At 41.7% G+C, this 122,090-nt stretch overlaps 1 protein-coding gene across 3 annotated transcripts; it reads left to right on the top strand.

Annotated features, from left to right (window-relative positions):
- Positions 1–15,579: 15,579 nt before the first annotated feature.
- Positions 15,580–114,274, top strand: PRTFDC1 (phosphoribosyl transferase domain containing 1). Of its 3 annotated transcripts, none has more exons than XM_027073662.2 (9): positions 15,592–15,833; positions 25,963–26,069; positions 32,339–32,522; positions 95,867–95,932; positions 107,408–107,425; positions 108,778–108,860; positions 109,321–109,367; positions 112,358–112,434; positions 113,496–114,274. In XM_027073662.2, the coding sequence occupies exons 1-9, from the start codon at positions 15,786–15,788 to the stop codon at positions 113,541–113,543; spliced, it is 678 nt and encodes a 225-aa protein (XP_026929463.1). In that variant the 5' UTR covers positions 15,592–15,785; the 3' UTR covers positions 113,544–114,274. The 3 variants fall into 3 exon arrangements, with proteins under 3 accessions (XP_026929464.1, XP_026929463.1, XP_053081380.1); XM_053225405.1 differs by lacking the exon at positions 15,592–15,833 and adding an exon at positions 22,904–22,926; XM_027073663.2 differs by lacking the exon at positions 95,867–95,932 and having other exon boundaries at positions 15,580–15,833.
- The last annotated feature ends 7,816 nt before the right edge of the window (positions 114,275–122,090 follow it).

Here is a 122,090-nt window from a genome sequence, read left to right as displayed (position 1 = left end):
GCTTTGTGACAACTGACATCACTTAAGCCACAGTTTTCAAAAGGGTCCTTATTTGTATTTTGCAAACAAAAGGCCCTTGCCATCTTTTTCTTCAAATTCATTGGCCTCTATCAATTTTTCCCTTTAAAAATTATATACTACAATCCTGTTATAGCCAAAAAATAAAAAATAAAAAAAGAAGGGAAGAAAGAAAGAAAGAAAGAAAGAAAGAAAGAAAGAAAGAAAGGAAGGAAGGAAGAAAGAAAGAAAACACCAAAACTACAACTTACAGCATTTGTTAGAAAAGTTTGCATCATGGGGTGCCTGGGTGGCTTCAGTCAGTCAAACTGACTCTTGGTTTCGGCTCAGGTCATGATCTCATGGTTTGTGAGTTCGAGATCCACATCAGGCTCTGTGCTTACAGCACAGAGCTTGCTTGGGATTCTCTTTCTCCCTCTCTCTCCGACTCTCTCTCTCTCTCAAAATAAATAAACATTAAAGAAAAACTTTTAAAAAAGTGTGCATCATGGTCTCCTTTTCATTTTATCTTTCTTTTGTGGGTGTGTGTGTGAATCGCTTTCAGAGCTCACTCACAGAAAGAGGGGTGTGGATTCTGTAGTTCTGTGATAGAACATGTAGAAGAGGAGTCATAAAGCATGTTCATAGTATCTTAAGCCTGTAACCCCCCATCCTCAGCAAACATGGCGTATGGACTCTAAAATAGTGAGTCTTCATAACTAAAGGGGCAGCATGAACTTACCCAAGGTTTGGCAGCATCATCTTGCTGCTTATAAAGAAGCCAAAATACAAGGGTTGGGAGAGGAGAGAGTGAGTGCTTCTATATGATCCAACTTTGGGGCCTCCATAGACAGCAGTGCCTATGTGCAGGTCAACCCAGAGTAAGATACAGAATTCCTAGGTAGATACTATGGGTTTGCAGACATCCTGCCTGCCCTCATCGACATGCTACAGTACTGGAAAAGTCTTATCAGGTCCTCTGGAATTAGATTATCCAGATAGGTAGAAAGGCCCCAATGGAAGGAGTCAGAGGGCACGTAAGGGAGTAGGGGCAGTGCAGGGACCGAAAAAAAAGCCATGGGCATGCAGTAATATTGTCAAGGCAGGTCTAGGGGGCAGGACCCTGGGGGAGCTTGGACAGCAAAGGATATTGTGAAGGACAGTGGCTGCTTGATGAGTGAGGGAGTGTCAACACCTGTAAGAGGAGATTGCTGAAAGACCTAGAAGCCTTTCCTTCTTGCTAAGTTTGCCTGGCAAGACACTAAATTGGTGTCATCTCATACCTCGTGGGCAGGAGTGCCTCAGCATGACTAGACTTACATTTTTTTTTTTTTTTTGCCTTGTTCATCAGCCCTGGAAAGGATTGTTGTTAGGGAGAAAGCAAACAGAATTCTTCCTCTTGGGCCTAGGAAAACCTCACTTCCTGTATCGGGATCAGAAGGAAGAAGCAATGGTACAGCGTAACATCTTACTTGCTGATAGGCTTTTAAAAAATCTACCAGGTAATGACATTTCCTACCATTATTTTCCAGTCCTTTGGTGTCCCAATGATGATTTTGTTGATAACCAGAAACACCAGAAGCCTAGACTGTGGAAATCTGTTAAAATATTCTTTAAAAATTATGCATTGTGTTACTACATTTCCTTTTATTTTTAAGATGAGTAACTTCTTAAAAAATTTTTTTAATGCTTATTTTTAGAGAGAGAGAGGGAGAGGGTAAGTGGGGGAGGGGAAGAGAGAGAGAGAGAGAGAAAGAGGAAGATACAGAATCTGCAGCAGGCTCCAGGCTCTGAGCTGTCAGCGCAGAGCCTGATGTGGAGCTCGAACCCACAAACGGTGGGATCATGACCTGAGCTGAAATCAAGAGTTGGACACCTAGCTGACTGAGCCACCCAGGCACCCCGAAGATGACCAATTTCTTTCAGTGTTGGGTGTCTTAGGCCAAAACTATTTGGTCAAAATAAATACATATCTATACTTTTTACACACATATATACATATAGGTGTCACCACTGTCCAAGTAAGGGCATAAAGAAAGGTCAGGATCATGGTGAGACTACTGGAAAGTCTCTTGTAGAATTTCTATTCAAGGATATATATATTGAATTAAGCAAAGAATCATGCAATAAGAAATATTAGGGCTTAACTGAATGAGAAAAAAAAATACAATTTGTCAGCTTTCCTGCCCTACCTCCATGGTGAGTATTCAGCTCATTTGGAGGGACATTCTCATTTGTGAGAGCCAAAGCTTTTCATCATTTCTGGGCATGGCATCCATTAAAAGCAGGCCAGGCAGTGCCAGCTGCATGTGCTGAAAGAAATCACACGGTTTCATTATGTAGAGTAATGACAGAAGAAAGGACAGTCTGGACCAGCTGGATCCATCTCTGCCACTCTCCCAGTGTGTGTGAGCACACACACATGCTCACACATGCACATACTACAGAAAAAGAAGGCTCTGAAGCTCTGAATTTGTGGAGGCAGAAATTGAACCTGGTACTCATGGAATCTAAAATCTTGTGATCTTGGGGCGTCTGGGTGGCTTAGTGGGTTATGCCTCCGGCTTCGGGTCAGGTCATGATTTCACAGTTGGTGAGCTCAAGCCCCATGCAGGGCTCGCTGCTGTTAGCATGGACCCCGCTTTGGATCCTCTCTCTCTGCCCCTCCCCTGCTCATGATCTCTCTCTCTCAAAGATAAACATTAAAATAATTTTAAAAAATACAATCTTGTGGTCTGTTATGATGAGCAAAGCAGTGGGTCTTGCTCATAGTGGGGACTAAATCTGTTTACTAAATTAAAGAAAAAATAACTGAATTGTTATATAACTTTTTGAAGCCACATAGACAATAAAATGATAAACAGAGACATTGCCACATTTTCTTCTCCGTGACAGTAATAATATCAAACATCTACAGTAGTTACAGCATCTGTATTGTTCTAAGTGCTTGACTTAAATAAACTCACTTGGCCTTCATAAAAACCTTATGATGTAAGTTTGATTATCACCCTCTCTTACCAATAGGGAAACTGAGGCATAGATAGGTGGTTAGGTAATTGTCCAAGATCCCACCATTAATGGTTGGTTCTGGAAGGGTTGATATGAGAGTGTGGATGTCCATAAATAAAGGTATATATTCGAGCAACTGAAGGAGGCTAACTGAAGGACATCTTACAAAGCTTTCACTTCATCTCGAGCATTCTTCCCGTACCATATTCCATTGACTTCAATGCCTACGGATGCAGAGTGGCACCTTCTAACAGAGCAAGATTGCAGAATGGAAAAGGCATTTGGGAACCGGGCTGGCAGCACGGGCTGCTCAGTTGACACTGGAAAGTGACTCAGAGGAAGATGTTTTGGGTGTCTAGAAAAAACCCTAGAACACTGGGTGAAAGGATGCAAGGAAACCGGCCAGGGGGTTGGGGGGAGGCGGCAGGCATGGGATCAGGAAGGGGTGTTATGGTCCCAGAGAATGTCAGCACTGGTTTCAAATTCAGTGAGAACGTTGCACACACTACATGTAATGGGGTCTTTCCTTGATTAGCCGCATTACTGTTAAGGTCTTTTCACATTATTTTTTTAAGAATGTTTTTATTTGAATATAGTTCACACACAACGTTACGTTAGTTTCAGGTGTACAACACAGTGATTCGACGTCTCCATACATTATGCGATGCTCACTACAACTGCAGCTACCGTGTGTCACCCTTACGGTGTCATTGCAATATCATTGGCTGTGTTTGCACATATTTCATTTTTCTTCTCCAATTACAAGGGTGACATACATGCAAATTGCATAAAAGACATATTCAAGTTTCTTTTGCTATTTTCTAGACATCTCTGGGGAGGGGGGTGTTCATTCATACTCCCTTGGGAGTGTGTTTGAAACTTATTCTGGAGAAAGAACGGTGAATCTGCATATGTTCTGTAAACCTTTTATCTGAAGGTTCCGATCACTAGGCGTTCGGGCACCTTCCAGTTGATACAATTCCCACTAAATGCAAGAAAGGAGACTAGGTTTCAGATGGTCGGGTGGCTGAGGAATTAGTTTCTTTATTTTGTATCTGGTATGTTCACATATATAGCCATTAAATGCAGCAAACGTATATGCCCATGACTTGCCAGTGGGCTCGCAGCTCATTAGTGAAGGAGGAAGAAGATGAGGAAGATTCATTAGTGAATGAGGAAGAAGGGTTGTTCCAGAAGAAAACCCAAAATGTACAAGGTAGGGCAGTAGCAATAATTAGAACTTATCTAGACGGGTCTGAGCACCTCTCGGTGGAAGTATCCTGACCACCTGTCAGGAACCTGCCCCATCCTAGATTAATTTCACAGAGAACTTAATTGTTTATATGCGTAGACATCTAAGCACTTGGCAATTTAACGAAACCACTTCAAGTAGTGATAAATTGAAAGATCACTCTTTTAATTTTTTGGAAACATGTGAACTTGATTTTCTACAAACCTGCAAGGTGGTGGTGATCTTTCCGTAGTGCTGGGACTCAGCATTGGGGCTAAGCAAGTATGCGAGGGCTGTGGCTCCAAAGAGCCTGGGCATGTACAAGGAATAGACACAGCAGAGGGAAAGGAAAGGGAGGGAGGAAAATGAGAGTAACGTTGACAATCATCACGATGCTAATGTAACCATCACAACAATCCCATCAGTAAATCATGGTAATTCTCATTTTTCACTGGGAGGAACGGAGTCTTGGGCTCATGAGTCCGAAGGTCAACGTAAATTGGCAGAGGCAGGGCACAGGCTTCAGAGCTGTGACTCCTGACTCCAGGTTTGCCTGTGAGAACAGGTGGGCTCACCCATGCAGGGGCTTGTTCAACATAGCCTGCACAGCTCTATATTAAAGACAGGTGTAAGAAAAGAAGATCACTTCCAGATTCTGCTGTAAGCCTTGTGAATTCAAATAATTAGTACTTTGGGAGTGTCTGGTGGCTCAGTCGGTTAAGCCTCTGGCTCTTGGTTTTGGCTCAGGTCACGATCTTGCAGTTCATGAGTTTGAGCCCCGCATTGGGCTCTGCACTGACAGCCCAGAGCCTACTTAGGATTCTCTCTCTCCCTCTCTCTCTTCCCCTACTCTGCTTGCTCTCTCTCAAAATAAATACATGAATTTTAAAAAGTTAAAATATTAGTACTTTGGGGGCACCTGGGTGGCTCAGTTAGTTAAGCATCTGACTCCTGATTTCTGCTCAGGTCATGATCCCGAGGTTCGTGAGATCGAGTCCCGCGTTGGGCTCTGCGCTGGTGGTGTGGAGCCTGCTTGGGATTCTCTCTCTCCCTCTCCTTCTGCCCCTCTCCTGCTTGTGCATGCAGGCTTTCTTGTTCTCTCTCTCTCGAAAATAAATAAATAAGCTTAAAAACATGAATACTTTGGACAGTCTTGAATGTATGGGTCATCCTCCCCCTGAGACTCATCTTTCTTTATATTAAATGGAAAGAATTTTTTAAAACTTTTTTAATGTTTATTTTTGAGAGACAGAGACAGAGAGAGAGAGACAGAGTTCAAGAAGCACAAACTGCGAGATCATGACCTGAGCCGAAGTTGGATGCTTAACCAACTGAGCCACCCAGGTGCCCCTCAAGTGGAAAGCATCTTAATGAACCTTAGGGCTCTATTAATATTATAAACTCAAATTCCTATTTTGAAGGACTAGGAGAAAATGAAAACTGATCGAGTCAATGAGAAAAATTGTAGAAACCAAGTTTTGGTTTTGCTTTTTGGCCCAAACTTTGATGTGTTTCTCTGTGTTGGAGACATAGTCAGTGTTTTCTTGATGTCTGGTTATGTTTCTCTATTCCAGGAAGCATGAAAGAGAAAAAACTCTCCCTCAAACTTTTCTCACATTATGCCACAGCCAAGAGGGCTATTAACATCCATGGGTCTGTTGGCTATCGGCTACCCATTTTCCTTTACCTCTTCAAAATAGAGTAGGAGACAGTTGAGGCCAGTATAAGAGCAGTTCTTCTAGGACATTGATTCCTCACCGGGAACAATTGGGCTCCCACCTGCTGGGAGGGGTGTTTGTTACTCTCTGGAAATATTTTTAACTACCACAACTGGGACTGCTACATCCTACACGACGAAGACTGATTCCTCCTCAATGTCAATATTGCTAACGTTGAGAAACCCTGGTCTAAGTCCAGATAAAATGCATGAGAATTGACCCACCAGGACACTGCCACTGGTGGTCTTTTAGGCCTTCAAACCTAAGGAATCTCACTGCAGTGGAGTTGCCTAGAGCTTTCTGACAGGTGGAGAAGGAACATCTTTCCTGCATTCTCCATTAGTTTTCAAAGTTCATCGAATGAGTTTAGATAATTACTTCTACCATCTCCTTTCTGGTTTTCTCATTACACGAAAGTAACCTGGCTTTTGAGAAATTTCGCTACTTTGTTGTACATCGCTTTTCGTAGTCTGATTGTAAAGCCAGAGTTTCCCTTTTATATATATATATATATATATATATATATATATATATATATATATGAAGGAGAAAATGTGGAAGAAGATTTGGAGAAACTTTTCCAAAAATGTCCCATCTCTCTAAGAATAGGAGAAATCATTGAAAACCTATGTTTTAGGTTTTCTGTATTAATACAAAGAGGGTTTCTAAATAAATGCCCAAATGACAACTTCTGTACCAATTCTCAACATTTATCATTTTTAAGAGTCTACTATTTTTAAAAACAATGCAATCCAGGGGCACCTGGGTGGCTCAGTCGGTTCAGCGTCTGACTCTGGCTCAGGTCATGATCTCGCAGTTCCTGAGTTCGAGCCCCTCATCGGACTCTGTGTTGAGCCTGCTTCAATTTCTGTGTCTCCCCATCTCTCTACCCTCACCCCCTGCCTCAAAGATAAATAAACATTAGAAAAAATGCAATCCAGTTGATTAGACCACTGCACCAGACCCAGGATATGTGCCTAAATCAAGAACTTAGAAACACAGATTACTTTTAAGACTTAAAAAAATAGTGAAAAAGAAGGCAAAAAGGTCCCAGATAACAAACAAGTCATAACATACAAGGTAACACGACGTGGCTGTCAAGGTGAAAAGGTAATGATACAGAGTTCAGGTGTGACATTTATCACATTGAAGACTGTCTATACCACTTAAGATTTGGCAGAATCCCCAGACGGTCAGAAAAGCCTGACTCACTTATCTCTCCTTCCTGTATTCTCTGTAAAAGGTGACCTGGGTGTATATTTTGTGGCCAAATGTGCAGAATGCACTGAGGTATCTGGGCTTGAAAGGCCAGTGACGTCAATCCTAGGTTGAGAAGGAAATTATTTCTCAGGTAAGCATTTGGCCTTTAGCATACAAACTAGATTCTTCTAATCTCCAATTCCTTGGAATGGCCCTAAGTTAAAGGTGTGTTAAAATGTTTCACCTTTGTGACTTTGAGGACTGGTTGGCATTTCTGTGTTTCGTATGAACTGAAGAGAACCTGAAGGTTATTTCTCCAGCCAGGAACAAAGTCTGATAATGTCCATGTTGGTCTGAGCTTCGAGTTTAAGAGGCTCCTGATCGTTTGGCTGAGCCAAGAAATAGTGGAGAATTTGGGGTAAAGTGAGGACCAAACCAAGAAAGCCACTGGCCGCAGTAACTGAATAGCATCTCAAATGGCCTACAAAAACAGAGCTCTGCTTCACCCAAGTACTAAATGCAAATGCCCACTTCTGCACAAAGGGTCACCTTTTCACTATGAGACCTTCCCAGTTGTTCCTTACAGAAACACTGTGAAAAATGGTGAAGATTTTTTTTTTTTTTAATTAAGTAGGCTCCACACCCAACATGGGGCTTGAGCTCACAACCCTGAGATCAAGAGTCACATGCTCTACTGACTGAGCCAGTCAGGCATCCCTAAATGATTTTTCAGTTTGGTCCATTTATACTTATTCTTTAGATATAAACTATAGATATTGAGATTAGTGATGCATTTATGTTTGAGAAAAGCTTATTCGAAGTATATTAATACACTTTGAAGTTCACTTTTACTGTTATCCTTCATATTCCAAAGATTAAAATCATTAAATCAAGCTAATTGTTTTCTTTCTAATGTAAAATTTAAAAATATAAAAAATAGGCTTCTTAATTAAGAACCCATCATTCTTGGTGCTCATTAAACAGAAGCTTTTCCTGTAGGTTATTTTTGCTTTACACACACACACACACACACACACGCACACACACACAATACATATGTAGAACAAATTGATAACACAGTTTTGAAGGAAAATGTTAGCTCATTTACATGAAAAAACTTTTATAGATTGTAGGTTTATTAATTCAAAACTCTTCAACTGATCCATTTATTAATGTAGAAGTTCCACTGACTAGAAATTCCATTTAAAATTATTCTATTTTGATAATAGATGAAATGTCCTAGGCACTCCTGAGGTACTCAGTATTTTGAATACCTTATTTTATCCAAGCTTCACAATGACGTTAAGAAGTAGGAACTAACATTATCTTCAATGAACAGATGCAGAAACTAAGGCAAAGAAGTTAAGAAACTTGCCCAAGGTCAGCCGGTAGGTGGTGAGGTATGATTTTAAAGCTGACTTTGCCTGACTGGGAGCCAAAAGCCTGAAACAGAGCACCATAAACTTTTCATTAGTCTAGGTATTACTTTATGGACTATGACAATAAAAGCACCTTGTTTTAAAGTAATCTTTAGTTAAAAATTAATCACATATTCAAACTGACTTTTCTCATTAGTTCTCATTGCTAAGCTTCTAACATACGTTAACTAACACCCTTTTCCTCAAACCTCAAAGTGTTTTTGCAGTAAAATTTTACTCAATTTCAGTTAAAAATTGTATAAAGCTTACTATAATTTTCCATCGAAGAGAGACATTAATATTGGAAGCTAAATTTAGCAATATATATCAAGAGCCTTAAAATATTTATACCTTCTAACTTAGAAACTCCATTTCTGGAGAATTTATCCTCCAGAAATGGTTAAAATGCATATAAATGTTTTATTACAAACATATTTATTTGTATATACTTCTGAAATCAAAATTTGGAAGTGATAAAAACATATTGGAGAATGGCTAAATAAATGTTGGCATTGCCGTTTCAAGTGATGTTTACACAGCATTTGTTAGACCATGGAAAAACACTTGTGTTATGTGTTTATTTTGCTTCAAGTGTAAAACAGAGAAGTGAAGTGTAGAAATACAGAGCAAGCATTTAGCCACAACTATGTCAGATACTTTCTAGAGTCGCAAATTGGAAGACCCCAGAACATGTTTAAAATGCCTTCATGTTTTACTTCTATTCTTCCAAATGTTCTGATTTAAAATTACTTGCACATACTAAATTTGAAATGGAAAAATGTATTTGGATATTCTTTTTAAAAAGTTACAGGTCAGCAAGATGGCAGACTGGGAGGTCTCTTGCTCATAACCCCCACAACGACAATAATTTGGCAGATATCCTGGGATACAAACGCCTCTGTGGAAGCTCTGGATCCAGGCTGGAGGTTATGAAGCCCTGGTGGAGCCCAAGACCATTTGGAGAAAGCAGGCCGACACCCACAGGGCGGACTCAACAGCCATGTACCTGGCTACAGACCCAGAAACAGCCCTGTGGACTTGCTACAGCCCTGTTTGGGGCTCGTCCTGCCACCAGCGCCATGCCAAGGGACACGGGAAGAGTCACACCCTCTGGGAATCAGATTCAGCTTGCCATGAATCCTACAGGTACAGCTGAGGCAGTGAGTATAGTAAAGAGATTCCTAGTGAGAAAACAAAAAGAACTCAGTGCCTTCGAGTACAAACCACAGGACTATTAATGTGAGTGCTGCAGTAGATGTCCATTGTCCTGGATATGATAGAGACCTCCTCGGAAATACCAAGAGCCCAGCATGCCCACACCCAGTGTAACTTGCTATATCCCATGCCAACTTTGCTTACTGGTTCATCTGGATAGTCTCTATGCTGGCAATGTCAAAAACAATTGTCTTTGAAACCCACCACACTATCGTTAAGAGAGACCAAAGGGAATTGATGCGGTGAGATGGCGTTCTCTTTTCGCTACTCAGAAAGTTGATCTTGTTCACAAGCTGGGGGGGAAGAACGAAGGCATGAATGGGGGTGGGGTAAGTTCCTTGTCTTGTAGGACTATGCAGAGTTTCGTGTCAACTTGAAAGGCAGTACAGAGAGGCGGCCTTGCGAAAGGCTTCAGCCATGTCTATTTAAGTTTTTATTGCATATTTTAAAAAAGAAAAACATAGCAATAAATCGTTTGAAAACAATGCTGTATTGAAATACTTAGTTCTTTCAGTGTATCTTTAAGACCACATAAAACCTCTTACTGAGAGATAATATTAAATGTATCAATTTGGGGCACCTGGGTGACTCAGTCGGTTGTGCTTCCAACTTCAGCTCAGGTCATGATCTCGTGGATTGTGGGTTTGAGCCCCCAGTCAGGCTCTGTGCTGACAGCTCCGAGCCTGGAGCCTGCTTCAGATTCTGTGTCTCCCCATCTCTCCTCCCCTCCCCTGCTAGCGCTCTGTCTCTCTCTGTCTCTCAAAAATAAATAAATCTTCAAAAAAAATTTTTTTAAGCATGAATTTAAATATTTCATGATAGTGTAATTTTAAAAACCTTTTATAAAACACCCCTGCTAAGGTTTCCATGGTCAAAAAAGTTAGGGAAACACTGCATTTTGCTAAAGTCTTCTTGAATATTGACAGTACATGTTGGCATATTACAAGCTCTGAGAAGTTCCACAAGATAGAAGTGTGTTTAACTTTACTTATCTCATTATTTCTCCAGCCTAATGAATTACAACCTCATCTTTTTCAAATATAAAGACAAGCGACACAAAACACACCTTGGGAGGTATTGCTTTAGGTATGCCAGTGTCCAATCTCTTTTTCTTTCTCAGTCTCCTCCCTCCCATGAGAGAACTCCAGGCCTCAAGCCACACCTCCCCAACCTCTTTCCCAAGCTCCCCCTACTTCCTTTCTAAAATACAATCCAGAAATTGGCAATAACTGGAGTAGTTCCTGGGTTCTTGCCCGTGAGTATAAGACATCTATGCTGATCAAAAGAGGGTCTACGTACAGTTAAGAGAATAAACAGCTTGGTTCCAATTCCAGGTGGTCTTCAGCCTCCCCACATGAGCCAAAGTTTAAGGAGATCTCCTTGGTCTGGGGTTTTTTATTTATTTATTTTTATTTTTTTGAAGTGGACTTCTTTTCATCAGAAACTCAGCACTGGCTGAGGCACCAATTAATTTTGCATAAACTGCTACGGCACCATCAGATGCTAATCCGTTCATTCATAACCACAAGGTATTGTGTTAGGGTCATGTACATGACTTGTGCCTCCAGCCCTGTGGATTTATTTAGTGCTTAGCCTCCAGTTCCTGCAGCTGTGTCCTTTCAATGACTGCTTTATGGTGGCCAAGAGAGTTGAGGTCGGCTGCCAGGACTCTGAGATCTGGAAGGACACATGGACACATTATTCTTTTACTCTGAAGCTATCCGATTCCTGTTCCGGTCAGATGGGGAGATAGTGGGAGAATATCTCTGAGGCAGCCCAGCACTTAGTGTTGATGATATTACTCATGCCTGACATTATTGCAAAAAAAGCAGGCTTAAATCTACCCATAGTGGGTTCTTCCATGGAAGGTTAATTACTAATGAAAGTGTAATCATACAAAACATAATTCTGAATGTAGCTCCTGGCTTTCTTTGTAAGAACTACTATGGAGCCATTATTTCCTTTACTCTAAGACTACACATTGGATCCAGTCTGCTTCAAACAAGAGGCCATGAAAGAGGGCTTACTATGCTAATTGAATACTAATGAAGCTCTTGCTTAAGTTGTTTTGTGTTACAATTATTTGCAACTATATTTCTTCTGGATTTATGTAAAGGGGAAAAATACGTCAAAGGTAGCAAGATTCTTAGCCTGAGTATTTGGGAGAAAGTATCTTGCCACTTTTTCTTCTGTTCTTGCAACATTTATAAAGGGTTTTGTGCAGCACTAAGGAAAAGCAAAATATCATCATCATTATTACTGGCCTTTGTCCACAGTGGATTTCATCCAGATTCTAACCAGTGACTCTGTGACTAACAATCTGAGTCACTAAGTTTCATATGTTTATGTATTTCAACACAATTCCCAGGCTGAGAGTTTTTTTTTTTAATTTATTTTCATGTTTCAGGGCTCAGAAGAAATAAATGCCATTCTGTATTTTTGAATCCAGGGTTACTGAGCGACAGACTCTAAAGCAACTCAGTGCAAGGATTGAATTGCTCCTTCCGTAACAGGTTAGTATTGGCAAAAGTTTAAAAACCACCAAAGTGTCAAAAAATCAGTATGTACTTTTAGGACAAAAGTCTTTTAGCCTAGTGGAGAATTCAGGTGCCTATAAATATTTGTGTGTTTACCATGGTAGCAGTACAAGATAATCTCAGAATTTAAAATGCAGGGAACATACAACTAAAAGGTGATACAGAGAATGACAGGCAAACTCAAGTATGGTCACTGGTTGTTAACTTCACAAAGATGTACCTCTTTAATCTTACAGCTCCTTCAAGGAAATACCAGAAAATGGACAGTCCGAGCTAAAAATACCCTTTTTGTGTGGAAAATTCCATTATTTTAATAATTTTCTCATTCCCTTATCCATTCGCACACCAGCCCCAACTTCTCCAGATTGGTCATGTCACACCCCTCTTAAAAAGGCAAGTACCTTGCCATTTCCAGATCTACCAACTTTACAAGCATTTGCTCATACATTTTCACAGCATCTCAGATCAATGACACCTTACAGGCTCACAGGATTTGTCTAAGATTCTCTTCATGTCATCTTAGGTTAATCTCATCATTATATGCAATAGAGCAAATGATGCATCGCCCTCTCCTATAGATGAGCATATTAAGGCATATTATATTGATGTCATTGGCTCAGCCTCACTGGCTAAGATCATATGGATTGTTAGTAAAAAAATAGAATCTTATTCCAAAGCTCTTCCACTCGACACGCAGCAGAAATTTGAGATTTAAAAAGAATTTTTGCCTCTAAATTCTCATAATGCAAGATTGAGAATTAAGCCTGGACGGATGAGCTGTTATTCTTGGATATCGGTCCTTGCAATTACTATTTATGATATCACACATTGTATCTTATTACATTAAGGCTGTCCAAAGTACCAAAGTATAATTAGATCACACAAAATGTTATCAAAATATAACAAGATAATAAATTTACTTTTTGAAATGATTTGTTTAAAAAAATGGTACATTTAAAAACCGGAAGAAAGAAATCTAACCAGTTTGTGTCAACTTTTATATTGCTTATTATAATTTCTCCCAAGTTCTTCCTGGAAAGTTCATTAATCAATTATATTTGAAATCTCATCCTCTTCTTTTCTACTCCCTTTCACTTTAAGTCAATGCAATACATCCTGGAATACTCTTGATTTGCAATACCCAAGTCTGGAAACCACTAACCACATGTGGCCATTGAAAACTTTAAATGTGGCTACTTCAAACTGAGATGTGCTGTAAGCATAACATACACACTGGAGTTCAAATATTATGAAAAAGTGAATAAACATGTCGCAATAAAGGTTGAAGTGATGTTTTTTCTATTGATTTAAATAAAATGACTTGTTAAAATTAAAAAACAATGATTTGTTCCTCATGCCTCAAAAAAATAATTTGGTCTTCTTAGAATAGTCCTATACAGGTCTATACAGCAAGTTCTTGAGCGTACATTCATAAGGTTCCTGTTGTCATTCAAGCAAGTTATATTTTTTTCACTGTGATCCTCTTTGGTTTTACATCTGAATTAATGGTCTTTGTAAGGAAAGATTTATGGACAGTTTTTCTTCCATCTTCCACAGTGTCTGAGCTGGGCTCAGAGTTGTTCCTTCTTGATTTCTGTCTAGCAGCTACACCTATCATTTGTTTTGAGGTTCTTGCCCCTAATCTGGCCCGTGCACCCACACTGAGCCTCTTATGGGTGAATTTGATTTTGACTTTGCAGCAGTAAGAGACAAAGTGGGATATTTTAAAGCATGCTTGGAGAACCACCTGCATTACATTCATCTGACAGCCTTGGTAAGCATGGATTCCCACCCACGGCTTCTCCAGATAACTTGCCTGGTGGGGATGGGGGCGCTGGGGGTGGGGGGGGCGGAGAAAGCGGGGAGTGCTGGCGTGAAATTGCCTTAACTTGCTCCCCAAGGGAGTGTTGTGAACCCTGAAGTTTGACCACACCGTAATGACAGTACCTTTCAGTTTCCTGAAAGGTTTAGTGACGTTGGTTGTGTAGATACTTCCTGGGTTTGGTTTTCGACAATGCCAATGAAAGGTAGACTTTCACCTTTGGGAAAAGAGGTGAGAGGCACACTATAAAAAACGGCCTGAACCAGGACCTCTGACAAGTACTGAGCGGAAAATGTTTACTCATGCACTAGGAAAAGGTATCACCCAGTTCATAGGGGCCAGTGGGCAAGCCTGGTGCCCAGTCTTGGGGACCCAGGGTGCTGTCTTCCTTCCTCTGCGCTGGCATCTGGGAAAGCCTAACAAACAGTGCTCAGCACGGCCACGTCTGAATGACTAATAGTTTTCCAACCTAGAGCGACATCAACTGATTATTATTTTCCCCTCAAACCAGGCAAAATCAGCATTCCTCTCCCTGACGTGTGCCAGAACCCGAGCATGAGCAAAATAGTCTTTTGGAGAGAGAGGGCTGAGTCTGAGAACTGTGTCCAGCTCAGGGCTTCAAACCCAAAGAGGGGCTGCAAAGCACGCGACGGGACTGCAGAAACCAGGGGAATGAATATATATATGCAAGGAAAGCGGAGACTCTGAGGAATGGACAAAGAACCGGCACATTCGGTTGTGGGGAGGCTGGGATTAGGGGTTCAATTAACAAAAGATTCATAAAAGAGGCTGTCGAATCTGAGAGCGATTGCTGTTAACCGCAAACCGAAAGCGTTAGAATCTGATCAGATGGTCTCACAAAAGTGGCAAAGTGGATAATCTGTCAAGAATCTCTCTTTTCCGCATGAATGCGGTGAAGGAAAGACCCTACTTGGAATTCCAGATCCCAAACTTTGGGCTCTGGCCGGGGTGAAAACAATCACAGGGCTCTTGCAAACTCCGGGCTTGGCGGTTCGAGGATTTAAAAACACACATTTGGGTTAGTTTCGTCCACAGCCATGCTTGGAGAACATCCCACATCGCAGACTCTTTGACGGATTCGCTTGGGATGAAGAGCGCGTAAAAAATTAGCAGGAACGATTCAACGACATTGTTCGCTTGAAAGCTGGGACCGCAGCCTTGGGGAGGCGGGGGCCTTGAGAACACTTTCTCTTCCTGTAAAATTCCAGCCGCGGGCAGCCGGGTCCGCCCGAGTCCCAGCGGGGAGCAGGCGGCGGGGCTCCGGGGCTCGCAGACGGGCGGCGGCCGCGAGGGACGCGCCCCGGGCCCGCGCTCAGGTGGAGCGCGCGCGGCTCCGCAGCTGCGCCCCGCGCCGCCGCCCTGCGCTCCCCGCCGCCGCCCGCGCCCCGGGACCCGCCGGGGAGGGGCCGGGCGGGGGGGACGCGGCGGCCGAGGCGCTGGAGCCGCGCCAGACGCGGGGTCCGCGGCGCGCGGTCCTTCTCCGCCGGATGGCCCGGGGCGGGGCGGCCTCGTCCCCGTCCCCAGCCGGGTCCCTAGTCCCATCCCCCTCCCAGCCCTCGGCTCTCCCAGATCCTTCCCCCGCGCCCTTCTTTCCTTCCCGCTTTCCCCGGGAGAAACATGGCCGGGAGCAGCGAGGAGGCGCCAGACTACGGGCGAGGCGTCGTGGTAAATGCAAACTCCCGATTTCTGGGCTGAGTCGTGCGCTCCCCGCTCTCTCCCCTCCCCTCCCCTCCCCTCCCCTTCCTTCTTGGCTCCCTCCTTTTAGATTAAATGCTTGAAATGCATTCGGGTGAAATGCAAGCGGGCCACGGCTTTGTTCTCCCGTCCCGGCTCGGATCGCTTCCATACTCTCCTCCCAGCCGCCCCTCCCCGCGCCCGTCCTGACCCCACACTTAACAGCCCTTCACCCCGCGTTCTCAGTGTCCCGCCTCCGCGTCCCCTCCCCTCCACCCCCCAACTCGGGCCAGGAATCCAATACAATAGCGCTAAGGCTGTGCGGTGCCGGGTTCCCACTCCTGCTAGCCACCAGGAGTCACCTTTGGGAGCAGGGCGGGTCTGTGAAGACCCCCGCGTGCTGCTCTTGTGGGCCCCCTTCCCTTTGTGCTTCCTCCTGACCCTTCCACGGCAGGCTTTAGGTTTTGTTTTCCAAAAGGATACTGAGGATTCTCGAGGGCAGCTAGGAAATAAAGTAGCTCAAATGGACGGAATTTGAACTTTGAAACGTGGGCTGGGACGCTGGGGTCTTTGCAGGAGCTTGACACAGGCTAGTGCCTCTGGAGCCTCAGTTGCCTTGTCTACAAACGGGAGACAGGGCATGCTGGACCTTTGAGCGAATTGGAGAGGTTGGTTGTATGCAAAATATCTATCTAGTAGTGTGTCCGCATGGGAGGATGTGGGATGATGGGTTCCCAGACTAGAGCCTCTTTATGCCTGGAAATCCCTCAAAAAGTCCATCAGAGGGTACCCATCTCTCAGTGCCCTGGAATCAAATCTGGTCTTACCCTGAGGCCACTGGCCTCCACTCCCACATCCTGTCCAGAATGGTTTCTATAGAAGGTGGTGGGTTTTACTGTATCAGGTTTAACAATGGTGAGGGTGGAGAGTGTGCCTAACTTGCTACATTAACATTCCCTTTTCCCCAGAAATCTGTGGTAGTCACAGATAAGGCATCTGTGACTATGCATGGATCCTTGGAGTAAAGAGGGTTGGGGAAGGAAACCCCACATGCCCACATAGAACTTATCAGGCTGAAATGTGTTGCTCAGTTCTTAATTTAGCAGCAGGACTTTTCCATCTTATTTTTATTTTTTATGTTTTTCAAGTAGGCTCCATGCCCAACATGGGGTTTGAACTCACAGACCCTGAGATCAAGAGTAAGATGTTCTACTGACTGAGCCAGCCAGGTGCTCCAGGACCTTTCCATCTAAGGATGAGGAGTTCATTTATTTAATCACTCTACACCTGTTGACTGTCCTGCAGGATTCCAGCCGGTGTTCTAGGCTCTAGGGATACAGCAGGGAACACAAAGCCCTGTCTTCATGGGGCTCACATTCTAGAGAAGGGACATAAGTAAGCAAATACGTAAAGAAGATGAGCTCACATAGTGACTTGTGCGATGAAAAGAAGAGCGGGTAATGAGACACAGAGTGATTGGAGGAGGGCTGGGGAGCACTGCTTTTGCTCAGGTGGTCAGGATGGCCTCTTGGCAGTGATATTTGAGCCATGACCTGAAGGGTGAGTAGGAGGTAACCATGTGAAAACTCAGAAGAAGAGATACAGGGCATACTGGTTGCAAAGAAACCATTGTATCCTGACAAGAAATCATCACACCCAATTTATGCTTTAAAAAAAAAAAAATCACTCTGGTTGCCATGGAGAGAACAGTCAAGCCTGGGGTGTGGGGAAGGAATGAAAATATAAAAAAGGAAACAAGTTCAATTCTGGACAAATTGAGTCTGTAAGGCCTACAGGTCAAGATGCACTGCAGGCAATTTGAAATTCATTTTTACAATTGAAGAGAGTGATTGGATAGACTTGGAAATCATCAGAAAATAGAAAAATATCTGATGCTTGGAGTGGATAGGGAAGCCCCCAGAAAATAGAAAAAACATCTGATACTTGGAGTGGATAGGGATGCCCCTTGAAAATGGGGGGAAAAATCATAAACTGTTGTTACGGGTAGAAATCTGGAAAGCCCCCAATGTAAGAGGCAGAGTGTCCAGGAGAAGTCCGATAAAGAGACCAAGAATGAATAGCAAAGTCCGAGAGAACAGAGAGGGTGATAGGTGTCTAGGGAACAGAGTTTTTTTGGGGGGGGCAGGTAGGGGGGCCATTAAGAGTGTCAGATACTGCAGACAGAGCAAATGGGATAAAGACCGAAAGAGGCCATTGTATTTAACAATGACAAAGCCATTAGCAGTGAGGATCATTTAAACAACCATCCCATCAGTTAGAATGGCTACAATATAGTACTTCTATTTAATAACATATACTCTGAAAAAGGAATTAGGTAAATTTATATGACAAATAAGATAGGCAGATTGTTTAAATGTAAAAAGCAAATGATGGAACAGTATAAATAGCCCATTCTCTTAGTATCAGAAGAAGCTCTCTGGGAAGCAAGATAATCTTGTGAAAGCTGGAGGGAGGCAGTGAGAGGGTCTCACGAGAGGTTGGAAACGACATGTAATGGGGATAGCCCTGGCATTGATGCCATTTTCTCCAGTAGAACTCGGGATAGTTAGATTAACTCAAGTTGGAAACAGGTAGGGAAGGCAAATTCAGAGTGAGTTCAATGTGCTGATGAAGCCCATGATATCTAGGGTAGAGAGGAAAGGCAAAGCTCAGAAGAGTATAGATACAGGAAAAAGAGAGCCCTCAGGATGATTGCAAAAAATAAAAGGGAAGATTTAGTACTAGTGAAAGAAGAGGGGGCAGGTATTAGTAGCAAGAATTTATTGAGCACTTACTTTGTAGTTTTCCTGTGTTATTTGTTTGCTCCTTGCCGATCTGTGACATAGGAGTATAATCTCTGTTTACAGAGGAGGAAATGGAGGCACAGAGATTAAGTAAATCAGTCACGTAACTCGCAAATGACAGAAGCAAGATTTGAAGTCAGGTTTTACTCACTGTGCTTCATAAAAAGCTGTGATTTCAGTGAAGTACTTCAGAGGTGGGATTGGTCTGGAAGACTGGATTATGCTAATCTGGAATAAAGGTGTAGTAATTTGGGTTAAGGCAGGTGAAGGAGCCACAAGACAGAGTGGCTAGTAGGATGATCAAGGCAGGTTTGGGGGCTGTCTGGAAATGAGGTGGACGAGAATATTCTCAGTTGGTAGAAACTGTGATAAAGATGACAAGGGGCATAGAGCCAGATGACTTAAGCGTAAAAGAAGTATGGTTTGTGCAAGAGAAGGGAATATTAAGAGATTTAAGATGCCTTTTGCCTACAGATGACTTTCAGGTGAATTGGGGAGATAGGACGTTAGTAGATTATTAACAATAAGTGGTAGTGGGGCGCCTGGGTGGCTCAGTCGGTTAAGCGTCCAACTTCGGCTCAGGTCATGACCTCAGGATTCGTAAATTCAAGTCCCGCATCCAGCTGTCTGCTGTCCGCACAGAGCCCGCTTCAGATCCTCTCTCTCCCTCTTTCCCTGCCCTTCCCCTATTCACTTGCAATCTCTCTCAGAAAATAAACAAACATTAAAAAACAACAACAACAACAATTAGTGGTAGCATATGTGAAGCCAAATAAACAATATAGACCCTGAGTTCAGAAACTTTGCTCAGGAGTGACTGGTCGCTTGATCTGGACCTAGTAAGGTCACCCGCCCATGGTTGGTACATCCTTGTTACTTCGCAGGGAGAGATAAAGATCTCTACCCATCTGGCCTTTTGAGATCAGGTTCTTAGATAGGTTTTGTTTTTTACCAAAGCATTATCGAGAGAATCATAGTACCTACACAGTGAGTTTGGAAGGAATAAGGAGAAGAGAAAAATCCAAAATGATTGTGGTATTTCTGTCATGGGTGGCTCCCACCTACCCCACCCCACCAAAGAATGGGGGCAGTATTGGAGATAAGTAATCAGATAATGCATCTACAACACAACTTTACTAGGTCGGGGCCAAACCCCCCACAGAAGAGGAAGGCAATGCGTGTGATATAAGGTATGAAGGTATTATTTGGTCTGTCGAGTCCCGTTTATTCTTCTGGTAGCAGAACCTGGAGCCCTTCTTTTAGGAAACTGCTTTTACACATTTTCTCCGTGTGTGTTGTGATGCCTCCATCACTGCCCGCCTCCTTCCCTGGACCGGTCAACGTTTGTGTGTGAGATTCTTGGAAGCAGAGCGGAGGGATGAGACTCCTTTCCTCTCTGACAGTTGAGGGGTAGATGTGAGCCTAAAAATTGGCAGCAACCATGGTCACTGCCTGAAGGAGAGAGTGGGGCCTAGGGTGTGGGGCTCAGAGGCCGAGAGGAGCAGGGATTTGCTTTTTGTATACGTTTCCAAACTATTTTTCTCCCTGGGGGAGAAACTTGAAAAATGGTGCAAGGCATGTTTTCGGCAAAAAATTATTTTTATTGATTTAGAAGTTTCTCAATATATCTTCAGATGAGAAAAAAGAGAACCCAAGTGAGTTCCGGATTTAAATTTTGTATAAAATGGCTCAGTTAGTGTGTTTGTCGCTTCCCCAGCTTAGCCATGTTTTCTGCCTTTGAACAGAGAACGCATTGTTCTGAATAAACTTAGAGCATATTATCTGCGATACTGAAACTATTTAAAGATTTCTTGTTTTGATTTTTTGAAAAGCAGATGAATAACATAATTATCTGCAGTTCGTAGCAGTCTCCATTCCTTCAGATTTAGGACTTCTTTGCAATGCAATTTGCATGCACCATTAAGAATTACAAGGGATAAGCCAGTAGTTTCTCTCTCTCTCTCTTTGTAAACAGCATATTACTTTTTTTTCCTCATCATAAGTGTAGTCTTTAATCCCCATCACCTATTTCACCCATTCTCCCCACCCACCTCCCATCTGTTAACCATCAGTTTGTTCTCTATAATTAAGAATCTGTTTCTTGATTTCTCTCTCTCTTTTCCCTTTGCTTGTTTGTTTCTTAAAGTCCACACATGAATGAGATCATATGGTTATTTGTCTTTCTCTGACTTATTTTGCTTAGTGTTATACTCTCTAGCTCCATCCATGTTGTTGCAAATGGTAAGATTTCATTTTTTTTTTTTACGGCGGAATAACATTCGTTTGTATATGTGTATATACCTCATCTTCTTTATCCACTCATCTATTGATACATACTTGGGATGCTTCCATAGTTTGGCTATTGTAGATAATGCTGCTATGAACATCAGGGTGCACGTATCCCTTTGTTTTTGTACTTTTTTGGTAAATACCCTGTAGAATGATTCCTGGATCCTATGGTATTTTTAATACTTTTAATATTTTGAGGAACTTCCATACTGTTTTGCACAATGGCTGCTCCAGTTTGCATTCCCACCAGCAGTGCACGAGGGTTCCTCTTTTTCCACATCCTTGCCAACATCTGTTGTTTGTACACCAGTAATTTCTTTATCTCTAGTTGCCTTTTATCTCAACAAGGAAAACACACTGAGACACAGAATTAAAGCCCCCAAGGTCTCACAGCTATACACCCATCTTCACATGTACGGGACTTCTAAGTCCATATGCTTGACCACTACTCCATGCTGCCTCTGAGCTACGAATTATCATGACAGCTCTTATGAAAAGGTTGGTTTTGTCATTTGCTTATCATTATTTTCTCCTCCTCCTCCTCCTCCCCCTCCTCCTCCTCCTTCTTCTTCTCCTCTTCCTCCTCCTCCTTCTTCTTATTCCTCTCCTCCTCCTCCTCCTCCTCCTCCTCCTCCTCCTCCTCCTCCTCCTTCTTCTTCTTCTTCTTCTTCTTCTTCTTCTTCTTCTTCTTCTTTTTCTTCTTCTTATCTTCTCCCTCTCCTCCTCCCCATCTTTCTCCCCCTCCTCCTCCTTCCCTTTCCCCTTCCTCCTCCTCTCCTTCTCCTCTTCCTCCTCCTCCTCCTCCTCCTTCTTCTTCTTCTTCTTCTTCTTCTTCTTCTTCTTCTTCTTCTTCTTCTTCTTCTTCTTCTCCCTCTCCTCCTCCTCCTCTTCTTCACCCTCCTCCTCCTTCTTATTGTTATTCCCCTTCTTCTCCTCCTTCTCTTCTTCCCCCTCCTCCTCCTCTTCCTCCTTCTTCTTCTTCTTCTTCTTCTTCTTCTTCTTCTTCACCACCTCCTCCTCCTCCCACCTCTTTCTCCCCCTCCTCCTCCTCCTCCTTCCCTTACCCCTTTCCCCTTCCTCCTCCTCCTCCTCTTCTTCTTCTCCCTCTCCTCCTCCCCACCTTTTTTCCCCCTCCTCCTCCTTCTTCCCTTTCCCCTTCCTCCTCTTCTTCTTCTTCTTCTTCTTCTTCTTCTTCTTCTTCTTCTTCTCCTCTTTCTTCTTCTCCTTCTTCTTAAGTAGGCTTCAGGCCCAGCACAGAGTTTACTTCAGGGCTTGAACTCACAATCCTGATATCAGGACCTGAGCTGAGATCAAAAGTTGGATGCTGAACTGACTGAGCCACCCAGGCACCCCTTTTTTGATCTTTTTGGTATCATTTATTAGGCACTTATTCACCAGGAAAGGTCCTAGGAACTCTAAGATCTGTTCTATCTTTCTTTCTCTCTCTCTCTCTTTTGTTTTTCTTTATTTGTTTTAAACAATAGACATGTATTTCTCATAGTTCTGGAGGCTACAAGTCCAACATCAAGGTGCTGCCTGATTTCATTCCTGGTTAAGACAGTCTTGCTGACTTGTATGTGGCTGCCTTCCTATTCATCTCTTTGTGTCCACACATGGCAGAGAGAGAGAGAGGTAGAGGGAGGGTGGGAGGGAGAGAGAGAGAAAAAAAAACAGAAAAAGATCACTAGAGATCTCATTATTTTTCTCTTATAAGAGCACTGATTCCATCACAAAGGCTCCGCCCTCATGACCTAATGGCTTCCAAAAGGCCCCACCTCCTAATGTCATCGTAATGCTTCAACATATGACTTTTAGGGGGGCATAATTCAGTCCATCGTATCGTAGAGGCAGCTTCTTTGCAGTAACCTTCCAATGGGGTTGTTCCTACCTGCTTTGAAGACTCTCCATTCTCTGTTAATCCTCACCCCAGCCCTGTCCAGAGGTTTTATTGTGTCTTATTTAAAGGAAGCGGCAACAGAGTCTCAGACAGGGTGAGTACTTTCTCTAGCATCACAGCCGAGTAAGCGTCAGAGCTAAGGTCTAGAACACAGAGAGGAATGTAGGCTCTGAGATGCAGCCAGAGCAGGGGGGCAGTAAAGGATTTGCATGGTTGGAAGAATGGGCTCTGAAGACCACTAGTGAATGATGCCACCACCTGGAAGGTTCCAGGGAGTGGAGTGGGTAAGCGTGTGTGGTCTGGAAGGGGAGCCGGAAAATGCCGTGCACTTGAATGATCACCCTGGGGCCTCATGCTGGTTGGGGTTCTTACCTGGCCTTTACTGTGGCTTGCCAGAGGATCTTCTGGAGGCTCCTCACATACAGCTAGTGTTTAGGCTCTGACAGGGGCCTGTGGTGTTAGTGGTTACAGCAGGCCCAGGGAGTTCTCAGGGCTGGAAAACAGAGCTGCTCTGTGCAAATTCAACAGTTGCACGCAGCCAATTTGCTGATAGAAGCAGAGCAAATGTGATACTTTTCAAATATGCAGATGACACACACCATTTGGCTAACAATCTGCCGGTGGTAGATGTGAATTCCCAGAGCCTTGAATAGCGGTGCTCTGTATTACAAGGAGACAAACCAAGACAAATCAGTTTGGGCTGGAGCTCAGGTAGGATTGGGTAGTCTGCGGGTGGAGAATGTGTCATTCGTTAACTCGTTGAACATTTTTGAGCACGTACTATATTCCAGATCCGTGTCCTGAGCGCTGGGGTGTCAACAGTGAATCAGACAGAGTCTCTGTCAGAAGGCACTAACGTTCTAGTTGGGGGAGATAAGACAGAACACAGAGAGACATCCATGTGTCACATCCAGTGGGAATATGTGCTGTGAAGGAAAGTAAAGCTGGGTAAAAGGGATACAGCGATGAGTAGGAAGGAAGGGGGTGCTATTTTATGTAGGTGATCGGGTAAGGCCTCTCTGTGAAGGTGACATTTAAATGGAGACTGGAAGGAAGTGAAGTGTAAACCATGTAGAAATCTGGGGGAAGACTACTGTAGGCAAGAGAAATAGCAGGTGTTGGTGCAGGAGCATGCTTGGCATTTTCAAGGATCAGCAAGAAGAATGTGGCTGAAGCAGAGTGAAGGAGGAAGGGAATCCCTGCAGACGAGTCAGAGAGGTAGCTCCTGTGGGCCACAGTGAAGACTCTGGATTGTGCTCAGAGGGAAATGGGAAGCCCTTGGGAGATTAGCAGAAGACAGCCATGATATGATGTGCCTTTTTATTTTTTTTATTTTTTTTAAATTTTTTTTTCAACGTTTATTTATTTTTGGGACAGAGAGAGACAGAGCATGAACGGGGGAGGGGCAGAGAGAGAGGGAGACACAGAATCGGAAACAGGCTCCAGGCTCCGAGCCATCAGCCCAGAGCCCGACACGGGGCTCGAACTCACGGACGGCGAGATCGTGACCTGGCTGAAGTCGGACGCTTAACCGACTGCGCCACCCAGGCGCCCCATGATGTGCCTTTTTAAATGAGCGCTCCAGCTGCCCTCTTGGAATGGGGTGGAGGTGCCAACGTGGAAGCAGGGAGGCAAGCCTAACAACTATGGCAATGGTCCCAGAGAAATGATGGTGGCATGGACCGGGAGGCAGCAGTCGGGATGCTGAGAGCTGGTCCTGGCTGAATTTTGAAGGAATTGATCATGGGATTTGCTAATGGGTTTCGTGAGGGAACGAAAGAAAGAAGCCAACAACAACTCCAACATTTTGACCTGAGCAAGTAGAAAAATAAGTTGTCCTTTGCTAAGATAGGGAAGGGATAAATTTGGAAGAAAATGCCATGAGTTTGGTTTGGCTGGCATTCCTGAACCCAGAACTGGAGTGGGAGTGGGTGGGGGCTGGACCATAAGTTGCCCTTTCAAAACCTGAGCTAAGATTTTGAGTCTTGGATGAGGAGGATGGAAAGTAGGGGGACATCCCAGCATTAAATGAAGTAAATGAGTTCTATAACAGGTAAGACTGAGTGAGTCAGAGGCTAGAAGAGGCAGGAGTCTTCTCAAGGAGCCTGAATGAGAGCCTTTAAAAAGACAGAGAGCTACAAGGAGCCCATTTACAAAGAGTTTGGGAGGAAAAATCAGAGAGCAGGCACAGTCAGCAAGGCTTCCAGAAGGAAGTGGGGCCTGACCTGAGCTTCTGTGGAGGAGGCTGAGCTTGAGATACAGAGGAAGAGGGGGAAAGAAAGGGGCATGCGGGTGCAAGACAGACACATGCACAGAACCCAGAGAGCTGCGAAGGGTCACAACTTGATAGAAGACCCCTCTGAGGATGGGAAGGCGATGGTTTCAGGCATTTGGCTGGGAAATTAGGATGGCTGTGCATTATGAAAGCTTAAAGCTGAAGAGAGGAGTCTGACAGAAACGTGCAGGAGTCATTAAAGAATACGAACCTGCAATACAGCTATGCAATGAGTTCAGTGCTAACACGTCCCTGTTGCATCCTTTCTCGATGATCTGAAAGTAACAGTAACTCACTCTTCACCTTCATTTTCTCTCCCACATCTTCACTTTTCTAACCATACAAGTTGCACAACCAGTGCTCAGCAAGAGTGGGATTTGCTGGCACTCTGTCCACTACATGAATAGGCAGTTTCTGGAGCAGTTTTTCCCACTAGGACCGGCTGGAGTTCCATATTAATATAATTATGAACATAGTGTTACTTATAGTCATATACGATGTAACGTAGACATAAATTCTGTATTTACACATATCCGCTCTTACAAACACTGCTATCAGGTGAGCCGTAAGACAGTAAGTTGATATTTTGTCGTATATATAACCCGCCAAAAGTTAGGAATGGAATTCTCCGTTCATTTCAGGACTAGATTCTTTATCAGTTTTCGTGAAACAAATTTCCCACTGATCTTGTCATAGGTTGACAGAATGTAATTTAATGTCGTATTGATCGTCAGACCTTTTCTCTGTTTTCAATATTATTCTTTTTGTTCCAAATGATCCTCTTTTTTGTTTATTTATGCTTTAAAAATAAATTTCCAATGAAAAATATTGTAACCGAAGTAATTTGATTTGCAGATTACGGATGACTGGCCAGGATATGACTTGAATTTATTCACGTATCCACAGCACTATTATGGAGATTTGGAGTATGTCCTCATACCTCATGGCATCGTTGTGGACAGGTGAGTGTTATTTCTTGGCGTCAGTCTTGGTCCTGTGCTGGCTGGCCCTCTCTTGTGTGAATCATACAATACACTTTACACCCCTCCTCCTGAGTCTCTCTCACATAGAGGCAGACAGAGCTTTTATAGGACAGAGCATTTGGAATAAAATGAATCTCTATTTTGACTGAATTGTTTACCTGGACATTTCAGGGGAAATGGTAAGAATATATATAAGTAGCAGCCTCAAAATAACAATGCCTTGTGCAAACTGGTAACAAAAAAAAAAAGGATTTGGGAAAGCATTGCTCTTTTTGGGGGAGGGGAAGCATTGCTCTTTACCTGAGGACCTCTGTCTTACATTTTGTCACAGACTCTTGAGTTAACCTGGAATAATTAACAGGTGAACTTTGCCTTCGTAGGACACACCCTTAAAGCCCAGGCTTTTCCTGCAACTAGCATTTAGCTGGGATCAGGCAACGTATCACAGATCGGCCAGTCTGTGCACGATTATGTTTTCCAGGCAGTGGTAATATTTTGGGAATAGGAATATTTTCAGCTTAAAAATATCTGCACAGCACTATTTCTAGAATACTATTTCCAGTTCTTTCTGACCATCCTGTGTAGATATTCTTTAGCCCCTTCTTAGCCAGTTGCTTTTCCAAAAGACAACATTTTCTCTCCTGTTCTAAGCCCCTAAGTCACCATTTGTTTCTTGGTTTTCAGAGAGCCTCCTCCACTTGAGTCTGCCGTAAGCATCAGGATTTAAAGGTCATATACCCCGTTTCACAGAACCGCTTAATGCCCAAGCTATTACCTTTCCATGTACCTCTCATTTCTTGTGCAAAGATCAAATACATAAACCTTCACATGTATATGGAAAGCAAGCCTCATAGATTTCACGGTGCACTCCCAGGAACACAGAGGTTCTTCAGACACCCAGAAATGGGGGTGGGAGAGGCACCAGGGAATAGGAGCAAATTGAAACTTTGGACTCCCCACCCCTTATTTTTCCTTAAACCAGAGTACTTTTGCCTCTATTTTAAAAAATCTGTTCTATTCTTCCGAGTTAATATTTAACTTTATGAAATAAGTCCTTAGCCAAAGTAAAGTATGAAAACACAAGACAGTCACATTCCCAGGATATTATCTTTCCATCAATTCCTGTCTGTAAGCAAAAGGAAATGTCATTCTTTTCTCCAAGATTTTTCCATTGGATAAGACCTGCATATCGCATGTTCTCTCAAACTATAGTATATTATTAAAATAAGGTCTAGTTTGGAGTTTCTTGTGGCCTAACATGGCTGTCCGTGGAATACAAGCCCCAGTCTTCAGAAGGAACAAAATGTTCTGTGATCAAATAAACTTGGGAAATTTTGCATCTCCCGAATGGCCAGATCTCCCTGATGGCAATTCACATTAAAGATATGGAAATTCCTGCAAAAAAAGGAAAAACAAAAGGGAAGGAAATTTGCTTGACTTTAACAATTACACCAACTTTTGTTGTGCAGTAAAACACTTGTATTCAGTTTCCCTCTTAACAATTCAGAGCCATTTTTCCCTTAACACGGGTTTGAGAACCCTCTGGTTTAAACAAATTCCTGCTTTTCCCACCTTAATTTTGTATCTTTAGTTAATTGCATCCTGATCTAGTACAAGATTGAGTCCTGGTAAGGTTACCCAAAGCCAGTCCCCAGTACAGGAGACTTACCCACTGAAGTCGTTAGATGCAATTTCTTGAGGCACCTGGGTGTCTCAGTCGGTTAAGCATCCAAGTCTTGGTTTTAGCTCAAGTCATGATCTCGTGGTTCGTGGGATCAAGGCCCGCATCAGGCTCCCCACGACGGTGCAGATCCTGCTTGGAATTCTCTCTCTCTCCTTCTCTTTCTGCCTTTCCCCAACTCTCTCTCTCTCTCTCTCTCTCTCTCTCTTTCTCTCTCTCAGAATAAATAAACTGAAAAAAATCTTTTAAAAAATGCATATTCTTACGTTTTATGTCTGGAAATTTTGCTTCAATGGTTGGGGGTGGAGCCCAGGAATGAATTCATTAAGATATAATTTACATATTGTAAAGTTTACCCATTGTAGACAAATGACTCAATGATGTTTAGTAATTTTTTATAGTTGGGCAAGCACAACTATCATTTTATAATATTTCTAGCATCCCCAAAAGTTTGTTGGCTGTCAATCCCCATTCCTACCTTCAGCATCAGGTGGTCACTAGTCGGATTTCTTTCTCTATAGATTTGTCTTTTCTGAACATTGCATATAAGTTAAATCATACAATACCTAATTATTGATTTACCAGTCGATAGTTATTTGGATTTCTAGTTTGGGGCTTCTAGGAACATGTATCTATGATCATTCACATGTAAGTTTTTGTGTGGATATATCTTTTCATTTCTCTTGGATAGATTCCTTGGAGTGGTATTCTGTGTTTGATAGTTAAGCTTGAGAAACTGCCACTTATTTCCAAAGTGACTGTACCATTTTACATTTCTACCAGCAAGGATGAGGGTTCCAGTTTCTCCACACAGTTGCCAACATTTAGTATTGCCTGTCCTTTTGACTATAGCCATTCTAGTGGATATATAAAAGTATCTCATTGTGATTTTAATTTGCATTTTCCTAAGGATTCATGTGCTTGTTATTTATTTATTTATTTATTTATTTATTTATTTATTTACTTTGGAGAGATGACTATTTAAGTCTTCTGCCATTTTTACACTGTGTGGGTTGTCTTCTGATTGGGTTGTAAGGGTTCTTTATATATTCTGGATACAAGTCCGTTAGCAGATATATGATTTTTGAATATCCTACCACCTTAGCCCGTGGCTTGTCTTCATTTTCTTATTTATATCTTCTGAGAAGAATGTTAAATTTTTTTTTTAACGTTTATTTATTTTTGAGACAGAGAGAGACAGAGCATGAACGGGGGAGGGTCAGAGAGAGAGGGAGACACAGAGTCCGAAACAGGCTCCAGGCTCTGAGCGGGTCAGCACAGAGCCTGACACGGGGCTGGAACTCATGGAGTTCGAGATCATGACCCGAGCCAAAGTCGGCCGCCCAACCGACTGAGCCACCCAGGCTCCCCAATGGAGAAAAGAATGTTAGATGCAGTATTCTATAAGTGCCAGTTAGGTCTGGTTGATTTATGGTACTGTGTGGTTTAACTATATCCTTACTGGTTTTCTGACTGCTAGATCTATCAATTACTGAGAGAGGGGTATTGAGGTCTCCGACTGCAAGAGTGGATTCATCTATTTTTCATTGTAGTTCTGTCAGTGTTTGACATTCTGTTGTTGGATGCATGCACATTAAGGATTGCTATGCCTTCTTGGAAAATTGACCTCTTTATTGTTGTATAATGCCCCTCTTTATTCCTGATAATCTCCTTGCTCTGAAATCTGCTTTATTTGAAATCAGTTAAGTTGCTCCTGCTTTCTTTTGATTAATGTTAGTATAGTATGTCTCTCTCTATCTTTATACTTTTCATTTATGAGTGTCTTTGTATTTATAGACAACATATGTTAGGGTCTTTTTTTTTTAATCCACTCTCTAACAGTCTCTGTCTTTTAACTGGTGTATTTAGATCACTCACATTTAAAGTGATTATTGATATAGTTCGTTTAATATCCACCATATTTGTAATGATTTTCTGTTCACTGCCCTTGTTCTTTGTTTTTTTGTTTTCATCTTCTACTCTGTGGAAACTGTCTCCCCCACAGTGTGTGGACTCTGATGACATGCAATTTATTTCTCTTGTTTTTACTTGTAAGTCTTACTTACTAAGCCTTAACCCCTGTGTCTGAATAGCTTAGTCTTCAGTCTAAGATTGGTTAGAGATTGTACTCAAATACCTCAAGCCAGTAAAGCTTCTGCTTTCTGCTGATGAATGTGTGTGGAGGCTGGCAAGTACATTCAAATTGCCAGCATTTTTCAAGTTTTCCCTGGTCCTTATTTTTCACCGTGCTTTCTTGTGCCTCTTCTGCCCATGCTTATAGGCTCCATCTTTCAGGAATGTATGGGTAGCCTGGTCCTATGCTTGTTTCTGCTGTGCTTATATATAGCTTCTGGTCAACTTGGGATATGTGAAGAGTTTATTGTCTACCCCTCTCCCATGACCCTAACCTTCCAAAACTCCCTATCAAATCCTTGACTAGACTAGTCTGCCAGTTAGTTGCTCAAAAAGGAAACTTTGGGGGCGCCTGGGTGGCGCAGTCGGTTAAGCGTCCGACTTCAGCCAGGTCACGATCTCGCAGTCTGTGGGTTCGAGCCCCGCGTCAGGCTCTGGGCTGATGGCTCGGAGCCTGGAGCCTGTTTCCGATTCTGTGTCTCCCTCTCTCTCTGACCCTCCCCCGTTCATGCTCTGTCTCTCTGTCCCAAAAATAAAAAACGTTGAAAAAAAAATTTAAAAAAAAAAAAAAGGAAACCTTGTGATAATGGGGCCATTGGCTTTCTCTGTTCACATGCTACCAAGATGGCTGCACTAACTGATAATGCTCCCGGCCAGGTGAGCTCTCTCTGGCAGTGCCCCACCCTGACTGAACTACCTGGTTGAACAACAGAGCTAACCTGGGGCTCAGGGAGATGGGAACATTATTTCTACCCATTGTTCAATGTTTTCATGAATAAATGATTCTCAGTTTGTTATATGCCTCTAGTTAACTTCCAGAGTGGAGAAATGGTTGTTTTTGAGTTTCATCCAGCTTCATAGTTGCTTTTTTGTAGAGAGGATGTGTTGACCACCTTACTCCATTATGCTGAAGACAAATGTCCCTTTGAATATCTGGCATGCTGATATACATTTTCTTGATGATCATATTTTGAGAAACATCGCCTGAAGCCTGGTTGCCATTTTATATGTATATGTGTGTACATATGTAAGCACACACACATACATATAAGTTATATAATATATACAATATATAATATATTAGATATGTAGAACATATGTAATGTAATGTTTTCTGCACACACATATATATGTGTGTATATATATATTCATATATATACACACATATATATATATATTCAGATCATTCAGTTAACTCATTTTATTTTATTTTTTTAATTTTTTTTAATGTTTATTATTTTTGAGAGAGAGACAGAGACAGAGACAGAGAGCAAGCAGGGGAGGGGCAGAGAGAGAGGGAGACACAGAATCGGAAGCAGGCTCCAGGCTCTGAGCCATCAGCCCAGAGCCTGACGCGGGGCTCGAACTCACAGACCGCGAGATCGTGACCTAAGCCGAAGGCAGCCGCTCAACTGACTGAGCCACCCAGGCGCCCCCAGTTAACTCATTTTAAATCTAATTCTGTCTGAAGTGTCAGTAGGAGTTTTTTGTTTGTTTGTTTTTTTGTTTTTTTTCAAGAGAGTGCACATGTGCATGAGAGTAGGGGAGGGGCAGAGAGAGAGGGAGAGAGAGAGAATCTCAAGCAGGCTCCACGCTCAGCACAGAGCCTGATGCAGGGCTCAATCTCACAACCCTGAGATCATGGTCTGAGCCGAAATCAAGAGTCAGACACTTAACCGACTGAGCCAGCCAGGCACCCCAGGAATTTGTTTTTTTAATATGCACCTTAGATCCTGCCTCCATTCAAGGTTTTAATGTTGTATGCATGTATTGGTAATGGACTTATAGACATGAAACAATTAGAAAAAATATAGTAACCGTTCCAAATTAGGCATTGGGTGCCAGCCCAAGGCTGCATCACTGCATAGCTCCAGAGAAACCTCATTCACATGGTGCTCCATGGAAATGATGTCTACTGGAAATTGCACTCCGGGCACCCTTCACATAGGTAATGTGCCACCTTTGTGAAATAGGAGACAGATGTTATTCTTTTGTTAGTTTCTATGGGCTTGACTTTTCTTCCCGTGTCCTCTAGTGTTATAAGGTGGGTGAGTCATTCTCCATTTCCTCTCTCTCTGCTATAACATCACCAGATACTTTCACGGCATTGTTGTTAAGGTTATCAACCAGGCTCTGGAGTGATAAAATAATAGCATTCATGATCTTTGACATATATTTTACATCTTACTAATTTTTGTGACACAGAGAAGCAAAAATGTACTATTGATGATGCAGTTATCAGAAATGTGTTTTGAATACTCTCTCTTTGTCCAGCTTTCACAAAGCTTCTTTATCTGTAGCCTTCTGTCTCCCAACGTCTTCCACATTCTCCTGCATAATCTAATGTGTGTAGTGCATCGTGCATTTTTTTTGAAAGGAACAAAAACACTCAGAAGTACTTATGCTTTAATATATCTTCTAATCCCTCTTTCAGAACTGAGCGGCTGGCTAAGGATATTATGAAAGACATAGGAAACTGTGACATTATGGTCCTGTGTGTGCTTAAAGGAGGTTACAAGTTCTGCGCGGATCTTGTAGAACATCTTAAGAACATCAGTAGAAATTCGGATCAATTTGTCTCTATGAAGGTTGATTTCATCAGACTGAAAAGTTACAAGGTAAGTTATTTATTCCATTTTCATTATACAATGTTTAGAATAGAGAATTTTCTAGAATAAAAGAATTGACAATGTGATGAAAATGAAGAATAATTTTTTTTAATTTGCTGTATGCAATCTGTAGTTCAAACAATAACGTCTGTGGGGAGAAAAACCCTCTTTCTGTTTTCACATATATGGAAAGTTGCTTGAGGAATGATTCATGGTTTCTTTTATGGTTATAAAGCTGAGTGGCCATTTCCTGGTGACTAGCCTCACAAGCGAGTGTGTTAACAATGAGTGTTAAGAAGGTCTGGTGATCACTGACGTGTTTCCGCTCTGTATGTCACCGTTGGTCCTGGAGTTCTGTGGGAGGGCGTCCAGCCGCAGAGAGGACAGTATTAGTACTTGGGTGACTGCAGTCATGGCCTGGAAGTGGAGAAGGGAAGTCTGTAGGGACAGTGGGTTACCAAGTGCAAGGAGACAAGATCAGAGAACCTCCAGCAGAAGGCCCCTCCACCAGTCTATCCTGGGCTCTCTTGGTCAGCACTGGACAGAACCAAGGGAGATTTTTCCCCAAAGGTGTCATCCCTTTCGTGTTCCTCCTTCTATGATGTTACCTTCTGTGATGCTTTTTGATTCAATGGATAGTAAATCACTAAAACCAGCCTACTATTGGGTCACCTGGTGGCTCACGCAGTTAAGCATCTGACTCTTGATTTCGTCTCAGGTCATGATCTCACAGTTCATGGGATTGAGCCCCGCATCAGGCTCTGTGCTGACAGTGTGTTCGAACCTGCTTGGGATTCTCTCTCTTTCCCTCTCTTTCTGCTTCTCTCCCCCACTCATTCTTTCTCTCTCTCTCTCTCTCTCTCTCTCTCTCAAAAATAAATAAATAAACTTAAAAAACTAGCCTACTATTTGATGATGAACTCTTGGAGTCAAAACCATGAAATTATTCTCATTGATTAAACTGGCTTGACACATTTTAATTCACTCTTCAAATTGGTTTTCTATTGCTGTGTGACAAATTCACTACAAACTTAGTGGCTTAAGCCAGTATGCATTTATCATCTCAGTTTCTCTAGGTCAGACACCAGGTGTGGGTTCTCTGCTCAAGAGTCTTCCCAAGTCCAAAGTCAAGATGGGGTGGGATCTCGGCTGAGGTTTGCAGATGAGTGACCTTTCCACAATCACTGGCTGTTGACAGAATTCAGTCTCCACTTCCCTGCTGACTCGAGGCTGGAGATGCTTTCAGCTCCTACAGGCTACTTTCGGGTCTTTGCCTCATAGTTTCCGGCACAGGAGAACCTTTCCATCTTTTGAGGGCCTGGCCCCTCTTTTAAAAGCTGACCTGATTAGGTCTGGTCTACCCACGATATGCTCCCTTTGAGGAACTCAGAGTCAACTAACTAATCCCCTAATCACGGGAATGCCTTCCCATGGTTACTAGTCTCACCCACACTCAGTGGAGGAAATGAGGCACAGTGTATACACCAGGGGACAGATAGGCATGTGTCTTGGGTTCTGCCCACCACTCTCTGTGATTCAGTTGCTTCAGCTTGAGCAGCTGGCAAATTGTTTCTCATTTCTTAAGATGCTCTGTATTCTCCCGATGACCTCTCAGGCCAGAATAAAGCGGTTTTTGAGGCGCCTGGGTGGCTCAGTCGGTTAAGCGTCCAACTCAGGCTCAGGTCATGATCTCATGGTTCCTGAGTTTGAGCCCCATGTTGGGGCTCTGTGCTGACAGCTCAGAACCTGGAGCCTGCTTTGGATTCTGTGTCTCCCTCTCTCTCTTCCCCTCCCCCACTCACACTCTGTCTCTTTCTCTCCCTCAAATGATAAAAATTAAAAAAAAAATAAAGCTGGTTTTTGCAGACATCTTAACCTTAAATGGTTGGTTTCATCTTCTGGAAACCATTCCTTTAAGTTCCTTTCATCTTAGATGAAGTCACTGTGCTTCTTTGAAAAATTTTTTTTTCTCATTTGCTTGGCTCTGATACTGTTTTTTTCCCGGGGAAAACAGGTTTTTAAGCTCTTTTAAAAACTTAAAGTCAATTTGTTGAGGTATAATTTATATGCAGGAGATTTTATCTGTTTGAGTTTACAGTTCTGTAAGTTTTGACAATTGCATACAGTCATGTAAGTCGCCACAATCAAGACAGGTCAGTTCCTCACCGTAAAAAATGCTGTGTCCCTTTGTGACCAACTCTTTCCCCAGATCCTGGAAACCACTGATATAGGTTTTCTGTCCCGAGAGTTTTGCTCTTTCCGGAGTATCATATAATGTAATCATATACCACGTAGTCTTAGTAAATCGTAGCATATTTCATTTGAGATTCATCCATGTTGTTATGTATACCAGTAGTTTGTTTCTCCTTATTGTCAATTATGGTTTCATTATATAGATACATCCTAGTTTTTTTTTTTAATTTTTTTTAACATTTATTTATTTTTGAGACAGAGAGAGAGAACATGAACAGGGGAGGGTCAGAGAAAGAGGGAGACACAGAATCCGAAACAGGCTCCAGGCTCTGAGCTGCCAGCCCAGAGCCCGACGCGGGGCTCGAAACCACGGACCGTGAGATCATGACCTGAACCAAAGTTGGACGCTCAACCGACTGAGCCACCCAGGTGCCCCGATACATCCTAGTTTTAAAATCACTTATCAGCTGAAGGATATTTGGTTTGTCTCCTTTTTGGGGTGATTATGAAAAAGCTGCTCTAAGTATTCATGAAGAAGTTTTTGTCTGTACTTATATCTGCATTTCCCTGGAGATTCCTAAGTCGTATAGTAGTGTATATAAGAAATCGTAATGTATATAAGAAATCACCAAACCATTTTTTAGATGGATTGGATAATTTTGCACCTTCACCTGCAGCAGATGAGAGTTCTAGTTGCTCCATATTTTCAACACCACTTGGTTTTGCAATGATTGTTTGCAATGATTATATATCATTGTGGTTTTAATTTGCATTTGTTTCTGTGGTGAAGTGTTTGTTCAAGTATATTTTCAAAAAATTGGGTATTTTGCTTTCTTATTATTAAGTTGAGAGTTCTTTATCTATTTTGGCCACAAGTCCATTATTAGGTACGTTGTTTCACATATATTTTCCAGCCAGTGGATTGTTCTTCATTTTCATAACAGTGCTTTTGTTTTCAAAGAGCATAATTTAAACATTTCTACAAACTCCAATTTATCAGTTTTTTTCTTTTATGGATCATGCCTTTTGTGTATCTAAATAGTCTTTGCCTCGGGACGCCTGGATGGCTCAGTCAGTTGAGTGTCTGACTTCGGCTCAAGTCAGGATCTTACAGCTCGTGAGTTCGAGCCCCTCGTCAGGCTCTGTGCTGACAGCTCAGAGCCTGGAGCCTGCTTCAGATTCTGTGTCTCCCTCTCTGTCTGTCCCTAACCCACTTGCATTCTGTCTCTTTTTCAAAAATAAATAAACATTAAAACAATTTTTAAATTATCTTAGCCTCATTCAAGGTCACAATTTTCTGTTCTCTTTAAAAAGTTTCACAATTTTAGATTTAAATCTAGGTCTATGAGCCATGTGGTGTCAATTTATTAATAAGGCACTCTTTTTTTGCAAGTGACTATCCAGTTGTTTCAGGATCGTCTGATGAGAAGACTGTCTTCTCCAATTGTGTGAGACCTTTGCTCTTTCACTGAACACTTGACTGAATCAGTGTGGGTCTATTCTGGACACTGTATCTAGTTCTATTCATCTGAAGGCTTATCCTTTCGTCAATACCACACTGTTCCGATGACTGTGGCTAATTAGTCTGGATATCAGGTAGCATGTACTCTTCCAACTTTGTTCTTTTTCATAAGTGTTTTAGCTATTCTACTTCTTTGCCTTTCCATGGAAATTTTATTTTATTTTTTAAATATTTTTTTTTATTTTGAGAGAGAGAGAGAGAGAGGGAGAGAGAGAGAGAGAGAGCACGTGAGTGGGAGAAGGGGCAGAGAGAGAAGAAAGACAATCCCAAGCAGGACTTGATCGAACCCCATATGGGGCTCAGTCCCATGAACTGTGAGATCATGACCTGAACCAAAATCCAGAGTCAATGCTTAACCAACTGAGCCACCCAGGTGCCCATCCATATAAATTTGAAAATCATATTGTTGATTTCTACAAAGCAACCTGTTAAAATTTTTATTGGGATTGTTTTGAATCTATAGATCCATTTTTGGGAAAATTAACATCTCAACACTTTTTAGTCTTCCATCCATGAACAGGATATATTTCTTAATTTTTTAGGTCTTATTTTTAATATCCATTTGTCTAGTTTTCAGGAGTCAGATCTTAGACATCATTGGTTAGATTTACACCTAAATGTTTAAAATGTTTTTTGGTCCTATTATATTTGGTAAGTTTTCTTTGAATTTAAATTTCCAATTGTTTACTGTTAGTATATAGAAATACTACTGATTTTGTATATCAAATAATATGACTTTTCAAAACTCTTATTAGTTCTAATGGCTTTTTTATAGATTCTTTTGGAATTTCTATGTTGACAATAATTTTTTTCTGTGAACAGAGATGGTTTCACTGCCTCCTCTCTAATTTGTAGACTTTTTGTTTCTTTTTATTGCCTTATTGCAGTGGCTAGGACTTCCTGTACAATTCTGAATAGCAATGGTGAAGGAAAACATTTTTGCCTTGTTTTCAATCGGTAGGATATTGACTATTGCATCCCCCAATTTTTGATACATTGTTTTCATTTTCATTCAATTCAAACTATTTTCTAATTTCCTTTGTGACTTCCTCTTTCACTCATGAATTGTTTCTTGTTTAATTTCCAAATACTTGGGGATTTTCCGGAGATAGTTGTGTATGGTTTTCAGCTTAATTCTGTTGCAGCAACTATACTGTGGGTGATTTCAATTCTTTTACATTTGTTGAGGCTTGTTTTATGACCCAGAACGTGGTCAATCTTGCTGAAATTAACAGGGTTGTAGTCCATGTGAGATTAAACAATATTGCTATCTCGCATTATCCATTTCTCTGAACATCTTATCCTTATTTGACCAATGTTTTAACCTAGAGGCACATATCTTAACACTTACATGGCCTGTTAACTCATATGTATGTGATACTAGTTCAGAACATTTGCATTTCTAAAACTCCAGTAGCATTGTGGGCATTCTTGCCACATTTAGAAAGATATTTCCAAATCACTATATTTTTCCTAGCGATAGGGATGTGGCGGTTCCTGCCCAGGGTTCTGATGAAGGAGGAAAGCAATGGTTTTTTTACATTTTTACATTTTACATCTTCACCATCTTCATCCATTCTCACACACTGTGTATTTTAGTTTGCATCTCACATTTACATCCTGTAGGACCCTAGAACGATTGCCATGTTTCTTTTCTTACTAAATGTTCTTCTTCATATCTATCAACAAGGTGATACAGATATCTCCTGAGAAATTAACTCACATAAAATGTAAAAGCCTACCTGCTCACTCAGAGCAAGCTTTTCCCCTAATTAGCCTCAGAAATGGATGGAAAAACCATATTCATGGACTGAGGTGTGATATGAATGGTTTTCTGCACGTAAGCTGTCCCCATCCAGTGATGAATTAATTGCTGTGTCATGTTGGGCTTGAGCTGACCATCCCTGTTACATACTTGGGCTCTTTCAACATTCCTGAGGGCAGAGATGTATTTTTAAAGAAACCAAAGACTAATAAACACCACCAAATAAGGGGAACAGGACCAGTTCATTTTCCTCTGAGGGTATTTGGTGTTCTCACATACCTCTAAACCTGTTCGTAGGGAACAGACATCGTGAAAACATCTCAGCAGAAACAGTGACCACGAAAGTGTTCTTTTTATTCCTTTAGAAATTTCTGGAGGGAGAGCAGGACTTTGTAGAGTTCTGAGTGCTGGTCAAAAGCGTTGTGTAGTTTTACTTCCTTCTAGGCTCTTGCTCTGTGATTCTTTTTAGGTTGCTTATTTGGGGCAGAAAAGTTGAAAGTCCAGTTTGCTCAGAGGCAATGTTTCTTCTCCCTGTTATAACCATTGGCATTCAAAAGTCACTCGAGGGGCTCTCACTGTTTGATGCCCTCCACTCTTTGCTGAGGGACCTTCCTGAGGGGTGGATGTCTCCAAACATCTCAGATTCCAGGCAATCGGACTTGTGTTTGTTGTTACATGAAACTTTCCACAAGACATGGAATGAATTTGCGTGAATGATAGCAATCTAGCCAAAGATTATTTGGAAATTAGCATTAAGCTAATTCATTGGAGAGCAGGGCCAACATAGTCCTGTTCTTCAATGAAAGGAGGAGCACTGGCAACCTCCATTCCTTAACAGTTCAAGTTTTTCCTTCCTTCCTCCCTCCCTTCGTTTTCTCCTTCTGTCCTTCCTTCTGTCTTTCCACCCAATGTTCATTCAGCACCTGCTATATGAATTTATTCTCTCATTGAATTCTGACTGCAGCCCTGCTGGGCATCTCTCATCTCTGCTTTTATTGATGAAGAAAGGGAGGCCCAGAGAGGTTCATTAACTCACGTAATGTTACACAGCCAGTAATTAGTACAGATGGCATCAGAGCCCAGGCCCTTTGGTCTTTCAAGCCTGTGCCCTTTGCAACTTATCAACATTTTCCACAAAATTTTCCAAGGTTTTCCACAAAACTTTGTTGTTTCATGAAATGTGAATATATTTGCTAACGTTTATGAAGGAGTTAGCTATATTTTTCTCCTAAAATATATGTCAGATCCATGCAAAGTATATGTATACAATTATAATCATTATGCAATAATGTGCCTTTAAGAAATGGGGGCCTCGCTTGGTACCATCCGGAAGTTGCATGGGAGAGAGAACTAATTACACGTATGACGTCCCATATGCACACAGGTGGCTATACTTTGTAGCTTGTCTTGTAAGATCAACAAAATTTGTGGAAGTATTCAGTGTTTATTTAATCAAGAATCAAATATCAATTATTTCTCACAAGAATTTATTCACCTCGAGGCCTAAGTTTTCAGCAGATCTAATCCAAGGATATACCACATCTTCACGAGTATCTATTTGTATTATACCACCACATGACACATTTGAAAAACATATCCTTTGTCTCAAAGTAATACGTTCAAGGAGGTTAACGACCAAACAGAGAGTTTGGGTGTGACAGTTTTACGGGCTAGGCAATCTGAAAATCCCCTTGTTACAACCACTTAAGAATGCTAAATGAGGGGTGCCTGGGTGGCTCAGTCGGTTGAGCTTTGGCTCAGATCACGATCTTGAGGTTTGTGAGTTCAAGCCCCGCATTGGGCTCTGTGCTAACAGCTCAGAGCCTGGAGCCTGCTTCAGATTCTCTGTCCCTGCCCCTCTCTGCACATCTCCGGCTTGCACTCTCTCTCTCTCTCTCTCTTTCCCTCTCAATAATAAATAAACATTAAAAACATAAATTTAAAAATGCTAGATGAAATTTAATAATATATACTTTTTAAAAATTTTCAATGCGGGGCATGTGGTGGCTCAGTTAGTTGAGTGGCCAACATTGGCTCAGGTCATGATTTCCCCCTTTGTGAGTTCGATCCCTGCGTCGGGCCCTGTGCTGACAGCTCAGAGCCTGGAACCTGCTTCACATTCTGTGTCTCCCTCTCTTTCCATCCCTCCCTTGCCCACACTCTGTCTCTGTCTCTCTCTCTCTCTCAAAATAAAGAAACATTAAAAAAAATTTTTTTTAAAACAAAGATTTTCAATGCTTCCTGTAGCTCACAAGAAGGTACAGGGCACCCAAGAGGCAGAAATGAAAAGTCTAAGAATCAAACCAGAGATGAACTGGGAGCTGGGGTGCTGGAAGAGGAGTTATCTCAGCATCTGATTTTCACACCCATGCAGAGACAGATGATAAAGCCTTGGACCAACATAAAGTGGGAAGTTGAATGAAACCCTCCAGCAAAGCCACTGCCCTCAAAGGTGCATACCCTTGGCGAAAAAATCCATCCCTTTTTAAAATTTTTTATTTTGTTAACATTTGTTTATTTTTGAGAGACAGAGAGACAGAACACCAGCAGGGGAAGGGCAGAGAGAGAGGGAGATGCAGAATCCGAAGCGGGCTCCAGGTTCTGAGCTGTCAGTACAGAGCCTGACATGGGGCTCGAACCCACGAACCATGAGGTCATGACCTGAGCCGAAGTAGGATGCTTACCTGAGTGAGCCACCCAGGCACCCAGAATCCACCCTTTAGTAATGGGAGATCTGAAGAAACTAGCTTGTCTTTCTTGGCCTGGGATGGAATGGTAAAGTAAAATGTCCTGTGGGAATTTTTCAGTTCAGATCTGTACCACATGTGAGTTAAAGGTTTTCATTTACTTTACCTGCATTGTCTGGGAAACTCCAGCCAGAGAATTTAATATTAAAATTGGTCCCAGACCGCAATGCCCCCAAGGTGCCTGGTAGATGCAAGCTGAAAACCTCAATGGAGGGAGTGCCTCAGCCTAGGTGGGATTCCTCCAGGTAAGCTGCACTTAACCTGCACAAACCCAAAACACAAAGGATAATAATCCACCACGGGCAAGGTCAGCTGGTAAAAATAAATAGCAGAAATAGGCACACAAACTGTCTGAAAGAGAAATATAAAATAATTATACTTAAGATGACTAAAGACGTAAATGAGGGGTGCCTGGGTAGCTCAGTTGGTTAAGTGTCGGACTTCAGCTCAGGTCTTGATCTCACAGTTCGTGGGTTCGAGCCCCATGTCTGGCTCTATGTTGACAGCTCGGAGCCTAGAGAGCTTGCCTTCGGTTCTGTGTCTTCCTCTCTCTCTGCCCCTCCCCTGCTCATGCTCTGTCTCAAAAAAAAAAAAAAAAAAAAAAGACATAAAGGATTTAAAGAAAAGTTAAGACAGCATGAGAAGGAAAAAAAGAAATGAAGTAACAGAAGGTCTAACAGCGAAAGAGATTGTAACTGAATAAGATAGTAGCTCGGGTGACAAGATAATGTTATTATGGATGTGAATTCTGAACTGGAAGGTGGATCTGAAAATAATTAGCCAGAAGGTAGCATGGGCTAGAGATGGAATATAAGGAGAAGTTAAGAGACCTGAAAGAGTCAATGAAAAGACCCAAAATACATCACGTAGGAATTCCAGAAGGAAAGACTGTTCCTGAGACAGAATTGAGTAGAGGGAATTTCCGATAAGATAATGCCTAATCTTATTCTAGAGCCGTGAAGGAACGTGTCTGTTCAGATGTAGGAAACACCAGGAGACCACACCTAGCATGCCTAAGTAAAACTGAGAAGCAAAGCACAGGAGACAAAGAATAGATTGTAAAAGCAACTGAAGAGCAAAGAGAAACTGTCACCAAAGGAATCACCACTGTCAGATCAACAGACTTCTCAAAGGCAACAGCAGAAATCATAAGGTCTGGAGTAGTGTCATCTGAGAGAAGATAGATGACTGTCCACCGCGAATTTCATTCCCGGTTAATCTGTAAGTCAAGTGCGAGTGCTGGCCTGAGACATCAGCAGCCACATGCTGGAAGTTTCCCAGTAACAGATGCTGGGCTGAAAGCATCTCTTAAAGGGTATATTCTAGTAAGAAGGAAATCGAACCCAAAAGAATCATTGTCAGGTGAAGAAATTGACAAGGATGTAGGTAAATCAAAAAAGTTACGATTGGTTAAAATAAATACACTGATGATGACGCGTTTTGGTGATAAAACAAACAAGATGGACTTCAAATGCCAGTCCGCATTCAGTCGTAAATCACCAGTGAAAGCATTCTAATGTTGTGCCTTGTTTAGGAGAAGCATGGAGATATTGATAACTGGCAAACTTTTAAGTTAGCCGTGCCTATTTAAAAGTTAAGGAGAACCATTGAAAGAATAAGAATATTACATATTTTATGTGTAACTTATCAGTAAGTGGAAAGTACGGGAAGGAATAAGAACACTCAAAATTAGACAGAAAATGAGAAAACAATTAGGTAACATTATACCCATTTTTCAGAGGAGGAAACTGAGGCCCGAGATGTTAAGTAACATGTCCAAGGTGAGACAGCTTGTTAGTGGAGACTCTAGTATTCAAAGTCAAGTTTAATTCCAAAGCCCAAGATTGTCATCACTGAAACATACTGTTCATCTTGAGATGTGTTGCTGTGTTGAGATGTAGAAGGCTAAAAATTTCACCCAAAGGAATCAACTTTATTTTTTTCCCAGGTTTATTTTCATACCTACCTAACTAGGTTAAGTCAGCTCCTGTAATTGTTGGAAAACACGGCAATGTCTATAAATAGACAATTAACTGCACAGGTTTTGAAATATTTTATACATGATATTGATGAACCATGAAGAAGTACCCTCCAAGAAAATGAATAATAAATGTTGACTGTTGGTTTTCCTGTAAATTAGAGGAAACTATGCTTTTCTTTTCATCTTTCCCCCTCACACCATGGAGACTTTCCAGAAGATATGAACATTCACTACACCTGCTTGCTCTCTGGGTTCACTTAAAGCTGATGCTCTTAGGAAGCTAAATCCAGCAGAACTGCAAAAAAGCCTTGAGTACCAAGCTTCCTACCAACTCCTGAAGGTGCAAAAACTTGAATCACAGAGAAACAGGCATACTTCAGCTGCCTCTTTTTTTTTTTTTTTTTTTTGAGAGAGAGAGGTGGGGAGGGGGGGAGGGGCAGAGAGAGAGAGAGAGAGAGAGAGAGAGGGAGACAAAGGATCTGAAGCTGGCTCTGCCCTGACAGCAGAGAGCCCGATGTGGGCTCGAACTCACGAACCATGAGATCATGACCTGAGCCAAAGTCGGACGCTTAACTGACTGAGCCACCCAGGTGCCGCTCAGCTGCCTCTTGAGCTACCCAATTTAGTGTGTGGGAAAAGCTGTCAGGGTCGGGATGGGAGAACATCTGGAATATCTGTTCTAAGGGGCTTAGAAATAGAGAAACATAGGAGGATTTGAGAAAAGTTGGAGGGGAGTATCGGTGAGTGCCAGCAAATGACTTTTCAGCCAGCTTTTTTGTATGTGGATGTATTATTTGCCAAGCATTTTTCCTTTATTGCCTCCAAAATGTTGCCCTATTTAAAGGCTCGTTACTTTATATGCAACCCAATGCGAGGGTAAAATGTAATATTCTGATTTCTTTGTTTTCCATCAGTTTGGTTAGCTAAACTGTGAGCAGAGTAAAATCTTCATCAAACTTCAAGGGTTTTTTAAACTGATGAGAACTTTATTTTAGGTGGTCTGGAGTTTCCCGAGATCCTTCCCCCATGCTGTTTGAACATGCACCGCTTTGTATTAATTAATAATTCCTGTGTGTTGGTGGCACCAAGAGAAAGCTTTCTGAAGATAAAATACAATCCTGAGATTTGCCATGCAGGGCATGTGGGCCCCTGGGGAAGCTGGTGTCTTTATTAAAGAGGCTCATTCAAGCTACGGGTTGGCCATAACCCTGTTCCCATGAGGGAAGAGAAAAATTCAGTGTCTTCTCTCTCATTCCTGGACTTCAGAACAAAGAGTTTAGGTCAGTCCTTTATTAGGCATGCTAGTGAGGAATGGAGACTGGATAGATAAACCAGATCCAGCATCCTTAGTGTTAACGAGAAATTTTCACTTTGCCCTACAGCTGGCTTTTCACTGAACTTTTCCTACAGAGTAAGACGGCTTTGAGTTGAATGCCCCTTTTCTTTTTGAGACAGGAACACCACCTTGGGCTTGGGGTGAGGAAAAGGACTCCAGTTCAGTTCTTTGGAAATGAACAGGTAGAGAAGAGAGGTCCCTAGTTCTTTTGGGGGGTATTGAATGGGTCCAAGCCAGGTGTATATATGTGTGTAGAGCATATGAATATATATGATTCGTATATATGTACATTTATATTTACATATATTTTCAAGAGAGGAAAGAAGGAAAACTAAAGGAATAGGAAAGTCAAAGAAAACAAAGGAATAGAGAAGGAAAGGTCAGAGAGACAAAAGAAATTCCAATACTTACCATATTTCATTAAATCTAAGACATTTATAGACCGAAAAGTATGCCACTAATTCATGTACCACTAAGAAAGAAAAATTGTTGTAAATTAAGCCATGACATGGATTGTGTGATGCATCCTGATTTTAGGTATATTAATATGTGAAAAAAATGTACTACTTGGAATTGATGAATTGGTAGTTCCCCATCCCCCCCCCCCTTTTTTTGCAATACCACTTTCAAGGGTTAGAATAGCTGAAATGTAGCCTTGTCTTTACTCTTTGGTTATTCTTGTCTCTTAGATCTTGTGATATTATTCCAGTACCATTTTGCAAATGGTGAGATATTCCTCTGAAGCCGCAGATTTTTTTCACCTTTTGTATCTAAAATATTTTTAATATCTTCCAAATACGTTTGCAGACTTCAAAGGGAGAATTATTTACCAAAGAATAAACCAGGGAGAGGCCTGAGTGGTTTGAATCAATCCACCAAAATCCTTAAAATTAATCAAAAGCATTTATGAAAACCACAACATAATTTCTATGTGGCCTCTGGACAGAGACACTGGAACATCTGTCATGTTCATGCGCTTGCTGAAACAGAGTGTTGACATTACCTGTTTTGTCGTTGACCTTTGGTTCTTAGGATGTATTTACTACTGGCTTTCAACATGCATGGATGAAGAAACTTGGCATGAAGCAAATATCTGGTCTGACCTTAAAAGAAATAATTTAGCTTGGCTCTAGGCAAGTTTACTTTGAGATTTCTGATTCTGTCAAGTAAAAGATATTAAAAACAACAACAACAACAACAACAACAACGAAACCAAAGCCCATTGTGTAATAAGGTTAATGGTAGGCTTATAGCAACATTTATAGTTATCATTCCTTATGGTCTTCATTTTGTAAATAACTCTGCATTTTATTGGTATACATTCTTTGTATTCAAATTTGGTTTTCTGTAGAGATGCTTTTTAGGGTTTGTCTGTCCTTGTGATAAGCAAACACTGTCAGGGCAAATAAGACAATAATGCAGAAGTAATTACTAAATTACAGAGACAACCAAGTTTTGTAAGACTACTGTGGGACCAAGCTGTGCTTCACTCAGTAACTGCCACAGCCTGGGGTTGAATCCAGGCCAAGAAACAAGACCCTGCAGGGGTGCCTGGGTGGCTCACTTGGTTGAGCATCTGACTCTTGGTTTTGGCTCAGGTCATGATCTCACGGTTCAAGGGTTCAAACCCCACATTGGGCTCTGCGCTGCCCTCTCTCTCTGCCTCTCCCCCACTCATGTGCACCTTCTCTGTCTCTCAAAATAAAGAAAGAAACTGAAAGAAAGAAAGAAAGAAAGAAAGAAAGAAAGAAAGAAAGAGGAGCCTGGGGTAGGGTGTGCCAAGGAATGGACTGTGCTGTCGGTGGAAGTTGAAATCCAGTGCAGCAAGTGTAACAGGTAGTTGAAAAATGGGATGGAGGACCACAGACTTTAGAGCTCTGAACGCTAGGCTGCCAGTGTCGGCTGGCTTGTAGTCTACCGTAAGTTCTACTGTTAATAAGACCTGGTATTCACTGAGTACTTATATACTACGGCCAACTGTTCTAAGTACTGTAAGATGTATTAACTATTAAACCCTCACAACATCCCTAGGAAGTTGGTGCTACTAATATCCCCTTTCCACAGGTGAGGACACTGAGGCCAGAGAGGTTAGTTGGACCTCCCAGCTCTGTTCAACCCCTACATTAGGGCTATTAACCACAACACCATGGCTCCCTTTGGGAGGTGTGGGTGAGGAATGTTATGCCCAGAATTTGTGATCCCCAAAGACCACCAGGGAGCCGAGTCCGATGCAAAAGCAAAAGAGCCTTTATTCGAGCTAGCTTGAGCTCAATCCCCTACCTGCACCGACACAGCGGTGGGATACCAGGGAGAGAGAGTGAGTTTCAAAAGGACAAAGTTTTATTGGGGCCTGGGGGCAGTTGGTGAGGTAATGGCTATGGCCTCAGCCGATTGGCTGGGGAAGGTTCCTGGGGAAGGGTCCGAGTCCTGTTAGGCAGGTGAGGGGGTGGGTTACTCAAGGGGAGGAGGTGTGGTCAAGGTGAAGGACACAGAACAAGATGGAGTTGGCCGGCGTAGGCCCGCCCTTTCAAGGAAAAGGACCCCAATGTCTAGCAAGCAGACAGGCAGGAGAAGGGAGCTCCCCAGTCCTTTAGGAGTGCTGGGTGAGTTTCCAGGAAGGGGCTTGGGCACAGAAAACAGGACAAGGCATAAATACAGAACACACGGTGGGTACTGGATCTTGAGAACAAGGCAGAATGCCAAAGCCAGCAGGAGAGACATAATACTGAGTCATGGGGCATTAGGCTCTGGTTGCCTGCCCAGTAGTCGCAGGGTTCCAGTCCATCTAAGGTTGGGTTTGTTCCTGGAGATTCACTTCAGTAGGTGAAGTGGACGTGGGAGTTGAGTGACTTAGGTAATAGGAGAGAGGGCAGCAGAACCTGGGAACTAGGCAAGGCCTGGCCCAGAAGACAGTGTGTGATCTTGGAGAACTGACTGCATCAGGTGCCTCAGGATTCCTGTAGGATCTTAATGTCCCTGCCTTTGCCCCATTTATCTTTCCTGTGCATTCTGGACCCAAGGAATTTAAGCATGCTACATATCCACAGTGAGTCTGCTGTTAATCATTTTAATTTATTTGTACCTGACCTTTCCCAACAAAAATGCAATGTGGTGTTTTGTTAATTAGGTCCAGAGAATGTCTAATTTTCAGCACAAAAATAATTGCTGGCTGCAAAAATCCTTGCCCTGATTTTATTAAGTTGGGCTGTTTTTATCCACATTTTGTAACTGATGTACAATATAAAACGTAGCACTGAGGCCATAAAAGTGTTTATGAAATTACATATTTCATACATATAAAACACATGGACTTTATATGCTAGATAAGATACCAAGAAATAATTTGGACTTGGAGAGAAAAAAAAAAATAGATAAAATAAAATGACCTGGGGAAATGTTCATGAGAAAATAATCTCTTTAAATATCTTTTATAATGGTCTTGTCCTATAATACAGTTCGAATTTAATGTTTTTATTCTCACTTTAGATTGTAGTATGGGTTACTTCATGGCATGAGTTTGCCTTTACTAAGTGCAATGTTATTGTTAACAGTCTAGGTAATTTCAACACGTATAAGAAAATGCTTGAGATCTGCAGCGTTCAAGGCCAGGAATTATTTAACATTTTCTTTATTAACTTGGCATTCATTTGGAGGATGGTTTCGAAAAGATTTCTTTTTTGTGCGTCTAACATTTTTTTTCTCCTCGAGAACAGACGTGGAATCCAAACAGACATTGACAAATTAGGGAATAATCCACAAAAACAGGATGACTCTCCATGAGTAAAAGGGCACGACAATACGTCAAGGGCCCCGAAGCTCACGCCACAGAAATGACGAGGCACAACTGCCTCAGGAAGAGACTCAGCAGTCATGGCAGACCAGTAGTTGGTGATGAGTCAGCAACGCCTGTGCTAAAAATGCTAATCTAATACAGTAGTGGGAAGTATTGGCGGCCATGTGACCTGTAAAATCCCGGAATTACTCCTTCCTCTCTCACGAGCTCTTGCCGAAGCCCTGGCTTGAGCTTTGGTGCCCTACTAACCTCTCGTGTGTTTTGTTGTAGAGCCTCTTCTAATCAGCAAGGGCAGCTGGAAGGGAAGTACTCAGAAGCTACCCCAACTAGAATTCTAGAAAGGGTGCACTTCTGAAGCTCCCCTGGGCCTGTGTTTAAGAGATCTAAGAAGTGAAAGTATACAGTGTTATCCTCCCCTATTAAGAAAATGTCTTCAGACGACAATCGGGTTTTCCCTTCTTCCCCTGCTTTCTGAGTCCCAGGTCATAGGAAGATATCACTTATGCCCATATTGTTCAATTCTCTAAATCACTTTTCACTGTTGTTGAATTACAGGCCGGGAAATGCCTAACTATGAAAGAAGCATATCCTAGTGTTATTTTGTTATTTAAAGCAGAAGCCACTCCCTTTTGATGCAGATCGGTTGGGACCAGTGTAAAAGGCTAACTTCCGATGTTTTCAGGTAGTGTCTTATAAGAATTAGAATTGTTAGTAATTTTAGATGATAAATGAGCATATTTTTTTTAAAAAATTAAGTTTATTTATTTTTGAGAGAAGAGAGAGACAGAATGTGCACAGGGGAGGGGCAGAGAGAGAGGGAGACACAGAATCTGAAACAGGCTCCAGGCTCTGAGCTGTCAGCACAGAGCGTGATCTGAGCCGAAGTCAGGCACTTAACTGACTGAGTCACCCAGGCGCCCCAATAAAGGAGTATATTTTACCTTGTAAACCATCATGTAGTTTAGTTTGTTTCTTTTACTGGATAAATCTAAACATCTTTCAAACGGGTGGGTTTATGCAGACTTTTCCAAGGGTGGTTTTTCTGTCAGTAGTCTTGTTAGGCTTATCTCTACATATAGAACACGTATACTAGATTAATTACCGCCAATATTATCTGTACAAATTCTTAGATTAAGACCTCTTTCTATTCTAATAGTATTCTGCACGGGATTTTTAAAAGTTAAGTTAGATGTATCCAAACTAATAGTAATGTTGGTTAATGGACTACTGTGTGAAAGTGCTGTTTTAAGTGCCTTACAAATAAAAACATTAATGCCAACCACAACCTGATGAGTTAGGTAACTATTATCACCGTTTTACATATGAAGAAGGTGAGTGACAGATAGTTTAAGAAACTGTCTTAAGATCACAGAGCTGGTTGACAACGGGGCTGAAATGCAAAACCAGTCAGCCTCAGTTGACAGCATAAAGGCCTGACAATGTCTTCATGCTGTCTTCCAGAAGAACCTCATGACAACAGTTCACTTTAGCAAGGAACCCGGTTCTCGTGGCTTTCCTTTCTTCTTTTGTAAAATGACAAGGTCCGCTTTCAGGATTGGTAGGGTCCTAGCATTTTTGAATTGATATGACCTTTCACATCTTTGATATCTGTATGAAAATGACAAATTGACCCCACACCTTTGATTTGCATTCTCCACTAAAATGACACTAATATATAAATTTATCCGCACACACACATACACACACCCCACACACACATATACACCCATAAATGAAACCTCGATTGACAAACTGAACAGGAGGGGCAATAACAGTGCCAGAGATGATGGACCTCATGTCATGGGAGGACAAAGGACCCAAGTGCCTGCACAGAGAGACACCAAAGAACAACAAAGAGCAAGTTTAGCAGGGCCTTGAGAGTGCATGAGGTAGAGCAGATAGTGCTGATGTCCGCACAGACCCTTTGCCCTTCCTCCCCTTCCCTACCTCGAGTCCCTTGTTTGAAGTCAGGTGACTGCTCTCCTCCCCTCCTGCCCCACCCTTAGCTCCCTCCTCCACTGTCGCAGGAAAGTAAAGTTTAATTTTGCAAGAACAGTTGAACCAAAAAGGGGTCAAAATTGTGGACACCAAGTAAAACAGAAGCCTTGGGGATTTAAGCTTATATTTCCATGTGAGATTCTGGGAATATCAGCCACCTTTCTTAGCAACCAGGCACGCTCCCCACCCCATCAGTGAGGCGCTGAGGTTTGAGATGAATGCTCTTTGAAGAAATTGGATGGTCCTAAAGAAAAGACCTCCACCTATTGCTTTTGGGAGCCCCCCCTTCCCCCAAAAGAGGACATCTCTCTCCAAGGGAATCCTCTAGTAAATCCATCTATCATCACTGTCTGCCCTTTGATGCACGCATAACTCTTAATCGGTTTGTTTGGTGTCTCTCTTTTAAATATGCAAAGACAGGGGTGCCTGAGTGGCTCAGTTGGTTAAGCGTCTGACTTCGGTTCAGGGCACGATCTCAACAGTTTGTGAGTTCGAGCCCCACGTGGGGCTCTGTGCCGACAGCTCCGAGCCTGGAGCCTGCCTCGGATTCTGTGTCTCCCTCTCTCTCTACCCCTCCCCTGCTCACACTGTGTCTCTCTCTCTCCAATAAACGTTAAAAAAATTTTTTTTAATATGAAAAGAAAAGCGAGAGGAACTGTCCCTAACATGGATGAGAAAGACCACACAAAAATAAGACAAAATTAAAGAAAACCTATAAAGGGAACTTTGAGAAAATAGAGGTAAAGCAGGGAACAGAAGAAAACTTCGAAATATTATGTTTAACATTCCTTTGGAGACAACATAAGATATAGTATCTCTAAAGCAAGAACAAGACCCTGTAACGGAGTAAGAGAAGATGAAAAAGAGAGACGTAAAATTTCTTAGAAGTCAAAAATGTGTAGACCGCAACAGACGCTCTTGCTTGCTTATCCAACGAGGGTCCTTACTCCTAACGCCACAACTTTTCTGTCTTCCCTGACAGAGACTGTTCATGCCAGCTGGCCTTCTCAGCCTCTCTTTCGCTTGCAAAATGGGCATGGGACACAGAAAGGAAAGCCTGCTGTAAGTCTTTCCAGAGGGAATGGCTTGTTTCCTTAATGAGGAAATCTCTCTCTTTTTAGTAAGATTTACTTTGTCATAAAGATTGTGGCAGTCATCTCGGGCCCACAAGAAGACAAGTGTTAGGACTCCACTAATGGCTGAGGATGTCAGAGACAACAGAGAGCCTGGGTCTTCCTTGCCACTGCTAGTCCAGGAACTAACTCTGATCTACAGGGCACTCAGAAGAGCTGAATATATGGCAACTGGGCCATAAGGGGATGCCTAAAGTTTAGGTGGCGAAGACAGTCTTGTCAGGAAGTAAGGAGATGACGCGATCGGGGCTTCTGTGAACACAAAATTGCCACAGCGCCATCATTCAACAAATGGTTATACTACGAGTCAGGCCCTGTGCTAGGTGCTAGGGATACCGGAGAGGACAAAACAAATTCTTGGCCATTCTGGAGCTTCCATTCTAGGTAAAATGGGCGGGAAATAAAAAGTGAGAAAAAAAAAAAAAAACAAGCAAATATGAAATGTGTTAAATAGTGAGAATTACTGTAGAGAAGAATAAAGCTGGGTCCGAGAGAGGGGGTGGGCTGAAGGGGGGTGCGGGAGGAGTGGTCAGCGAAGGTGGTCAGAGAAGGGGGTCATTTGAAACAAAGACTTGGAGGAAACAAGGGAGCAAACAGTGGGGATAGGGGAAGTAGGTTGTGGCAGAGGAAGCAGCAAGTGTAACAGCCTTTGTGTGAGATTATGCTTGTTTGGCACATTTGAAGAAAAGCAAAGTGGGGCAGAGAAGAGTAAGTGAGGGGAGATTAATAAGAGCTGAAGTCAGAAGTGATGAGAGGGAAAATCATACAGAATCTGGCAGGCTGTGGGAGGGACTTCGCCTTTTGCTCTCAGTAAGCAGGAAGTCCTGGTCGGGTTTTGAGCAGAGTGACATGATCTTCCTTATGTTTTCAAGAGTAAGTCTGTCTGTTGTGTTGCGAATAGAATGAAAGGGGTAGGTTGACACAGGGAGATGTTTGAAAGGCCCCTGCGGTAATCACAGTGAGAAGTAATCACAGGTGGTGGTGGTGGTTACAGAGGAGGTGGTGAGAAGTATTTAGATTCCGTATTTATCTCAGAGTCAAGCCAAGACCGTCAACCAGATTTGCTCATGGATTTGACACTGCTTCTTAAGAATGACTCCAAGGCTTGGGGCCTGAGCGACAGTACGAACTGAGTTGCTCTTTACTAAAATGAGGAAGAATGTGAAAAAAGGAGATTTGGAAGGGGAAACGAGGACTTTGGTTTTGAACTGTGTTGCCCCTTGAACATCCAAGATGAGCAGACCGTTGGCCATACCAGTCTGGAGTTTAGGGAGGAGGCTGAGGATGAAGACGTTAATCTGCAAGTGGCCAATATGTGTAAAGCCATTATAAAGGATGAGGTCACCCAGGGAGTTGGGATAGATGGGGAAGAGATGTAAGGACTGAACCCTGGGTTCATTTAGAAATGAGGAGGACAGAAAGAAACTAGTAAAGGAGTCTGAGGAAGAACAGCCAGGGAATCATGTCCTGGAAGATAAGTAGTGAAGGAAAAGCTGATCAACCATCAAATGCGGTTGATAGATCAAGTGAGAAGACTGAAAACTGACCACCAAATTTTGCAAGATGGAGCTCATTAGTGGCCTTGACAAGAATCGCGTGTCTTTGTGAACAAAGAGAGAAGGACAGGTTCAGCAAATGATGATCTGTCAGCAATAGCCCCTAATCTAGACAACCAGTTATAGGAAGTGGAGTGAGGCATTCACAATGACTCCTTGCCTAGGATGTGTGTGGAATTCTGACATTGCCTGTAGGGGTATGGAAACCAAATGTGGGGAAAGGTCTTTAAAAAGAAAATAAGAGGCTCTGGTTTTGCCATTTAAGTTCTGCTCTTTGCAACTTTCATTTATTTGCAATCATTGTAAAGGAAGCAAATGATCCATTTCCCTGTCCGAATGGCAGAGTCTTTGGAAAGAAATACGGAAGCTATACGCACAAACTTGCAAATAAAGATGTAACCAGTACACATTCCAATATCATATACTAATTTGTGATACCAAGTTACTGAGCCTTTCTGCATCTTAGTGTTCTCATCTGTAAAATAAGGCTGATCACGTCTATCTCCTGAGAAGATTTTATGAGCAATAAATTGGGTAACATATGGAAGAGTCCTCGTATAGAATCATGCAAACAGATAATTAATAAATAAAAACTATGACGATGATGATGACGATTTTTATTACATCCTAGTTAGGCCTGAGACAAGAGGCCACTCGCTTTGAATGTGGAAAAGATGAAGCATTTGTTGACATGAACCTAGTTGGAAAACGGGTTGGCTGTGCCTACAGTTTTAACAAAATTCTTTGAAAAGCATTTATTATGGCCTAGACCTTGTCAGAAGCAGAGCAGGGCTCAAGGCCATATTTTCTTGATGGATTCCAAAATAAATTTCACTGACTTTTCTTAAACTCCACTCTTTAAACTAGATCATAGCATGTGTAAGGTTAAGATAATCCCACACCCCTGGGATGTTGAGGGCAGAAAAGAGAACACCTTGCTGTCTAAGAATGTCGCCAGGTCAGGAAGTACATCTTTGTGAAGCACTAAATGGCCCTGAGCTTACCTTCATCCTATATTTGTCTTCTCGTTCTTACATATTTTTACTTCAGAACACTATGTACACATGGGTGTTGGTTTTATTCTCTCACTGGTTCACAAAATAGAAAGCAGATAGCAAATGCCTAAGAAATAATTTTGTGAAAGTACATTATGGGTTTCTTTTTATTGTTGTAGTAACTCGAACCAAATTGAAATATTTCTAGTAGAAATAGGCACATTCCTCACACTTGAATAAAATATTTGGAAATTTAGCAAATGGGCTCTATGTCCTAAAACAATGTTTACTTGTAGCTATTATTAACTTCATTTTCTTATTTAAATATGTAATTTTGAGTCCTGGTCCTCTGATTTATTTTCTCTAGCTGACTTGACTGTGAAACTTCATGGCATTGAAGCACTTCAGCCAAGGGATTCATAGGGCAGTGTTAGTTTTGGATTTTGCTTATGCATTACAGTCCATGGGCATTCAGTGTATCAACATAAAAAAATTCAAACAAAATGGGCATTCCCAGAAGTCAAGCTCAGACAGTGCCTGACTTCAGATTGTTTTTTGAATGTACGATGAGGCGAAAGCAGTATGTATTCAGAAGAAACCGTACTTCGAACTTTGAGTCTGGATCTCTTCCCGGGGCTAGTGACATACAGTCCCATCCACTCTCATGATGCTGGGTCTGAGCGAGCCCCTGGCCACCATCAGCCCCTCGCTCACGGGGGTAAACAGCCAATACGTTTACAACCATTCTGCACTCATACATACAACCACTCTGTTTTTCACTTTCAGTATAGTAGCCAATAAATTACATGAGATATTTGACATTTTCTTATAAAACACTCTCTGTGTTAGATGATTTTGCCCAACCGTAGGCTAATGCAATTGATCTGAGCACTTTTAAGTTAGGCGAGGTTAAGCTGTGGTGTTCGGTAGATTAAGGGTATTAAATGCATTTTTGACTTAACGGTATTTTCTGTTTACGATGGGTTTATCAGTGCATGAGCCCATCGTAAGTCAAGGAAGATCTGTAATTTCCCCAGAGGGAAACTAAAACTTCATTGGTTCCCAAACTTAAAAATCCTAACCCTATTTAAAAATAACCATGAAAATTCTATTTCTTCACATGTGACTCAAAGAAAGATTTGCTTGTGCATCTTGAATGTATAGCTGCTTTGTGTATTTCCTGACCTTCACTTATATGAGTTCTAGTCCCTGTGTTAGAGGTAAATGGATTCTAAAAATTGCTTTCAAATCATTGCCTGAGTTGCCCTTGCACTTCTTAGCCTCTGACTATAATCTGAATGAAAATACATTCTAATAGGGGCGTTGAAAACCACTTAGGCTAACTTGAAAGGGTTATTTCTGGCAGAAATGCCAATTCCTAAACACCCAGATTAGGTAAAGTAAGACTAATTTGACTCTGATGTCTCTTTGTTGTGAATATCGTAGTAGAATTTTATTAACAAATTTCTGGGCATAAAGAATGGTCAGTTCCTGCCTGACATAGGTTAAAGTATCTGGAGTCACGGAACAATCATGTCAATGATAGTAGCCAACGGACAACTTTATTATAATTAAAAACTGCATAATTAATCATCTCATAAATCTAATATATACACATGAAGTTACTTAAAGTGTCAAGCTAAAAGGAACAATAAGATTGCTTGACATTCCCTGACTGCATACTCTTTTAACTAACCTAAATTTGAACCAACGGGAGGAAACCAATGACAGGGTTATCTCTTTTTCAGCATAAAGTTACTCTACTAGGTGACTCTGCTTTGGAAGCTGGGCAGCCCTAGAAAAGTTAGTGTTTTCTCCAAAAAGTGGTTGAAATTTCAGTGACCAATGGTACTAGAACTAGCTGCCATCCTTGAAATTCTTTATATTTGATTCAGTGAAAAGATTTTATTGTGCTGTATTGTCAAAGCTAACTTCAAAAAGCGAAATGACATTTTCTCCGTTTTAATAACCATCTGTAATTTTTGACTTAGTAGAAAGGAGCCTTCGGTAGGTTTTGAATGGAAAGGTAATATGTTGTGATGTATGGTTTAAAAGGATCACTCAGGATGCTGTTTAGAATAGAATGAAGCAGCAAGGGGGACCCGTTAAGAGGTCACTGTTAGGAGGTCCTGGCCATAATCCAGGTGAGAGGTGATGGAGCCACGCGGCAACAACGGAGGTGGTGAGAAAGGTCAGATTCTGGATACATTTTAAGGTACAGCCAGGGGGATTGGATTGGCAAGCAAGTAGGAATAAGGGATGTCAGGGTACACTCTAAAGTTTCGGACTTGGGCACCATTTAGAAGAAAATATTTGCAAAACATACCTGATAAAGGTCTTGTATCTAGCCATATAAAGAATTCTTGTAAGTCATTAATAAGAGGGCACATAACCCAATTTTTACAAGTAGGCAAAAGATTTCAATAGGCAGTGCACCAAAGAGATACATGAAAGGCAAATGAGAACAGAAGAAGATTCCCGACATCTTGAGCCATCAGGGAAACACAAATCAAAACCACAATGAGATCCTACTTTGCACCTATTAGGATGCCTATAATCAAACAGCCAGATAGTAACAAGTGTTGGAGAAAATGTTGAGAAATTGGACCCTTTATACACTGCTGGTGGGCACGTAAAATGGTACAGCCAGTGTGAAAAGTTCTTTGGCAGTTTCTTATAAAGTTAAATATGATTGACCACTGGACAAGGTAGAGCTTAGGGACATTGACCCTCCTCAAAGCCAAAAACCCAGCTGTACCTTTTGAACTGGAGAAGGGATAATCAAACTGGGGTGTATTCACGAGTAAGATTCTGCTCAGCAATAAAAAGGATTGGACTCCGTGAAAGGAATGATAACATGCAACAACATGGACGAATTTCACATGCCTTATGCTAAGTGAAAATCCAGACTCGGAAAGCTAAATGTAAATGAAATTCTAGGAAAAAAAACAAAAAAAACAAAAAAAACTATCAGAGCACAAAGCAGAGCACTGTTTGCCAGAGCCTGCAGATAGAGGCCAGGGAAATAACTTAAAGGGGCCCAGCGGAGCTTTTTGGGGTGATAAACATATTCTACATCATGATTGTATTGATGGAGACGTTACTGTCTCATTTGTCAAAACTCATTGAATTATATGCTCAAATTTGGCATATGCAAATTAAACCTCAAAAGAGCTGAATTTTTAAAGTAGTGTTAAATATTACTGGTTTTCCTTTTGAGGTTAGGGCATGTTAATTGGAACTCGATCAATAAATGCACAGGTGTGCCGTGTGTAAGCAGTCTTGAAAAATCTACCTACCTCTGTAGCCATCTGTCTCCTCAGCTGTAAGTTGGAGGCCATAGTTCCTGATTTAGTGACTTTTTTTTCAATCTGAAAAGTCAGGTATAATAACTATTTTTATAAATTGTATGGAATTTTAATTGCCTCAAGTTTAGTTTTAATCTATTGGAATCCGGTGGTGATTTATTTTGTAAAGTATCCTTTTGTAGTAAAGTAAGTGGGTTTGAATTACTTTTGTAGTCTGGTATTTTTGAATACTAGATTTTATTAAAGCTGGTTGGATCTGTAATTACATATTCCTGAGAGGGGGAAGTGCTTGCTCTCATATGGACAAGCAGAAATTCTTGGTTCTTAGCTGATTCACACTCAACTGACATTGATTACTGTATTCAATGCGATCACATGCTGCATTTTCACATACGTTATCTTAATCTTCCATAGCCTTTTGAAATAGGTGTAATTATCCTCACTGTGCCCAGAATGAGGTAAAAATCTATGAGTTGCTAGATGCCTTACTCGTGGGCGCTCAGCTTGTAATTGGTAAAACTAGAATTAAATCTCAAGTTTTCTGGCTTTACGCTCTTCCGTCAACCAAAGCTAACTTCCAGCTCTAGTTCTTAAAATAGATGTGAGTTGTCAAGGTGATCATTGACCTTAATGTACTGAATCCCCAGCCTCCACCATTATTCAGCATATGGGCCAAATGTATGCATCTTCTTAGAATATATCTGCATAGGAACCCAGTCATGTCGGTAAGGTCTGGTGATAGGCCCCCTGTGCTGTTAAGTTAGCCCTTCACCTAATTTCACTGAGGTGCTAAATGCTTGACAGACTTTCAAAAGGAGGCGAGATGAAACACAGTGGCATTTTTAAATGCAGAGGGTAAAATATGGAGCCAGAACATTCGAAATCTAAATGCAATGCCAGGTGCAGCATATTCGTCTTTCACTTTTGGAAGAAAAGGACATTTTTTCCTTATACAAAGCTATAAAAATTAAGAAGAAATACATGCAATATTTTAATATCCAGCCATTCAAGTGATTTGCTGAAAGTCTGCATCAGTGATTCTGCTAGATCCTGCAAATTTGGGAAAGCATTCCATAATCAGACACAATCCCTGTCCTTAAATGGACCCACAGCCTCGTAAGGGAAACAGATGTTCCAACAAATGAATGCTGAACAGTGAGATAATGGGTAATGGATACTTTTATATAATAAAAAGGGAACTTGCATCCTAGCTACTTACTAAAACTCCTGCAATGTCTTTCTCTAATCTTTGTGGTAGACCTTCCTTATCTCTACTTAACATATGAGGTGACTGAGGCTCAAGAAGGTTAGATGCCTTGTTTAAGGCTGATCATCCCAGTATGGGAGTGTATGTTTAAAATGCCTGCTCCCTTTCCTGCATATACTCACCCCAGCCAGAGATACTCTTTTTTTTTCCATAGGAGCTAGAACCAAAGGGGCTATTTAGAAGAGGGGTTAACTCCAAATGTTCAACTCCTGCCCCCAAACCCCACCTGAGTTACCAGGGCCAGAGTGGAAATAGGTCTAGGTCCACTGAGAAGGACAGTAGCACATGGAAAAGTCCAGCATTCAAGCCCTTTCTAGCTCCCTCAAGCCCTGGCTCTGCCTGTGGTCCTCAGGTGGGGAGGGGAGAGAATGGGACACTTTGTTACTTGGTGGTATATTTCTTCCTGCATGAGATTGTGAAAAACATCAAAATGTGTAAAGAAACATTGTTTAGGGATTAGAAATACTGCCTTGAAATAGAATATGGTGGTCTTCCAGTTCTTTCTTTGATGAAAGATAGAAGGCGTGCCCAATTAAGTGCAATTCAACAAAAATGTATTGAGGGTCTTCTGTACCACATTGGTTGTGATACAAGCATGTGATGTAGCCGTGGGCCTCTGGGGACTTTGTTGCAGCTCAAGCAAGAGTCAGTGAAACTATTCTAAAAGGCCCTATTCAACGTTCACTTTAAATGCCTTGGACCAAATCCTAGAAAGCAGTGCTGCCCTCAAGTAAAATTTTCCCACATTCAGCGTTCGAAACACTTGGTTGCTAGAAAACTCTATAAAGAAATTTTACTGAAAATCAAACTCTTAGGGCAAAGGTTATGACATTTTGTTGCCTGACTCCAGAATGAAATAGGCTTTTATTCCATGTCCTCTATTTATACTGGGTTAGAATACTTCACTTTGAAATGCATTTGCATGTAGTTTTAAAATGAAAGAGGACAGAAAGAAAAAGAAAGAAAACAATCGTTCCAATTTTTTTTTTTATTGTTAGACATTATATTTGAAAAAGTAGAACTTCCTCAGTGGTGTTGGTGAAGACTTCGCAGGAATTTCAGAACCCAAGTGAAATGTAGTAACCACCCAAAATGATTATGTTGCTATTTTCATAGAAATTATTTTTTTCCCCCAAAGAGTTTGCCTTGAAGTGATTTAAGTCAGATACTTTTATCCTGTGGAAAGTCTAACTCAGACAACTCACTATCTCTCAGTCTCCATTTCCCGGGTAATTTTCCATTTTTATACTTATCTACACTATCTCATTTTTCTGTAATGCGTTCATGTGACTTTTATATTCAGGAAAGTAAGACACAAGCTGCTTTATGTCCTCAACGGATATAATTATAACATAACTGTATGCCTATATTCCAGAAAAATCCACTTAAGAAAAAATAAGCCAGCAGCAAAACCAGAAGGCCTCCCAAGATTTCCTGACATGTCAATTTCCCTATTCCTTTGACCCCACGCCTTTCAGAACCAGAGCCTGTGGTTCTCAGATGGGAGCAGGCAGCTAGAAGCCCTCAAGACAGCTGTCAAGAGCAGCTGAGGAAAACCTCTTATGTGAGGGCCTTGGGGCCACAGTTGCTCCCATGAAATGAGGTCTTGTAGCAATCCCACTTTCATTTCCCTGATAAATAAAAATGTTCCAGTTCACTGGCCTCTTAGCAGAAATGCCAAGGATATAAAAAAAAAATTAAAGACAGCCTTTTGTGTGCCTTCTGTGTGGTCTATATTCTGACCATTTACCAAGGGAGATATTATTCTCTTTGTTCCACATGGGAAGTAAGACACATTCATTCATTCATTCATTCAATCATATGAGTCATTTGTTCCAAGGTTCAGTGCAGTCCATCTGCCTCCAGCAGTGTGTGTGTGCGTGCATGTGTGTGTTACGTAAGCATTCAAATATGCACATTTTAAAAATTCTTCATATTTCTTCATATTCTGTATCTTCGGACCTCATAAGATGAGTGGCCCAGGCCTCTCTTGGCTTTAGAGAGGACCTAGCAGTCACAATGTAATCAGAACTGTAATGGGGCATATATACAAAGGATGGGAGCAGAGAGAAGGTAGGGGAGGCTCCCTCAGCTGAGTCCTGGATGTGTAGTGAGGCTCTCCCGACAGACCAGAGGAGCTAATGAGTTAGAAGCTGAGGAAGCAGCATCTGTAAGTGCACAGGGAAAAGAGGAAGCCTGATCTGGAATAGGTGGAGGACCACGTGGATGGGACATGAGAGGAAGCAGATCAGCAGAGACGAGCCTGGTCCTACCTCTGCAGTTGACCCTGACCCTCTGGTCTAGAAGTTGGGAAATCATGGGAGGATTTTAAACAGGGAAGTGATACACTCAACTATGTCATAGAAAGTCATTCTGAGCATGGTGTGGAGCATTCGAGGCGGAAGAGAGGGAACAGGAAGGCCAGTTAGGAGCCTATAAGCAGTAGTCCAAGCAAGACGGGAAGAGGGTCTGAACTAAAGCAAAGACCGAGGAAAAACAGCAGATAGAACAGGCTTAGTTTACTTTGTGGACGTACTTTGAAGGCCGTTGGGCAAATAATTGAATATTTATGAGCCTCAAGTGTCTAATCTGTGAGGTCAATATAGTAACACTTTGAAGAATTCTATCAGGATAAGATGAGATCACCACCCCCACCATTGAGCCCTTCTTCTTTCTACTTTCTATGCCAGTCATACGGGCCTCCTGGTGTTTCCTGAAATACACTTTGTACCCTCACACTCAGAGCCATCCCCCTCCACTTCTCTCCCTGCTCAGATGCCTCTTAAATGTTACTACACCAGAGGTGTTATTCTGACTTCCCTATCTAAAATAGTGTCCCCCGCTTCCTTTGTTCCCCTATCCTGCTTTATTTTTTTGGTAGAACTTACCACCACATGATACATTATTTGTGTATTCATGTATGTGCATAATCCCTGTCTCTGTTCACTAAAATGTAAGGTCCATAAGAGTAGATACTTGTTTTGCTCGCTAGTGTCCCCAAAGCCTAGAAGAGTTTCTAGCATATAGTAGTTGTGACATTGTGATTTATAATAAGAAATATACAGGGGCGCCTGGCTGGCTCAGTCGGTTAAGCGGCCGACTTCGGCTCGGGTCATGATCTCGCAGTCCGTGGGTTCGAGCCCCGCGTCGGGATCTGTGCTGACAGCTCAGAGCCTGGAGCCTGTTTCAGATTCTGTGTCTCCCTCTCTCTCTGACCCTCCCCTGTTCATGCTCTGTCTCTCTCTGTCTCAAAAATAAATAAACGTTAAAAAAAATTAAAAAAAAAAAAGAAATATACATTTGGTTTTCATCCAGTTCCTGACACAGAGCTCCTAAAACCCTTGGAATTTCCTGTGATGAGAGTGATAAAGATGTCTTTTATTGTTTAATGAGTAACTTGTGGAAAACACCTACGCATGGGGGCTGGTTGCCAGTGGAGCCCACCATGTAATGAGAGGATTGGAACTTTCAGTCTCATTCAATCCCAACCCACACCCTGACTTTCTGGGAGGGGAGAGGGATGGGAGATTGAGTTCAGTCACTGATGGCCAATGATTTAATCAACCATGCCTATGTAATGAAGCCTCCCCCAAAACCCAAAAGGATAGGCTTTGGAGAACTTCCAGGTTGGTGAACCAGAAATCGTCCATGTGTTGCTGTGTTAAACTCCAGACTCCAACAGGGACATAGTTCCTGTATTCAGGGACTCGCCCTGTGTATCTCATCTGGCTGTTGATTCATATCCTTTGTAACAAACCAGTAATCTAGTGAGTAAACTGGTTTCCTTAGTTCTACAAGCCACTCTGGCAAATGAATTGAACCCAAGGAGGGGGTTGTAGGAACCTCTCCGATTTATAAATAGATGGTCCGAGCACAAGTAACAACCTAAACTTGAAATTGGCATCTGAAATGGAGAGTAGTCTTATAAGACTGAGCTCTCAACCCGTGGAATCTGATGGTATCTCCAGGTAGACAGTGTCAGAATTAAGTTGAATTGGAAGACACCCGGCAGGTGTCAGAAAATTGTTTGATGTGGAGAAACAACCCACACATCAGAACTGGTGTCAGCATTCTACAAATATTTTGAATCAATAAGTAATGAATGTAAAGTGTCAGATACCTGAATTCTGTCGCTTTTTGTATCCATCTATCTTTCTGTCCATCTACCCACCCATCTTGCTGATCAAAGCATCTATAATAGTGGTGATAATACTACAGGAGTAATAATCATAATTCATTGGATATTTGTTACTCAGGCACTAGGAAAGTGATTTACATGGACTTTCTCATTTAATTCTTAAAAAAATATGAAACAGGTAATCAATAGCAACCAATTCCTCTAAGTGATTCAATTAATAGATAAGTGATTGAATATGGTTGATACAATGAAGAGAAGAGAATTTTATGGCTCTTGGCTTCTGGCTTGTGTATCTGTTGGATAATGTATCCTCACTGAGACACAGGAAAAAGAAATCATTCAGCAGGAAAGACAACAGGCACTTCTGTACAGACTGACTTTGAAGGGCCCGTGGAACACCATTGTAGAGAGTTCCAGTAGACTATTAGAAATATGAAGTTTGGTGCTATAAATATACCTTAGCGAGAGGTAAAAATAAAACGGAGTCATTGGTATACCAGTGGAAGTTGAGACTGTGGAAGAGATTGCCTACCGAATGTAAATGTGTGTTGGAAGTGGGTGATAAGATCTTGGATAATATCCATGTAACAAGTGGGGAGAGGAAAAGGAGCCTATGCTAGGAAGGGTCAGTAGTACAGGTAAAGGACCCAGTAAGAGTGGGCTCTGTTAACTAGTGTTTAGTCTTCTGTAGGTGCTTCTGGGATAATTAGGGGTCCCTAGGAGTTCAGATGTATTCCTAGGGTTTCCAGAAGAGATGGCCCTGGAATGTTAAGTCAGGGAGAGAGGATCCAAGAGATGGCATAGAAGATGACCGGCGCCATGGGTCTGAGGTGCGCCAAGCCTTCCAGACAGCTGACTGGCATGCCCCCTGACTTGTTCTCACAATTACTGGCATGCCTGCAGGAGCCGCTCGGTACCACTCATTCTTGATGTGGAGGCACAGTTGATTGGGCAGATGTCCTTAGGAAGCGATATCTCAATGAAGGTATGTAATAGTGTGACTGGTTCCTCAAAAGTGGCTAATTGATACATACTGGTTTTTGTCAACTTTGGAAATGGTAAGAAAAATCTCAGACTTGCACATGTGAAAAAGGAAACATTTCCGACGAAAGAGAATCTTAGTGGTTTAAGTTTGCAGCCCACTTGGGGGTACAGAGGCAACCTTCTTTGTTTCTATCAAATAAACTTCATCGAAAGGTGAAGGTACCTGTATCAAATTTCAGAAATTTACAGTTTAGTATTTCAGGATAAAGTCTCAAAATTTCAGCTTAAAGTTAAGGAAGACTAGAATAAGGCAAAGAAGAAATGAAATGATACATTTTTCTGAGTGACCCTCTTCAAACATGGCCCTTAAAACAGAAAGTCATACTGGTGAAGAGAGGAAGTACAGTGTGGGACAATATCAACCAGGAAAACCAGCTCCTACCCCTGCCTCTACCAAAACCAGCCATGTGACCTTCCTAGGCTCCAGTACTTTCCTTTGTAAATGAAAGAGGAGGACTTCTTCTTTTGTTTTCTATAAATATAGTAGTCCTCAGTTATCTATGGGGAATTGCATTCCAAGATCTCCAGTGAATGCCTAAAATCATGGATAGTACTGAAACCCATAAATATTATATTTTTTCCTATACCTATATACCTATGATAAAGTTTAATTTATAAATTAGGCACTGTAAGAGATTAACAACAATAATAAAATAAAACAATTATAATACTGTGCAGTAATGAAAGTTATGTGAATGTGGTCTCTCTCAAAAAATCTCAGTGTACTATATTCACCCTTCTTTTTTTTATATTTTTAAATGTTTATTCATTTTTTGAGAGACAGAGGAAGACAGAGTGTGAGCAGAGGAGGGGCAGAGAGAGAAGGAGACACAGAATCCGAACCAGGCCCCAGGCTCCAAACTGACAGCACAGAGCCTGACGCGGGGCTCGAACTCGTGGACCATGAGATCATGACCTGAGCTGAAGTCGGACTTTTAACCGACTGAGCCACCCAGGTGCCCCATATATTCACCCTTCTTTTTATAATGATATGAGATGATAAAATGCCTGTACGGTGAAATGAAGTGAGGTGAGTGACATAAGGTGACATAGCCTAACGCTACACTTCTGATAGATCAGAAGTAGGTTCATCTGCTTCCAGACCACAGTTGACTGCAGAAAACAAAACTACAGGTAAGGGGGGGACTATTGCATCATAGGATAACTGTATTGAACTATGTGCTCCTTGGGGTGCCTGGGTGGCTCAGTCTGTTGAGCGTCTGACTTCAGCTCAGGTCATGATCTCAGTTTGTGGGTTTGAGCCCAACATTGGGCGTTGAGCTGACAGTGCAGAGTCTGCTTCAGATTCTGTCTCCCTCTCTCTCTACCCCTCCCCTACTTGTTTTCTTCCTCTCTCTCTCTCTCTCTCTCTCTCTCTTAGTCCTTCTCAAAAATAAATAAACATTAAAAAAATTAAAAATTATGAGCTCCTTGAGAACTGGGATTGTGTCTATTAATTGCTTCCTATTGTTTGCATGTTTTGAACATGTTTTATTGAAGGGTAACTACATACAGAAAAGTGTTCAAATTGTAAGTGTTCAGCTTAATGAATTTTTCACCAGGAGACTATGAATGCACTCATGTAATCATTACCAGTTAACAACAAATAGAACGTTACCGCCTGTTTGCTTTATTAGTTTTCTACTTAGCAGGGAATGCTCAGCAAATAACAAGTTAGTCTATGAAGAGGACCCAATCATCTTTTCTCACAACAGTCTCTATACCATGTTATTCCATTCCATAGTGGGAAATTTGTGCTGAATAGACTACTCAGTCTTTTCTGGTCTTAGGAGAATAGCAGATATTTGTTGAAAGAATAAATGAGTGATTATAGAAGGAAACAATTATGATGAAGCACCTAGACAAGGAAAACGAAAGAAATCTAACTGTAATCTTGTTAGACTGTATCTTGCTTGCTTTTCTGCCTCTTGTCAACATGTCACTGTGTGGTGACAGAAGAAAGCCCTTTAAGCTCCACTGTCACTCCTTTGATTCAAAATGTGAAGAAAAATGTAAAGGTCAACTTTCCCCGGTGTTTCTAGGAAGAGTCTCCTTTCTTAAGAGAGGCAGTTTTCACTAGACCAGAATTTATGAAGATGGGATTCCAGTCCCGGTTCTGATATGTCCTATTAAATCACAAGGTTTTGGATGCAGGTAGACCGGGTCTCTCATCTGCGAAAAGAGAGACCCGGACAATTGCTAGAATTCATCCCTGCTCTAACATTCCAATGACTGGAATCTTTACAGTGACTGGCTGTAGCTAAGGGTGTCATCTCTGCCCACAGAGCAGATAAAAATGAACTGGGGCCTCGCAATAGTGAGCCATTGGCATAGGTCCATGGCTCTATGAGTTGGCTGATCAGACTAACCAGGTAGAGATGAATGCCTAACTAGAATGTGAATTGTTGTCTTGCAAAAGAGCAATTTAAAGATTCAGGAAAAAAAAATCCTGGGAAGTCACATTCCTCTACCTTCCAGCTAAAGGGGCAGCTTTGATGAGTAATGCGTCTCCTGCTGCAAGCCTTCAGCTTTCTTCTTTCGCCCACTTTGCTGCAGCAGAGTTTTCGTCACCAAAGCAACCCCAGCGGTGCAGATTCACCTACCTAACACTCACTGGGGAGAGGTGGAGCAAGGATTGTAGTGATAGTCATGGAGAAGACACTGGGGCTTTGGCCCTTGTGGACGGATACCCATGACCATCACCACACCTTTAGACCATCTCTGGTGCGGGAGTTGGGCATTCATAGATGCTCAGGGAGAGAAATTCACTGCAGGTGCAGAGTGATTCAATACATCAGTAAGACACTCCGGGTGTGCCTGTTATGCAACATGGGGACATTAGAAATGTTCTGTTTCAGCCTTTTGAAACACACATTTCAGCATGTATGAAAGAGGGTAAGCCATAATAGTCCTTTGTCTGTAAAAGCAAATTTCTGTCTTAACTTCTATTTTTTAGCTCACGATTACAACGTGGGCAAACGTTCACCCCCGCCGGTTTCCCTTCCCCTTCTGATTGCTGACGTGATGCCAGCAAAGAAGTTCTCAGTTTCTTTCTCACACGGTTGCAGGTTCCTTTTTTCTTGCTGACTGATGTTACCCTGCTCGGCCATTCAAGAAACAAGAGCCCAACGACTGAGGGATTTTAATTGTGGTCTTGTGATCAACTACACATAAACAAAGGAACTGAGATACAGTTGTCTATTAAATAATGTTATGGTGTCTGAGGCATATGATTCTAAAGCACATTAGAATCCTAGACAGATACTTTGCTGATGCTAAAATGTGACTTCCAGGTTATAATCACTTGGTAAGAGGTTTGACTTTCAGACCAAAGATTTCAGGCTCTAATTTCAAACACCAAGGAGTGACAGGTGGCCATGAAATAATCTCCTTTCCTAAAGACATGCACAGGAAGCAGCATTTCTCTTGCTTAAATACAGTCTTTATGCATAGATTTTATTCATATAAAATGCTTGTCTGGAGCCCTTGTAAATGGCACTTACCGTAGTTGTTTGGTTTTTAATTCTGGAAATAAACATGCACAGAATTTAGCAACTAGAACTCAAATTCCCTGGGCTTGCAAGTTATGTTATACAGATATGTTGATTTGATTTGTGGGAGAAACAATTGATTTTTTTTTTAATCCAATTTCTGGTTTTAATGAGAATATTTAAAAGACTAAAGAGCTATGTATCCCAAAGAGCATTTTTATTTCACCCAATTTCTCTTTCACAAATTGATGAGCACATTCTTCTCTATCTCCACTTAAGATTCTGGAAGGGTCTGAGGTATTGCCTTTCTGTTAATTGGCCAGAATAAGAGGGCAACTTCTCTAGAGAGCTGCAGAAGTTGATGGGAAAAACTCAGTTACAAAAATACCAGGTTACATAAGGTTATATAAAACGTCAGCTACAAAACCAAGGCCTCAGACTTTTCTGGCTTTTTGGTTCCTGCTTCTCTTTGAGCCTTGGCATGAAATGGTGTGTGAACTACCAGCGTTTGAAGAGTAGTTGGTCTCTGGACCAACACCCCTGCCGTGTTCTGTTTCTCACATCTCCACAATACTGGTTTAGGTGTTCACAAGAATTTATATTTGGAAAGAAAGTCTAAAGAGGCAAATATTTCCGTTCTCTCAATTTAACAATATGAGAAATTATATAAGTGGTGTTATTTTCAAAAAGAAAGCTAGGTTACATCGGTCAATTAGGTGAGCTGTGGAGTTCTGCCTCTTGATGGACAAAAAGCAACAACTAAAGTTTCTTTCAACTGATTTTCAAACCTTCACACATTTATTACTTTCTCCATTTAAAGAAATCTGTGAGTTCACTTGCAATCCATATTTTACTTGCTTGCTAAATCCCCCCGTTCTATTAGATGAGAATCCACAGATATCTCTGTCTGTATAATAAAGAAAATCTGTAAAAGCAGCATTGCTGTTTAATTCAGAATACCTCTTGCAGTGTTGTCGGCTATTCTCAAACAGAATTAGAGAATTTCACTGCTATGGCAACATGTTTAAAATAACCATCATTTGTCATAGTCATTTGTCTCTATTATCTTGAAATACCGGTTATTTATTTATTTATTCTTTTTTAATGTTTTACTTATTTTTTAACGTGTTACTTATTTTTTTAGAGAGACAGACAGAGCATGAGCAGGGAAGGGACAGAGGGAGAGAGGGGGACACAGAATCTAAAGGAGGCTCCAGGCTCTGAGCTGTCAGCACAAAGCCTGATGCGGGGCTTGAACTGACTGAACTGTGCCATCATGACCTGAGCCGAAGTTGGAAGCTTAACCAACTGAGCCACTGAGTTGTCCCGAAATATTGGATTTTTAAAGGCTCACGTGTGTTTCCCTTTCTCTTTCTCTCTCAAGTATATGGTTCAAATACAGCATCTCTAATGATAGCATGATAGAGTTCATTTCTGGTTCGTTACATGTCAGTATGTTTCAGAAATACTGTAGTGGATTTCTGTGTAACAGATGAATGGCTGTATCCCATGACCAGTTCTTACCCACTAAGTTTTGTGCAGGATGTGATGTCTTTTGTCAGTGGTGGCAGCTCATGTGTCCGATCCCACCCAAACAGTGTGGCTAGGGATAGATCCACACAGTTCTGACAGTGCACACCCTACCCAATGCCCTTTATCCCAGGACCCTTCCCAACCACACAGTCAAAAGGAATCCCTTTCCTTGAAATAAAGTAAGACAAAGGTACTCTTTAACCTCACAAAAACACTAGGACCAACTACTGTGGAAAGCACTGACAAATAATATTATCAACTACAGTTGTGGGAGACAAATTAGAATGGCTCCCCAGGTCCCTGCAATTGCCCTAGTGGCCCTGACTGTGCTATTCTGTCCACTCCACTACTCTCATGGAAGGTCCAAATTGCCTCCTTGATCACAGCTGTTCCCTAAGGGTAGCTATCTGACACAAGGCAGGCCGATTGCTGCCGCTCGGGTGTACTTGACCATGAGGACTGGTCCAAGAGGCAGTCATGTGATCCAAGCCAGATCAGTTAGTTAAATCTACTGTGGAATTTTTCACACTCAAGTTTAGAAGGAAAGATCTTTTTCTCTTGGGTGGTGAGGTTGTTAGGATGGGAAGCTAGAAATGGAGTGGAAGCCGAGACAAGAGAACGAGTCTTGGAGGCCATCTGAGGTCCTGGTTCTAGATCCTCCCCGTTCCTCAAACTGCCCTGTATCCTGCCTTCTTAAACTTGGCTGTTCAGCTCTTCCTTTGAATCAATCACCTTTCTGTTTAAATGAGTTCAAATGAGGTCCCTGTCCCTTGCACTTGAGAAAATCCAGAGTGGGACACGAATCAAAAAGAGTACTTTACAGTGTCACTTTTAATGGCAGGGAAGCACTCCACCACCCGCCTGTATTTACAGATTTTTTAAGTAATCCCTCATTCTTGGACATTTACATACTTAAAGTCTTTCTACATCATAAATAATGATGTGATGAACCTCCTTATTCATAAAATGTTGTGCACGTGTCTAATTGTCTCATCAGGCTTGCTCCTAAAACTGTGTGTACTTTGAAAGCTTTTGATATGTTGTCACCAGATCTTCCTAAAAGCTTTTTTTTTTTTTTTAATTCAAGTATTGTTAGCATATAGTGTCATAGTAGTTTCGAGTGGACAATATAGTGACTCAACAATTCTATGTGTTCCTCAGTGCTCATCACGATGAATGTGCCCTTAATCCCCTTAGTCGATTTCACCCATCTACCCATCCACCTCCCTTGATAATCACCAGTTTGTTCTCTATAGATTTCCCTGAAAGCTTTTGATATATCAGCACCAGATTTCCCCAACAAACAATTGTATTTCACGTGTATCTCCAACAGCAGTCTATGCAAGTGTCTGGGTTTTTGTTTTTTTGTTTTTTTTTTTTTTTTGTTCACGTTGTCACCACCTCAGGATACGATCATTCTGTTTCTTTAATATGTTTCTCATTTTTACAAACAGAAAGTGCTAACTCTTTGTTTTTTTAGTTTGCACTTCTTGGGAAAAGCAGGTCATTCTTATAAAGAAGCCCTGGATTTCCATCACATTTTATTCTTTTGTTGTTTTTATTTTATATTTGAGAGAGAGAGAGAGCACACGCGTGAGCACAAGCAGGGGAGGGACAGAGAGACAGAGACAGAATCTGAAGCAGGCTCTAAGCTCCGAGCTGCCAGCACAGAGCCCAATGCAGGGCTTGAAATCACAATCAGTGGGATCATGACCTGAACTGAAGTCCCAAAGTCGGACGCTAAACTGACTGAGCCACCCAGGCACCCTTCCATTACATTAAAAAAATTTTTTTAATGTTAATTTTGTTTATTTATTTTATTTTATTTTTTTTGAGAGAGAGAGAGAGAGACAGAGCATGAGCAGGGGAGGGACAGAAAGAGAGGGAAACACAGAAACCAAAGCAGGGTCAAGGCTCTCAGCTGTCAGCACAGAACTTAACACAAGGCTTGAACTCACAAACCATGAGATCATGACCTGAGCCTAAGTCCAATGCTTAACTGACTGAGCCACCCAGGCGCCCCTCCATCACATTTTAGAGCATCGTGCCGGTGGTGCTCTTATCACTCAGTTGCTGCCTGACTCACTCTATCAAAATGCTAACAGAGTTTCCTGCCATCAGAGGGTTTTGTCAAAACATCACATTGCCTAATTTTGATCCAAAATACCAACAGCCTTCTTCATGCCAAGAGGAAGAGAAGAGACATATCAAGTAAACATCCTAAAAGGTGATAGCAGGTAGCAGGAGCACTTTTGCTTTGTTTTGTTGAGTTTTGGGACGTTTAAATGTAGTGATTGAGGGGGATGGGAAGGCCTTCTAACTGGCAGAGAAACTGACCTAAGGGACTTTCTTTTGACTCATATTGCTCTCAATTTTTTTTTTTTATGCACTTACAATAGTTTGTTCTTTTGCTATGGAGCTGGAATAACCTTGGATCTCACAGAGGCACTTTTCAGGACTCTTTCACACCATCCTTTTCCAAAGCATTTGCAATGTTTGACCACCCAGTGCTCCTCACAACGGACTGAATGACACATTTTCTCTTTCCTTTGCAGCGATTCCAAATAGGCTGCATTTGCACTCCCTTCCATTAGCAGCAGACTAAAACGAGCGTTACATTGTCAGAAGCTGAACTTCGTGAACTCTGGGATTCTCAGGAAGAGGCTCCAAGTGAAGACAGGCCATGTTTCACAATTAAAAATGTGGGGAAGCATCCCTTAGAGCTCACGCCATTGACTTCTGTGCTGCTGTTGTCCCGGACTAAAAGTCCCTATGTGCATACATGGCATGAGTATGATGTGGCCAGAGAGTTAGCTGATGCTTGAGATTTTCACTGTGTCAGTGCAGTAAAGGAAAGAAAGAATGGGCGCCTTGGTGGTTCAGTTGGTTCAGCGTCCAACCTTGGCTCAGGTCATGAACTCCGAGTTCGTGAGTTTGAGCCCCGCATCTGGCTCTCTGCTGGCAGTGCAGAGCCTGCTTCGTATCCTCTGTCTCTCTCTCTTTCTGCCCCTTGCGCTCTCTCTTTCTCTCTCTCTCTCTGAAAAATAAATAAACATTTAAAAACAAAAAAGAAAGAAAGGGGGAGACTATTTTCATTTTATCTTTCTATATAGGTGTTGACCTAGCTTCCAGTGGTCTGAAAATTATTATATGAAAAAAATGTTTAATATAGTTGAATCTGTCCTGAGATAGCAAAAGATTTCACTAAGGCATTTGATTTTCATTTTTAATCACTTTGTATTTTTATATATGTGAAAAAATATATGCATATATGTATATGTTTATACACATCTATGAATAGCACAGACTGATTTAAAAGCGAAAATCAATATGCCTTAATGCAATCTTATTTTAACCTATTACTTCAATTATACAGTGGGGGGCAGCCCCAACTCAACTCTTTACCTCCTTAGTTTTAAGGTTTTGTCTTACTTGTACTGCTCCTATCAGCACGCCCTAGCCCAGAGTTTGAAAACTACTTTACTGGGGCACCTGGGGGGGCTCAGTAGGTTAAGCGTGAAACTCTTGGTGGTGGTTCAGGTCATAATCTCACGGTTTATGGGTTCAAGCCCCGCATTGGGCTCTGTGCTGACAGCATGGAGCCTGCTTGGGATTCTCTCTCTCCCTCTCTCTCTGCCCCTCTTCTGCTCATATTCTTTCTCTCTCTCAAAATAAATAAACGAACCTTAAAAAAAAAAAAACAAAACTACCGTTCCCTGATGCTTATTCTGGGCCAGGATGTATTTGAGGTTCGGCAAGTTGGTTCATTTGCTCCGTGAGGCACACGGTCCAGAAATGATAGAACCTGGACTCAAACCTGCATTGTCAAGCTCCAAAGCCACAGTCTTTACCACTCTGCCATGTCATGTCCCATCAGGCTGGTGGTTTTCAAATGTGTTTTCACCACTGAAACATTTTAAGTGATGTCTTCCATAGAACCTTGAAAGTGGAGCTGCCCTGCATGGCGTAGAGCGGGAACCTGGCTGTCGGCCCCTTTGCCCCATCTGCAAGCCTAGGCTGGCCCCACTGTGCCTCCACAGAGCCTGGACTGCGTGAAGTAGAAAAAGAAACCACTACACTCCCATGACTATACAAGGCTGCGATGGAGTCGAGCCCACCTTGCGTCCTCCCCAGAGTCTCTGGGTGAAGATCGAGCAGTCAGTGTCCATGGAGGCAGAGGCCCACTCACAGCTTAAGCAGCACGTCCAACGGCCAAAGGGCCAACAGAGCTGCCCTATTTTAATACTTCCTTTGGGGGCCACAGTAACATCATCAGGGGACAAGCAGTGTCGCATTTCCTCTGTCCTGGCCCCATCACATTTTTAAAAAGTTTTTTATTTAGCTATTTTGAGAGAGAGAGAGAGAGAGAGAGAGAGAGAGAGCACAAGTGGAGTAGGGACACAGAGAGAGGGAGAGAGAGAGAATTCCAAGCAGGCTCCACACTGACACAGTGCAGAGCCCGACATGGGGCTCGAACTCACAAACTGTGAGATCATGACCTGAGCAAGGGTCAAACGCTTAACCCACTGAGCCACCCAGGCACCCCGGCCCCATCACTTTTTTAAGAATTTCTTTTTAATGTTTATTTATTTGAGAGAGAAAGGGGGAGGGAGGTGGGGGACAGAGAGGGAGACACAGAATCTGAAGCAGGCTCCAGGCTCTGAGTTGTCAGCACAGAGCCTGGTCAGCACAGAACCCGATGTGGGGCTTGAGCTCACAGACCACGAGATCATGATGTGAGCTGAAGTCAGACGCTTAACCGACTGAGCCACCCAGGCGCCCCTCCCCATCACATTTTTAATAGATAGGATAAGTGGGGACCTTCAGGCCCTCATTTTTGAGTACTGCTGCCCCTAGCATTGCCAGTGTGATTAGTATCAATGTGTATCATTTTTCTGAAGTTCAACATAATCATAAAGTGTGAGGACTGCCATGGGCAGGCCTGGGTTCCCATTCTGGCCGTGAAGACTACTGAGTAGGTTTGGACCAGCTATTTAATTAAGACTCCATTTTATCATCTAGAAAATGACATCAAGTAAGTAAAGCCCAGCACTGTATCTATCACAATGAAGATTAGCTATTAATATTAATATTGTCAGTTAATGAAACAGTTCCTTCTAGTTATAAGAAAATGAGAAGAATCAGTATTTCCAGAAACTTTGCTAACATATATGGCAGTCTAGTTATTAAAAGATGGACGCCTCTCTTTAAAAACTTTTTTTTTTAGTTTGGATACTCTCCTGAATTGTATCTGAAATTTTTTTTGTTTATGTGATTGCACAATAATAACCATAACTAATGTAATAATAATAATTGCCACAATAATTAGCACCAGCAGCACGTAGTTATAAATTTTTTTTCTTACGATGGGAACTTTGAAGATCTACTCTCTTAGCATGATGCGATGTACAGCATGGTGACCGTAGTTAATCATATACTGTATTGTATATTTGAAAGTTGCATTAGGATTTTTTTCAATTTTTTTTTAACATTTATTTATTTTTGAGAGACAGAAACAGAGTGAGAATGGGGGAGGGGCAGAGAAAGAAGGAGACACAGAATCCGAAGCAGGCTCCAGGCTCTGAGCTGTCAGCACAGAGCCCAACACAGGACTCAAACCCATGAACAATGAGATCATGACCTTGAGTGGGAGTTGGACACTTAACTGACTGAGCCACCAGGCTCCCTGCATTTGGATTTGAAATGAGGTTTCTTTCTCAAATACATAACATCATATAATATAGGATGTGTTACTTCCAAGTTCCTGGTGGACAGGTGTGCCATTAGAAGGACAGATGCTATAATAATCAGAGTGTAGGTGGAATTTATTATCTCTTGATAGCTAAATCCCAGGGTTTTAAGAGAATTTTTTAAAACATTGTCAAGTACTTAAACCTGATGTGAAATCTTCCTTGAAAATGGCCAATCAATAAGCATTGTTACAGGTACATGTGGGCATAGCACCCTTAGCACAGAGGTCTTTCCTGGGCATTCATTCATCCAGTTGCCAGTGTGAGTCATTTCCATTTTCTGTGTTTAGCGCTACCCCCCACCCCCACCCTGCCCAGCCCATCTACTTGGCACCGGTTGATGAACATGTGGGTAATTTCCAGTTTGGGGCTATTACAGATACCGTTGCTATGAATATCTGTAACAGGTCTTTCTATGGACATACACTTTCTTTTCTCTTGGGTAAATAAATACCTGGGGGTGAATGGCTGGACTTTATAGTAGACATGTGTTTCATTTTCTAAAAGACTACTCAACCGTTTTCCAAAGTGGCTGTACCATTTTACATGCCCTCCAGGAAAGTGAGAGTTCCAGTTCCCCTACGTCCTCACCAACATTAAGGATGGTTTTTAACTTTAGCCATTGAAAGGAATAGAGGTGTCTCATTGTGTTTTAATTTGTATTTCCTTAATGAATACTGATGTTATATGTTTTTCTATTTTTTTTTCCTGTAACCTATTTGTTTCTTAATAGAGAGAGCCGGTATCTTGAAGGCAGCATATAGCCAATCTGATACAGTTTGCCTTTTACCTAGGATGAGGAAACTATATATATATATATTTTTAATTTTTAAAAATTTTTAAATTTATTTTTGAGAGAAAGACAGAGAGTGAGCAGGAGAGGGGCAGAGAGAGATGGAGACACACAATCTGAAGCAGACTCCAGGCTCTGAGCTGTCAGCACAGAGCCTTACACAGGGCTCAAACCATGAACTGTGAGATCATGATCTGAGCCAAAGTCGGACGCTTAACCGACTGAGCCACCCAGGTGTCCCCCATATATATATTCAATGTGATTATCAATATGGTTCAATTTTTTCATCTTGTTGTTTTCTGTTTGTCCCATAGGTTCTCCCCCAATGTTTCCTAGTTTTTGCCTTCTTTTCAATTAATTATTTTTTGTGACTCCGTTATATCTTTTTTGTTTGCTTACTAGCTATAGCTCTGTTCTTTTTTTTAATTTAATGGTTGTTCTGGCATTTATGAAAACATCTTTAACTTACCACAGTCTACCTTGAAGTTGTAATATACCATTTCACCTATAGTATAAGAACCTTATAATAGTACATTTCCATTTTTACTCTTCTGGACTTTATACTATTGTCATGCATTTTACTAACATATATGTCATAAATGTCACAACACATTATTACTCTTTTTTGTTACTTTTGTTTAAAGAGAATTATCTTTTAAAAGGATATAAATAATAATAAACTAAGTCTTCGTGTGCCCTCATGTAGTTACAGTTACTGTTTCTAGTGCAGTTCCCTTATGCACTTCCGTATTTGCACAAATAAGATGGATTTCAAGAATTCTAAGTCATTTATGCAGATACTCTTTTCCCAAGGGGAAGGAGAGCAACTCCCCATTCCTGGAGTGTAGGCTGTGCTTAGTGACCTAGTAGAGTATGGAAAGCAGGGGAAAAAAGAGGCACTGTATAGTGGAGAAAACTGGCAAACTGACCAGGTAGAGACCAGGTGGTGATCAAGGTTAATATCATGAGAGACAAGTCATGTTTATAGCAGGTACCCTTGGTAGGATGTAATGAAAATGGCACTTCACCACTGTGATCATCTTGTCAAGCACCCATAACCCAGTCTAACTATGAGAAAACTATGACACAAACCTAAATCGAGGAACCTTCTATAAAACACCTAACTCGCACTTTTCAAGGCTGTCAAGGTCATCAAAAAAGGAAAGTCTGAGAAATAGTTCCAGACCAGAGTAAGCTTGAGACATGATGACCAAATGTAATGTGGTATTCTCGATGGAATCTTGGGACAGAAATAGAACATTACAGATATCCAAAAAAATCTTCAGAGTTTAGTCAATGTAATGTGTTAATACTGGTTCCTTAGCTGAGGCAGATTGACCCCGCCTCTCTGAGATGTTAACAATAGAAGAAACTTGGTAGAGGGTATATGGGAAATCTTGCTACTAACTTTGCAACTTTACTGTAAATCTGCAATTATTCCAAAATTGACAGTTTATTTTTTAAAAAGATCTCAATACCAAGATTTTAGTACCAAATATAAAACTATCTTTTCTATTTTTTTATGTAGTCACCATTTCTGGTCATGTTCATTCCTTTGTGCAAATCTATATTTCCTTCTCAGATCATCTTTCTCCTGCCTGAAGTTTTCCCATTAACTGTTTTTGTAGTGTAGTTCTGCTGATGATGAATTATTTCAGCTTCTGTATGTCTGTAACCATCTTTATTTCACCCCCGTTTCTTTAAAAAAATTTTTTAGGGGCGCCTGGGTGGCGCAGTCGGTTGAGCGTCCGACTTCAGCCAGGTCACTATCTCGCGGTCCGTGAGTTCGAGCCCCGCGTCAGGCTCTGGGCTGATGGCTCGGAGCCTGGAGCCTGTTTCCGATTCTGTGTCTCCCTCTCTCTCTGCCCCTCCCCCGTTCATGCTCTGTCTCTCTCTCTGTCCCCAAAATAAATAAAAACGTTGAAAAAAAATTTTTTTTTAATTTTTTAACGTTCATTTATTTTTGAGAGAGAGAGTGCAAGTAAGGGAGGGGCAGAAAGAGAGGGAGACACAGAATCCGAAGCAGGCTCCAGGCTCTGAGCTGTCAGCACAGAGGCCAACGCAGGGCTTGAACTCACGAATGGTGAGATCATGACCTGGGCTGAGTCGGACGCTTAACTGACTGAGCCACTCAGGCGCCCCTCACCCCCGTTTATGAATAATAATTTTGCTGGGTACAGAAGTCTAGGTTGACAGTTTCTCTTCAGTGCTTTAAATGTGTTGTTCCATTATCTACACACTTGGACTGTTTCTAACCAGAAATACAGTGATGTTATTTTTATGCTTTGGCATCAGTTTCTTCACGTTACCTGTACTTGGGTTTCCTTAAGCTTCTTGGATCTGTGGATATATACATTTCATCAGACTTGGACATTTTCAGACATTATTTCTTCTAATAATTTTTCCCCACCTCCCCTTTTCAGGAACTCTACTTACATGTTGATTAGGCCATATCGTAAAGTGGCTTCACAGCTCACTGATGATCTTTTTACTTGTCAAAAATTGTTTTTTGCCTGTGCATTTCATTTGTTGTCATCAAACTCATTAGTCATTTCTGCTGCAATGTCTCATCTGCCATTTATCTTGTTCGCTTTCATGACTTCTCTATTGCCATATGACAAATCACCACAGCTAACAGAGGAAAACAACATACATGCATTATCTCACATTTTCGTGGGTCAGGAAGTCTGGTGCCAGAATGCTGGATCCACTGCTTAGGCTCTCACAAGATTGTCAGCTGGATGCGTCCTTATAAAGCCGGCTCAGGAATTATACTCTTCCAAGCTTCTCCAGGTTGTTGGGAGAATTCGTTTCCTCCAGGCTGTGAGTGGAGGTCCCCACTTTCTTTCTGGCTGTCAGCTGTGGGAAGTTCTCAGCTCCTGGAGGCTGCCCACCATTCCCTGCCACTCAGCTCTCTGCACAGCATGGCAGTTCACAACACGTGTACCCGCTTCCCTAAAGCCAGCAGGCAGGTGTCTGCTGCATCTTCTTCTTCTCCCCCCCCCCTTTTTTTTTTTTTAAGGACTCTCCTGAGCTGTAAGGCCTACCTGGGTCATCTCCATTTTGGTTAGCTAAAATGAACTGATTTGGGACTTTAATTGCATCTGGACAATTCCTTCTGCCATATATGGTAACATAATTGTGGGAGTGATAGCCCATGATATTCATGGTCCCTTTCATACTCAAAGATGTGTATGCCACAGAGGATGGGGAGTCCTGGGGCCATCTTGGAATTCTGCCCACCACACACATGTATTTTTCATCTCAGATATTTCACCTTTCATCTTTAGAAGCTCCATTTGTGCCTTTTTAAAATTTTATATCATTCCATGTCTCTATTTAACTTTTGAGAACATAGAATACAACTCTAAGAACTGTTTTAATGTCCTTGTTTTCAAATATTGGTGTTCTTTCTTCATCAGTTTTGATTGATTTTTATTTTCTTCATTTTCCTGCCTCTTTCTGTGCCTGATAATCTCTAATTAGATATCAAGCATTGTGATTGTATCTTACTCTGTGATGGACTTAATAAGTGAAATTATTTAAATAAATAAAAAACACATGACTTTTGCATGTGTTTGACTTATTTTGCACTTTTATTTTTTTTGTATTTTTATTTCATTTATTTTTTTTTTAATTTACATCCAAGTAAGTTAGCATATAGTGCAACAATGATTTCAGGAGTAGATTCCTTAATGCCCCTTACCCATTTAGCCCATCCCCCCTCCCACAACCCCTCCACTAACTCTCTGTTTGTTCTCCATATTTAGGAGTCTATTATGTTTTGTCCCCTCCCTGTTTTTATATTATTTTTGCTTCCCTTCCCCTATGTTCATTTGTTTTGTATCTTAAAGTCCTCATATAAGTGAAGTCATATGATATTTGTCTTTATCTGACTCATTTTGCTTATCATAATACCCTCTAGTTCCATCCACATAGTTGCAAATGGCAAGATTTCATTATTTTTTATGGCTGAGTAATACTCCATTGTATATATGTACCACATATTCTTTATCCATTCATCCATTGATGGACATTTGGGCTCTTTCCATACTTTGGCTATTGTCGATAGTGCTGCTATAAACATTGGGGTGCATGTGCCCCTTCGAAACAGCATAACCTGTATCTCTTGGATAAATACCTAGTAGTGCATTTGCTGGGTCATAGGGTAGTTCTATTTTTAGTTTTTTGAGGAACATCCATACTGTTTTCCTGAGTGGCTGCACCAGTTTGCACTCCCACCAGCAGTGCAAAAGAGATCCTCTTCTCCTCATCCTCACCAACATATGTTATTGCCTGAGTTGTTAATATTAGCCATTCTGACAGGTGGTGAGGTGGTATCTCACTGTGTTTTTGATTTGTATTTCCCTGATGATGAGTGATGTGGAGCACTTTTTCATGTGTCGCTTGGTCATCTGGATGTCTTCTTTGGAGAAGTGTCTATTCATGTCTTTTGCCCATTTCTTCACTGGATTATTTGTTTTTTGGGTGTTGAGTTTGATAAGTTCTTTGTAGATTTTGGATACTAACCCTTTATCTGATATGTTGTTTGCAAATATTTTCTCCCATTCTGTTGGTTGCCTTTCAGTTTTGCTGATTGTTTCCTTCGCTGTGCAGAAGCTTTTTATCTTGATGAGGTCCCAATAGTTCATTTTTGCTTTTGTTCCCCTTGCCATCTTAATCATTTTTAAGTGCACAGTTCAGTGGGGTTAAGTATTCCACATTGCTGTGAAAGAGATCTTTAGGACTTTTTGTCTTGCAGAATTGAAACTCTATGAAACTGAATGACTCCCCATTTCCCCCTCTCCCCAGTCTCTGGCAGCCAGCAGTCTACTTCTTGTTTCTATGAGTGTAACTACTTTAGACGTTTCAAATAAGTGGAATCATACCAGTATCTGTCTTTTTGTGACTGCCTTATTTCACTTAGCATAATGTCCTCAAGTTTCATTCATGTTGTAACCTGTGACAAAATTTCCTTCTTTTTGAGGATGAATAATATTCCATTATATGCATATACCACATTTTGTATATCTGTCCATCTGTTGAATGTTTGGTTTGTTTCTACCTCTTGGCTGTTGTGAATAATGCTGCAGTGAACCTGGGTGTACAAATATCTCTTCAACATTCTGTTTACAGATCTTTTGGATATATACCCAGTAATAGAATTGCTGGATCACATGGTAATCCTATTTTAAATATTTTGAGGAACCACCACCCTGTTTTCTATGGAGGGTGCACCATTTTACATTTGCAGTAACAGAGCACAAGGGGTTCTGGTTTCTCTCCGTCCTCATCAACACTTGTTATTGTCTGGTTTTTTTCATTTTTTTTTTTTTTTAATTTTTTGAGAGAGACAGAGTATGAGCTGGGCAGGGGCAGAGAGAGAGGGAGACAGAATCCACAAGCAGACTCCAGGCTATGAGCTGTCAGCACAGAGTCCAACATGGGGCTCGAACCCGTGAACCATGAGATGATGACTTGAGCTGAAGTCAGACGCCCAACTGACTGAGCCACCCAGGTGCCCCTGTCTGTTTTTTTGATACTAGCCATTCTAATGGGTGTGAGGTGACATCTCATTGTAGTTTTGATTTGCATTTCTCTTAGGATTAGTGATGGTGAGCATCTTTTCATTTGCCTGTGGATGGTTATTTTTTTTTTTTATTCCTACATGTATTCTTAAGCCTTGTTCTGAGGCTCATTTGTTATTTGGAAGCAACTTGATCATTACAGATATTGCTTTTATGATCTGTTGGGTAGGTCCAGAGCAAAACTCATGCTAAGGCTAAGATTCTTCACCAGTGAGGCCAGACCCTCCAGAGTACTGGACGCAACTCCCTGTGGATCATGGGATTTTCCGTTCAGGTGGGAACAGGCACTACAGTTGGCTCTGCTTATGTTGGGTACTGTTCCTTCTATTCCTTTTGGATAGTTCTTTCCTTGGTGTCAGGTAGTTTCTTCATCTGCATCTGCAGATCTGCCTCGTGCTCTGCTGATTCTGCTTCTGTGCAATGCTTCTCTCCAGTATCCTGTTCTGAGAACTAGCTGTCAGGTTCTCCCCGGGCGCTCAGCTCCATCCCCTGCACTCAGAGTCTCCCAGGCTCCACCAGGGCTCTCCTTCCCTACCCTGTGGCCTGAAAACTCAACCAAGACTTCAGCGGGCAGTCAGAGGGTCCATTTCATTGGTTCCTATCTCTCAGGGATTGTGGGTTGCTCTTTGTTGCCTGGCATCCAGTGTCTTGAAACTATTGCCGCCTATATTGTGCTTTTTTTTTTTAAAGGAAAGGAGATGAATCTGGTCTTGGTTATTCCATCTTGGCACGAGGCAGAAGTCACAGGGACTTATCAAAATATAATGAAATTTTAAAACTACAACAACAACAAAAAGTCATTCCCTTAACAATGTTTTCAAATTAAAAACCGAAGCGGCAGGGTGCCTGGGTGGCTCAATTAGATGAGCATCCGACTCTTGGTTTCAGCTTAGGTCATAATCTCCCAGTTCATGGGTTTGAGCCCACATTGGGCTCCATGTGGAGCCTGCTGGGGATTCTCTCTCCCCCTCTCTCTGTCTATCCCCTGCTTGCACGCTCTGTCTCCCTCAGAATAAATAAATAAACTTAAAAAATAAATGAAGTGCCATTACAGGAAATCGTTTCATGAACTCTGTTATGTTAAGGACATCATGAAGTGTACAGCAAATGAATATGATGCAATCGGAGTAGTTGATGTATTCAAAATTTCTGAAACCCAAATGTCATTTGCTATACAGCCTTCACCTTTGGCATTACCCATCGGTGACTACAGAAGTAGATCTGTGTAGGGGCGCCTTGGTGGCTCAGTCGGTTAAGCATCCAACTTCGGCTTGGGTCGTGATCTCGCAGTTCGTGGGTTCGAGCCCCGCATCGGGCTCTGTGCGACAGCTCAGAGCCTGGAGCCTGCTTCGGATTCTGTGTCTCTCCCTCTCTCTATCCCTCCGATGCTCATGCTCTGTCTCTCTCTGTCTCTCAATAATAAACATTAAAAAAATTTTAAAAAAAAGTAGATCCATGTAGGAGTCTGCCAAAGTATGCTGATTTGGGCTTCCACTTTTCCCACCCGCCCAATCAAGAATTGATCCTTCATGTATTTCTGAGAGCCCCCCAGTGGGTCCTCACATGTGTCCACAAGTCAGTCTGTCAGCTGCGGTTACCACAAAGTGTCTGTCACCTCCTCCACCAGCCCCTGCTCCGGTTCCTGCATTTCATTTTTCTGCTAGAGAAGCCTCTCCTAGGATCCTTTGTGAGGCCATTGCTGACACTCTGTTGTGAGCGTGCCCGTGCCTCTGCCAGGGGAGCTCCGAAGACTGGCAACCCTGCGGGTACCAGGACACGGCCAGCTTTCTCACAGGGGCAGGGGCCCCAGACGGTTGTGAACATGGCCCTGCCTCGGACCTTCGACCCGTCCCAGAATCTTAGTCGTTAATGAAAGCAGGCCTCTCACATCAGGGCTCAAGTGCAGTGAAAGGGACCAGACAGGGAACAGTGGTCGTCTCAGCCACCAGCCTGCTCTCCTCTCTTCCCTGCCCCCTCTGGCTCAAACAACTGCTTCCGCCACCCTTACAACACAAACGCCCTTGTGCTCATCGGCCAACGACAACGAATCCTTGACGGGGCTAAAGAGAGAAGAGCGGGTATTTACGAGTTTGCAATGCATGGATGCACAATCAGACGGCCCAAGGGGCCTGTCCCGTAGCTGCTGGCCCTCTGAGGCCAGCTTGTGTGGACGTTCTGACTTTCAGCGCCCAAAGGGGGTTGGCTCTACAGTTGATTGTGTCATTGAGGGGTTGTTCTTAGATCATGTGGCAGAGACTAAGAGCGAAAGCCACCCTTCCTGGGTGATTTGGCGTTCCTCATTGGCAGTCTAGACTAGGGTGCTCCCCGTACCTAAGTCTGTATTGAACCCCACCTCTCCCATGTCGCAGAAGGCATGGCTGCTCTAAGTCAGACACAGCTGTGGAGCACTTCCTCTCCTGCTCCTCTTCCAAGCTTCCACCAACAAATTGGTACTGCAGCATCTCATTTCCTTTGCTGTCCCGGACCTTCCTTTCCACTGTGATTATAAAAACATTTATTAGAGAATAATTTATTCCTCGGGCACATTAATGGAGTCCAGATTCTGTTTGTATAATACGGACAGACAGATGCACAGTGTGTTGTGGTCCTTTCAGATGAGCAAACGCTGTTTACTCAGAATTTTCCCGAGACCACCCAGCTCAGTTCACATGTAGTCTTTAGCTACTTCCAAGCCCTGGCCTCCAGAGGGAAAGAAAAAATTTAATAACTCAGCGCCCCACCCAGTTTTGAAGACATGACTTAATACTGAAGGAATTTGCAAGCCTGCACTGCCAATCAGCATGCCTACATCATATAAACCATCTTTTCTTATTCTGAAAAATAAAAGGTGGCTCTAGAAGCATTCTGCTCTCCGACCTTCTCACGTAATGCTCAAGTCCCATGAGACACCTGGAGACGTCGGAGCAAAACCGTAAACCTAAAAAACAGTAACAGTAGATGAAACGCCTGACATTTGCCACCCCCCAAGTATTCCACTTTCTTTGTATTTTATATAAATTGCCTTTTCCCCTCTAGCTTTGTATTATGGCTGAAGATATTATATTAAGACATTTCCGCATATGAAAAGTTTGCTCTATTGTTCAGAGTGTTTGCATGTATTGGAAAATCTGTTTGCTCTTTCTGAGAACTCTGAGAAGCAAGTAAGGCAGGTAGTAGTATCCCCATTTTCCAGATGAAGTAAATGAGAAATCGAGGGCTTGCCAAGGAGTCCCAGTGAGTGACTGGTTAAGGCAATCATTGTGCCTGACGATAATCATTCATTTCTTCTTGTGCGGTCATGTTACCTGGAAAGCATTACCTAATTGTAAATTTGGCTGTTTTGAGTTGCATAGGCATACCACTAGGTTAGAGATGTGTATTAAATACATGTTACATTACCTTATAGTTTACTGACACATTTATTCCTTTTAATCGTAAGCCCTAATTGAATCTTAATCAGTGATTTGTACAGAAAATGTGAACCAGGAAATACTACTCCAGGTTTTTTTCTGTAAATGCTGATAAATTGTAGTTACATGAATGATAAATTTAGAGTTACTCACATAAGCAAAACAAAGTGAAGCAGAGCTTGATAGAGTGGGAAAATCACATGAATCAAAGTTAAGCTACCTTGAGGGTAGGCCTGGCTTTGTCCTTAATTCACTCCCACACCCTCCCCCTTCCCTTTTATGGATAACAGGAAAGGAAAGTCCAATTCAATAAGTATTTATCAGGGGCCTAGTGTGGGCAAAGCATTCTACGTATGATGTTTCATTTAAACCTCACAACAGTCCAAACTAGTAGGTGTTATTGTCCCCACTTAACAGAAAAGGGGATCACATCACATTCCCTTTCGTATGCGAGGCTCTGCTCAGTGTTAGGAACCACAGATGCAGGCTCTAAAGTCCCTATCCTCAGGGTGCTTTCGGAATAGCGGGAGTGAACAGATACGTAGACAATGAGCAAGAAGTAGCCAGTAAAACAAGGACGAAACGAGGGCTGCAGAATTGGCGCTAAATGCAAAGGAAACACGTTGGCAGGAGAAATCAATTCTGGTTGACAGTGGTGATAGGATGAGGATCAGACGATGATTTATTATGCAAGTAGATTTTAGTCTCCATGTGCAAGGAGGTTATAATTCTGACAAGCAGAGACATGGCAGAAAGAAATTCTGGGTGGAGGGAACATCCATAAGGCACACAATGATAAAATGCAGGGTGTTGCGCTGGACTTAGCAGGGTGGAACAGACATCCCGACGACTCAGAGTGTGGCCTATGGTCCTGCCCCATCCCTGTCACCTGGGAGCTTGCTAGAAATACAGGCTCTCAGGCCCCTGTCCACACAGGGTAAACAGTCCACACAGAGGATTTGAGAGCACATCACCTACGAAACACTGGCCAAAAGGAAGTGTAGTGCCAAGTCACACAGAAAGGTAGATTCTGATCAGATGTGACAGAAAAGCTGTAGAATGTGTTGATTGCATGGAGGCTTTGGAGCAAGACAGAGGGTTACCCTGTTTTCAGCTCCCTCACTTTCCAGCTGTGGGACCTTGGGCGACGTTACTTAGTCAAGTTACTTGAATTGGAGTGATGACAGCACCTGTTACCTCATAGGATTGTTTTTTAATGGACTTTATTTTTTAGAGCAAGCAGTTTTAGATTCCCATCAAAATTGAGGGGAAAGTACAAGAGAGTTCCCATGTACCCCCTGACCCCATACGCCCACAGCCTCCCCCACTATCAACATCCGACACCAGAGTGTGACGTGTTACAACTGATGAACTTACATGGGTGCATCATAACTATGTGTTTGGACAAATGTGTAATGACATGTATCCATCGTTAGGATATCCTAGAGTGTTCTTACTACCCTAAAAATCGCCTGTGTTCCACCTATTCGTCCCTCCCCCACCAACCCCTGGTGAAAACTGATTTTTTTTAATGTTTATTTATTGATTTTGAGAGAGATAGAGAGAGAGAGAAAGCACAAACGTGCACACACAAGTGGGGGAGGGCCAGAGAGAGAGAGAAGGGGAGAGAGAGAATCCCAAACAAGCTCCGTGCTGTCAGTGCAGAGCCCGATGCAGGGCTTGATCCCACGAACCATGAGATCATTAACTGAGCCAAAATCAGGAGTCAGATGCTCAACCGACTGAGCCACCCAAGCGCCCCAAACACTGATCTTTTATTGTCTCCATAGTTTTGCCTTTCCCAGAATGTCACATGTTGGACCTATACCACTACAGTATATACACTCTCATCAGATTTCCATCTTCCCTTAATGAGTAATATGCACTTAACCATCCCTCCATGTCTTTCCGTGGCTTGATAGTTCATTTCTTTTTAGCACTGAATGGTACCCACTGTCTGGGTGTTACCACCATTTATTTATCCTCTCACCTGCTGAAGGACATCTCAGTTGCTTCCAAGTTTTGCTAATTATGAATAAAACTGCTATAAACACTCAGATGCAAGTTTTTGTGTGGACGTAAATGTTCAACTCCTTGGGTAAATACCAAGGGTATGGTTGCTGGCTGGTAGAGATCCCTAATGGGATTTTGTCAGGATCCATATAAATAATGCGCTTAGCGTAGTGCCTGGCACTTAGTAAATGTTCAATAAATGCTTCTCAAAGTCAGGCTTGCCTCTAATATTTATGGGACCCAAGGCAAGATTGCAAATGCAGATCCACGCACTATTTCCCTAAATATTTAAGGTTTTGAAACTTTATAGCTTGGTCCATGGTCGGGCTCATGTTTCTACCCAGATCACCTGAGCTGGAGACCAAAGGAGCTGGGCTCATCCCTGCAGCCTGCAAGCCTGAGCAGAGTCATGTGTCTGCAGGGCAGGGCAGGGCAGGGCATAAGCTGGGCCCAGGCGCAGCTCCTGGGTGGTGACTGAGCCTGCCAAAAACCCAGATGAGACTGACCCACTTAAGCTCTTCTTAAGGGAGTGGGGCAGCTGGGTTTTTCTCCCTCATGCCTCTTTCTCTTCATTCAGGTGCCTCTAAGACTCTCCCATCTGAGCAGAGAGGCAGGAGGGAACACGGTTATCTGGGGAGTTTGGCCTCTGAGACACCTGCTTTGGGTGATTTTAGGGTGGCCAACTTGAAAAAAATACCAGCCTCTCTTTTTCTGGTTTCCCAAGATAAGGCTGTGTTTTTCTCTACCACCATCCTCCCCTGCACAGACTTGACCCTGCAAGGGGGGAGGGGGCAGGGCCCAGCTCAGCACACGTGTCCCTGTTACATAATTCTCATAGCTCAAACTGTTAGAGAATTGTCAAAAAAACTTCCTTATAAGACCAAAAAGAAAAAAAAATCAAATGTCTTTGTGTTTTGGTGTTTGTGAATAGGCAGAGCCCCTCTTGCCTGGCTCTGAGGGTGGCAAAAAAAGACGAAGAAGAAGACAAAATCAGACTTCATTTTGCAGGCCTGGGAATTTTCAGAAATATTTTGAACTGAGAAGTGACACAAGATAGCAGAACTTTTTGGACCCAGAGTACAATTGGATGGGAAAAAAGATAGCTCCAGCCTAATGCCAAAAAGTGGTGTGTGTTCTGGAGGTTTCTCTGGCATGCTATCTGCTGCCAGTTCTCTCCCTTGGTCCTTCCTGTTCACCGTTCCTTCTCTTGGCAATCTTAAAACCAGTTCATGAGAGCTGGTTTAAGATTTCATTACTGTTGAACAACTGTTGTCAATTGGTGTGTGTGTGTGTGTGTGTGTGTGCGTGTGTGTGTGTGTGTGTGTGTGTTAAGATATAATTATAAATCTTCCCTGGGTTACTTAGGAGAAAAAAAATTATACGGAGAAAATGGTCTTCTGAGTAATAGTCACCACCGGGGATATGAGTGTCCCCATTTTAAAACAAAGATTTTACTGAAGTCTTTCAGGGTCACTCAGATGTTTCAAGAGCCTCCACCGGCGTGTCCGTCTGACCCAAAATGTAAAAACAAAACTTAAACCAAAACAACAGTCCATACCAGGATTCAAAACAGAAGGATATCCTGCTTCAAGGTTTCAAACAGAGTTCACGTAAAGCAAAGCCACTGAATCCATTTTTAAACTGTTTCCTCCTTTCCTGGGGTCTCGTATAACTAAATTAAAATAAAGGTCCATTTTCTTCTCCCTCCTCCTTTTTTCTTTCTTTCTTCTTCTTCTTCTTTTTTTTTTCTGATGACCCCTCATTATTCCTACCAGCCTATAGATTCTTCACATGATTGTGTCCCTTCTTCTAACCCAGCGCCCCTTTATTTCTCATAAAGAAAAGAGCCTTTCTCTGTCGGGTGGAGATTACTCTTAGCTAACCAGTACCCCTCTTAGAGACTGGGTGGAGTAGAATACCGATCACAATAGAGTAATAAATCATTGTCATTAAACAGAAAACCATTTTGTCTTCGAATAAAGTCACATCATGTTTGCAAAGTTAGACACACGAAATTCAGGAAGTGTGAAATACATGTGTACTTTCAAATGAGTGAAATTGTACATCCTAACCTATATACTTTTTTCCTGGCTAAAATACTAGTTTGGCTTTCAAATATATCTTTTACTAATTATGAAATGAATTCCTGACATTAAAATATCTTAATAAATCAGATTTTCATATTTTGAGTATTCAGAATTTGCATAGATGTTTGCATTTAGGTTTGTAAAAATATTGAGGAGACTGGGAACTGGGATAATAAAAGCATGAAAATAAAGAAAATATAATTTGGGTGCGAACCGAACATAATGGGGGAAAGGTCTATATTTTTCCAGTCTTTCTGTCTTCTAAGTTACTCAAGTCAACCTTATCTAAGTCCTTCTCAGTTGAGCTTTACAGCTATTTTCTCATGTGTTTGCTTATAGTTTTCATTTTTCTCTGACTCCCATTAAGTAATAAGTTCCTCTAGGCTTCTGGACAGCCGGAGAAAGAACTTAAAGGAATAGAAATGATGTGCTTACCTGAGAACACTTTTCTAAGTGGGTAGGAGAAGAAGTATTAAAAATCAGGGCTCCTGGGTGGCTCAGTCGGTTAAGCATCCAACTTCAGCTCAGGTCATGATCTCGCGGTCCGTGAGTTCGAGCCCCACATCAGGCTCTGTGCTGACAGCTCAGAGCCTGGAGCCTACTTCAGATTCTGTGTCTCCCTCAATCTCTTCTCCTCCCCCACTCATGCTCTATCTCTCTCTATCTCTCAAAGATAAATAAACATTACAAAAAGCATTATATATATATATATATATATATATATATATATATATATATATCTAACACAGGGCACCTGGGTGGCTAACATAGGGTGCCTGGGTTAGGCACCTGACTCTTGATTTGGGCTCAGGTCATGATCTCACGGTTTATGGGCTCAAGCCCCACGTCGGGCTAACACATGTACTCAGATGCATCAGTTATGGCTCCACAAACACTAGATGCCACAATATGCTAGCAACAGAGGGTTCAATTAAGATGAAAATAAGACTGCAATGCTGAAGGGGTTTTCACTCCATTGGCAATTACTACGTTCACAAAAAAATCCAGCTGGACATGGTCTATTAACATGCAGATCTGTGTAGAGTGTTATTGGGACACATATAAAGTCCAGGGAACTCGAGGAAAACTTCCTGGAAGAGATGGTGCCCGAACTGAGTCTTGATGAAAGAGTACGAGTTGCCCACGTGAAGAAAGATGGAAAAGTATTGTGTGAGCAACCACGAGCTAAGATATGGAGGATTAAACAGTAGATTGTGTGCCGGAAACTCCTGAGGTCTCAGTGTAGCATAGCACTGTTTATTAGTAACGATGAGGTGCGTCACAAGTAATTTATCACTAACAATATTTATCAAAATTTGCAAATAGGGACTTTTCCTGTAAATTAGCATGATCTCTTAGTTGAGGTTCTTTTGTTTACAAGTAGTCTATAAATCAATTTTAGATGACTTTAAGCTAAAATGGTGGATTTATAGGAAGGCATTGGGCTATCTCATGACCCCCCCCCAAGATAAAAATGCATCCAGGCCTAGAAAGAGATCAGAAATCCAGACATCCATTCTCATGTTCTGCCACAGATCTGCTGCTGCCATCTTGTAAAGCAGTTTCAAGGTTAACAACCCCTTGCTCTACTGACTGTAATTGGCTCCCTCAAGGATCTAATGAGAGCTAAGTGGGTCCAAGCACAATCTCCAAGTGGCTTCTACCTAGCGGGAAGAAGGATGAAAACAGCAAAGTAGAATGATAGAAACTATGCCCACCAAACAGTCCACTGTAAAGCTTCAGACCCTCCAGGGTGGGAGTTGGGAGGTCACCAAGAAATCCCAAAGGAAAGCTCATTATGAGGTCGTTTTTAAGCAAAGCTCCAGTCGTGATACAGACTAGCAGTGCAAGGACATGAGTCTTCCTTACACACAGGCCTCATGGGCAGCGGTCAGCCTCATGAACGCTAACCACAGAATGTATGGCGTAGTAATGTGCTGAGTGAACCGAGCAAAGAATACATCACAAAGTCAGTGTTAGGACACCAGGGAGCCTTGCAAGTTTCTTAGGAGAATACAGGGCTTACTTTATGTACTGCTAATTATTACATTCCAGGCACTTTTCTAAGTGCTTGAAGCACATGATTTCATTTAGTCCTCCAATAATCCTAAGAGGTAGGAACTATTAATATACCCTTTTTATAGATAGGGAAGTTGAGGCACTGAGAGTTTAAGTAACTTCCTCAAGGTCACACAACTAATGGAAGGTGGAGCTTTGACCAGAACCCAGGCAGTCTGGTCCTTAAGGGGACCTGGGGACCCCGGGTGCCTGGTCACTTAATCTCCACATTCAACTTTCCACAGCATACCCCCCCGTAGGTTGTAAGAATGAGTTACTAAACAAACTATGTCAGAAGCAGATGGATATTTAAATGAACAGAAAACCAAAACATAAGTCCATTTCAAAGGAGAAAACCTTAACATGATGGTTTTCAAACTTTTTTGCCGGTACCATCTTTCTTGGAATCCAGTCGATATAAGAGGGACAAGTGGAATTGCTCTGCTTGAACCAAGGGGCACAGAAGCCACACAGGCTCTCACCCCACTGCCCCCTCCACCCTGACACAGGCAGCTTAAAGGACTGAAGGGCCCAGTTAAGAGCCCTGTCCTACATCAACTGCTGGTTGAAGAGAAAACTGGGGATACTGAAAGAAATTCACCTGCACTCGTTCTCTGACTTAGCATCAAATGTTAGAGCTTGAAAAAAAACATCAGGGGGCTTCTGGGTGGCTCTGTTGGTTAAGCCAATGGCTCTGGGTTTGGGTTCAGGTCATGATTTCACAGCTGGTGAGTTTGAGATCTGCCTCAGGCTCTGTGTTGACGGCACAGAGCCTGCTTGGGATTTCTCTCTCCCTCTCTCTCTGCCCTTCTCTGGCTTGCTATAAATAAACAAACAAACAAACAAACAAACAAATAAATAAGGGCATTTGGGTGGCTCAGTTGGTTGAACATCCTGCTCTTGATTTTGGCTCAGGTCATGATCTCACATCAGGGAGATCAGGGGATCAAAACCCCATGTCTGGCTCTGCGTTGTCAGCGTGGGGCCTGTTTGAGACTCCCACACTCCCCACGCCCCGCCCCTCCCCTGCTCATGTACACATGCATGCACACACTCTCTTAGAATAAATAAATAAACATAAAAAGGTTTTCTTTAGTGGTTTGCACCATTTTAATAAGAAACTTTCCAGTTTGGTCGCTAAAACTCCTTATAATGAACTATTTCTGTTTTTTGTTTTGCATCTCAATCCATTTAATATAGGGCACAGAAGAGCTGAGAGGAAAGATCAGGCTAATACTGGGGGAAAGCAAAGTTAAGGGATTGATGGCAGCGCAGAATATTGAGAAAGCTTTTGTCTGCACAGAATTTGAAGCAAGAGTCTCTGACTTTGGAAATGAATGGTTTAGAGAGTGGTTCTTTTGTTTATTTATTTTCCTTACTTTTCCGCTTCCTGTTCCTCAAAAGGGCAGGAATTCAGGATATTTATTCTTCAGTAATGCTTTTTTTCTAAAGGTTATCTAAGCAGCGCCAAGTCTCCATTGGCATTGTGGCACGAAGAATCGCCACACCTGCAGGGCTGTGTGGGTGTGCTCTTGTGCCTGGAGATCAGGCCAAGCTGATTTCCAGAATATTTCTTCCAAGGAACCCTGGACTAAATGTCAGAGATTTCCTTGGCTCTTTAAAGGTATGTAACTGCTGCTGGCATTTTTACCAAGATGTCGGCTTCCCTTGGCCATGTCAGCTTATATATTTCACTTCACTAGTATAAGCGGGACCCACCCCTTCTCAGGTTCCTCTCAAAGACCAATTATGTGCTTCTCTCTTCTAGGGATACTGGGGGTGTGGGGCAGGGATAGGTTACACCAGAGTAATATGGAGCCAGGCAATCTAGGATTGAACTGGGTCCCTTTACCTATTAGCAGCTCCTCTCGGGCAAGTTACCTAAACATTCAGTGCTCAGATTCCCTGTTTGTAAGTTGGGGATTAAATAATACCTACACTGAGCTCTACAGAACCTCAGCAAAACAAATCAATCCATTGGTATACAAACTTTACTAGAGCATAGACAAAAGATAAAGAACCACCCAGTGCATTATATGAGGCTAGTATAAATTTGCCTTAAAACTATAAACCAATCTTGGGGTGCCTGGGTGGCTCAGTTGGTTAAGCTCCAACTTGGGCTCGGGTCATGATCTCGTGGTTCGTGGGTTCAAACCCCCGTTGGACTCTTGTGCTGGCAGCTCAGAGCCTGGAGACTGGCTTGAATTCTGTGTGTCTCTCTCTCTGCCCCTCACCCGCTTGTGCTCTGTCTCTCTCACTCTCAAAAATAAACAGTAAAAAAAGAAAAAAAGGAAAGAAAAAGAAAAACAAAACTATAAACCAATCTTATGAAGATTAATAATCCCAAATAAAATATTATGAAATCAAAACCAATGACATTTTTAAAAAGTACATCAATCCTGGGAATATAAGGATGCTTTTGAACTGCTAGAAAAATATCATGGTTAAACACAGTGGATTAGATGCATACAATTAGCTCTATTCCTTCCTGAAACCCCACCAAAATTCCAGTAAAGAAATGAATGAAGTATTTCCTCACAAGGACAAAGAAAGGGGGAGAAAACCTCAGTAGGCAAGAGATGTCAGTGGTTTTTAGGAGGCAAAACTGATTAAGGAAGGGCACTGACTCAGCTGAAGAGTGAAAGTGAAAATCCAAATGCCTATAGAGGGAATTGTCAATGAGAAGTACAAGATTCATGCCACAGAATTCTTGAAAGGCTTACAAGTTAGTAGCTAGGTTCTTAGAAGATGGAGTGAAGAAGGAATGCCCTACAAGCAGCAGGGTGCTGGGGAGCTTATGAATGGAGAGGATGGTCCTCTAGGCTGCCTTCTTCATCCCAGCAAGACACAAAAGCCTTCTTTGCTGGAGTCATTAAAACAGGAGAGCTCCAGACTCCAGTGTACCAGAGAGGACTGAGGAGTGACCATTTCCTGGGAAAGAAGGAGGGGGAGGGAGGAAAATGAATCGCACCCAGCATTTACTGAGCCGGGCTCTGTTCTAAATGTTCAGTTTATATTAATTCATTTGATCTTCATAACAGCCCAGCAGATAGGCAAATAAATAAAGGTACAGGGGCGTCTGGGTGGCTCAGTCAGTTAGGCATCAACTTCGACTCCGGTCATGATCTCACAGTTCGTGGTTTCGAGCCCCGTGTCAGGCTCTGTGCTGACAGCCCAGAGCCTGGAGCCTGCTTTGGATTCTGTGTACCACTCTCTTTGCCCCTTCCCCGCACGCTTTCTCTCTCTCTCAAAAATGAATAAACATTTTTCAAAAATTAAAAAAATAAAAGTACTAAAGTAGCTGAGACAAAAAAAAAAAAAAGTGGCCAAGACAATTTTTTTTAAAAGAACGCAAAAATGAATCTTTCTTTACCACGTATCAAAACATAATAAAAAGCCATAATAATTTAAAAGTATGGTTTAGATGTTAAAATAGACATTTTAGGCTAATGAAACAGAAGAGCGTAGAAACTGACCCTCACATAGGAGAATGAAGGATATGATAAAAATGACATTCCAACCAGTTGGGGAAAAACAATTCCATAAGTGGTATTGGGACAATTGACTATACACATACTTGGAAGACCTAAGTTCCAGATGAGTTAAGGATAGATCTAATAATAAAAACATGTTATAAACGTGGACTCTAATTAAGGCCTTCTGAAATTAAAATAAAAAGTACATCAATCTGAAATAAGATTTTCTTGGCAACATGCTGAATATGTGACTTATAGCATAGTATTTAGCTTTCTGATATATTGTGGGGGTTTTGTTTTTAATCAATAGAATGAAGATGATAATAGTAGAATTATTATGAAGTTTGCTCCAATCTGGCAGAGTGTAAATCTCATTTGTTACATTAAACTTTGTGGTTTAGTAGTTGGGTCCAGTTCTGCATATCTCAGTCCCCTAGGGATACAGAAATTTTTATTTTTCCTGCTGCTATTAACAACATATTTGAGCCTGTTATGCAGAAATTCCGCCTACCTTTACTCCTATATCTCAGCACCTCTAGAAGTGACAAGAGAATCTTCTCCTTTGACATTCTTTTAATTTTTTTTTTAATGTTTATTCATTTTTGAGAGAGATGGAGAGAGAGACAGAGTGTGAGTGGGAGAGGGGCAGAGAGAGAGGGAGACACAGAATCCAAAGCAGGCTCCAGGCTCTAAGCTGTCAGCACAGAGCCCGATGCAGGGCTCAAACCCATGAACCGCGAGATCATGACCCGAGCTGAAGTCGGGCGCTCAACCGACTGAGCCACCCAGACGCCCCTCCTTTGACATTTTTGACAAGTTCCTAACCTACTGCGTGACTGCTTATGAATACATGATTATATATGCCTGTTCGAAACCAGCAGAAGATCAGTAAATTCTGGATGTTCTTTGACTTTCTCCCTTTGAGATCAGTTCCCATAAGAAGAAAATTATTGGATTTATCTACTTGGTGGGCTTCCTCTTTACTTCTTTGCAGTACAGAGTGAATGCTTTACCGAGTGGAAGTAAAAACATTCTAAGGTTATTTTCCCCCCTCTTGAGCAGTAAGGTGAAAAGACAAACCTGTTTCATTGGTAAAACTGTTATATTGGTTATTTGGCTGCTTTCCCCCTTCCCAGATGACCGATGTCAATGCCTAGATAGAGACTCTGTTGCAAGTGACAGAATCCAATTCAAACCAACCCAAGAAAATTCCTAAGGGAACAGAATTGGCTTAGGTAGCTGGCATGTAGCACCAGGCATAGCTGGTTTACATAGGAAAGGCCTAGCCCCACCTGAGCCATAAGGAATGAATGATGCCCCCCACCCTCCGTGAAAGAGGCAGAATAAGGGAGGAAAACCCTGAACTGGCAAAAGCCACAACGGTTCACAGCAGCGACCTGAGATGTTTCCTGGTTCGGCACATCATGCACAAGGTACCTGCACCATCGTCTTCTCCCTTAGATTGCTGTTGGAAAGGATTGCAACATTACAGCATTCTTGCTTGGTCATGAAGCCACTGTCTGTAGGGTGTTTTTGCAGTGAGGCCAGAAAACAAGCGGCCTGCTCTATTTCCTGTTTGGCCTCTGTATTATTTGGTTGTGATATGCACTCTGTAACAATCCATATTTAGTTTAGTGTGTGTGTGTGTGTGTGTGAGAGAGAGAGAGGTTTAAGTAGCACAGGACAATGTGTGATATATATATAAATCTCATGAAAGTGAATACTCATAACCTCTGAAGGAATTGGAGTGAAAGTCTCCTAAACATATTCCTGGGACTGTAGAAATTTCCCGAGGCTTCTTCGTTCATGTGTGAAGGTCTAAATGCAAAGTTCTTGATCTGTGAGCTGTTAGAATTGCCCTCAACGTCAGCAGAGAGGCTGGATCTGTGTGGTAGGAGGTGAGGAGGCCTCAACTGATTGCTCAGCCACTGTCTGATTGCTCCCCGCTGAAGGCTAGGACTGGGACTTGTTGGCACAGCAGACAAATGTGCGGCCCACTTCTGGGGATCCCGTAGCCCCCTCGGCCCAGGGAGGTCCAGGAGCATGACTGCCTTCGCCAATTCCATCTGCCTCAGCACAGGCTCAAGCACCTTCCATCATTTTTGTATTCCAAAATTAGGTTTATTTGTTTTCTCTCCACTCCTTTTATCATCCCCTCTCCACACAGTCTGTCCCCTCCCCGAACCATTAGAATGCTTTGTCCCCAGCACAGTAGCAGGAGAGTGGCTCTCGGTAACCACGGGCAACCAGGAATCTGGACCAGCTATTTGTGCTGTATTTGTAAGGCGCAGTCTAGCCGCTAGCTGGGTAGACGGCGGGGGGAAATGTGCTGTAAAGGTTTTTCTTGTACAGTGAAATATTATCTTCCCTTTTTTTAGAACGACCAGTCCATGGGCGAGATGCAGATAATTGGAGGCAATGATCTTTCAACACTGGCTGGAAAGGTTTGTTAATGTAACTCTGCTCCCTAAGCACTGATGTCATGGGGAAATCAGTGACCTTCATTTCAGGTCAGCACTTGCAATGCATTTCAGACACTCTCCCGGGTTTGCTAATTCATGCAAATGGATGTGTGAATCCTTTTAATGATTTCTCCCTTATAAAACACTCTTTTTATAATGCTTCCAGGACCCGATGCCCACCAGATCTCCAACCTTCCTTCCAATCTTATTTCAGACAACCTCCTATTACAAAATAAATCCCAGGCACTCCCGCCTGCTTCCTTTTCTCCTCTTGCCGGTCCCTCCTGAAAAGGAAGCTTTTTCCTTTATTCATCTGCTTTTTGTCTCATCTATGCCTCAGCATCTCGGCATTGCAGTAAGACATTTAAACAGGTTTGCCAAAATGTTTAAAATTTAAGGAGGGAATAAAAGAAAGGTTTCTAGAGAGCACATTTTTCAGCCCCATGCCTTTTTCCTCCCATGCAAAAGAATGTAATCCATTAGATCATGGGTCAGACACCGCCACTTTGAACTTGGAGTTCCAAACATGCCAATGCTTAATAATTAAGTGAAAGTCTGTTTGGATTCTGACATAAATACATACATTGGAAAGAAGAGTTGTTTCTTTGTGGAATGGATGTCCTTTGTGGAAATGTGACCTGAGATTCGAGTTTTGCTCTGAAAAGCAGGCAGCGGCTGCTGCCTGACATATCTTGTATTCATTTTCCCTGAACAACTTCAGCCTTCCGAATAAAATGGATCAGTCTCTTACACAAGTTTAATCTCTCATTTTGGTGGTTGTTACTGTTTGTTATGCAATGCCCGGATGGGGAAAAGGAATAGCAGGCACATTTAATAAAAATGTGTTTAATAACATTGGGAACATTAGAGAGCTACAGGGACTCTAACTCCAAACCAGCTTACTTCCCTCTACTCTGAAGATAGCATAGTAGCCATCCAAGTGTGACACGACTATCTAGAGGGAGATTATGTTGCACAGAAATTGGAATTAACTTGTTGATGTTAATGCATCACTAGGCCACCATTTGATGGCCTTACTACATCAGTGCCTGAAATAACATCCTGGAAAGCTAAAATGCTCCAAGCAATTTCCAGAAATTCACAACTTTTCACAACTGTGGAGTGGCCTTTAAATGAGAAGTCATTTTAGTACTTTGTTGTAGGACATTGCCTTACAGGTGTTACGACACAAGAGAAATACCGTGCCTTGTGCGACGTTACACAAGCATCTTGCCTTGGGGAATTACCATGGGGGTCTGTCAAAGTAGCAATTCTAAGAATCCCAAATGAATCCCAAGAAAATGTTGTGCATAAAACTGTGACTTTTCTCTCCTGCTTTCTAAAGTCATCTTCTTTTTCATTTTATTTTTTTTTCAATTTTTTTTAACATTTATTTATTTTTGAGACAGAGAGAGAGAGCATGAACAGGGGAGGGTCAGAGAAAGAAGGAGACACAGAATCTGAAACAGGCTCCAGGCTCTGAGCTGTCAGCACAGAGCCCGACACGGGGCTTGAACCCACAGACTGCAAGATCATGACCTGAGCCGAAGTCGGACGCTTAACTGACTGAGCCACCCAGGTGCCCCTTCTTTTTCATTTTAAAGTAATCTCCCTCTTAGGTGAGCACCAGATACTCTGTTCCTTTAAAAAATAGAGAGGAGGATGGGCAAAGTTTCTTACTAGGGGTGGAATCAATAAGAGGGGTGATAGTGCTGTGCCTCAGTATCCCCTCCCAGAATTACTACAAAGACCCACCCCTCCCCATGAGAAAGTAGGGATTATGGAAGTTCGGGTAGGAGAGATGGAAAACCAGCCGGCACCAAGGACAAGCAGGAGTCAGCTTGTTTTTTGCTCGTGTGACAAATGATCCTTCCGGCTTACCAGGTGCTATTTTATGGTATCTTTTTACTTGCATTTATGTGTGCATAGATGGATTCTATATATGTTTAAATATATGCCACGTAGAATCCTTTGAGCTTAGAACGCACTGAGTAAATATTTCTAAGATGAGTCAACATTGATTAGCCAAGTTCTCAACTGTCACAACAGCTTACGTTGAAAGATTATGCATCTTTATGCAGTTCAGGGCACCTAGGCTCACATCAGAAGAAGGGAGTGCTTGATGAACCAGTGTAGACCATGCTCAGTGCTCTCAAATGAATCTTAAATCTGTCCACGGCTCTCTGTCTTCATGGTAATCACCCGACTCTAGACTCTTGCAGTAGCAAAGTGTGATCTAGGGCAGGGGTTAGTGAACTTTTTAGGGAAAGGCCAGGCCATACATGTTTTTAGATTTTGTGGGCTATACCCTCTCCGTTGCAACTACTAAACCCTCTATCATAGCATGAATCCAGCAAGCAGCCACAGATAAAATGGAAACAAATGGACATGGCTGTTTCAATAAAACTTTATTGACAAATATAGGCAGCAGGCCAGATTTGGCTGATGAGCCGTAGTTTGCTGACCTTTGGTCTGGGAACCAGCAAGGTCAGCACCACCTGCAAACTAGAAATGCAATATCTCAGATCCCACCCCAGATCTTCTGAATGAAGTACCCACTTTAAAAACATCCTTAGATGGTTCCTTTGCACACTAAAGTTTGAGAAGCACTGGTCTTCTAGGGCCAGACTGCTACTATCCCTCCTCCAGGAAGCTATGGTAGCCTAACTAGTCTCCCTGAACTTCCACCTTCACTTAATTCTTGCCACCCTCCAAATCATTCTCCAAGAAACAATAGCCAAAGGGATCTTTTTAAGATACAAATTGGGTCACACCCCTTGCCTACTGAAAACCTTTCAGTGGCCTCTCAGTTAGGGTTGTCAGACTTAGCAAAAAACAAAATGGAGAACAGAATGCCAAGTTAAATTTGAATTTCAAATAAACAATGAATACACTTTTAGTATAAGCATGTTACGTGCAATATTTGGAACATACTTAAGCTCAAAAGTCATTTGTTATTTATCCGAAATTCAAATTTCACTGGGTGTTCTGTATTTTACCTGGGAATCCTACTCCCAAGGTTCGGAGAATACAATCCAACCTCCTTCTCCCAGCCTGTAAGACCTGTGTGATCTGGCCCTGCTTCCCTCCCAACATCATCATATACCACTCAGCCCTCCTTATGGTGTTATAGCCACACTGGTTAAGCTCCTTCCTGCCAAGACTTGGGATAAGCTGTGGCCTCCAACCCGAAATCTATTTTCCTCCTATCCTTCAGGCTTCAACCTAATGGCTCTTATATAAGTGAGGCCTGCCCTGAGTCTGTCTAAAATGAGCACATACTCTTCCCTTACACAGTTCCCACCTTCCCCATTATATCTCTATATTAGTACTCTGTTTCAGGTCAAGCCCTTTCCAACATTTGCTGTGTTTACTTTAAGGCTAATTTTCTGATGTGTTGTATTTCCCCCACCAGAATGTCAGTGTAAGATGGGCAGAGACCCTGCTTATCTTACTCACCATCCTGTCTCTTGCATTGTGCACGGTGCCTAGCCAACAGGTCGGCATAAGTATTTGGTGACTGAGTGAGCGAAGGCTCCTCTTTCTCTTAGAAAGAAACCAGAAATCTTTTCAATGAAGTCTGGGAAAGGGAGGACATGGCAGAAGGACAGGTAAATAGAAGCCCATCCAACCACACCAAAGGACACATCAGCCAGCTAGTTTGATTTAGGTTGGATGAGAAAAGTGTTGAGTGAGGGCACCTTGTTTTCGAGAAGCAGAAGGGCTTTGGTGTCACAAAAGATTCAAGATGGGGGGACTGGGTTGGTGAATGCGGTCCCCCTGAGTGTGGAGGAGGGAAAACAATATCACTTAACTTTTGGAATTTCCTTTTCCTTAAACAGATGATGGCTGATCTACTCACCCATTCTTCAGCCTTTCAGAGAAAGGCTATGCATCAAAGGTTTGAGAGAACTTTAAAAATAAGTCTCAGAGGCCCTCCAGAATCTTTCCATCATGCAGAATGTATGCCAGCCGAGGGCAGAAAACAAACTTAAAAAGAAAAGGCACCCGACAATTAGTGCTTACTTTTCTCATGGTTGTAGAAGGAAGTCAAGCTGTTGTAAACACCTGCATAGGGTGGAGGGCTCTTGTAGATCATCATCTGACTTTGCCCTTGTATAGTAATCATGTGATTTCTTCAGTCAATAAATTTATATTTAAGCTGAATTTTCCATTAATATTACTACTCTGCCATGAATTTGAGCACTCCTCTTTTTTTAATGCTTGGCACTCAGAGAAGAGCTGCGGGGATCTTTCCCCATGAGACTCTTTCCTTGAGCTTAAGGAAATCCGAAGAAGGAATGATTCCTTGGGACTGTGACTGTCTTCACAAGGGGAGGCTGAGGTTTTACTCTGGACTAGATAGCCTGGGAATAACACAGGAAAGGGAGAAGAGCATCGTGAAATGAAGGATGAAGGAGGGAAATGGGAGAGCCAGAGGACAAGAGCAGACCAATGTGACTGGAGGAAATCAGTCCAAAATAGAGAAACAACTTTAAGACACTGAAAATGCAAATTGGATTTGGTTTGTAGAATATGTTGAATATCTCAACAAAGAATTTAGCTTGCAGAAAAGCAAAGAGGAGTTGCAAAGGTTTTTGAGCAGAAGTGACATCAAGAAGTTGTGTTTTGCAGGACACCTGAGTGGCTCAGTCGGTTGAGAATCTGACTCTTGATTTCAGCCTGGGTCATGATCTCACTGTTCATGAGATCAAGTCCCAGGTCGGGCTCTGCATTGACAGTGCAGAGCCTACTTGGGATTCTCTGTCTCCCTCTCTCTCTGCCCCTCCCTGATGTGTGCTTTCTCTCTCTCTCTCTCTCTCTCCTCAAAATAAATAAATAAATAAAAAAAAAAAAAGAAGTTGTGTTTTAAGAAAATTACCTTGATAGAGGATAGAATAACTGAGGATGGGAATGAGACTCCAGGCAAAGAAACTAGTCAGGAGGCCGTGTGGGTTGAGCAAACATGAGCACTAGAACCATAGGAGCAAAGTAGGAACATTGCAGAAGACACAGCACTGTCCAAGGGAGCTGCAGCAGAACTAAATGATGAATGAAGAAGGGAGGGTTAGAAGAGATTTTTAAAAAAATAAATTTCTTTATAAAAGAACTTTTAAAAACGCAGGGACATAGCTCACCTGTATGATTCTCCACACATTATAAGCATCATAACTGTACTACATAACCTCTTAAATTTTCTAAAGATGTGTGAGTTAAAATATTTGGAAAAGAGACACTGTACAGCCCCCATGGACCTTTCTCTTTCATGGTTTCTTTCTTTCTTTCTTTCTTTCTTTCTTTCTTTCTTTCTTTCTTTCTTGCCTTCCTTCCTGCCTTCCTTCTTTCTTTTTTCCTTTCTTTCTTGTCTCCATTCTTTCTTTTCTTTAAAGCAAAGAAAAGGAAGCTCATAAGGGAAGCTGGCTGAGTCATGGTTCTAAATAGGTCATGGCTCTTGAATAAAGGGAACACTCAATGATTAAGTTAAATGGCCTCAACTTACAGTGTTTAAAAGCATTTTCCTCGGTGTGCGCAAGTTGTCTGCACAACGTGCTCTCTAGCTGATTTTTTTTCAAAGTTGATTTAATCCTGGCACTTCATAAAATGTGTGTATCCATTAAAGCAAGAAGATTTTATTCATGTTCAAGAGAAATCTCTGAAAGGGGTGGAATAAAACCAAATGCATGGAAACAGACCCAGATCTGGCAACAGGAAAACACAGATGTGCAGGTTAAGTGCAAGATTTCAGGAGACGTGCCACCTTCCCCCACCAAATAAGTTTCTAATCAAATGCCAGAATGAAGCATCAGAACCTGCCAAATTTCCTCCTTGGCTGCCTTAACTATTTAAATCATTCCTTTTTATTGCATCTGACTAGGCTGAGAACAATAATGGAAATGCCCACCAACTGATGATTCTGGCAATTTTGGGAATTATCACATAGAGTGAAATGCTGAACTACATTCCTTTCTCCCTGGGGTTCATATTCACACTTGTACCCGTGCTCAGCACCCACAATGAGCCCATCATCATTACTGCCATCCCTCCACTCAGCGTGACCATAGCCACAAAACTATGCTGCCGAAGATTAGACTGTGCTGTGCTAATAATTTTGCACTTTAAAAGACTGAAAGTGGGAATAATCTATCTACAAAAACCACTGAAATTTGTATAATGCCTTCCTCCTTTCTTTTCTTCTTTTTCTTCTTCCCTTTCTTTTTCTTCAGGGAACTTGAGGTGATAAGCTTCCCCTGGAATGGCACGATAGCAAAGAAAGGATGCACTCCAGAGACTCTGCATAGAATTTTTGCCCACGGTCCCCAGGTTGCAAACTTTACTTACTTTCTGGGAAGAGATGAGCTAGGTGTGATGAGATGGCCTAGACAGCAAGTGGTTCAGTAATCAAAGGTATCAGATTGGAAGTGCCTAGGAGCCACAGTGTGCTCTGAAAAAATGTCCAAGGTGGCTCAGGTAGTTAAGTGTCCAACTTCGGTTCAGATCATGATCTCCTGGGGTGTGGGTTCAAGCCCAGTGTTGGGCTTTGTACTGACAGGTCAGAGCCTGGAGCCTGCTTTGGATTCCTTGTCTCCCTTTCTTTCTGCCCCTCCCCCACGTGCTCGCTCGCTCTCTCTCTCTCTCAATAATAAATAAACTTAAAAAATTATTTTAAAAAATTTCCAAGGTTGCCACTCAAAAAAACAGATGGGGGGAAATTTAGAAGATTTCTTGGTGCAAAATTAAAAGCAGTACACATTAATGATAGGTCAGTTAAGGAGGAATTAATTGTACATCGTTGAAGGGGGAAAAATGGAGGAGATGTGTCAAAAGAATAATAAACTAGAGAAAGAAATGAGGTCAAAATTGTTCATTTGTTCCACAGGCATTCCTTCAGCACCTGCACATACTGGTCTCCATGTTATAAAGATGAATTTGTCTTTGTCCTTTAGCTTGTGGAGCCTATCCTGACATATTAAAGTTTAAAGAGATTACTTCTTGGGGAGCCTAGGTGGCTCAGTCAGTTGAGCGCCCGACTTCGGCTCAGGTCATGATCTCACAGTTTGTGAGGTTGAGCCCCACATTGGGCTCCATGCTCTCGGTTCAGAGCCTGGAGCCTGCTTTGGATTCTGTGTCTCCTTCTCTCTCCACCCCTCCCCCATTCACGCTATGTCTCTATCTCTCAAAAAATGAACAAATGTTAAAAAAAAATTTTAAAGAGCTTAGTTCTCTTAGACACTAGTGAAAATGCTTCCAAAGTTGGAGTCACTTTCTCTGTACTCTTGGGCTACTTGTTTTGTATGGCAATCTTCCAAAATGGTACTAAACACATTGCTTTTTTGGAGGTGAGCTTTTCATACAACAGGTAGGCCACTAACAATCCAGACAGTAAACCCACATATTACTAAGGAAAGAATTTGAAAACACAGTGTGGTGTTTTGTAAAAGAAAATAAATATATATGTAATGACTGCTCTATGTAAGTCGCTAAAGAATTCTAAATTTCTACTGAGCTCCCTTTCAATAGGAATTTTTTTATATCAGTATTCCACCACCCATCACTTGTGAACCCACTAAATAATTTTACTTTTTAAACACTGTACAAAACTCAGAAAGTTTTTGTGTTGTTACAGATGTTATCAACCCACTTAGCCTCCTTAATCCTCCAAAATCCTTTGAGAAATATAGTTAAACCATAATTGACCAATGTTTTCCTCATAATAATCATCCCAAGAAAGAAAGAAAGAAAGAAAGAAAGAAAGAAGAGGAGGGAGGGAGAGAGGAAGGAAGGAAGGAAAAGAGAAGAGAAGAGAAGGGAAGAGAAGAAAAGGGAAGAGAAGAGAAGAGAAGAGAAGAGAAGAGAAGAGAAGAGAAGAGAAGAGAAGAGAAGGAGGGTTATTGTAGTTTAAGACACTGAATGATGACTAGGAAAACCATTGAAAGAAAAGAAACTTTAAAAGGAAACATAGTACTCTACTTGACTCTGCAGTGGGGAGAAAGTGTGAGCAGTACAAAAAGATACAGTCATAACAAAGCATCTGCATTGGGAGATGGAAAAAAGAAGTGAGATAGTGTATAAGAACTAAATTCTCAGGGGGCCTGGGTGGCTCAGTTGGTTGGGTGTCCAACTTTGGCTCAGGTCATGATCTCGCAGTTTGTGAGTTCAAGCCCCATGTCAGGCTCTGTGCTGACAGCTCAGAGCCTGGAAGCTGCTCTGGATTCTGTCTCCCTTTCTCTCTGCCCCTCCCACGCTCACACTCTGTCTCTGACTCTCTCAAAAATAAATAAATGTTAAAAAAAATTTTAAGAACTAAATTCTCATCATTATATAATAAATAGATGATGTCTAAAATTTTTAAATTTAGAAATAGAAGTACAGTAAGAGAGACTATTTTAAATTAAAAGAGAATTAAAGACCCAATGCATGGACTTCAATTAGACAAAGCAGCTACAAAGGCCATTTTAAAGACAACTGGAGAGAGGCACCTGGGTGGCTCAGTTGGTTAAGCATCCGACTCTTGATTTCAGTTAGGTCCTAATCTTACAGTTTGTGAGGTGGAGCCCAGCATCAGGCTCCATGCTGTCAGTGCAGAACCTGCTTGAGATTCTCTCTCTCTCTCTCTCTCTCTCTCTCTCTCTCTCTCTCTCCTTCTCTCTCTGCCTCCCCCCACTTGTGCTTGCTCTCCTTCAAAATAAATAAACTTACAAAAATAAAGACAACTGGGGAAATTTAAATATGTACTAGGTTTTATATAATATTAAGAAATTATTTCCAGGGGCGCCTGAGTGGCTCAGTAGGTTAAGTATCCGACTTCGGTTCAGGTCACAATTTCATGGTTCATGCGTTTGAGCCCCGTGTTGGACTCTGTGCTGACAGCTCAGAGCCTGGAGCCTGCTTCAGATTCTGTGCCTCTCTCTCTCTCTCTCTCTCTCTCTCTCTCTCTCTCTTCCCCTCCCCCCTCAAAAATAAATAAACCTTTAAAAAAATTATTGCCAAGTAAAGAAGTTATCACACACGCGCGCGCGCGCACACACACACACACACACACACACACACACACTGGAATAACAAACTAGGAAATCCTGCCATTTACAACAACATGGATGGACCTTGAGAGCATTATGCCAAGTGAAGTAAATCAGACTGAGAAAGACAAATACTGTGTAATCTTACTTTCATGTGGGATCTAAAACAAAACAACACAAAACCAAACTCATAGAAAAAGAGATCAGATTTGTGGTTACCTGAGGTGGGGGTGGGGGGCAGGGAAATCAGGGGAAGGTGGTGAAAAGGTAAAAACTTTTAGTTATAAGATAAATAAGTACTAGGGATGAAATGTACAATATCATGACTGTAGCTGACATTGCTCTGTGATATACGGGAAAGTTGTTAAGAGAATAAATCCTGAGAGTTTTCATCATAAGGAAAAAAATGTTTCCCTTTTTTGCTTTCTTCTTTTATTGTATCTATATGAGATGATGCATGCTAACTAAATTTGTTTAGGTAATTATTTAGTAATAGTATATAAGTCAAAGCATTATACTATACACCTTAAAGTTATACAGTGTATGTCACTGGATCAAATGTATAAAACTATATAAAACTGGATCAAATGAAAAAACAAAATAGATTATTGTCATTTTTGTTAGATGTGACAGTATTGTGGCTCTGCATTACACAGAATGCCATGATAACTTTAACATAAAGTGCATAAGCATTTTAAATACTTTACAGTTAGATGCACATCAACATTTAGAAAACCTTTGACTTTTCTATTTGATTTGAACACGTATATGCATTACCTTGCTTTTAAAATATGTTTAAGTAATTTTGACAATATATTTCTGGATTAGTACATACATTCAAGTCTCACTTCCCAGCCACCACTGTATCTTATAGTTATAGCTAAATGTTTTCAAAGATGACTCTTGTTTTGCAAGGTTCTAAGCTTTTAAAAAACAGATTTAATTATGTTCAGTGCACTTTATTTAATTAGGCAAGAATGCAGACTAACAGAGTTTTAAAAGGCCTTTCCTTATTAGATTGAAACAAAAAAAGATTATGAGCTAAGGAATCAAATTAACCAAGTATTCTCCAAGTATTCAGGTTGGTTAATAGGCATGGTTGGTAAGCGTCAATCAAACTAAAAATGCACATCCTAACTAACTGTTACGGGTTAATTGTTAAGAACACAGCAAATGTGCTCAGAATACCAAGGGGATTTCTCTGTTCCTGTGATCCTTAGGCTAGGGGATATGGACACGATAACTTTACATTTTAATGATAAAACCAAGATTTTGTAATGCATTTAATGACTAAAAATACTATACCTGGGAGAAAATCACTTCTAGAAAGATACTTCCTTCTAAGAAGCGTTGGACACATAAAGTAATGTGAGTTGGGTTGGTTGATTAACATTTTCATTACTTAAATCTCTCCGGCATTAGACATAAGTAAGATTTCTAAGGTGGAAGGCTTGATAGGATTGTTAAAGTCTTATATGAATCATAGGGATAAATGAAGAGTTATGTAAAGAAAGACAACATTACGTTGAGGGAATATACACACCATTTAGTTCACTGCAATGTCATATTAGCACAGTCACATTTTAATTTGGTGAGATAGTATTGACATGTAACTACAAATCCATTTCATCGGTCAGTTTTAATTAATTAACCAGTATAATCGGTTATTATTCCTCCACTCAATAAATTACTGAGCATCTATATGCAGGTATATATTCTAGGGGCTGCGAATACAATAGTAAGCAAGACAAACATGATTCCTACCCTCATGGAGTTTATATCTAGTGGGCAGGCAGGTGTCAAACAGGAATTGAAATGAAACATAATGTTTTTAGGGGAAAAGGAGAGGTATGCCTCGAGAGCACATAACAAGCAACCCAACCATGTTTCTAAAAACATCAGTCAGGCACTTCACAGCACTCTCTCTGGCCCACCCCTTCCTCAAGGTTGAACATTTGAGAATAAATACAGAATCCTCAATGACTGGTGGCGACGCAGGGTTAGGACTGCCCCCGGCAGAGTCCATGATTCTTCTGCAGAGCACTGTCTCCATTAACAATGTAGTTTATGTGGCTTGTTTTCCTGGTAAACTCTTGGTACACTTTGTATGCCAAAGAATTCTGGATGGGGCTGCTTGCCAGAATTATGGACCTGGGATGACCTTGTGGGTAGCTCTTCAGACAGGGCATAGGGCCTGAGATGACCTTGCTGCTCCCTTGAATGTAGACACCAATATTGCAGCATCAGGTAATGGCCGAGAGAGTGTTCGAATGAATCTGGAATACCCAGATTACCTCCAAGCATTTGGGTTAGATGGATGGTGGAGGGCCAGCTCAGCAAATTGTGAAACTCCTAACTTTAAGCAAAAATGTGTGTTTCTCTTGTGAGCCAGATTTGCATCATATTCTAAATAACTGTTTTGTTTTGTTTTTAATTTCAGAATGTCCTCATTGTTGAGGTAAGCTGACTTTTCCTTACCCGTATTTGTTAGATGAAAGAATCTAATGGTGAGTTTCAAAGTATAGAACTTATTATCAAATTGGTCAAGGATTTGTTGAATTTCCGCTGTGCACATGGCTCTCCAAATTTACTGCCTACGAACCAACTAGAATCAGTGGCTTGAAACAATTTAGAAAAAGAGCTTTGCGGTAATAGTTGTGTGGTACTTTATCCGTTTTTATGTCTGAATTGGTTCTTATACTTACTTGCAAGTCAGGCATTTTTACAGAAGAGGAAATGAGCCCAACACAACCAAATGTGTTTAATAGTAAAACCAGGATTTGAACTCTTTTCACCCTTGATTCATTGTTTGTGCCAATGACCTCCAATGACTTCAAACAATTCTGCTTCAGCAACCAAAGGATAAATACAATCAATTTTAAAATGGCAATCCAAGAGAAAGTGAGAATTTAATTTTTCTGCTAAAAAAAAAAAAAAAAAGGAGAATGGGCCCCATAGCAGCAGTGGACTAATTCAGCAAATGGCCACTTTTCCTTCAAGAGCACGCCTGTCTTATCAGCTGGCAAAAATTCAAGGGAGCTGTTTTCAAGCTTTTGTTACACAATCGCCTGTGCGTGCCATATGTATCTGCAGTCGTCCTGGCTCGGGCATCACCCGTGAAGTAGACCCTCTAGCCAAACGAATTGCCCAACCCTGGCTAAATTCAGACCTGTTGTTTTGATAATCAGCTCCTGACAGCTGATTTCTGTCCCAAGGACAATGCATTTCTGCTGCCCATTCTCCTCTAATTGTGTAGCAGCTCATCAGCAGAGATGAGCTGAGGCTCACTGCAGCCTTGCACCCTCAGAATTCACAGGCTGTCACCAGCTGCCGTCCAGACACATCTCACTTCCCAGCCATAGAATCCCCTATTGACTGGGGAGGGCAAGGGGGAGGTGTTTATCCATTCAGTGTATTCAGATGTACATCCCATGTCCATGAAAATTCATGCGTCCTGTATTGTGTTGCGCATAACCTCAGGGCCAAATTTAGTCCTTGAATGTGCATGCACGAGTCCAAATGTACTCAGTAAGGAGTCCCACATGCTCTCCAAAGGCCGAACTTAGCTTTCAACACAGCTGAAGGATTCCAAGAGGAAATAATTCACCAATATATTCCCCTAAACCCAGCTTCACAGAGAGGCACCTGTCTAAAAAATATAACCAACCCTGCTTCCTACTTTTACTCCATTTGATGGCGGTTCTAATTGTGATGCATTATTAATAAGGACTACAGTCATCTGTCTGGATGAAAAATATATTATGCTGCCCAAATGCATTCAGGTTGAATTTGTCTGTCCTCTTTGCAAAGGATGTTGTTGGAACGGGGAGGACCATGAAGGCGCTGCTCAGTAGCATAGAGAAATACAAGCCCAACATGATTAAAGTAGCCAGGTGAGTAGGACATTCACATCATTGTTGCTTCTGTCTTTCTAAATCAGCCGCAGAAGGATGCTAACACAGGATGCTGTTTCCAAAGAGAGCAGTCTATTCCAAACCAGTGACCCTTTGCCCTGGCATGTTATGGTTTGACCACACTGAACAAATAGCCCACTTGACCACTAGCCTGAGAGAGAGGAAGGGGAAGAAGGCACGCTTTGCTGGGTGTCTGTGCCTCCATTAGCTGCTTCCAGGAGCAGCTGGCTGATCCTGGTGCCAGTGTCCCTCTCCCTTTTATCTAGAATCACTGATGTGGTGCCGTGGTAGCAGGAACATGAATTAGAAGGCTGTGACGGTGCTCCACACGCTCAGGGGGGGCGGGGAATACATATTTTAATGATGTTCAGTTTTGAATTTGGAATTCACAGAAGTTATATCTGGATCACTAAACACCTTCTTTTCTTTTTCATGGTAGTTTGTTGGTGAAGAGAAGACCTAGAAGTGATGGCTTTAGACCTGACTGTAAGTCCTTCTGGGTTTTGTTGGTTGATTGGCTGGCGGGTGGTGGTGTTTCATGTTTAAGAATCTCTGTTTCCTATTCACCAGCATTCCACATAAAGCTGAAGCTATGAAGGTTTGATAGTCCCACGAGTCTCCCGACGTCTCCCCAGCCTTGCCAAGAGGAAAGAACCCTTTACAACAAGGGTTTTTAATTTTCCAGTTTGCGGTTTTCACAGAAACTCTGTGCATTGGATATTTTTAGTTTTAGGTTTTCCATAGCACCTTAAAATCAAAGGACTTAGCTAATTGGTTGCGAGGGATAGAGGGAGACTTGACCCCACGGGACTGGCTGGCACACGGGATCCCAACCTCCGCCACTGCCCCTATCAGTCAGACATGGGGAAGGCACTGTAAAGGCTTAGAAGGATTCCCTTTCTGCCTCCAAGAACTGTCACCAGACAATGCACAATGCCTCCCTTCAGCAAGCCTGAATTTTAGAACACAGAAGGGGAAATCTGAGACACCTCCCATCACCTCCAAAGAAAAGTTCAATAACACAGAGAATTAGCAGAGCAAATAGCTCCAGATATCATCTTCACACTTGACTTCAAACACGTGTTTTGGAGGACTTTCCTCAGCTAGGACACTTTGCTACCCTCCTCCCCATAATACGATTAATTCCAATGCCAGGAAGAATAAGCAAGCAGCTTGATTATTTATTATTCTAACATGAGAGGCAATTTTTTTTTCACTTGCATAGGCAGACTTCAGCTTGATTTTTATAACTTACATTTGCTCTAAAGCCCCTGGGATAATCTGGCTACAGTCCTCATCAGCAAGCTGAAAAAACACCAGAGCAAGAGAGGCACACTATGGATGGGTAATGTGCCAATGACATTTTGCCAGTGACTCTTTTTTCTAAAAACAAATTTCATTCCTATGCTGGATGTATTAAATCTAGACATCGGTTCTGGGCAGGTAGACCCAACGTCAGTTCTTGCCAGATGTTTCTGTCCCGTTACTGGTTTAAGGAATATAATCTGGATGCAGTAAGGGTAGGCAAAGTGAGTAAACAGAAATCTTCTAAGGATGTCATGTAAGATACCGTATAGATAAGATTTTAACTGAAGTTGAAAGACATTCACTTCAGACATATCCAAATAATTACAGATTTTTTGTGTGTCATTTATGGCAGCCACATTAATAAAATACTAGCAGGTAACACTAGTGAGAGGTTATGGTGTGACCTACACTCTTCTAAGAGCTACGCAGAGATTAACCCCTGTAATCCCCACAGCATTCTTCTAAAGGAGATGCTATTGTTATGCCCATTTTATGGATGAGGCAATCGGACACAACAAGGTTAGACAGCTTTCAAGGGTCACACTGCTGTAAGAGTAGAGTCAGTATTGAGCCCGGGCAGTCTGGTTCCAGTCACTGCCCTTACTCTTACACTACATCTGTAAGTAACGATTGCAAATAGAAGTGTAGGGACTGCACCCATTTACCAGCTGGAGATAGGTCACTCTGACTCCTAACCGGTCCCCTGATCTACTGATCCAGGGGATCCGGGTCCTTCTTTCACCCCGTGACAGCTCTGAAGGTTGGGCCTTTTGAACTGGCTTTTCCCAGTCCCAGTTGCAATGCCTGTTGTAGAGATTGCATTACTCACTGTAAAGTCATTATTGTAGTTACAACCAGGGTTCTTTGGGATTTTCTGATATCCTTTTAGCTGGTTCCGAATCTCTGTTTCTTCTTCCTGGATTTCTGAGGCTTGGTACTTTTCCTCCGTTCTCATAATGGACTCTTTCCCATAGGCTCAATGACATCTTTCATATGCTCAATGACATCTTTTATATGCTCTGACATCTTTTCTTCCACTCTTGCTTCTCCTCTTTGATTATTTTTCTCAAGCAACCTTGGCAGTTTGGAAGGACCAACTGGGCTTTCTATCAGTGACACATAATGCAATCTGCTAGAAAGTAAGTCCCTCCCCTCTAACACTTTCTGCAAGCAGGAACCAGGTGCTTTCTCCATATAAAAGCATCTCTGGTCAATAGGGATAAAAATGTTGGGAGTAGTCGCCAGAAAGATAACTTTCTCCGTGCTGTAAGACCATTGGCTATACCAAAGTACGGCTTCGTAAAAGTAAGCAAGTACATCTTTCATCTGCAATGCTGTAATTTAAAAAAAAGATTAAAAAAAAAACTGGAAAGAGTTTGAAAACTCATTGGACCAGAGGCACATTTATTCTGTTTCAAGACCTCTGAGGAAGGAGAGCTATTCTCTGTTCCTTAAGGATCCTTCTCAATAAAAATCATCTCCCTTTCAATAAAGGTTTCCTTTGGTTAGCCTAAGTACCTCATATTGCATTTAAATCCACTGCCATTCTTCCCTCAATACAGAGAGAAAGTTAATTAGTATCATCTGCATCCTGGATTCAAAGACTCGGGTTAGAATAACCCTTAGCGTTCTCTTTCTCAAACGGAACAATCCTACTTCATCTTGTCTCCCACGTTTTGCTTTCCAGCCCTTTGTCACGCTGAGGACATTGGGCACAGTGGGAGGAGCACTTCCCAGTTGCAACAGTCCATGCACTTAGTCACATATCACAGTGTTGGAATACCTTCTGCTTGAACTGCACTTTATGCTTCCAAAGTGTTTCCTTTGGCATTGTGTCATTGGATACCGCTCACTTGGAAACAGTGGGGCTACATGACTAAGTCATGCATACTTCTTGTTATCTACTGGGCTGGCTGAGCCCTTACTCAGCTCGGTACGGTAGGCGTGCAGCCATCCTTCCTGGTATATTTGCTTGTTTACCTTGTCTCCCTGCCTGGTCACTCTGGTCCAGGTCCCAGTGGGCTCATCCTATGCATCGCTTATCATTTTTCCCACTTGCGTCTGCCTAAATGAAAGGTCTTCACGGTTTAAGTACCAACAATAGCTTATGGTGGCTTATCTACTTATGTTGTCTAAATTTTATTCCTCCCTCCCCCCTCTCTACTCAGATGTTGGATTTGAGATTCCAGATCTGTTTGTGGTGGGTTATGCCTTAGATTACAATGAATACTTCAGAGATCTGAATGTAAGTCATGCATGCAAATCCCTACCCTCCTTTGCACAAGAATTTAACAGCATCAATTTAACACATTATTGAAATAGTAGTAATGATGGCTGCCACTTATTGAGTATCTTCTGTGTCAGAAATGTGTCAGGAATATCTTGGGCACTTTGCATTAAGAATCCCAATCACAGTTGCATGCAGTTCGTAACTATCCCCCTTTTGGAGAAATGGCTTCAACACATATACCCAGCGTAGACCCCCAGCTGTGTGACCCCGACCCACGTTGAATGATCTAGAAGTAGGCATCCTAGTCAAAGTGGACCACTCGTGTCTCTCCCTCCTAAGAATGAGAAATTTAAACCAAAATTCACAGAAATCAAGGGGTTTGGGCCTTCTACCACTGACTAGCAGGGCCCCAGAGAGCATATCCACAAGCACCATGGGCTGGAGTCAGGAGTTACCCTGCTCCCTCCTTCCAGTTGCATCATTGCTTAGCTCTTCCTTTGATTCTGTGAGCTACTTCCTTATCCTACCAATAAATCCCCCCTTTTTTTTGCTTAATTCGTCCGATCCCCCCTCTATTCCTTGCAATCAAAATATTCCTGACACATTTCTTGTTACCTAAAAAGGATCAAGTAAGAGTCAATGTTGTGTTTACCATGGCTGTTTCTCCATTCTCCCTGGAGGCTGTAATTTGACCAGGTGGAGACTTCTATCTCCACCATGGCTAACCATACCACTCCTCCAGCATTTCTGGTTGTTATAGACCTGGGGAGCCATGTTCAGAATAGGGCTCAAAAACCAGAACAATGAGGAAACTTTTCCAAGCATTCAAATGGGTCTCTTTTACGTATGTACATATATACATATATGTACATATGTATGTATGTGTATATATGTGTGTGTATACACACCCATAGCATATATGTGTGTATACGCACACACCTACATACACGTAAATGGACACATATATTTGAATGAAAAATAACCAATTACAAGATGACATTCTGTTATCGCTGCATTACATTTTCTGCACCTCATATTTTAAGAAACCGATGCATTTAAATCCTTTATTGTTTCAGCACATATGTGTGATCAATGAACACGGCAAAGAAAAGTATCGAGTCTAAAGAAGTAAATTCTCACCGTCGAATCTCCGGATAACATCATACTTACGGACTACAGTCAGAAAGCCAGCATGTGAAGTTTGTCTCCCCAGGCACCTTCACTCAGCAGGATATACAAAAAAAAAAAAAAAAAGATGTTTTAATGAGAGAGCTTTCTTTTCAGAGGTATAACACAGAGTACCAAAGGTTCTTAAGAAAAAAAAAGCAATGCTTTTATCTGACTTGTTCTAAATTAAATATTCCGTGCTGTGACTCATGAGTTCTATCTACCTTCACACTCCTGAACTTTCCCTTTTTTTTTTTTTATTTCAATGCAGTCATTATGCTTGATTACTATACCCCCACCTAGTGACTCAAATATTTTTCACCTAATTCTTTTTCAATATTCCATTTTGGTAATGTTTTGCAATCTGAAAACTGAAAACCTTTTAAGTTAAGCTCTGAACCCATATACTGGGAATGCAACTAGATTCCCATCCTTTAAAAAGGAGGGAAAGGACAATTTAATATAAATTTGTTTGTGCATTTCTGGCAGGCCATTACTATTTGCTTTGACAAACCCTTTTTGAACTGTAGCGTATAATGAATCTTAATGATGTTATGACATGAGCCTTTGCTCAGTGCTCTTGATCGGAGCTTCCGGTATGTGATAACGGTATGTCATGTATGCATGGATGTACTCAACTGTGTTTAATACTCTGAATTTTAATTAGAAAAAATACAATGACAGCAAGGCTCTCGTTTCTAAGCTGCATCCTTTTATTGATGTGGGACATGAGCAAATGGCAGAATGGGGGGGGGGGAAGGGGCTGAATTCTCTAAACTAAGTAAGTATGAGTTTTTCCTCTTATTTGCATCAAAGGACAAGACGCTATTATACATTATCATCAACATGAACACAGAGGTTGAATTTTTTTTTTGGAGTGGTCTCATAAGACTTATCAAATGACCCATGGCATTACAGAAAACAAGCACACTTAAAGTTTTTTCTCAGTAACGTTTTTTTCCCATTCCCATTGTTTTATGAGATGTTTTCTAATTTATGGGGATTCTAATTGAGAATAAACTCGAGTGCCAATACAACTGTTTTTTCTCATTCCTAAAAGGATAAATGCAAAAAAATAACTAAGCAGGCTTTGTTTGGTTCTGAACCGTATGTGGCATATTGTTATCAGGTTCTAGCTTCCTTTGAACTAATAAAGAATAAGAAACCTTGTTACATTTCATAACTGCTGTTTTTCTTCTGCCTTCATTTCTTTTATATACTTTCAGCCCTTAGAATGTGTGTGAGCCAGTAGCTTAAATATGTCACTGCGTATGTCTTTCCTGTGGCTTTATTTTTGGGAAACTGGAAAAAATCCAACATATGCACCAGTATAAGCAAATGATTAAGGCAGACTTGATCTACTGGTTTTTTTTTTTTTTTCCCTCCTTAAGCTTGTTTGTGAGACAAAGAATTTTAGATGTAAGAGATTTTCCTGAATATCTTTGTTTCAGTCAGAGAAGAAAATAAACCACACCCAGATATCCCAAGTGAGAAACCAGCAAAGGGAATTCCTTTTAGCTTTGTTGCATAGAAGAGTCGGTATCCAAGTTAGAGATTAAAAATTCTAATTGGCCAGTTTCTTGAACTATCAAATTTGTGTTCTAAATACAATTTCCTCTATACCACATCTATATTGGAAGACCCAGAAAAACCCAGATACATTAGATTGTGAAGGTAAAATTAACCATAATATTTATTAAACTATTTTCTTTGGAATGTTGAATTTTAATAAACATCAGTATAATTCTGGAGGCTTGTATGTTTATTCAAATTAAAAGGAAATTGATCTACTTCACAAGATTTTGAGAAGGACTTAGGCTAGTTAATGCTAAAAAAGAAACATCCATTAAATACACAAGAAGTTTAATCATTCTTGTAATTTTTTCCTATCAGACAATATTTTGACAGTGATATCCAAGAATGTCATCTTGGGAAAAATAGCATTTCCTTTTCTCTTGCAAAATTCTATTTAATACCACTGAGTTTTTTCAACCTAGACCAAAAATGTGAAAGCTTATAACTTGATTAGCGACCAAAGCATTTATTAATTTACTGTTCCAAAACTGATTAGTAGGGGGAGAAGAAGTATGTGACATGGTTTATGTGGATTCAGTTACAATAATTAGTAATACTTTTACTACAGTAATACGACAACATAATCAGTAATATTTGGGATATTGCAAACAAATTAGAACCCTTCATTATATATTGGTTCTTTCTTCCTGGACTGGAATATATCACATATTGAACTATGCATTCCCAGTGTGAACTGCAAATAGTCAAATCTTGATGTACCTTATTTAACCTTTGGATGTATTTGGATACAACGTGGTTTGCCATGTTTCAGACCTTCTGAGACTATTAAAATACACACACACACACACACACACACACACAACTTTCAGAGCACAAGGACACATTTTTGTCAGCCTCCCAAGGGATGAACTTGTGTCCAATGGAGAGAGAAGGCGACCTATCCCACTTCTAGAGAACCGAGGTTATGGAAATATTTCCTCACTTTTGTAATAGAGGTAGTTTGTTCTAGGAAATCGAAACCCTAACTCACACTCCCCACCCAGATGTCTGGCTAATCTGGGCAAAAATAGCATTTGGGAGTTGCACTTACTTGGCTATCATAAAGTTTCTTTGGGATCCCCAGATGACATTTAAGAGCTGGTGGGCAGGCTGGTTTCAGGAAGGGAAAACGGGGATTGTGGAAGAGAGGTTTACATGTTGATGCTGAGATGTGTACAGAGGAAGGACAGAAGGTGTACATGGAGAGAACTGCTTTGTTTCTTGGCCCAGTCATACCCCATGATTGGTTCTGAACCCCGTAGAGAAAAGGAGTCAAAGACCCCAGCTGAAAGAGTTGTTTTCATGGCAACCTTTGGACCACAGCAAGGGTCAGACAGGCCATTCACATTTCAGTGAGGGCCATGCATAGTCCATCCCCCCCCCAAAAAGTGGCTTTGCCATTTCTTTTTTTTTTTTTCTTTAATGTTTATTCAGTTTTGAGAGAGAGAGAGAGACAGACAGACAGACAGAGCGTGAACAGGGGAGGGGTAGAGAGAGGGAGACACAGAATCTGAAGCAGGCTCCAGGCTCCAAGCTAGCAGCCCAGAGCCCAACGTGGGTCTCGAACCCATTAACCATGAGATCATGACATGAGCTGAAGGCGGCTGCTCAACCAACTGAGCCACCCAGGCACCCCTCTGGGCCAAGAGGACCCCCTTTTTCTGGCTTTTTCTGCCAGGGTGGGCATTGCTCAGAAATGAATAGGAGACAACATGAAGATAGAGTGGACTACGGAAGTCCTGCATTTTTGAAATGGGAGAAATAGCAGGAACCGATGTTACTGTGACCTCGTTTGCATCCAGAGCCTAATGGGTGGTGAGCAGTGAATAAGCTGTGAACAAGAATGGTAAGTGTAGATGACTCATTCAAGAAACCTGCCTCTGTGAAGATCAGAGACACCTACTCATAACTAGAGGGCTTTCAAAAGATGGGAAAGACTTGTACACTTTTATTTACTGGGGAAAACAAAAAACAAGAGAACAAAACAGTAGAAGTGGTATATTCATTACTGATTACTCTGTAACAAGCCACTCCCAAACTGAGTGGCTTAAACCAACAATAATTATTATTCCTCGGGGCTTATGAGAATTAGGAATATGGGGAGGGCACCATGGGATGGCTTGTGCCTCCATGATGTCTTTTGCTTCAGCTGGAAGATTCAAAGGCTGAGAGCTACGACCAGATGAAGCTATACGGCTCCACGTGACAGCCATTAGCCACATGTAGTTATTTAAATTTAAATTGACTAAAATTAAATAAAATTTAAAATCCACCTCCTCATTCAAATCAGCTACATTACAATTGCTCAGTAGCCTCGTGTGGTGGTCAGTTGCCATATTAGCTCAAACACTGAAAATTTCCACGATCACAGAAAGTTCTGTAAGCAGCTATGATCTGAAGACTGGCCTGGTGGTTGATATCGGCTGCTAGCTGGAAACTTAGCTGAGGCTGTCAGTTGGATTTTTTCTGTGTGGTCTCTCCACATGCTTTGAACTTCCTCACAACATGGCAGCTGGGTTCCAAAGGCAAGGGCAGACAGACCGAGACAGAGGCAGGCGGAAGCCATATTGCGCCTTGTATGACAGACTCATTTCCACCCCATTCTGTTAGTCAAAGCAGTTACAAAGACGTGTCTGAGTTCAGGGGGAGGGAGTGTAGACTGCCACCACTGGAAGACAGAACATTATGAGAAGATCAAGTGGGGTGGGATATATATTGCTCTGGCCATTGTCAGAGCACTGGAGATCAAATCTGCCACAGACAGGTTATTTCCCTGCAGTTTCCACTAATGAGATGAGTGGAGAAGCTGATTATTCAGTGGACATTGTGCATAACTGAAAACATGCCTGCTTGCATAGATTTTTAAGAATGACAGAATACTACTGCCTAGCCATATGGGGAAAATAGGAGATGATGAAAAGAACACCAAAGAGTAGCCCACCTTGATTATAAGGGTAAAAATACATGTTTTCCCCCTGATAGTGTTTGGAACAGATTTAGAAGACTTCGAAAGTACAGTTTTATTTCTATTAAGGTGCTTAAAGTTGAAATATAAAAGCCGTAGCAAAATAGTTCTTGCTTGCGAAGGTAAATATAAATTCATGCTGAAACTTTAGAAGTGGTTCCATTTTTATATGAAGAAATTGCTATATAATTTGGCCAAGAAACTAATATACACGTAACATTATGCTGGAAATAGTACTTACCAAGTCAATTAAAAAGCAGTTTTAAAACAACAAATTACTGAGCGCGAAACCAACAGAGCTTTACAACGAAAAATGTTCTGTCCGATTTATCTAATCTCCTAATATCGAACGACAGGGCTGGTTGACTGGAAAAGGGAAGCGATGTAATTTGTCTATCTTTATTTTCACAAGGTTTAGGTTGTGCCATGTGAAGAATATTCATCAGTAGCCTGAGAAAATGACTTACACTACATAGCTACTGGGGGACTGCACGAATCTTTAGAGTTGTATTTAAAAGAGATCCGTCGGGGCGCCTGGGTGGCTCAGTCGGTTGAGCGTCCGACTTTTGCTCAGGTCGTGATCTCGCGGTCTGTAAGTTCGAGCCCCGCATCAGGCTCTGTGCTGACAGCCTGGAGCCTGTTTCAGATTCTGTGTCTCCCTCTCTCTCTGACCTTCCCCCATTCATGCTCTGTGTCTCAAAAATGAATAAACGTTAAAAAAAAAAAAATTAAAAAAAAAAAAAAAAGAGATCCGTCATGAGCATAACAAGATGCATCGTGAAAGCCTGGAGCCCAGGCATTGCGTTGACATTTCACGAAAGATCTGGCTGCAACTACTTGTGGACTGGACCATGTGCTGTATAAAAACTTGACAATAACTCAATTTAATATTTAGCACAAAACTCAGAAGTACGAATTGCCATCTCCATTTTAGAGACAAGGAAATGAAATATTACAGAGACTAAATCGCTTGCCCAGGGTCACAGAGCTTTGATCCAAACGTGAAGTTGAACCAGTGCTATTAGACTGCCGAGTCAGTACTCAGTACACAGGGCTGAGTTCATGGACAGTGTAGAAAGTGTGTCTATAGACTTATAGGTGACAGTCAGATGAGGATAAGAAAGACTGGTGTGCTGTAATAAGAGATATGCTTGGTCTTTGTCCCTGGTTCCTGGCACAGAGCTCCTAAAACCCTTGGAATTTCCAAAGTGGGGATAGGACCTTTTGATACTCTTAACAAGCCCCTTTTATCATACTTGAATTTATGCTAAAGAGGTGACTTAAAATAGGACCCCCCCTAGAGAGACTCAGGATGAGGCAGGTCACCAGAAAGACCAGTAATTGGAGAGCTGGAACTTCTAGCCCCATGGACCAACCTCTGGGTAATTATACAACTGAATTTCATTAGCTATTACTTTTATGCATCAAATATGAAATAGTCCAATAATTTTCTTCTATTATTCTTATGTGGTGTCAGAATCAGGATTATTTTAGCTTCAAAAAGCGACACTATCTTTTACTTTTCTTCCGTTTTCCCAAACATCTTGTGCAAAATAGGGGTTCTCTGTGTATTGAAATTGTTCCTACTTAAAAAATCTCACTGTGTATATAATCATTTCTTCTTTTTAATATGAAATTTATTGTCAAATTGGTTTCCATAAAACACCCAGTGCACCTCCCAACAGATGCCCTCCTTGATGCCCATCACCCACTTTCCCCTCCATCCCACCCCCCATCAACCCTCAGTTTGTCCTCAGTTTTTAAGAGTCTCTTATGGTTTGGCTCCCTCCCTCTCTAACTTTTTTTTTCCCTTCCCCTCCCCCATGGGTTTCTGTTAAGTTTCTCAGGATCCACATAAGAGTGAAAACATATGGTATCTGTCTTTCTCTGTATGACTTACTTCACTTAGCATAACACTCCCCAGTTCCATCCACGTTGCTACAAAAGGCCAGATTTCATTCTTTCTCATTGCCACGTAGTATTCCATTGTGTATATAAACCACAATTTCTTTATCCATTAGTCAGTTGATGGACATTTAGGCTCTTTCCATAATTTGGCAATTGTTGAAAGTGCTGCTATAAACATTGGGGTACAAGTGCCTCTACGCATCAGCACTCCTGTATCCCTTGGGTAAATTCCTAGCAGTGCTATTGCTGGGTCAAAAGGTAGATCTATTTTTAATTTTTGGAGGAACCTCCACACTGTTTTCCAGAGCGGCTGCACCAGTCTGCATTCCCACCAACAGTGCAAGACGGGAATCATTTCTTCTTTCTGTTCCATATTTAATTTCCTTCTAATATGTTTCTTTCCCCACCCCACCCCCAAAGAAACCACTTTAATTTTGTTAACGTTCTTCTAATGGATTTTTTTTTCCAGGCTGATGTACCCATCCCCCAGATTCCGTGAGTATTGGCTGCTACAGCCCCCAGTGCCCCCTTCCCTGTTTCCTGGAGGTCTGCACCCTCCCCAAGGTAATCCACCAACAAATGACTTTCAGACATGTGAGCACCACAAAAGCCCTAGTCCGACTCGGGTACAATCATGCTCTGGAAGTCCCTGTGGGATCAGGCTGAAGTCCTCCACATCCTTGCTTAGCTTCCTCTGTCCTGGTCTGCTTTCTTCGCTCTTTTCCTCCTCAGAGCACTCCCTCAATACACCTAAGAACAAGTGTGCCTGAATCATTTTCTCCAGCTCTGCTTCTAGGACAGGGTGAGCAAAGTGCAAACCACAGGTCAAATTCAGCCCATAACCTTTTTGATACAGCCTGTAAGCTAAGAGTGTTTTTCATTTATGGGGGATTGTAAAAAAAAAAAAAGTGAGGGAAGGAAGGAAGGAACGAACGAACGAACAAAAGAAGGAAGGAAGGAAGAAGGGAGGGAGGGAAGGAGGGAGGAAGGAAGGAGGGGAGGGAAAAAGGAAGGAAGGAAGGAAAGAAGGAAGGAAGGAAGGAAGGAAGGAAGCAAAGGAGGGAGAGAGGGAGGGAGGAAAGAAGGAAGGAAAAACAAGAAAAATATTCAATAAACATCCTGTGTGACCAGCCAAACCAAAAAATATTTACCAGCTAGCTAGCCTTTTCCAAAAAATTTTGCAGACTTCTAGGAAATCTGAGTCAAGAAACTCTTCTATTCTGTTATGCTCTACTTTATTTATTTCTGTTCTGAGATTATTGTTCAAAAAAAGAACAGAGCTAAATTATTTGAGCTGAATTATTAGAATTTTCAGTTTTTAAAATTTTTTTTAATGTTTATTTTTTTATTTTTGAGAGAGAGAGAGAGAGACAAAGCACAAGTAGGGGAGGGGCAGAGAGAGAGACACACACACAGAATCCAAAGCAGGCTTCAGGCTCCAAGCTGTGATCACAGTGCGCCATGCGGGGCTCAAACCCACAAATCGCAGAGATCATGACCTGAGCTGAAGCTGGACTCTTAACCGACTGAGCCACCCAGGTGCTCCTAGAATTTTTAGTTTTTAACCTTTTTGTTTCCTGACAAATATCTTTAAAGTTATAGATTTCACTGTAAGTATAGTTATTATAAATACCAGTGTATTCAAAGTTACTTTGTCATTTTATATCCTATTTTTCATGTACAGTATTTTTTGTTTCTTTTTTCTCTTTTTCTTGAATTTCTTGAATGTCATTGGATAGATTTATTTCTCATGCTGGTTTGAAAGTTATATCATCTATTTTTGTTCTCATGGAAATTGACCTTAGGCTACTAAGACCCGTGCTCAGGTTCATGATTTTTAAAATCTTGGATCTATTCTCCTGCAATACGATAAATACTATTGCTTATGACCATGCTGCTTTGCACAGAGTCTAAGTTCTAAGTTCCTTTCTTTCATTCTTTAGTTCTAGCTACTTTATTTATTTAAGACAATATAAATTTTGCCCAGGTATTGGACTTCTTCCTGGTTTTGTTTCTCTTCTTATTTAAATATGACTTTCAAGCATGTTTTCAATGT

This window comes from Acinonyx jubatus, chromosome B4 (assembly GCF_027475565.1).
Source record: "Acinonyx jubatus isolate Ajub_Pintada_27869175 chromosome B4, VMU_Ajub_asm_v1.0, whole genome shotgun sequence".
Classification (NCBI taxonomy): Eukaryota; Metazoa; Chordata; class Mammalia; order Carnivora; family Felidae; genus Acinonyx; species Acinonyx jubatus.
Note: the sequence above shows the minus strand (reverse complement) of the source record. Positions and strands in the feature narration are given on the sequence as shown.

Bases quoted from the DNA above. Each gene is read 5' to 3' on its own strand.
- PRTFDC1 (XM_027073662.2), top strand. From the start codon at position 15,786: ATGGCCGGGAGCAGCGAGGAGGCGCCAGACTACGGGCGAGGCGTCGTG. The intron at 26,070-32,338 runs GTGAGTGTTATT...TCCCTCTTTCAG, and splicing joins CATGGCATCGTTGTGGACAG to AACTGAGCGGCTGGCTAAGG. The intron at 32,523-95,866 runs GTAAGTTATTTA...CCCTTTTTTTAG, and splicing joins TCAGACTGAAAAGTTACAAG to AACGACCAGTCCATGGGCGA.